General features: G+C 40.3%; 1 protein-coding gene across 1 annotated transcript; it reads left to right on the top strand.

The window, feature by feature from the left end:
* The first annotated feature begins 34,887 nt into the window (after nt 1-34,887).
* On the top strand, nt 34,888-97,608 carry IQCJ (IQ motif containing J). The gene is made up of 7 exons (XM_078854331.1): nt 34,888-34,966; nt 39,384-39,415; nt 83,888-83,952; nt 85,098-85,178; nt 89,939-89,971; nt 93,319-93,469; nt 97,555-97,608. Exons 1-7 carry the CDS (start codon nt 34,888-34,890, stop codon nt 97,606-97,608), a joined length of 495 nt encoding a protein of 164 aa, XP_078710457.1.
* Nucleotides 97,609-144,179: the final 46,571 nt, after the last annotated feature.

Genomic DNA, 144,179 nt, shown 5'->3' with positions numbered 1-144,179 from the left:
GATTTTGCATTTGAGTAATATGTGATCATGTAATAGTAAGTGATCATATATGGACTGGGGCAGTGTTAAGGTGATCAATCTTGTCGCTGTGACATTTGAGTATTTTAAATTCAAAATAATGTTACATTAATGCTACTTCTAGTATTCATTTTCCAACTTTTCTTGTTCTACAAATGTAAACATTACAACTGAGATGGGAGAGATTCAGCTATCAAAAAGTATGGTGTTGTTGAAAGTCACGATATATCTACAAAATTCAGAGGTCAATTTTCTGAGTCAAAACTAATTCTTAACCTTGAATGCTGTAATCTCTGATAAGTACAGCTGGGATGACACAGGCAAAGAACGAACAAACAAAACCCAAACGGCTGTCTTTGGGAATGATACCTCTGAAGTCCCATTTAGAAAAATGAATTGTTTTAAATCTCCTTATATATAAAAGATACTGCTTGCATGATGCTAGCATTAACTAATTTAGTGGCACTTCCTTGCTGTCCTTGTTTTCATTTTGTCTAAATAATTTAAACTTTAGGGTGAATAGTTGATAGTGGATATAATGGTCTCATAGTTTACCTGGTCCTAAACAGGTCTGCATAGCACTAACTTTAATGCACCTAAATTCCCTTAAGGACTCTAAGGGAGGATATGGTTCTTGTGCCATTAAATAAAATATTTCCCATTGTAAAGAAAGACAAAGGAAGGATGCATATAATGGAAACAGTAATAGGTAAGTTTGAGATATTGTGTTTGCTCTTCTGTAAATGTTAGCTGGTCCTATGTCAGCCCAAGTCACTAAGGGCATGTCTAGACTGCAGTCAATGGGTGTGATTGCAGCTTTGAGCCAACATACCCAAGCTAGTTTTAATCTAGCTAGTTCAGATCCCAGAGCAGAGAAGCCATGGCAGCAATGAGGGCTATACAAGTGAATCTGGAACCCTGGGTAATTACTCCTGGGGCTAGCCAACACTGAAGCTTGCTCTGATGCAGCTTCATTGCTCCAGAATCTGACCCAACTAGACACTTTTGAAAAATAACTTTATTATTGTAGTGAGTCACCAGCTGTTTGAGAGAAATGTACTAAAGAATTATATACACAAGGTATATTTCTTAGGGTTCCTTGTTTTATTGTTTGTCTTAGAGAAACTTTCCCCCATCATGCATTTTCCCCTGATCCTTAAAATTTGGCAGAGCTAAGGGGACAAAACTGGGGATAAATATCAGTGGTCTTCCAAGCTGCATAATGTTGCCAGAATGAGAGACCATTCAGAGTGGGCTGTGTATATGTTAAAAATATGATCACAGGTGCTCTGTTAAGTTCCTTGGATATGGCTTAATCTCAGTGGGGTGTGGTTACACCATGGGATCTGCTGGGTTCCTCAAAAGCTTGGCTTCATCTGGATTGGAGAGAGAGATGCTATTTTTCTAAACACCTTCTACTTGTGGTGTGACAATAAGATATTGCTGATCTTAGTATAATTGTCCCTCTCCTTTCTTATTGGTTTGGATCGGCAGTGAAATAGTTAATATTTACATTATCATCAGTGGCTATCTGAGTTAAAAATTCATTGAGATTAAAGGAGCAGATCACACATCTCAAAGCTGCTGTTTCAGGCTCTCTGAAAACTTGGGCAGACATAAACACATTGGCTACGCTTAGTCCACGGGTTGCAGGTTTTCTTCACAACCATGAGAGCTAGAGAGGTAGGACTTAGTGGCCAGATGAGCAAGTAAACACAGGAAGATGTAATGAAAGTTCTGATGGTACCTTAATTAGAGTGGGTGAGACCAGTGATCACTATAATACTATATATGAATTGGTAGTGAATAGAACACAGGCACTGCCTTCTGTAGGTGAGAATGGATTGTTTACAGGTTTAAATGAGAACTTTTGCAGTCATCTCTGATCATAAGCTTTAAGAGCATGGTGCTTGCTACATAATTATTTCTGAAATGTAAGGGCAGGGCATATAGTTGCAATTGTCATCTGCCCAACTGATCACAATTGGTTCCTTCCAATTACTCCATAATTTAATGTCATATTTATTTTTTAAAAGAGGGATCTGAGCCATAACTCCAGAAGCCACAGAACTTAGAGGACTGATTCCAGATCCAAACTTTGAGGCTTCACTAAATATTAAATATTTCTGCTTTGCATGTCCAAAACTGGTTGGTGAATAGCTGACTGTCTGGCTTTTTGGGACACTCTATATGACTCTCCATCCTAGCTAGGCACCCTTTAATATAAGGATTTTTGCATTTCCCTGTTTTAGTAATAGGGTTTCTAATATTATTTTTTCAAAGAACTGATTTGTTAAGAAGACGACAGACTCAAGAATCCCTCCAGTTTTTTAGGCTGGGTAGACTCATTATTAACATCTTTGGTCCCTGTAGATTTGAGTTAAATTTAACATAACTAACATACATCTAACGGTGAGGGCCATTATTATTTTCTTAGTAATAGTTACCATTAAAACAAGAAAAGGAGTACTTGTGGCACCTTAGAGACTAACCAATTTATTTGAGCATGAGCTTTCGTGAGCTACAGCTCACTTCATCGGATCATCATCATGATCTGTAGCTCACAAAAGCTCATGCTCAAATAAATTGGTTAGTCTCTAAGGTGCCACAAGTACTCCTTTTCTTTTTGCGGCTACAGACTAACATGGCTGCTACTCTGAAACCTCTTATTCTATTGTTCCTTATCTACCATAATGTTTTGAAGTGTGTACTTAAAAATGTTTTGCATGCTAACATGCACTTTGCTTACATGAGTGGGAAATATCAAAATTCACCAGAGTGTTCCTTAGACAATCTGAAGCAAATGCTCAATGCAAACTATTGAAATTATCCTTTTTGCTAACAAAATCAAGAGCTCAAACTGCATTTGAAAGACTGCATTGGCAGAGGCAGTTTTTATAATGACTGAAGTTATTTATGCCTTTACAGACCCTTCCACCTATATACACAACATTTGTTGCTAGATATCTTCTTTAGCACTTGAACTGTTGATTTGAATCTTTTTGATACTATTTCCTGAAAATACAAATACTTGAACAAATAATTATGCTGACATTTTTTCCAGTTGCTTGAAAAGTTGTGAATGATCTCTCTTTAATGATGTATTTTAGCTGCCTGGTATTGCACAAGCAACAAAAAACAAAAATCTCTTTGTCCAAAGTGCATTGTAAAAAGCCATGAATCCACTTCGATACAATAAAGGAATTAAATGTGTAGGGTTGCCAACCCTCCAGGATTGTCCTGGAGTCTCCAGAAATTAAAGATTACTGTTTAATTAAATATTATGTCACATGATGAAGCCTCCAGGAATACATCCAACCAGAATTGGCAACCTTACCTCTGTGTTGGGATTAATAAAATTCACAGCAAATAGCTGAAGGAATGATCCATTTGAAGTTTGTATTGGCATCTTGGGAAGGGGTGTGTATGTGTGCACATGCTGCTCCCCCCTCTTTTTCCCCACCCCCCATTAACTTTTGATTCAGTATTGTTCCTGGATGAACATTTTAAAAACGAGCTGAGATGTAACATGCACGTTTCTGCAGAGCCACTAAGGCAGGAACAAATTCATCCGTAAATTCAAGTTTCCTTTCATTTCCAAAACTATACATCTCCAAATTACAGTGAATTAATTCCTGAGCTGGAGAGGTGCCAGAAGTTTCTCATCTGGCTGTCTGTGGGCTGCATTTCTTTTTTCTTTCTTTCTTTCTTCTTTGTGGCTTTCTGATTCCTATAATGAACTCAACTCAAAGGTTTACAGCCTCAGACTTGCCTGATATTCTGTAAGAGTCAGATCAGGCTCTGTAATACTAAGGAATACTGTTCCAGTGTCAGATTCTTAGTCTGATTTCCCTGCAGGTGATTCAGAAACTCCAGGATGCGTCTGGTAATGTATTTAATTTTCTAAATAAGCCACTTAGGTGTTTCCTTTGTGGGTATTTTTGGTACTCTAGTGTTCTGGGTTTTTAAACTAATTGAATGTAAAGATGCTGGGGAGGTTGCCTATTGCAAACACTGATGCTGTTTGTTTTAGCTGTCAGCCAAAGATGTGTAGGTAGATTTCATAAAGGGACCTTTTGTCTTTAGATAAGCAGGCTTACAAATACTGATAAGCAGATGCAATTTATAATGTACACAAAGCAATAGTAAATTTATTAGATTTAAATTAAGACTATATTATTCAAACTCATATTTGTGAGCACAGAAATGAGAAATGTGTGTTTATTGTAACAGAATTAAAACGGGGTTTGAAGAAATGTCTGGGAATTCACTAAATTGTAAAAGAATGGTGATTCAGCTGCGGTAGCAGAATTTCTGTAGGGTTTTTAAACTGCCTTTTATTTTACTGGAGAAAAATGTGGCTACGCTTCATAGTAACCCTACAGGGCTTTGAGCTTCAGTATTCAGCAAGCAGTTTAGCTATTTTAAATACTAGACCTTGAATAGTAATTAGATCAATGTAAAACTTCTGTAGCCAAGAGTTAATCTATTTGCCAATATGTAAAAAACCATATGCAAGGTCATGTGTGAACACACACACACACACACACACACACACAAAATATATATAAATTAATTTGAACTCTTACAGAATATCCTGTAAGTGTGAATCTGTGATTTTTAAATTATTTGTACTGTAGTCAATTAACCATATTTTTGACATTCTCAAGAGAATAGTTCAGTGGTTCTTGTCCCTAGTGACTTTGTTCTGAGGTGCTTATTAGCTACCTTGCACATGAAAGGCATTATTATGAAAACAAATTTTCTTACCCATTTTAAAAATACCTCCACAAAGTAGAGCATATTCAGTTTTGTGCCATGTGTGTTGTAAAAAATAACTTGCACGATATGAATTATTTTAATAGACTTTAGAAATAATCCATACGGCTTTTTGTATCATTCTCTACCACTTAAAATATAGGACATTTAAAATACTGTATTCATCAATAAAAAGCTATTCATCTGAAATACAGTACATTGAAATGAACATATATAAGTCGCATATAAAACTAAGTATTATTAATTAAGAGAAGAGATGTTGTAAAGTAACACATTTTGGAGACAGTAAATTGGCATTAAACCTAATTGCAAATGGTAGTTCTGACATTTCAATTTAGGATTCTCAGCAAGCAAATTAAAATGGCTTATACACTATGCAGGCAGTATCTAGCTCTCACTTAGCTATTTCTTCACTTTGGGCTTGCTCCTTTTGAATTGCACAGGGGGGAAGAGATCTGGTTTCACACAGTGATATATCTGACGTGGTATAGTTAGAGGATGTGGGTTGTAGTTATAGTGTGAGTACGAGAGAACAAATATTTGATGACAAATTTTATATGAAGCAAATATTAATATGAGCCTTTACATTCTCTAGGACAATTTGTTAGATCAGCGACTCTCAAACTGTGGGTCGGGATTCCCAAGTGGGTTGCGACCCTGTTTTAATTTGGTCACCAGGGCTGGTGCTAGACTTGCTGGGATCCAGGGCCGAAGCCTGAGACCCACCACCCGGGGTCAAATCCCAAGGGCTTCAGCCTTGGGTGGCGGGGCTAAGATTATAGGCCCCCTGCCCTCCCACCCAGGGCAGGGGGCTTAGGCTTTGGCTTTGCCCCCTCACCCTTCCCCCAAGTCCGGGGCGGCAGGGCTGAGGCAGGCTCAGGCTTCGATCCTCTCCCCAGGGGTTGTGTAGTAATCGGTGCAATGAAGTTTGAGAACCCCTGCATTAGATGATTATAAATGAACTTGCTAAACTGAACAAGAAATAACATGCATTAGAGGAAAATAATTTATCTAGAGTTGGACATATTGACTTTATTGTCCAGTTGAAGTTTCAATATATGTCTTACCTAAAGGTGGTATGCTTGCTTTCAATATAATTGGGACAGTGTTTTAAAAAAAAAACACAAAGAATTTACCTCAGTACTTAGTTAATTTTAAGTGTTTAAAAATGGAATCAAATTGTTGTATGGCTATATGAAAAGTAATATCCACTGTGTGAATTACAATACTCAATTTGTTCACATCCTAACCATTATAAAGTACAGATATTTTACCAGTTCTTATCTTGCTTTCTAATCTTATCTTGTATTTTTATGTTATTTAAGGGTTCAATCCTGCATATGCTTACTCACTCCAGCAGTTTATTAACTCAACTAATCTAAATGAAATCAATGGAAATATTCAGATGCCTAATGCTCACAGGATCAAGTCAACTTCCACATTAAAATTTTCTGTAGTCCTGACATATGGAAAAGAGACCAAATTTAACAAAAACTTCAACATTTATAGTGACTTTTGACTTCACTCCAAGGAAGCTGCATTGTCAAAGTTTTTGTGCCAATCTGATTTTGTTGGTGATTTCATATTGTTTATAAATATATAAATGCTAGGTTTTTACAGTCTGGTATGGCTACTCTTAGTTTTCCTTAATGTTTTAAAAGAGATGACTCTCTAGCTTCTTGTTGGATTTGAACAGGAAATAACTTTGAGAGGATTGGAGTAACTTCTTCTGGTCCCCAGAAACGTACGGTTTGTTGTGCAGTAGCTGGAGAAGCAAATATTCTGCTGTTTTGCAGTGCATGTAGTAAATTCTGCATATTGAACCTGCTACTAGCATAGGCATCAACTCCCAAGGTGCTCCCCATGGGGGAAAAAATAGCTGGTGCGCATAGTGGGTACTCGGCAGCCCCTGCCCCCCTGATCAGCTCTTCCCTCTTTCCCCCAGCGCCTCCTGCCTGCTGCGGATCAGCTGTTCAGCAATGGGCAGGAGGCACTGGCGGGGAGGTGGAGGAACAGGGGAGGGAAGATGGAGGCCAGGAAGAGGCACAGCGTGGGTGGGCCTTGGGGGAAGAGGTGGAGTGAGGGTGAGGTCTGGGGCAGAGCAGGGGTCGAGTACTCCCTGGCAACTTAGAAAGATGGTGCTTCTGTTTCCTAGTGAAGTCAATGGGAGTTTTCCTATTGACTCAATAGATGTAGGATCTGGCCAACTGGTAGCAAAGGTTGCTATGTTAGCAGTCTGTGGATGAGTTTTCAATAGTTAGTAAAAACTATTTCACATAATTCAATATCTGAGATAACGAACCTAAAACTAGTGTGTTTCTTACTGTTTGACCTGCCATCAAGATACAGTATACTGAACAATATCTTCTGACATTCATCACCTGAAAGCTACAGCTTTTAAGAGAGCTTTGCATCTGATGAAGTTGTTTTTAGCCCACGAAAGTTTATGCCCAAATAAATTTTAGTCTAAGGTACCACAAGTACTCGTCGTTCTTTTTAATATGTATGTTGAAAATAATTGAACATTACCGAGTAACTTGGTTTTAAATATTTTCCTATGCAATACTTTTAGCCAAGTAAATATGGTACAGTACACTTGATTTGTCATTTGTCAGATTGTATTAGATTCCTGAAATACAATTATTCTGCCATTGTATAACTTTTAACAGATCTAACCTGAGTAGAGCTTATCTTAAAAACATACCATTTAATGTTAAATACCCCTGGCAATTATTGAACCATTGTTCGAATGCAACACAAGACAATGACATACTTACTACTTCTTGGAATTTATTTAGAGCTTAATCATGAGATATGTGAAGTGTTCTCCACTTCCCCTGCCATCAGTGGTATTTGTAGACACCTAGTATTTTGCAGGATCAAGTTCTTAGTTTGAAAGACTAATAAATTGTTTTGGGGAAGGACAGATATTTGGTAGGTAGCAGCAGTGATCACTAAATTTAGTGATGTATGGATGCCATTGAAAATGGAGAGAGAATAAAATGGATCCTAGAGAGATTTAGCAGGTAAAACTACAAACTAATATGATGGACGGTGTAGAATGTAATACAACATATATGGGAGGGAGAAAGTTGGAAATTAAAGATCTAAACTAGAGAGAAGCTTGCAATGCAGTAGGTTGTCAGTGCAGTTTTGTACTGCATACATAGACACATCTCGCAAGCAGGTAATAGTCCCTCCAATGATGATCACTGCAGGAACATGCTTGAAGTGTAGCTTTTATTTCTGGGCATCATAGATTCGAGGGCCAGAAGACAGTCGTCCTAGAACTTCTGCAAAATAAATTTTGAGAGAATATCTTTAAGAAAACCAACCAATTTCAATCAGTAGAAGAAGAGCAACAATGAAGGACTGGAGGGACTTGTTTATGAGCAGATAGATGCTCAATATGAATAGTTTGGAAAAATTGCAGAGGCTAGGGAACACAAATCTCAAAGAGCGAGCACCTCCTCCTTCTCTGGCTCTGATACACAGCTTCTGAGCAAGTCTACTGTATCAGATCAGGCCCTACATGTGACTCAGACGGCGAAACACCTATCTTGCCCAGTTTGTGAAGCGTTCTGGATGCCTAAGTCCCAGATGCCTAGAGTTGGGCAGCAGTGCATGTGCCCGAAGGTCTAAAACTTAGACACCTCGGAAACTTTTACAGCAGAAAGTTAGGTGCCGAGTGAGTTTAGGCACCTATAGGATTAGTGGCAGTCAAGCAGGAGTTTTTTACAATGAGTTTGAGAACACTAACATGCTGTATTAATTACATGCTGTAGGAAGACAGAAATATTTTAGCACATATGTTTAATACTAGAATATGCCAGCTACTCTGAAAATAGAATTTGAAATATGAATAAAAATGGTCAAGATGTTTTTGAAGATACTTTCACCTGCGTTCCATTACATCTCCAACTGCATTTGTGCATCCCAGGTTGGCTGCATAAATTCAGCCACCTTACCTACTCTTGATAAGCCTAAAAGAATAAGGGAACGTTAACTTGTCTACTGTGGTCATGCCCCTAATTAGGAGTGTTTTGGCAGATGTCTTTACATCAGTTTCTGTAGCATGGAAGGTAACTGAGTTTCTTTCTCTTGCTATCCTGGGCATAATAGCAGAAACATTAGGACTGGAATGCTTTCAAGAGAAATTACTCTTGATTATACTAGCTACTTGCCAAACAAGTTGGCAAGTAGCCAAACATTTGTCTTGCCAGGAAATGGAAAAAATAATGTCCACACCTCAACAAATGGACTAATGAGTTTAACTTATATGTCAATTTGGAAATAGTAATACAAATACAAAAACAAACCCAACTGTTCATATTTTTATTTGGATACTTGTAATATTTAATTTTTTGCTCTCACTCCTTTAGTATTTATAATCAGGATTTTTCTAAGCAAGTCATTTCTGTGTTACTATTCAAGCACCATGTGGATCAGTCATACCCCTGTTCTACAGGAGGCACAATGTTTAAGACCTGATTGTTTAGTGGACTTTACTATCTCAACGCTTGCAGGTGAAACAGGAGAATACCAGAAATGATAGAGGCCAACTCTGTAAAAGGGCAGACTCGGCACGAAAACCTTAACAATAGGGCAAGGATATTGGTAACCTGGATATCTATTACAGCTATTGTACCTTGTGTCTACATTGCATTACCCTATTACAGTGGTTTTCAAACTTTTCAGGCTGCAGACTCTTTTCCAAATGTAGTCTACCACATATCCCCAGAGAGACATGGGTGGGCACATGGGGTCATGTGCCCCCACCCCCAATTTCTGCCTTTCATTTAGCAACAGCTTCTAGAGCTTTTCAAACTGTGGGGCACACTCCCCTAGGGAGGTTTGGTGGGGGGTGGTGGGAAGGGCGACACCAGGCTGCTCAAGCCAGCCCAGCCCAGCGGGACTCTGAGAGGAAGTGCCACCTCAACCCCCTGACTGACTTCAGCAGGCCACCTTGCCTGTCTGGGTTGGGGGAGGCAGAACCAAAATTGTAACTCAGAGGGGGCTCAGCTCAAAATTCAGGGCTGCTTCCCCTGACCCCCAAATGTTCCTCTGTGCCCCACAGTTTCAAAAACTCTGTACTAAATAAAATGTGTTGTCTGCCATTACAGGATTTTTCTCATGTACCCGCTGATGAGAGCTCGTATACTTCAGTTTGAAAACCACTGTGGCCTAATGTAAACACAAGGGACAGATTACTAGAAAGCGATTGAGGCATGAAAGGTAAAGGGACAACAGTGGCAGGAAAGTAGAAAAGCATAGTAGGGGCCACGTTTCCCTTTACACCACAGGACTGACTGTTGTCTGGCCTCCAGTGGTAACTACTTTCCAGATGGCTCCGACCAAGAGGCAACCCAGAGTGGGAAGCTGCAGACAGAATTCTTGAAGAACCATATTTCCCTTCCTCACAGGGATGTGTGAGGCTTAATGTTTGTAAAGAGCTTTGAGACAAAGCATCTTACTACTATGGTTGTAAAATGTTCTTTCTGCAGCTGACTTTGACGATAGCATTTGCCATCTGTTCTTTATATACTTTAGAAACAGGACATTATTCATACACAGATTCAGAATTTAGGAACTGCACCACAGGGCATCTGTAACTCCACCTGCTTTTGATACAGATAGGTTAAACTGACCATAACCCTGTCTGTCTTCTCCAGGTGAATAGTTGGCTCTTGGACCAACTACCATGGTCTGAATGTTGGAACTTTTAGCTATTTCTCAGTGTGTTATACTAATCTTGTGCTCTAATTTGATTGCAACTCACACTGAACAAACCTGCTTTGCTCGGTCTGCCTCTAGTATTAGAGGTTTTTCCTTTTTCACTTTCATCTCTAAAATGAAGCTATAGTCACAAAGGTTATTAGTCAGCATTTACTTACAGCACCTATCAACCCTGGAAGAAAGAAGCAACAGTTAAACTCATTAGTAAAGGGAAGGAAGAGTCCGTTGGCACCTTTAAAGATTAACATATTTATTTGGGCATAAGCTTTCGTGGGTTAAAAACTCCACTTCTTCAGATACCCCTCTGATACTTAGTAAAGGGAAGTTCTACTCTCTAGAAAAGCTGAGTGCAATGCTCTGAAAGTTGATGTTCTGGGCAATCTGATTCTTTAATCTCTAGTACTTGATTTAAAAACAACACAATGAAATATTGTTGGAAAAGTAGCTATGTAAAATGACTTTCTCCCTCAATTGCTCTGTTCCTTGTGTACTTAGTGTTTTTCTGAATTTTGTGGGTGACAAAAATAATTGTTGTACAGGACCTAGCACACTATTGAGTCTTAATAAACTTTGGGAGAATAATCTGCAGTCTATTGTGGCTTGCACATCATTAATAGAATTGTTAACTATATTTTAATTGCTTTGGCCAAGCTTCCCATCCATTAAAACTGTCAACTTAATTAAAAGCAATGAAATAACCTTGTTCAGTCTTGGCATAATTTGGAGATAGTGGGATAGAGAACTGTCTTTGAGGGCATAATTTGACCTGCAGAACCTTGTAACTGGTGATGACAGAGAAGACTCAGTTTTGCATAAGAAGTACTAAACTTTCCTGTATAGGTTTGTTCCATTTATTTATGTCCCAGGTAATTAATTGTATATGATAAGCAAAAAATCAGTCTGTCCCTGTTCAGAATACATCTGACCTCCAAGTACTTTCGTAAAACAATAACCTTCTGTGACACTGTTATGAATTTTTTTTCTGGGACACTTTTTTTGACTTGTTCATGAAATATAATTTTTTCTTGTCAAACAGTTTCCCTTAATTACAACTTCTAAATGTTTTGTTTTATAGCCATAAAATGGTCCCCAGAGCATTTCTCAAACCAGCACATCGTTCCTGAGCCTGCAATCAGATCTATATAGTGAGGGTCATGAGAGCTTGGTGTCACTGAAATGCTGATTCATTCAAAAAAAAAAAAAAAGGTGGGGAGGAGTTGAGGTCTGGGGGTACCTAGACTTGAATGGGATTCTGCAGAGACGTAAGTGTCTGGTCATGTAGCTTCTATTGCAGGACTGTATTGAGGACTGTATTGAGCACTGTTGCTTGTTTAATCAAAATGATCCAAAAATATTTTGGCTTCTTGGCAACATGAAATTGCAGCTTGCCCTTGAGATGTATTGTTGCCAACTCCTGCAACAGTGTGCATCTCTTGATATTTGTTTTTCTTCAAGCCCTGGTTCCCGAAGTCCTCATTGTGTGAGAATCTCTGCTCTCATTTTTTAATATAAAGTAAGTTTCTACCCTCATGGTTGCCCAGAAGAGCTTGCAAATGTGAATCCTGCAGGCTCAAAAACCAGAAGACAAATAAAAAGAATCCAACATTTATTCGTTTAAAATCTCATATTTAATTCAGTCCCATAACTCTTTTGGGGACATGACTCTCCCATTTTGAATGCTAAGGAACTGTAGTTGAAATCTAGGAGCTAATACTATCCCAAATATATCAAATTTAATAAATTATAATAGACCATTTCACATTTCGGTGTTTAAATATACTTTTAAAAACTTTTTTTAAAAAGGAAAGAAATTAATGTGTAAATTATATTTAATATAATTTTTCTCATTTGTAACTTTCTTAGAGGGAAACAGTAACAATCCAAAGAGAAAACAAAAAGCAAAGATAAAAATAATAAAGAAAAGAAATCACTGTGAAAGGTCAGTTTTATTTTTCCTATTCACTGTCTCCTTCCCATTTCCATCCTTTTAAGTTGGCACTGGGCATAGGAGTCTGTCATTTGTGTATAATGTAGCAGATGAATAGGGTTATATTTTAAACTATCTTCACATTGTAGAACAACTGTCTAGACTTACCAGACACTTTTAAAAAGTCTGCATTTTGATGATCCAATACCATTATATTCTCTCTTCTGTTCCCATTTATTTCCTCATGTACTGATGTAATGTCTCTGTCTGCAAAACTAAGAGTCTTAATGTTGCCAGCACTCATGGAAACTATCATGACTAGTGCAATTTCAAGAGTGACTTTTATGACTGCACATGATCTTACATAAAGCCATAAGCTGCTCCAACTTGCCTGTAGGTCATGCTTTCTCTACTAGAGGCTACTGTATCATTTGTAGAACATGGGGAGCCATTACAGCTGCCTGCAGTTTCCAGGTGTCCCAGCTCCCAGTGTGCTCTGATCAGGGCAGGAATGTGGAGCAGGCAGAGCAGTGAGGAACTGCCACCTACCTCCAGCCCACTGATGTGTACAGCAGCAGCCTTAGACTCCCACAATAATATTCTGCAATATATGGAGGGGGCGGAGCCACTGAGATAGGAGGCCTTAAGGATTCTAGCTGGGCAGCTTCTTCCTTGCCCCCAGCACATGTGCTACCTTGTGGACAGGAGCAGCCTCTGGAGCCTGCTGGGAGGGCTCACTGGAGCATGGAAGGGGAGCAGGAGCTACAGGGCACTGACGGTGTGACAGATTTCTGTTACCAATCTGCCTGAGACGTCAGGTGATCAGTCTGAGGCCACAGGATCATTAAGGGAGAAGATAACGGAACAGACCAAGTGTCTAAGTTTTAAAGCTTTATTAATAAAATAAAGTGGAGAGTGATGGGTGCTTCCCACATCACTCAAAGCAAGGAAGAAAGTGTTAGTGCCCCAAGCCCTAATCCACTTTCATACTCACACTCATACTACCCGAGGCTGGCCAAGCCTGGGTGTAACGTAAGCAGAAGAGGGGGAAGGCTGGACGGGAGTTCTGTCCTGGGCTCAGGTCATCCGAGGATCCGCTGTGATCTCCAAGTTGCTCCAGCTCTCAGAAGAGGTTTAAGTACCAGGCTACGGGGTGTGGGCGGGTGCTTCATTTAGGGGCCAATGTTTTCAATCTCTGCAGACCTTGTTTTCTTCTTTGCTGGCTGCTCAGGCACATTCAGGCCCCCGTCTTTCTCAGCTGTCAGCCAAGTCTCGGCTGTGAACAGCATCCTAGGGCTGGAGCCAGCATCTTATCGTTGGCCTGAACTTGCTAGCTACAGTGTTGAGTTAACCCGTTCTCTGCTTTCTTTCTCCTTCCCCCTTTGGCCTCTTGCAGCCTGCAAAAAAAATCTTCCATTCCACACTTACTCACACCTTTGACTCTTCCCAAAATATCCTGCACTGCTTGCAACAGCGTTAGCAATATAAAATACTGATCTGCCTTCCCCAGAGGACTCCTTGAGGGAGGGGGCCATTGCGGTGTGACAACAGAGCCAAGGAGGGGGCTTGAAGGGAATATCGGAGCCTGATGTGGGAGTGGGATGGGGGACACAGGAGCTCTTGGCGGGGAGTGAGGAGTAGAACTGAACTGCTGCATGCATGGGAGTGTACATCTATCAGGTAGTGTGGTGGAGTGAGCTAATCAGGGCTATGGTGTCAGGAGGTGGAATCTGGTGGGAGAAGGGCGAGTAGGGCTACAATGTATTCAGGGAAAGATGGATAAAACTGGGGGAAATTGCTGGAGATGGGAGAATAAGGGGACAAAGAGGGAAAGGATGCCACCTTGAAGGTTAAGAGGGAAAGGTGGAGTCCACATCAGGAGGAAGAACAGGTACTCCCTATATGTGAGGATGATGCTTGTGTGTGAGGTTGAATTCTCATACTGACATACTTGGATGTCTTTGCTAACAAAAAGGCAAAGAAAGGGTAGATAAAAAGTGAGACTCTGATCTGGCTAAGCTAATGTGCACTACTCCTGTTCTCTTAAATAAGAAAATCAGCATGACCGTATACTTGGAAATTGTGAAATGGTGCAGGAAACTCTCAATCCTGATTAGGGCCTTTGGGTGCTACCATAATATAAATGAATAATAGGCTAGTCAGAGGAGCTTTCTGTTCCTTACATGCTATTTTGCTATTCTGTTTTAGGTTCACACAACTTCAGGGGAATGTGTAACTTTACTGTTTCCCACCCCCTCAAAAACACCCCAGCAAAACTTTGGTTCTGTAAAAGCCCAATCTTTCAAATGCTAAAGATATGTCCTAAACTATGTGGTAGTGCCTTTTCTTCTAAAGAGGACCTAACAACCAGCTACCAAGATCAGTGATGACTGCTGTGTAGCTTGCCACGGAACAAAAATCCTATTGTGACAATTATTGATCTAGAAACGTGCAGCTTTATAATCACTGTGAAGCCCCAATGGAAAAATCTCTCTCCTGCAAGGTGAGATAGGTTTGGCTAGAAATATTGATGAGTTTTACATTCAGCAAAGAAGTAAAGGAGGAGGATATCAAACAGGGGTGCTGGAACAACTTTTATAGTGGAGGTGCTGAGCGCCATTGAACCAAATTGTAAACCCTGTATATAATGGAAACCACTTCAAGCCAGGGATGCTCGAGCACCCCCTGCACTCCTAGTTCAAGCACCTATGATATCAAGGCAAGTGCTTCCCCGATCCATTCTTTAGTACTTAGTGACTGGTATCAGCCTCTTCATTTCTTTGGTCTCCCAAAAATAAGATCTGCTTCTTTATTTAAAAAAAAAAACACCCCCAACCAAACAAAAATCCTCTACTTTTAAAAAGTTTGCACTTAAATGTCCATCAAAACCAAATCATTTTGCCATTTAAATTAAGTCACGTTCTTGAGGCAATAACCCTAAACACTATGCTGTGAAAATGATTCTCTAGTAATGGTTTAAGTTAACATGAGATACTATAGAAAGCATGTGGTCAAGGATTAGTGTAATTTTAGAACAACATAACATTGTGATTTAGGAAACTTAGGTTTTCACAAAAACCTAAATCATGAAGCAAGTTAACATTATTTTTTTTGCTTAGTGAGAAGTGCACCAGCAAATTAATGTCATTGAAGCAGAAGATTTAACTACCGATCTGCAGATTAGTCTGTTTTCTCCTCTAAGTTTATGACTTGAAGTAACATCTTTGGGTGAAGTGTTGTAATTAGAAAGTAAAGCAGAGGCCTGAAGTTGATAAATGTGCCCTGTAGCACTAGCATACTGAGAAGTCTGTAGGTTTCCTTTGGCAAAGTATAGATTTCTAGATGTATCATTAGGACACTGAACCTATTCAATTGGGAGGCAAGTGGTGAGAAGCAATTATATATAGACCTTATTGACAACTTCTGACACTAAGCAGTATATGAATATTTTTACATGAATTTTAATGTAAAATATTGACTTTTCTCCTTTAATTTTGTAAATTTTGTAAGCAAAGCAATGAGTTCAACAATAGATATGCCCCATAAAACTCAGTATGTAGAAATATTCTTCTGTGCACAAAGATGAAGTGACCTAAGACAATGATTACAACTGGTGTCAATCATACGTTTAAAAAATAAAAGCATTATGTAACTTACCATCCTACATTTATAATTGACTATGACTTACCCAGTGATCTCTGACTGTGTAAACTGTATTGTACTATTGGATCTTGGACTGGTGGACAAGATTAATGGTAAAATGGTAAAAATATTTCTCTTCCTACAAAAGTTGAGGTATCAATTTAGGCATAAATATTTGAAATCATGGCTTGTTAGGACTGAGCAGTATATAATAACAGCACTTTTCAGGTTTATTACTGTTTTCAGTACCACAGATGGCTGCAAATTGTAGTGTTCTCTCTTATTGTCTTTCCCCTCTGCCAAATTAACAAAAGAATGTTAAATCTTGTCTAGCCATAATACAGTGTATATGTTCATTGTGTAAACTGATTACACTTCTAAATTGCTCAAAGAGGGGCAAAATGTGTATGTTGTTGTTTGGTTACTTGGTTTATTTTGGGACTCAAAATAAATGTTCCGTACTTAATAGGACTCTTTGGAAGGTGAATAATTTTGTATTTGATGATTGTCAGCAAGGCTGTTTTTGAGTGCTTTTGTTCTGTCTGGCCTTTATATAGTCTTCTATATACCTAACCAAGGAGGTAGGTGGCATTTGCTTTTCTTTGAAATCATGAAATGAAATAAATGTATTTATTACAACCTTTGTAATATCTAGTCAACAACAAATGCCCCATCTCAGTGTGGCTTGTATTGTTTGGACAAGCAGAGCACTGACAACCATTGGGTGCTGAGAAATTCTGAAGTGTAAGAAGTATGTCTGCCTCCTTCCATTTCCATGAGGCACTCAAGATGATATGGAGTTCACAGGTGATCTGACTGTGTAGCTTGACCCCCCCTCCTGGGCTGAGGTCACCGTCCTGGTGCTCTGCATAACACCCATTCCCCTTCCATGGGTAGGGTTACCACCTGGCCAGTTTTTGACCCGTCTGGCAGTTTTTATGGATTTACCAGTTGCCAGGAAAATAATTTAATCTGTTTTCCTTTTTTCTTTTAAAATGTGGGTCTAAAGAGTTGTATTAGTATCACAGTACACTGGGATATCTAATGTTAAAAGTTTCTGTGTCCAGCTATGGATGCTGCAGTGTTCCCACTTCTGCAGTTTAAGTGATAACAGATCAAAATTGTTGAAATACAGCAGCTGTCTGCCCACTAATGTGCAAGAGCACCACCTGTGTGTGAGAGAGGGTTTGAGTCACTCAAGAATGAAGAGACATGTGAGGCTATAGATCATATATATACATGTGTGCTATCTCTCCAGATACGATAAGTGGCTGTTGAAGGCAGGAGATTGCAGAGTTGCCTTGTGGTTGGGGGTTGGGATTATGGCAGGCTTTCCTTGGGGGAGGGTGGTACTGGGTTTTAGATTTGTTTGGTTTTTTAATTTCAAAAGTGGTAACTCTATCCATGGGTAATGTAGGAGTTACAGTAACGCTCAGGGTATGCTGTGGGCCTGACTGGATTGCTCCTTTATTATCAGGAAGAAATTATCGTACCAAACAAAAATGACTGGTGACATGTAGGGTTTCTGCCTCCCCCCACCCCTGTAGAGACTTTGTTTCCTTAAGAATAAAAGGGCTGTTTGATGATAAACTTTAGCTGGATACCAGTTTTGGGGTGGGAGGGAGGGTTGGTAGGTATCATGAGCCCAACTCTTGAGATGGGATCCATGAGATTTGTGGCTAGACCCCGTTTGGGTTGACAAGTGGCTGCATTTATGTCTTTCACGGATCAAGGCACATCTCATCTTCCCTCAACAGTCTGGGGGTTGCTTGAGGAAAATAGGTGGAAAGTCACCTTCCTCCCTATTTGCTGGGGGTGGATTAAAGCCAATTCTTCCCTCACACTGGATCCTTACATTAAATAGAAGAGTTGTGGGGCTGTTATCCCCCTTTGTAAGTTAAAATTGTAGCTGGCTGCTTGTATCAGTCTTCTATGTTGGCATGTTTTAATTCATGTGAGTGCTGTGTGCTTAAGTTATTGATATAACACTAACCCCCAGAAACAATACCAATCCTGGCTGATTTTTTAGTCACAGGGTTCCAATTTTTTCTGACTGTTGGTCAGGACAACAGCTTGGAAAAACATATTGGTCCTGAACAGGAAAGTCTTTCCCACGTAAGTTTAGCAGTTACTTCATCCCCTAAATCACTTAATGTAGAGCCTGATACTTCATATACTTTTAAAACGGAGATTGCCAACTTTCAGGGCATAAAGTATTTGTTCTTCTTTGAGTAGTGTCCCTATGGGTGCTCCACTTTAGGTGTCTGTGTGCCCCGGCGTCTCTAATCGGAGATTTTTGGCAGCAGTGTCCTGTTTAGCCCCCAAGTGCTCTCCCTCACTCGTGGTCTGCCTTGAGGCTATTTAGCACTGCATGGGCGAACGCCCCCTCACTTCCTTCTCTATGGCCTTTGGCCTCTGATGGAAGGAGCAGTTGTCCCTTCCTTGTCGGTGTCGTTAGCATAAGTAGTGTTTTGTTTTGTTTTACCTTTGTTCTCCCTAAAAGTACTCATGCTAGTGTTTTGTTTTATTTTATTTCTTTGGTTTAAAAATAAAAGAGAAAAAGGAAAAGAACTTCACTTTCCTGCCCTGTCTGGGGGCATAACCCCCTGCCCCCCCACCCCGGTATCTAGAAGACTCATAATTATTTCTTTTTCAGTTTAAAAAAAAAAAAAAGTAAAGAGATGTTCTTCTGCATATTCCTCCCTGCTAGAGGATGACACCCCTGCCCAGGGGCTTGCCTGGCTCTCTCTGCTCCAAGCAGTGCCTCTCCTGCCAGGAGTCAGTTCCTGTAATGGCCAGACACTCACTGTGCCTGGGAGACCCTCACAGAAGTGCTTTACCTGCCACACCTAAAACTGCAGCCTCACAGGAGCTGGGAGCTGAAGTAAAAATTCCTCCCTATAGAGAAAACACTTCAGTCTGCAGGGGACTCCAGTGGGTCTTGATCACCAACCGGATCATCCCCAGAGCCTTCACTTCAAAAGGGGTTAAGAGGAGGTGAGAGAGAGAGAGAGAGAGAGAAGAAGCCACCAGCAGACTCCCCCTGGAAAGGATCCTCTGAGCAACTGGCCAGCCAGAGGGGTATTCCCCAGTGCGGCCATCTTGGTAGGACAATACCAGCAGAGGAACCTCCTGCTGTGAGCTCAGCTGCCCCACCCAAGCTCTGGAAGCTGAAACCTGAGAAGGGTCTTCCTGCTGTGAGCTCTGCCCTGCTCTGAGCTGAGCTCTGCTCTCCCCACCGACAGGGGGCTTCTGTGAGCTCTGTGCTGCTCTGAGCTCTACTCCGGGCAACTACTGCATGGAGAGGGGACACAGTACCATCTCTAAAAGAGCGACACAGAGAAGCCCTGTTGTCCACTCTGCTTTGGCAGGGAGACACCAGAGGCTTCCACTGTCATGCTCTGAGGCAATGGTACCGTCCCCTAAGGAGAGGGGACAGTTACCGTACCATCTCTAAAAGAGCGGCATAGAGGAAACCCTTTGGTACCAGATGCAACAAAACTCCCATCTAGGAAGTATTTTGCACCTTCCCAACGATTGATACCAACTACAGACACTCCTCTGGGGCTCAGGTACTCTGGAGACCTGTGGCCTCAGTACCCAGGGAGAGACCATTATCATACCATCTCTAAAAAAGTGGCACTTTTTGTACTGGGAAAAACTCTCATTTAGGGAGTGCTCTGCCCAACTCTTGGTACTGACAAAGTACCATGGACCCCCCTCTGTGGTACCAAATGAACCCATGGTACTGCATGGTCTCTGGTACCCTGGAGACCTGATGATTGGGGAAGAACCACAATCTCCATTACTTGGTACCAGGACCCCGGTATCGAGCACGTCCCGGCACCCAGAATCGCTCTTAGCACTGGGCTGTATACTGCCAATACCCCAGTCAGTGGCACCCTTACCCACTGATGAATCTGACACTGGCTAGGAGAAGATCATTCCCTGGCCCCTCAAGGTGGCCCACCACCACGCTATAAGGGTCATCCCCAATTCCATCACGCCCCTTCCTGCCTCTCCCTCCCAAGGCCATATTGTAACTCTTCGGATATATACACACACATGGCACAACCATCTCTGGTGTCTCTCAGGGAGAGTCCACCAGATGGTTTGCTATAGCCTGTCACCTGAGCCAGGGCAGGAGAGCACCTGAGCCAGGACAGGAGAAAGCTTCTTCAGAACAGGAAAGAAGGGGAAAAACAAACCAAACCAAAAAAAAACAAACCCCACACCTGAAGAGGAAGCTACCTCTTCAGCACACTTCTCCTCATCTCTCCCAGATGAGACTGTGCTGCCTGTTAGGGGGCTTATTCCTTCACCCACTTACTTCCCTGGTCCTTCTCACATGAACAGAGAGCAACAATACCTGAAGTCCAAAGGTGCAAACAATTCGATGTTTATTGGGGTGAACTTCCAGCAAGCATGATTCCAGTTTCCTTCCTTAGTATCCTCCTTCCCAGCTCTGACACCACAGAGCCTTACTCCCATTCCCTGTTCCCATTTCCCCCTTTAGCAAAACATGATTCCAATTTTCTTACCCCATTCCCTGTTCCCATCTCCCTTATCCACATGCCCATGCCCACCCCCACCCACTCACTTCCTCATTGACTACAGATTATATAGTAAAACTTGAGTTCTGCTTAGCTATACCTTAACCAATCATTTTCCTGAAATTTAACTAACCAATCCTAACATATTGTAACATGATTATGTAACCAATTATATCCCACCACCTTAATTAGTTTACACCCAGCAAAATTAATTATACAGCAGACAGGAACAATCACAGAACCAGACAGATTATACAGACAAACAATAGCAAAGTGGAAACTATAATGACAAGACAATACAGAAGTGAGGGTTTCACATCCCAGCTATTGATAAGTGAGTTCTTGCCAGACAGAATGCTATCAAACTAAGTTTCCTTTTACATTTTCTAAGCACTTCCCTTTCTCTGGAGGTGATAGGAATACAATCCTGTCCTGATAGTGCCTAACAGCCCAATAGCCCCTTATTTCAATGTGACTAGTTTGGAATGTGAGGATGTGACCGTTCGCTTCCCAGCTTATGGCTGCCTCTGCTGCTTAGCCAAAGGCCTGAGCCTAAGCACAGGGCCACAAACTGTCACAGTAAGAGAAGGCCCTTACACCGGCAGACAGTGATTTCTTTCTTTTATACCTCTAGAACTAGCCAAGCGATAAGAATACACCTAAATTCTTAAAGTACAGGCCTTTGCAGACAGGCCTGAATATCTATATCCTAACACTGCCCACTCCTCATCACTAGGTGAAGACTTAAGAACTTTCTGGATCTTACCAAGAGGGTGGCAGACGAGCTGCAGATTCCCTTACAGGAGGTGGCAGATACACATCACAAGTTGGTGGAAATTCTGCACGCTACCTTCTCATCAAGAACTGTCCTCCCAATTAATGAGCTGATTCTCGATCCTACCAAAATCATTTGGCAGAGCCAGCCTCCATCGCACCAACCAGCAACAGTGTAAACTAAAACAACCCTACATCTCTACCCAAAGAGGCAGACTTTGTTTTCAACATCCACAACCCAACTCCATCATAGTGGATGTGGTTAATGCATGAAGCAAGCAACATAATGCCAAGTCAACTCCATATGATCAGGCTTCGCAAGATGGCGTATTCATCAACAACCTTACTGTTTAGAGTCATTAATTAACAAAATTGTTTTGGCCATGACAGTTTGGTAATCTTGGGGAAACCCAGGATGTTTCTGAAATATTACTGGAAATGCAAAAAGAACAGATTCAGACCATTCTTAGAGAAGGTCAGTTAATAGCCAGACCGGTCCTAGAGACACCACTGGATGTAGCTGTTACAGCTGCCCTCCCAGTCTCCATGACAGTGGTACAGAGGTGGGTTGTGGGGTGTTTTTTGTTCTCTACACCTCTCTAGATTGCCCAAAGAGTTACAGACTTCCCATTTGAAGGGCCAGACTCTTTGCAGAGAAGACAGATTTTCTCTCCACATCCTGAAGGATTCTTGGACTGCACTACACTCCTTAGGAATCTACACTGTGGAACAGAAGAGAAGATATACCTCTCAACCACTCCACAGATCACAATCTTCTCAATACTCACCATCTCTGTGCAGTTATGGGCCACAGTGTAAGAGGCCCAGGGCTCAAAAGTGAGAACAGTCTGCACCCGAGTCCATGACCTCTCAAACTGCCTCTTATAAGCACTTTGAGCTGGTCTGGGGCCTGAACAATGATACCTTACAGCATCAGTTGCCATCTATACACCTGTGACACCACTCAGAAGTCACCTTACCTTACTTCACAGCAGTTAGGACCAGCTCTAGAGGAAAGAGATTGATTTCTAGCCCTGAACTTACAGGATGCCTACTTCAATATCTCAATATAACCATCGTACAGGAGAATTCCTACTGCTTACCTTTGGGGTAGGATCATTATAGATACAGACTGTTCCACACAGGGTAGTCTCCAAGGTTCACTTCATTGTAGTGACATACTAACCCCGGTACAGTAACTGGACTTGATCAGCACCAACCTGATGCAGTACAAGCAAGAGCACTCTTCTCACTACTCACATTCACCACCCTGGGACACAGGTCTCCCTAATATGCTGGGGAGCTCACCTACACAGCAACAAGGTTCAGGACAAATGGCCTTTCACAGAAATGACCTTCCATATCACTCTTTTGGGGTTAGGGCTGCCAGGAGTGCCCGTGCACAAACTCTGCCTTTCATCAAAAACACACAAAGGTTATGATGGACTTAATGTGACCTGTATGTTTTGTATAAACTGCCAAGGAGCTGCCAGATCTCCCTCCCTCTGCAAGACAGCATTCAAACTTTGGAATTGATGCACCCATCACAATGTGCTCATCTCAGCTGTCTGTTTTACAAGGGATACAGAACAAGATAACCAACCGTCTCAGTTGGAATTTTCTCACAACAATGAGTGTATACTGAATTCACAGGTGCTTCAAGATATAGCCACCCTTTGGGAAAATATTCACTGGCAGTTGCCCTCATCTTCCCAGCAGACAGGGCCCACTTGTATGTCTTTTCCCAGTTTCCTACCCTATCCAAGATTCTGTTGAAAATTCAACAAAACAAAGCGAGAGTTATTGTGATTGCCCCTCTTGATTATGACAAGTCTGACTCCCTTACCTGATGCATATGGCAATATGCCCCTCCTGTTCCTCTGACGTCAGCCCATTCCTCACCCGCTCTCTCAAAACAATGGGCTGACCCTTCACCCCAACCCAGGGGTCCTCCGCCTCCAGGCTTGGATATTTCTTTGTTCCAAGGCTTAGAAGCAGAATGCTCTGGCAAGCTGAAACACATGTTGCAACACAACCACAAGTTGACCACTCCACATACCTATCTACAAAATGGAAACAACTCCAAGTTTGTACCATTCCAGACAGACAGACCCAACCTCCTCTTTCCTCCCTCTGAGTTTGCACTACATTTTAAACTCCCACTCAGCTCCCTTAAGGTACATCTCATGGCGAAAATGGCTTCCCACTTGGAGTTTGCTTAACCACTAATGCGTAGACTCTTTAAGGGCATTGGGACTCTCTTCCCCATGTCACACCACCTGCCCCCACCTGGGACTTTTAATTTAGTTCTCAGGGTTTGGACTAGACCTCCCTCTGAGTCCAGGGCAACTTGTTCTTTCTTACACCTGTCCATGATGACAGCATTTCTAATTGCCATCACCTTAGCTGGGCACATAGGAGAAATAGTGGCCCTGATGGCACACCCATCATTCATGGCCTTTTGTCTTTTAAAATAAATCTAAGGCCATATCCCAAGTTTCTCCCTACTTTTTCTGCACTTTCCATATGAATCAACAGATCCATCTCCCTGGTTTTTCCCAAAACCATATTGTGACAACTGGGAGACAATTGTGCATATGCTAGATATTAGAAGGACATTAGCATTCTACTTGGACAGGACTAAGGACTTCAGGAAATCCCCTAAACTCTTCCTTTCATCCACAGAAAGATCCAAAAGCTCTGTGATATCTCCTCCAAAACTATCCAAATGGGTCTCTAGTTGCATTAATCACTTAGCAAGGGCGCACCTTGCTTCCATCCATATGCACTCCATGAGATCAGTTCCTACCTCAATCACAGTCCATAGGGATACCCCTATCTCCCCAATCTATAGAGCAATGATTGGGGCTTCTGTCCATACTTTCGCAGAACATTATGCAATCAGTGAAGATTTGGCCGCTGACACTGTCTTCAACTCCACAGCACTCTGTAGTAAAAGACTCCGCTCTGAAGTCCCGGCCTCCAGTGGTGCGTACTGCTCCGGAATCATCTAAAGTGGAGCACTCATAGGGACACTACTCGAAGAAGTTACTCACCTGGTGCAGTAATGATGGTTCTTCAAACTGTGTGTCCCTATGGGTGCTCCACAACCTGCCCTCCTCCCCTCTACTTTGGAGTTCTCTATAGGGCTCTGTGGTAGAGAAGGAAGTCGGGGGGGGGGGAGGTTCATCTATGCAGTGCTAAATAATCTCGAGGCAGACCACAAGGGAGGGAGAGCACATGCACAGGCTCAACGGGACACTGCTACCAAAAATCTCCGATTAGAGGTGCAGGGGCACACAGACACCTAAAGTGGAGCACCCATAGGGACACACATCTCGAAGAACCATCGTTACTGCACAAGGTGAGCAACTTCCTCTTTCTAAGTGTTCGTGTCTAGCAGATGGTTAAATTGGAGGGAGGGGGAGAGCAAGATGTCACTCAGAATTATATAGATTTAAGGTCTGATATTTAGCAAACTGCTGCAGGCACTCCCAGCTTTTCAGTCTTATACAGTAGCTGTTTTTATCCCTGCTGGTTAGTGATATCTGACCTTACTCTGTTGGACTTCATTGGTCTGGTGGATCTTTGGCATTAAACTTGGCTTGTTTTTTAGTATGCATCCGATGAAGTGAGCTGTAGCTCACAAAAGCTTATGCTCAAATAAATTGGTTAGTCTCTAAGGTACCACAAGTACTCCTTTTCTTTTTGTGAATACAGACTAACATGGCTGTTACTCTGAAACTTGTTTTTTAGAACAGTGTGAAAGAGCAATACAAGTCAATTTAAAAAGCATGTGAGAAATTTGTATGCATTCTAGTGTACAAAGCAGCCTGATCTATTAAACTTGATGATCTAAAGCAGGGCTATAATGTATGCTTAACTATGGAGCATGTAGGCCATCCCCTGCACAGCCATTATAAGAACTGCAGACATATATTTACCTTTTGAGGTCACCTGTCCTTCACTAAGCTTCAGCTCATGCAAAATAGGTACCACATGCTTACATAGAGCAGGTCAATGTGAGTGTATCATGCCTGTGCTCTGCACTGGCTTTCACTTCACTTCTGCGCAATTTGCGATGTATTTATAGATGTACTAAATGGTCTTGGATTTCAGTAATCCAGAGACTGCCACTTCCCCAGTTAATAGAACTTAATGCTCAGTGGGAATACTCTTGTTTGCCTACCTGCAGTTGAGGTGGGGGTGGGCGGCAGGGTTTCTCCTCTCTGAAACTGCTGCTTATTGTCCAGTCAAGCTGGACTCTGATGCCTTTTGAGGTACACCACTATTCAGTCTGGATTTCAAACTAGCATGGAAGTGATTGAACCTGGGAGACATGAGGGTGAGTATCCAGATTTTCTGTCCAGAATACTTTGTAAGGTGATTATTCTTGTATTTATACCTAGATATTCTAGGCTCCTTATCACTCGATCTGAACTCCATCTGGAATGAGAATCTGATCACTGCCTTAAAATCACAGTTGTAGTTTAACATTTTCCTTGCTGTTCATTCTAACTCTAACACAATAGTTCTCAAACTTTTGTATTGGTGACCCCTTTCACACAGCAAGCCGCTGAGTGTGAAAACCCCTCCCGCCCAAATCACTGCCTTAAAATCAGTTTTTTATATTCAACACAGTTTTTTATATTAAATACTATTATAAATCCTGGAGGCAAAGCAGGGTTTGGGGGTGGAGACTGACTGCTCGGGTCACGACCCCCAATTTTAGAATCTCTGCTCTAACATGTTTTTTTTTTCTAAATAAAAATAGAGGTTAATACTACTCAAACTCAGATCCAACTAATTGGGAATAATTTAGCTTGTTGGGTTTCAGTGCCAAAATTTGCCAGGCAGTGCACAAAGCTTTCTTAGTCAGTAAATAGAGCTAAAATGTTCAATCCGTTTAGTTTTAAAAAAATCTTTCTTTAGCAGTGAGGGGGAAGCTGATGATGATGATTACTGAGAGAGTTCATTTATTTTAGTCTACTTGGAAAACACTCTTCTTACAAAGAAAATGCAAGACAAAGCAAGATGAGTAAACACTTCAGTGAACACTCATTGATCCTCCTTGCATCAAAGTATCTGTTGGGTAAAAAGTTTAGTAATAAATAGTTCAGTTTGATACAATAAACTTCATTCTGGAGTACATTCAAATATGAAATGTCATCCTGGGGAAATCTTGCCTAATTTGCCTTTATGTCTGTGAAATTTCTCATATTGCTGATAACTGAACTTGGCTTTTTTAGTTCAGACTTGAAGGGCTCAATTTTCCCCTCTCATACATGTTAGGGGCCACATTTGGTCCATAGATGCTTGTACAGCTCATATTGACTTCAGTGAGAGCCTGTGCATAGACCCGAGGGAAGAATCTGGCCCCATGTGTGTTGTATAATTTATTCGAGTAAGCAGATTTAAATTATGTAAATTACTGTCTGCACTGAATCCACCATCTGGAAGAAATTATACATACAAAAATCTGTGGGAGCAATATGTGGGACTGAGTATCATTGAAAAGGGAGCAAGATTTGATGTAATAAAGGAACAACTTGCCCTATAAACAAATATTTCAGCTACTACTGTCTAACGGCAAAGCTATTCTTCCATAATAGCCAGCATAAATTAATGGTGCTTGTCAAGGTTCCTTCCCCACTCTGAACTCTGGGGCACAGATGTGGGGACCTGCATGAAAGGCCCCCTAAGCTTATTCTGACCAGCTTAGGTTAAAAACTTCCCCAAGGTACAAACTTTTGCCTTGTTTTTGAACCCTATGCTGCCACCACCAAGCGTGTTAAACAAAGAACAGGGAAAGAGCCCACTTGGAGATGTCTTCCCCCCAAGCCCTACACCCCCTTTCCTGGGGAAGGCTTGATAAAAATCCTCACCAATTTGCATAGGTGAACACAGACCCAAACATTGCTTTTTCATTCTTTTTAAGACCCAATCAGGAAAAGAAGAATTTTAATTCAAGAAAAAGTAAAAGAATCACGTCTGTAAAATCAGGATGGTAAATACCTTACAGGGTAATCAGATTCAAAATATAGAGAATCCCTCTAGGCAAAACCTTAAGTTACAAAAAGACACAAAAACAGGAATATACATTCCATTCAGCACTGCTTATTTACCAGCCATTTAAACAAAAGGAAGTCTCTAGCATTTTTAGCTAGATTACTTACTAAAAAGTTCTAATACTCCATTCCTGTTCTGTTCCTGGCAAAAGCATCACGCAGACAGACAGACCCTTTGTTTCCCCTGCCCCCCTCCAGCTTTGAAAGTAACTTGTCTCCTCATTGGTCATTTTGGTCAGGTGCCAGCAAGGTTATCCTAGCTTCTTAACCCTTTACAGGTGAAAGGGTTTTGCCTCTGGCCAGGAGGGATTTTATAGTTCTGTATACAGAAAGGTGGTTACGCTTCCCTTTATATTTATGACCGCTACTAAGCACCTTTGTGGGCTGTACCTTGTTCTTCCTGTGTGGTATGAAGCTCCACTGACCAGCATCCTTGTCCATGACCTGGACTGTGGGTTCCACCAGAGGGGAAGGTCTCTGGCCTATTCCCCAATCCATTAGGTGGATCAGCAGAGACTGCAGGGATTGTTCTTCCTTTTCCCCCTGCTGTCCAGTGATGAGGCTAACTGAGTGAACGGCAGATTTGAGCCACGAAAGTGGCCAAACTGAGGGCTGCCGTGAACCTCTGAGGCGAGCAAATCCACCAATAAGCGCAGGACCCACAAAGGCAGAGGAGGAACTTTGCCTCTATATATTCCATTCTATGCATCTGAAGTGGGCTGTAGCCCACGAAAGCTTATGCTCTGATAAATTTGTTAGTCTCTAAGGTGCCACAAGTACTCCTGTTCTTTTTGTAACAAGGTGTGGAACCCATTTTAAACTTCATAGAAAAATGTCTATGGATATAGAGGGGAGTGGGAAACAGAATAATGGTTTTGCAGAACTGAGTGTGCACCGTAGACTTACAAAGAAAGAGTGTCTACGTTTGGGGTAAGGTGGGTAATCTTAAATCTAGTGAGGTGAAATGCATTCATTACATGTGTATCTATTTAAGGGTAAAATATGTGCTTTCTATTTTGGGGAGTTAGGGGATTAGTTGTTATGCAGTTTTAACACAAATTCTGCTGCTGGGGAGAAACATTAAAGAAATAATTTTCTAAAATATCCATAAAATTTAATGAGCCTATGCTTTGTGAACTGTATTCAAAATGGATTTATTTAAAAAAAAAGACTTGTATAAGACTGTAACACTCTAAAGTGATCGTTCTGCATAACACAGCCTTGCTGTACCTATACTGAGATTCACTAATGTACACTCTGGGTTATTGCTTGTTTAGAATGCATACAGATCTCGCTCGCTATTAATTTAATTTTATAGGGCACCTCTTCATTGCTCTAAGTGATATAAAAATTAAAAATACAAAACTAATAATAATCCCTAAAATACAATTGAACACACATGGCACAGGCAGGAACCTTCACATCAGAAATAGAGAGGAATAAATATCATTTTTGGCCTGACCAAACTGGGGAGTGAATTCCAGGATTTCTGACCCTCCATTCCACATGCCCACAGCTCCAGCTACTAAGCTGAGAGAGCTCCAGCTGTAACATATCTGCTGACTTACATCTGGTGTATTGTTGAACAGGAAAAGAAGAGATCTTTCTGGTGACTTGATCAAAAACAATTTAGGCTTTTGCATTAAACCCAACACCTTGAACTCCATGTGGAAGCCAATCAACAGCGAGTGCAAATCACAGGGCACAATTGTAATATGCTTTCTAGCCAAAGCTCCTCTTAATAGGCAGTATTGCACTAATTTCATCTCCCAAGAGGTCCCAAGGTTAACCCCTTGTAGAGCATACTATAGTGGCCAATCTTAAGGTGACAAAGGCACAGAAGACAACTGTATCATAAGATCTATATCCGAGAGAAAGTGTGACTGTCATGCTTTTTTCACCAGATATGGAATGAAAAATAACTCTTGGCCTTTCAGCAAATCAAATTAAGGGTTACAATTTGGAACAGTGCACTGAACTCAGTTACATTTATGTGACTTCTGTTTAACAAAATACCAGATGTTATTAGGTATGGATAATTTATTAGACCAAGTGACTTATTACATGTATTAATAATATCCCAGAAAACAGAGCGGTAATTACAGAATAGTTTGTCAAATTTTGTTATCTTTTACTACAAACTATTGTGTACACAGTTACAGACATTTCTGAAAGGATTTTACTAATTGCATGCTTATTAACTTAGTAGGCCTCATGTTTAATTTAAAAATAACAGTGGGAGACCCTCAGTGATGCTCCTATAAAATGTGCTGCTACATAGAAGTGAAACAAATGCTTCCCATTTATACTCCGCATACTGTAACCCTACAGAGCTGATTTACTAAGATTAAACTATTGTCATTGAATTGTATTCCCAAAGCTATTACTGTTGCCTAGTTAAAAAGTATCACATGATTACATGTATCACATGATTACATGTAATTATTTGAGACATGAAGGGGTAAGTGCTTCATATAGTTATTTGTTGCTTGCCATTCTCATAACTTGCAAAGCACCTCAGAGCACCTTGTCTCATTACATTATCATGGAATAAACAGCCCTTTTTAATTAAATGGATCAGCAGTATTTGCAATAAACTAAGCTCTTAAGGTATCTTAACAACAGTGAGTATTAAAACTTGTATAGAACAGGTCACTGTTTCTATAGAGTTGATGTCATGGGAACAGCATCATTTTTCAAGGCAATAATTCAATTGTGATGTGGGGCAGGGTGAGAATTGAAAATTCCTGAAAAGCATTTCTGCAGCTTAATATTTGTAGATGCTTGTTCCTCATAGCAAATGCTTAGTGGATTGGGTGCCTATGCTACTGAGCTAATACACTAGTGTTAAGGTTCCTTCCCCACTCTGAACTCTAGGGTACAGATGTGGGGACCTGCATAAAAACCTCCTAAGCTTATTTTTACCAGCTTAGGTTAAAACTTCCCCAAGGTACAAACTATTTTCCGTTTTCCCTCGGACTTTATTGCTGCCACCACCAAGCATCTAACAGATATATATAACCAGGAAAGAGCCCGCTTGGAAATGTCTTTTTCCCCCCAAAATCCTCCCCAAACCCTACACCCCCTTTCCTGGGAAAGGCTTGATAAAAATCCTCACCAATTTGCACAGGTGAACACAGACCCAAACCCTTGGATCTTAAGAACAATGAAAAAGCAATCAGGTTCTTAAAAGAAGAATTTTAATAGATGTAAAAGAATCACCTCTGTAAAATCAGGATGGTAAATACCTTACAGGGTAATTAGATTCAAAACATAGAGAATCCCTCTAGGCAAAACCTTAAGTTACAAAAAGACACAAAAACAGGAATCTACATTCCATTCAGCACAGCTTATTTTCTCAGCCATTTAAAGAAAACAGAATCTAACGCATATCTAGCTAGATTACTTACTAAGTTCTAATACTCCATTCCTGTTCTGTTCCCGGCAAAAGCATCACACAGACAGAGAGAGAGAGGCTTAGTTTCCCCTGCCCCCCTCCAGCTTTGAAAGTAACTTGTCTCCTCATTGGTCATTTTGGTCAGATGCCAGCAAGGTTATCCTAGCTTCTTAATCCTTTACAGATGAAAGGGTTTTTCCTCTGGCCAGGAGGAATTTTAAAGGTGTTTACCCTTCCCTTATATTTATGACCACTAGTAACAGGGGTTTTCGTCTGAGACCAGCTGTGTGGGAAGCTTTGGGTAATGCAGCAATAAAGTCTGTCCTGGCTGAGATGAAAATAGGAGGGAAATGGTACATTGCTTTATACTACATAGTGTGAAACTCCCCTGCCCCCTGCACCCTTACATTTTTAAATGGTTCCAGGGAGGCTTAGTCAAAATGTAGCAGGTTAGTGGGAGGTGTGTAGCTAAATCCTCTTACAATCTTTTGTGAAAGAGTCACAGCACAATCCATAAAGAATAGACCAGCACAAAGAAATAGATTCTGTAATCACAAAAAGAAGAGGAGTACTTGTGGCACCTTAGAGACTAACAAACGGTACTCCTTTTCTTTTTGCGAATACAGACTAACACGGCTGCTACTCTGAAACCTGTCATTCTGTAATCAGTGCCTTGGTGGTAGGTTTAGAATCACTTGGCCATCTGTTCTGATGTTTTTAGAAGTCCAGCAACAGTATCATCTGTGTTCTGCTTGTGATGTTGACTAAGTACAAAGTAATTACATCTGATGTCTTTAAATCCAGTGCTTCACAGTGAAACCTGCTTTTTAGGTCTGCTCTTCTGAACAAGGAATTTCTTCATTTTCTGTCACTTACATCACAGGGCACACTGACAGTTTAGCAAATAAATAATGATGGAAATACCCAACTGTGACGGGCTGTATCACAGAAAACCCCTTGGGAACTAGAAAAGGAGCACTTGTGGCACCTTAAAGACTAACAAATTTATTTGAGCATAAACTTTCGTGAGCTACAGCATGTGCATCCAATGAAGTGAGCTGTAGCTCACGAAAGTTTATGCTCAAATAAATTTGTTAGTCTCTAAGGTGCCACAAGTACTCCTTTTCTTTTTGAAGATACAGACTAACACGGCTGCTACTCTGAAACCCTTGGGAACTGCCAACTGATGTGCTTAGACTACCTCTGAACTGTTTTCCCTGCTAGCTTGAGACTTCAGAACACTGCCTGGTTTTGAGACATGCTTGCCTGCTGCAAACCCACACCCAGGTCTGAACCATGTCCCCTGAACGCTGCAGGCTTGACTGAAAACCACTTAAGAAGTGTTCCAGTCTCTAACACTCAGATGCCTAGCTCCCAGTGGGGTCCAAGCCCCAAATAAATCCATTTTATCCTGTATAAAGCGTATACAGGGTAAACTCCTAAATTGTTTGCCCTCTATAACACTGAGAGAGAGATGCACAGTTGTCCCCCCCCTCCCGCAGGTATTAATACATACTCTGAGTTAATTAATAAGTAAAAAGTGATTTTATTAAATACAAAAAGTAGGATTTAAGTGGTTCCAAGTAATGAAAAGTGAATTACCAAGCAAAATAAAATAAAACATGCGAGTCTAAACCTAATACAGTAAGAAGCTGAATACAGATAAAATCTCACCTTCAGAGATGTTCCAATAAGCCTCTTTTATAGACTAGCCTCCTTCCAGTATGGGTCCAGCAATCACTCTCATGCCCGTGGTTACTGTCCTTTGTTCCAGTTTCTTTCAGGTATCCTTTTGGGGTGGAGAGGCTATCTCGAGTCAGCTGAAGACAAAATTGAGGAGTCTCCCAGTGGTTTAAATAGACTTTATCTTGTGGGTGAACACCCCTTCCTCCCTGTGTAGAATCCCAGCTGCAAGATGGAGTTTTGGAGTCATATGGGCAAGTCACATGTCTAGACATGACTCAGAACTTACAGGTAGCAACCATTGTTCACATGCTACCTTGAACGTCCTCAGGTAGACTTCTTATGTGGACTGGAGCCTTCCAAGATCCATTATCCATTAAGTGTTTCTTGGTTGGGCACTTAACTTGCAAATTCCTTTCTAAAGCAGCTGCCCAAATGCCTTACTAAGGCTACTTAAAATCAAACAAGTACACAGCCAATATTCATAACTTCGAATACAAAAATGATACATGCATACAAATAGGATGAATATATTCAGTAGATCATAAACTTTGCAGAGATATGTTACATGGCATATGTAGCATAAAACATGTTCCAGTTATGTCATATTTACATTCAGAAGCATATTTCCATAAAGCCTTATGGGGTGTGTCACACCAACTTACTCCCCCTCCATATGCATTCCTGAAGCTCAGCAGCAATGCAGTGCACCTGGTTAGGAAGGCATTTGCCTATGGGAAACTCCAGGTTGTAGAGGACGTGCATCTCACAACAACATAGGCTATTGCAAGGTTATCAGACAAGTCATCCTCTATCTACATTGGCTTCCAATAGAATATCAAGTCAAGCTCAAGAGCCCATTCTTTATCTTCGAGGTGGCCAGTGACCTGGGTTAGAAAAATTCAAACCAGAAATAAGGTGGAAATTTCAACAATGAGGGTAAATAACAATTTGACAAGTGTTCCAAGGGCTACAGTAGATTTTTCCAGTAGATTTACTTGGAAGTCTTCAAATATAAATGTCTTTCTGGAAAAGATGCTTTAGCTCAGACAGATGTTATAGGCTTGATGCAGGAATTACTAAGTGGAACTCTATGGCCTATGTTATGCAGGAGGTCAGACTAGGCAATCGTAAGTGTCCCTGTTGGTCTTAAAATCTGTCATATGAGCCTGCTACAGCTACCAGTTAGAGGACTTAGTACTTTGGCTCAAGTAATAGATGTTCACTCTGGGGCTCCCATGTTCAATCCCTAGTGATGACCAAGATGGCAGTCATTAGATACATTTTACCTGTTCTATGTATAACTTTTAAATGATTTTTTTAATTTATATTTTAATGTTTGAACAGGGGGTGCTAATGAGATTAGAGTAGAAAAGAGGGTCATACCTGGATGACTAGGATCGGTCATCTTGATGCTGCACTATATATATAGGGCTGCCACTTAGACATCTCTCTCACGCACTACATTTCTAAAATTTAATGTCCTAAAATGTTCAGCAACTTAATGTACTGTGGCAAGAATAGCAATGATTCCACCATAAATACACTAAGTATTGATTTGATATATTGTGCTCTTCTCTGTCAGGTGAACATAGAAGGGAAAACATAAGATTTAAATAGAAATGCATTTACTTTCTCCATGGCTCTGTGCTAAATTTAGTGATAATGAAGATGTCATTGCTTTTACCAATCCACTTCCTACTTCTGTTGGCTCATCCTGAATGGTCAATCTTTTGTAAAAACATCACTGTTTTTCCCAGCACCATTTGTAACAACAAAGGGTTTATGATTCTCTATTCTAAGTACCGGTATTGCATACTAGACGATGGATTAGTATGTAAGTGAGAGCATGTGGTCTGAATGAAAACTACTCTGTGGGTTTTTATTTTTAGTACACAGACTGAAATACCTTCATCTGCCAAGTAAGTGCATTTGTTTTCCTCTAACCACATACCTGAAAGCCATGAGAGAGCTTTCATAATTCAAATATTTGTCTATCTCATTGCATACAACTGTCAAACCAATCAGTAGTAAAAGACCAACATTAGGTCAAGTTTTGCATTTAATATTAGCCAGATAACTCCTTAAAGACTTTAGTCTTTTTAAAATGATACTGCACTATTCCAGACTTATGTGGGATCAGAAGTTTCCATTTCCCACGTCAGGGAAGGAAACTGTTCTATCTCTCAAATAGGTTTTTTTTCCTCCTTGCAAAATATATCCTTTAAGTGACTGCTAGGGTGGAAAGCAGGTTATAAGGAAGCCAGGTCCTAGTCTCCCAGTTCCGGCCTTTGGGTTCTGTGGCAAAACATGGCCACAACTCCTTTGATGTTTGGAAGGACCCGAAGTCAGTTTGTGGCTGTGACGGTTGCCCAGGCTGCAGCTGATGGTACTAGGGTTCTCTACTGGCAGCTGTCTAATCAGTGTGATTAAACCATTAAGCATGGTAGTAAAACAGCATGAGAGACTGCATAATCTAGCAGACTAAACACAAGAGAAAGAGAGAGATTTCTGTACTATAATCCCATCACTGAAACTCTGTGGCCTTGGTCAAATTAACTTAACCTTTCTTCTTCCATTTCCTACCCTTAAAATGGGGGAAATAGTGCTTCTATAGGTGGTTAGGATTTTAGTAATCTCCTACAACTAATGAGTTTGGGTCCCCCACGGAATTCCTACCTCTACTTTGTGCTGCTGGCCTTGGATTCTCTTTCTGCACCCACCTCCCCCTTGCTGCTTCCAAGGATATGAGTAACTAATGCTCCAGAAGTGCAAAGGAGATGGAGTTCCATCATCCTAGGGCTGAGGGATCCTGAGTTTGGGTTGGAAATGAAGACAAATTTCCATAGTAAGGATTAGGAAAATGTTTGTCCCCAACACAGTTAGGAAAAGCGGGATTCACGTAATAGAGGGAGCTATTGGTTGATTTCAAGCTGGAAGGCAAAAATTAATTTAAAGATATGGCATTTTGGAAGTTGGAGAAATGAGGCTTTAATAAATTTCTCTTCATACGGGGGAAACAAGATGTAATTTAAATCCATCTATGTTGTCTTTAATTTGTACATTCTGCAGTGCACGATTACTAAATATTTGAAAATACTTGGATTTTAGGAAGTATATGAAAATTCTTATATTATTTGTTGTTTGCTTTCAGGATAAAATAGCTATTCCTTACCTTGGCTCCTGGGTATCTCTTTAAACACCACCTTAAAGAAAAATCTTGGGACAAATTCTTGAGAACTTCAGCTACTCGAATAATATGTGCTCCTTTGTGTTGTATTACTGTTAGCTCCCAACAATTCATTCTGCTTTTGACTTACCTAGACAAGGCATTCTGGTCAGAGGGCAGAATGTCTTTCTTCTATATAAGAATCTGCCATTTTTACCAGGCAAAAAATGACTTGGCTTGCTAGGAAATGGGGAAATTTCCCGTGGTTGTTTTGTTATGTTCATAGCAAATGGCTGTCAAAAAATAAAATGGATCAAATTACACATTTGTCATGGCAATTTAGATTTGTGCAGGCAAGCATTTCTAAAAGCACCAGTTGCTTTTTTGCAACTGTTTAGTGCTAAAAAGAGACTTTCGATTGCACATTTTATAGCAGCCTAAAATGCTCTGGCAAGAGACTGGGAACCATTCAGTTTAAAATGTGCAGGGCAGAATTTGACCCTAGGGATGTCTGATCAGAAGAACAAATACAATACCTCTAATACATGTCTTGAGGTTTAATAGATAATAAGATATGCTCCTACTCCTTATGCTGCTGGTAACCACTGATGCTTATTAACTGCATCAGCAACAAAAGAATCTTTGACATCCTTCACATGATTAAAGTTTACTTGCTTCTGAGAGGCATTACATAACATTTTTGATTTGACCTTTCTTTCCTTATGGTTAAAGTTTACCCACTTGTAAGGAGCATTCCATAGAACTAGTGATTTTGACTTTTACCTCCTCATGCTGACAATCCATGATGAATGAAGCATATGAACACCCATTTCTAAGCTTTTTTTACCTTGAATCTTAAATTTTGACACATGCATTCTGTTACCACTGCAGTCTCCAAGACTACAAAGAATAGAATCAAAGCCACATCTCCACCTTAACATTTAATGTTAACCCTGCCCCTCACCCCCACACACAGTAAGGAAGGATGTGTCTTTATATGATTGTTTGACCTTTTCTTCAGCTTCTGAGGAAATACAGTTTATTTCTGTAGACTTTATTTCTGTAAGTTTTATAGTAGTTCTATCTATCAGTGTTTCTCATGTTTCTATGTTTTAAACCCAGTGGAACAGCATGTAAAACTGTTGTAATTTTTATGCTCAGCCATACAAAAAAAATTAGGTGCAACTGGCCTAATTTTACAAATTATACCCAATGAACAACACATGCACAAGCAGACAGAATCTGAACCATAAAATTTTGCCTGCAAAATAAAATGGTCCTTTATTGCTTTATAGAGATGAAGCCCCAAACTTTTTTTATTAGTTCAGTTTTTACTTTTATGTTTCTTTCACTTAACAAAAAGTAATTTGACTGTCAGATGGAGGGAAGGGATTTAGATCTAAAAGTCAGAGGAAAATTCTTTTGCTGTGATTTTTTTTTTTTTTTTTTTGGCAAGCCATTTCATACTTGTATGATCAAATAGTCGTTAGTCTTGCCATGGGGAACACTGAGGTGGGAGTCAATGTGCTCTAAATCATAGAGAACCCATACCCCATTTTCTGCTATGTGGTGGAAATTGGCTCTTGTTAATAGACAGTCTGGATTTTTCTTCTGTCAGGAAGAGTCAAGTTTTTTGTTTTGTTAATTCCAAAAAAGGGTCATTAAGATAAGAGTGAGTTAATATTTTTAATGCAGCTATGTGATAGCAAGGATCAGTGCAACTAAACGGATGATTTCTGGAAGTTTAGCTGTAGCCCTTCTGGAAATTTAAATTAATATTATCACAGTCTGCAAGCACCAGCCATATTGTGTATCTCACAGTTAAATTCAACAGATTATGCTGCTGGGACCTCTATCTTAAAACAAACCTTGATAACTTACCCATGGACCATCCTGAATTGTTCTCAGCATCAAAGATTTCTAGGCTCTTTTCTCCTTACTGGCCAGCTTCTTTTATAACACACATGAAGTGGCTCATTAGTGGAAACTGAGGCTATGTTCCCTGTCTGCCTGCCTGATTTGCTAATGAGCCGTGGTTGCTTTTCTGCAGACCCATAAAGGCTGGTGAAAGATCTTTTAAAATCTGTCCAGGAACATGATGACTCAAGAGCACTCTTCTTGTCTCCTTGTATCCACCACTGTGGCAGCTGCTTGTGGAGCCATTGGTCCATATAAATTATGGTACTTTGTGCACTGATGGAGAGGACAATGTTTGCTGTTAGTAAGTTGAAAAGGGCAGGAAGCTCTTGTCATTCAGCAGTAATTCCAGCTAGTACACAGTATTGCAAGAATGCCCAAGTGTAAATAGTGTGCCAGAGCAACAGCCCTGACTGAATTAGGGCAATTCAGGGCTGTAGGCACACCATGGGGTTCCCATGGCTCTACCCCTGTGCCATAGCCCTTTTTGAGGGTGGTAGCAAGTTTGAGTTCAGATGTCTGGGGCAGGTTGCACATGTTGGAGCTATTGTTGCTGTCTGTCTGCACACAGGGGTCTGGACTTGATGAATTCTCAAGGTCCCTTCTAGCCCTATATTTCTGTGATTCTATTACATCAGTTACACTCCAGTCTTGTTTTCAAGCTTTCCTTTGCATTCATGAAAGCTAGAAACTTTTTTAAATTAAACTGATTCTGATCTTGTGCCTCAGGGAACTGGGGCTCTAGATAAGGACCTTTACTACCTTGCCTTAATCTGAACCTGCTGCTACCATTTACTGGGGATAGAAGGAGTCTTTAATTTTTGACTTGCTTTGTCAAGGAACTGAAAATCTGAACAAGAATTTCTGTAAATGACACTTATTTGCAATTGTCAAAATAGATCAAATAGTAGAGTGTGACTATTCCTAAGAGAAAAAGAACCAACTTAGATACGACAGATGTTATCCAATCACTGAGACTGACTTAACTTGTGAAAGATATTGCAACCTCTAAAATCAAAGCTAGATTTGATGGAAAATAAATAGAGTAAGCAATGATGTAGGAACTGATAGTTTTTCACAATATCAAAGGGAAATTGTTTTTTTGTTAAAATGGCTACCAGGAACTGCTCAGAATCTTCTCTCCCCAAAGTGTCTAGACTTGATTATTTGCTATAAAGCTTCTGAACAAGCAGCAAGTCATACTATCCCATTTTTCTTTTAAATCTATTACTGAGAGCAATAACCTATTGCAAACTACATGGAGTGGTGAGATCAGACATTTTACTTGATTGATCCTGCCTTGATAAAGAGAAGGTGAGAGTTTAAAGCTATGAAATATTGGAAGAGTTGGATTATGAATGTGCTTCTGTATTTTCCATCAGTCTGGGGGGTCTTTCACGGAGGTAAGATTATCTTTTATGATTTTACTAGGATAGTGGCAGCACATAAACAATGGTGTGCCCACCCCCACCCCCAAAGTAGGTTTCTTTAGTGTTGAGTAGAACATAGATTTAAAGTTCCTAAGCATTAAATAAGTATATACTTCGATGCCCTGTATATATGACTTCCTGATTTAAAGGAAGTTCAAGAAAGAAGAGATCCAGTCACTGAACTGAGCTGCCATGCCTCAAGCATAACAGCAAGTATTACTAGATGTGTGTACTTCCTTGTTACAGATCTAGGGTAATAAAGTTAGACTAAAGTGTTTCTTCCTGAGAAGAGACGGAGACCACATGGCTTTTGAAAATAAAGGTCAGTTTTAGTACATTTTAAACTTTTCTGATCCGAGACTGATTCCTATGTCCATTTTCTTATTTAAAGTTTGTCTTTATAAAATCAAAACAATTACTCATTTCAGAGACAGCCCTATTCCACTTTAAGCCAAAGTATGTATATTTTCTTATAACTTTGAGAAGGCATTAAATGTTCATATGAACTCTTAATGAATTTGGCTAAGGCTTAACAGTCTGCACACTGTGTAATGTGGAGTAATCTTACTGTGTGCTGATATCATGCAGAAATGAATGGTAATGGCTTTAAAGGAACTTTAATGATATATCATTTCATAAAACCCTGCTAAAATTTTGCAAGGTTCATAAGCCATTTTGCAGTACACTTCTCACTATTGAGAACAGATGTTACAATGTCTCAGTGAATCCTACCACAAAACAAGAAAAATATTTGACTGTGGTCTGGAAAGAGGTGTAACACAAATGGAGGGAAATGATCATTGTACTCATGATAATATGTATATAGCATAAGCCCCATTTCTGCAAGCAGCTTTGTGCAGGTGGACCCATGAGGTCAATGGGTCTCTGTGCTCTTGTAAAGGTCTTCGCAGGCTCAGAGTATGAAGGGATTTTGGACTGATCCTGTATGTTACTACTGGTCAAGATTAGATTTTCTTTTTTATTGTTTTAATTTAAAAAAAAAAATCCAAGTGCTATGATGAAATGGAACAGTTTTTGAGCCATTTTTGGGAATCCACAACAGAAGGCAAGGTGGAATTTAAGAGAATGTATGTTTGTTTGTTTGTTTGTTTGTTGCTGGGCTTTCTTTGTTTGAGTTCAATGAACAGCCTTATAAACTTACCTAATCAGTATGGTATAAAAACCTAAATAGCTATAACTCCACAGTTTACCAAAGCATTTTTCAGTGGCCCTTGAGATCTAGACCTTATGCCAGCAGGGGGATTTGCCTTATCCTGGAGTTTTACTCTTTGATCCCAATGATGATTACAGGGTAGTGCCTAGAGACATGGTGATAGGTGCTGTACAAATATGTAATAAATGTACTTGCCCCACAGATATTCCACCCCTTCCCCACGGAGTTGTAAATATTCAGCTTTGTGTGTTGTCTTGAATATTTGGTATTGACTCAGTGCTAGAATACAGTTTTCCTTCCCACCTGATGTACACAACTCTCACCTTGTGAAAAATGATGTTTCTTATGCATAGAACTACCATTTTCACAGATAAAATAATCTGCATTTATTTCCACATTTTCCTTTTCTAAAATTTCATTATTCATGCTCAGAATGGGAAAGTACTCCACCATTAACATTCAGATGCTTAAGAAGCATGATTTCGAAGGCATTTGGAGTCTCTGTGTTTTAATAATCCTAACTCGGTTCACTTAAATAAATGTTGAGTGAGTTAAACATATGATTGTACTCATTCAAATATATTAGTGGAAATTAATAGAGCTAAAGTCCTGTTCTGTCTTTGGGAGTCAGATTTAAAATAAGAATGAATCTGGTAGTTGTGAACATAAATAAAATCAATACATTACATTTTCAGTTTGTAAATTAAACTTTGTGACAAATTACATGTTTTTGTGTCTTTATGAAAATGGTTCAAAGGAAAGATTTTTTTTTTTTATAAAATGTAGTTTCACTGTAAGACTATCCCTAGAAAAACAATTTTATTTTGAAAAGATTAGGTTTGATCCAAATATAACTAGTAAGTCTACATACTTTATCACCAATCAATTTGCTATTTTACTAGGCTTACTGCCACTATATTGTTTGTTGGTTTAGAATTTTTATAGGAAAGGTTGTATCACTATTTTATCTCTATCCCATCATCACATTAAGTATCTCTCGCAAGATGATCTGTAGCACTCTATCCTATTCTGTTTTTATGGAGGGGTGGGGGGTGTTTTGTTTTTGTTACTTAATTTTCTTTAGGAATTACCGGAGCAAGGTTAGGATGATGAATTGGGGTTTTCCATTTTGTTCCGAAGAGCTTTGCTATAGGAAGAGCTGTGCTTAAATTCCCTTTCATCCCTCTTTACTTACACCCCTTTGGGGACAGGTTTTGCTACCATCACCCCATTCTAGAAGGAACCACTCTTGGCTGCAGCCCTATTGTTCGCCTACTGTGTTTGGCACCTGTAAGCCATTTTCCTCCAGGAGCGTGTGACAGCAGCTGATTCAAGACACTCAAACAACTTCTCAAAAACACATTTTCATTCACCCCATGGTACACAGCATGCAGAGCAATGGGTAAAATAAATAAAGGCCTGTACACACACTTCCCTTTAACCTAAACTTTAATCTTTCCTTGCAAACTTTGGTAAATTCCATTCAGCCCAGTTACCTCCATCTCTGGAGTGGAAGGGACCCTGGTTGCTGCAGTTTTTGTCTTTCTTCCAAAGTCTCCTGCTGCTGACAACCCACTTAGCCTTCTATCCCTTCTTCCCTAGCCCAGGATTTGTAAGGTTTTAGTATGCCTTTTGATCCTAGGCTCAGGTCTGGGGAGAGTTAAACTTAGCCAGCCTGGTTGGAGCTAGGCAGGGGTATTCCTAATTAATGGTTTCCCCATTGTTTCATCGGTCTGTTGGTATTCTCTGGCCCATACTTTATTTTTGCCATGAGCTTTGTTTCTTTGTTTCCCCACCAACAGCCTTCTTTGGTTTAACTCCTTGCAGTAGGCAGAACTATACCAACCAGATAATGTTGTCATGCATTATTTTTCATTACACTTCGGGGGTACAGATGTCTTCCCAAACTGAACTGGGAAATAATGAGGATGGTCCTGGTTCAGAAGTTGGCCTCAAAATAGAAGGGATATTTTCCCAATTCAGTATACGCATATGATCACTAAAATAGAAAATACTTTAATAGAACTTGATGCTTCTCTATGGGGTAACGGTCCTGTCTCTATTGTGTTTCATCATTTGGATTATTTATTTGTAAATCTGTTAGGTTTTTTTTTAATTTTTTTTTTTTGGAGTAAGGTGAAATCACCTGACATAAGTAACAAGGATTATTGCAGTGTGTGTGTGTGTGTGTGTGTATATATATATAGATAGATAGATAGATATAGAGAGTAACGTTGTGATATCTGGGTATTTGCTGCTGCACCAGCAACAGTGTTTTTAAAGGCATATTGGTGGTCCAACAGCTAAAAGACATGTTTTATTCAACTAGCTTCACTCATCTCTGGAAGACAACTAATTTGTTCCAGCTGTTGCCAGTATCTTGAACCAAGTCATTAAAATAAAGTATCCCTTTGTTAGAAGTAAAGCTATTCCTTAGTTGTGAAATTTAAGCAAACCAGCTAAGATGATACATTCATTATAGTAACAATTCCTGTTGATTGCTGGTTCATCATTTCACTCCCACTTTGTTGTTAAATCAAAGCAATACCTTCCCTTTGTTCCTCCTTACTAAACCTTGAAATATATACAGCTACCATAACCCTCTCATTCCATCCAATGTGACTCTTGAGACCCTGATCTGACAAGCACTTACGCATGTGTTTCAGAGTAGCAGCCGTGTTAGTCTGTATCCGCAAAAAGAAAAGGAGTATTTGTGGCACATTAGAGACTAACAAATTTATTTGAGCATAAGCTTTCGTGAGCTACAGCTCACTTCATCAGATGCATGTTTTTCCACTGCATGCATCCGATGAAGTGAGCTGTAGCTCACGAAAACTTATGCTCAAATAAATTTGTTAGTCTCTAAGGTGCCATAAATACTCCTTTTCTTTTTACTTTATGCATGTGGTTAACTTTAAGCATGTGAGCAATCCCGCTGAAGTCAATATTGCTTCAAGTTGAGCATTTGCGTTAGTGGTTGCAGAATAAGGGCAATGGTGTCCTTCTCCTGCTTTCATCTCTCTGCCTTCTTCCATGTGGAGTATCCTACTGATTCTGTCCACTGTCTTCTCACTTGCCTCCCTAACACTCACTATCTGTGGGAGGCTGATAAACCTCAGCTGCTCCATCAAAGGAGTTTTAATAAAATACATGACAAAAATATATTGTATTAAACAAAGTTCTAAACACAAGTTATTTAGCAAGCATCAGAGTTTCATTACTGCCCCTTTTTTTTGTTTCAGCCATTTTCTGATCCTTTTATCTGTACTCCTGATTACCTTGAGGAGCACATAATCCAAAAACCATGGGTGAAATCCTGTTCCCACTCAAGTCTATGGCAAAACTCAGTGACTTGAGTGGGGACAGGATTTTGCCTCAGAACTTCCAGTATATGTTGCATTCCTGATTGCTGCTTTGTGTGTTAGCCTAGATGGACACCTCTGTTCTCTTGAAATACACATGTAACACATATAGTTAAGAGCTGGTACTTACATGCCTTTAAAGACGAAAGTGTGGAAATACATCGCTTAAAAAAAAGAATCAGTACGGTACCAAGTAATCTGACATTACTAAGGGGCAGTGTTAGTTTTCTAGGAGAGAAAATCCACACAGGCTAAGTGATTGTTAGTTACTTTCATAAATGTTCTACATCTGCATAACTTTTTCATATACCAAATAGTTTTGAATCATGAAATCCTGGATTATGGGTGTGGTGGCTCACCTTGTTTCTGTGGAGGGGATATTATTTGTTCTCTCTCAATGTCTCCTATATTATGTTACCTAACTTCACATGAGGCCTTTCTAAACCTGTGTACAATTGCTGCTTGGGATTTGTTTTGTTGCAATAATGATACCCCGATGTTAAATAGTAATATGCTCTACAATCCAGGATTCCTGAACTCCTCCAAGAAATTCTAGTTATGTAGTATGCAGCTGCCCATCTCCTCAGTAGTGTAGGTTGGTGTGAACACATGCCAGGGTTCAAATCTATGCACTGGCTTTCAGAAGTTATTGGCTAGTGCTCTTTAAAGTCCTAAGTGGTATTGAATGTGGTTATTTGACAGCCTTCTTTCTCCCTATACTCCATCACTGCAGTTAATATCATCTGGGCAGTATTTGCTTTTTTAATGCATAAGACTGAAGACACCACATATATCAGTAGGACTTTTCCTTCGAGGTTCTTACCTGGAATTTTGCTCCTTTCAGTTCAATTCAAACAGCCTTCAGGGTATGATGGAAGACTTATTTTGTTTAGCATTTATTTAACCACTTCTATCTTGTTTTTTTGTTTTAATTACGATAATTGAAGTACTAAGCTGTCTTGGCAATAGGCATTACCAATATATTATTTTAAAAGGCAGGTATTGTCTGCCCCATTCCCATATACAAAAAAAAGGGGGGTCAGATTGGTTAAGAGCACAATCTTAATTTAGTTTGAACAACTTGCTTTTGAGCCACATAAAATATCTTATAAATATATTTCCATTTTTATTTTAGCTGTATTTGGGGCCCTATCTAACTTTGTCCTTTTAATATGTAAATGTTTAGTTCCTGTTAAAACTTTTGATTTTCAGCAAAAGCAGAATTTATATTGGAGGGGAGCAGGCTGCAGAAAAGGAGTCGTTTAGTGTTCCTTTCCTAATGGCTCTTTAGGTATATCTGTACTGCAAGTGAAGGTATAATTGTAGCATGGGTAGGCATACTCAGGCTGTCTTTAATCCAGCTAGCACAAATAACAATAGCGGCAAGGACATAGCAACATGGGATTCAACGAGTGCTAGCAACCAAAGACTGTATCCAGGGCACTATGAGGGCTTGCACTCTCATTGCTACCCTGTGCTGAAGCCACATCTACACTGCTATTGTTACCTGTGCTAGCTACAATAAAATTAACCTGGGTATGCTTACCTGTTCAAAATCACAGCTTCATTTGCAATGGAGAAATAGCCCTATGCTCACCAAAGAGACCTAAGGCCAACCACTGGGAGGAGGGGAAAGGACCTGTGCTACTTGGGAGATAAGCAGAGTAGTCACAGCAGTCCACTGAGTGTTGAATTTTTACATCTCCCATTCCTGCTCTGAAGTCCATTTGATAGTTGGCTATTTTATCAGATTACAGGAAACTACTGGTACAGTCCAATACTGGACATTATAAAGCTGTGACCCTATATGTAATAGCTATGAAAATTTCCTGCAATATCCTGTGACTGAATTAAGTTAAGTATTTTAGGCGCGGATTGTATTGAAATTGCAAATATTTATGTATTGTGGGATTGTAGGGGACTACTTTGAGGGCAAACCAGATTAATGAAATCTCTGGAAAGTATTGTGAGCTTCAAAAGACTATGTTCAGTATAATGTAGCAGACACACACAATCTTTTGGGACAATATATGTGAAGTGGAATTCCTGGGAAGTGTGTGGGGGACGGAATTGCAAATTTCCATTTATGGACTCAGCTTTTGAAGCTCCACCCAGGGGGCAGGGTGGGGGATGGGGGGGACTTTCATCTGCTGATCACCTGTTACATGAGAATAGTTCAAAAGAAAACTGTATAACGGACATGAAACAATGGGTGTTACCATACACACTGTAATGAGAGTGATCAGGTAAGGTGTGCTATTACCAGTAGGAGAAAAACAAAAACCTTTTGTAGTGATGATCAAGGTGGACCATTTCCAGCAGTTGACAAGAACATGTGAGGAACAATAGGGCGGGGATGGGGGGTGGGAATAAATATGGGGAAATAGTTTTACTTTGTATAATGACACATCCACTTCCAGTCTTTATTAAAGCCTAAATTAATGGTGTCCAGTTTGCAAATTAATTCCAATTCAGCACTCTCTCGTTAGAGTCTGTTTTTTTAAGTTTTTTCTGTTGAAGAATTGCGACTTTTAGGTCTGTAATTGAGTGACCAGGGAGGTTGAAGTGTTCTCCAACTGGTTTTTGAATGTTATAATTTTTTATGTCTGATTCGTGTCCATAGAGACTGTCCAGTTTGGCCAATGTACATGGCAGAGGGGCATTGCTGACACATGATGGCATATATCACATTGGTAGATGTGCAGATGAACGAGCCTCTGATAGTGTGGCTGATGTGATTAGGCCCTGTGATGGTGTCCCCTGAATAGATATGTGGGCACAATTGGCAACGGGCTTTGTTGCAAGGATAGGTTCCTGGGTGAGTGTTTTTGTTGTGTGGTTGCTGGTGAGTATTTGCTTCAGGTTGGGGGGCTGTCTGTAAGGAAGGACTGGTCTGTCTCCCAAGATCTGTGAGCGTGATGGGTCATCCTTCAGGATAGGTTGTAGATCCTTGATGATGCATTGGAGAGGTTTTAGTTGGGGGCTGAAGATGATAGCTAGTGGCGTTCTGTTATTTCCTTTGTTGGGCCTATCCTGTAGTAGGTGACTTCTGGGTACTCTTCTGGCTCTGTCAATCTGTTTCTTCACTTCAACAGGTGGGTATTATAGTTGTAAGAACGCTTGATAGAGATCTTGTAGGTGTTTGTCTCTGTCTGAGGGGTTGGAACAAATGCGGTTGTATCATAGAGCTTGGCTGTAGACAATGGACCGTGTGATGGGTCCTGGATGGAAGCTGGAGGCATATAGGTAAGTATAGAGGTCAGTAGGTTTCCGGTATAGGGTGGTGTTTATGTGACCATTGCTTATTAGCACTATAGTGTCCAGGAAGTGGATTTCTTGTGTGGACTGGTCCAGGCTGAGGTTGATGGTGGGACAGAAATTGTTGAAATCATGGTGGAGTTCCTCAAGGGCTTCTCTTCCATGGGTCCAGATGATGAAGACTGGGAGTGGATGTGTCATTACACAAAGTAAAACTATTTCCCCATGTTTATTTTTCTCCTTTACTGTTCCTCACATGTTCTTGTCAACTGCTGGAAATGGCCAATCTTGATTATCACTACAAAAGGCTTTTTTTTCTCCTGCTGGTAATAGCTCATCTTACTTGATCACTCTCGTTACAGTGTGTATGGTAACACCCATTGTTTCATGTTCTCTGTGTATATAAAATCTCCCCACTATATTTTCCACTGCATGCATTCGATGAAGTGAGCTGTAGCTCACGAAAGCTTGTGCTCAAATAAATTTGTTAGTCTCTAAGGTGCCACAAGTACTCCTTTCCTTTTTGCGGATACAGACTAACACGGCTGCTACTCTGAAACCTGAATAAAGGACTAACTCACTTACTCATGAGTGTGCTCTTGTTGTGAGCTGAAGCTTTGACTAACTTATAACCATATGAAAACCATAGCCTGAGGTCTGTAGGACTGTTCACCAGCCACAGCCCTTTTTGGAATTGTGGGGTGATCTCTAGTAAACTTATTACAGTGCCTGTAGGTTTTTATTGTTTTTAATGTGGTGGTTCTGTCATGCTTTCACCTTAAGAATAAATGTGCTTGCTTAGAAAAAGTGGTTTGGTAGCTTAACTGTGACAATTACACTGTTTACAATCTCCTGAGGAGAAAAGTAAAGCAGACCAGTTTAGCCAGCTTGACTTTCTGGGGAGCATACAGTATAGGCAGGGAGTTGTGCACTCTAGAAATATCCCAGACATGAGTGGGAGGGGCTTGGATTTCCACCTGAACAAAGTGACAGCTGGGAGCCTTTGCTGGACCACAGAGCGGGTATAGAGGTGCAATTGCCCTGAACTGTGACACTATATAAGTAATACTTTTTTTATAGTTCCGTGGGAAAGAAATTTTGTTTGGTTTGGTTTTTTCTCCCTCAAACGTGCTTTCACAAAGAGTTCCCCTATATCTTTCTGACTTTATAAAGCATTACGGTTTGTTTCAGACAACAGATCTTGTCCCTGCCATGTACAAGCTAAGACTAAAAATATAGTAACAAATAGTATTTAAGTGAAGGTAATGCATGGTAAGCATTCATTAAGGAAATATTTGTTAAAAATATAACATGGACACAATTTCTAGATCTACAGACTAATTTCCCCCCTAGGAGATTAATTTTTAAGCACTTATTGCATAGAAATTCATGAGCTTGGGTAGGAGTGTTTTTATTTAAATAACAAAATTACTCTCAAGAACTTTGAAAGGATGAGATTTTCCCATTTGCAATCATAACTGTAAATATGATGGACAGAATAGTTCTGTGTGGTCTAGTTTGCTTAGCATTAAGACTTACTAACATAGAAGTGTAGGTAAGATTGTTCTGATGTAATCCAAATAATAAAACATTAAAATTCTCATTAAAAACAAACATTGATTTAATGTTTGTAATTATCCCACTGTAGTGGAGGTGACTTGATTGATAAAACTCACCTCATTACAGTCTTGGAGTATCTGAAGTACATTCTTAAATAAATCAAACTTTAGTCAAAACTTGTTTCTTTAATTATTTATAGGTTTCAGAGTAGCAGCCGTGTTAGTCCGTATTCGCAAAAAGAAAAGGAGTACTTGTGGCACCTTAGAGACTAACCCATTTATTTGAGCATAAGCTGAAGTCATGAAGTGAGCTGTAGCTCACGAAAGCTTATGCTCAAATAAATGGGTTAGTCTCTAAGGTGCCACAAGTACTCCTTTTCTTTTTAATTATTAAATAATTTTACAAATAGGATTTTAGCAATTGGTGCTGATCATGGTCTCAGTCCATCCAAAAGATTTTTTCCTGATGTATGAAAACGCATTCATCTCACAATGTATGTGCTGTACATACCTCTAAAAATACAATATTTGTACAAAAAACAAAGTGCAAAGCAACACTAATCCAGCCCAACCCACCCTCAAGTCAAAACTTAAAAAAAGAGAAGGACTTTGTGTACTGTGCCCTAATGGTATGTCTACCCTGCAGTGTAAACCCATGCTGGGCCCAGGCTCAAGGCAACCCATCTTGCCTTTTGTCAAGGTTCCTTCTCCATCCTGAACTCTAGGATACAGATGTGGGGACCTGCATGAAAGATCCCCTAAGCTTATTCTTACCAGCTTAGGTTAAAAGCTGCCACCACCAAAGTGTTACCCAAAGAACAGGGGAAGTGTCCACTTGGAAATGTCTCCCCCTCAAACTATCCCCCCCAAGCACTACACCCCCTTTCCTGGGGAAGGCTTGATAAAAATCCTCACCAATTTGCATAGGTGAACACAGACCCAAACCCTTGGATCTTAAGAACAATGAAAAAAGCAATCAGGTTCTTAAAAAAAGAATTTTAATTAAAGAAAAAGTAAAATAATCACCTCTGTAAAATCAGGATGGTAAATACCTTACAGGGTAATCCGATTCAAGAAGTAAAGAATCCCTCTAGGCAAAACCTTAAGTTACAAAAAGACACAAAAACAGGAATCTACATTCTATTCAGCACAGCATATTTTATCAGCCATTTAAACAAAACAGAATCTAACGCATATCTAACTAGATTGCTTACTAACACTTTACAGGAGTTCTGACCTGCATTCCTGCTCTGGTGCCGGCAAAAGCATCACAGACAGAGAGGACCCTTTGTTCTCTCCCCCCCCCCCCCGCCCCTCCAGCTTTGAAAGTATCTTGTCTCCTCATTGGTCATTTTGGTCAGGTGCTAGCGAGGTTATCTAAGCTTCTTAACCTTTTACAAGTGAAAGGGTTTTTCCTCTGGCCAGGAGGGATTTAAAGGTAGTTAGCCTTCCCTTTATATTTATGACACTTTTACACTGCAGGACTCAGACCCAGGTGCCCAAGCCCTGCAGGGTTGGAGTGTCTGAGCTTGAGTCAAGCTGGGACCCCAAGTGTGCACTCTATTGCTTTGCAGTGTAGCCACAGCCCCGCTTGTCTTGGGTCCCAGGTGTCATCCTGAAGTAAGCCTACAGTTCCATGGGACAACTTCCTTAGTCCTCTATATGCCAGCAATCTGTAATCCACTCTATTGAAAACAGAAGTCTGCCCTGTCCTGCCCTTCCCCGCAAATGGCAGCAGCTCAGGTCAGCAGTAACCCATTCTGTTCTGATCACTGATCTGCAAGCTCATTATCAGAGTGCCTCCTAGGTTTGCAATGGAGAGCAAACTGATGAAGTGTTTAGCAAAGTGAGTTGCTTCCTGGTAACATGCAGAGCAGGCAGTAAAATTTTCCCAAAGTGCACTATGTTCCTAGTGCTAGAGTAGCCACATTTCGGGGCAGCAGAGACTCTGGGATACCGTTACTTTGACTTGGTCTGTGCACATCAGAGCCCTTGCTTCAAGCACAGGGTCAGTAAATTCTTAACCTAAGGTGAAACTATAATGTAGATGCTCATGCCCAGTTTCCCTAACACGTATTAGCTGATTCAAGTTCCACTAGCCCTGGGCTTACATTGCAGAGTAGACATACCCTAAGAATCAACAGCCCCTGGCTCCACTTGTATCAGCTTGGTGTGTAAATTCTGCAGTCAGTGAGCCATACCCACTGAGAACAACTTGTCTCTGGGCCCCAGACAATTAAATCTAGGGCTGATCTCAACTGCAATGGCAGCCCACATACAACTTTCTGGAGCATGCACACCCTGGAAGGCCACATGGATTGGCTTCTTGATGAAGCCAACCGATCCACGAAAAAGACTGAATAAAAGGCCAAAGTAAAAAGTTAGGATCTCTGTAGATGGGAGCTGAGGAGCAGTTTTGGAGAGAGCATGGAGACAAGGAGAGTTAAATGGAGCTCGGAACACTGCAGGATCATACCCTTAAAAACAGTCAGCCTAATGCCAAGGCACATTTTGCTACATATTAAACATAATGGACACATAATCTTGATTTTAAACATGTCTGTCTGCCATTATCATCTCCTGCATGATGAAACTTTATCTTTGTCTCAGGGGAACCTGCTTTTCTGCTTTTCTTGATTACGAGTTTCAGAACAGCTATTGCAAGTGACTAAAACATTAGAGAAACTTTCATTAAAATTAATATGAATGATTTACAGGTCAAGAGACCATCAATGTCTATTAGTGAACATATATTTTCCTTCAAGGGTTATATCAGATTTGAAAAAAATGCCCATCTGAAAAACGTTCTTCTTTCTTATTCACAAAATGTAGATGGTCTATGGGCAAGATCTTCAGCTATGTAAACAGATGTCAATTACACCAGCTGAGGATCAGGTCCAATATTTGTAAACTGCTTATTTCACAAAAAACATTCTTAATATGGGTGAACTATTTTTAATATCTGAAATACTGAGAGAAGAGAATCTGGACATGCACAATTAAAATGCATTCTCTTAGTTTATGGCAGAGCAATATGGGTGGTTGTTTATTTTAAATGCCCAGGTGGTTAGTGGTCTCTCAAAAGATCAGAATGCTGTTTTAGCAGCTATTTCAGTGGAGGCTTCAAACATTCAGATCATTCTTTTCTTTTCACTGATATTAGTCAGGTTAAATATAAAGGCTATATAATCCCACAGGTGCTCAGTCTTTAGCCCTCTTTGAAATCTGACCTCTGAAAAAGGCAGTAACAGCCAGAAAGCAGCAGCTGAATGGATTTATTTTGAATTGTTGCTATGGATACTTACTGCTGATAGAGACAAGATGAAGGTGATGCGGGGAGACAAGTACAAGATATTGGTTATGAAAAACTTTCTCGTATCAAGCCAGGTTGAATGAAACAGTAAACTCTCATCAGGTGTCATCTGCATCTAGATGAGAATATATCCCATCTACTATATTTTTAATTCATGAACAGCATAAATATTTACCACCCAAAGGCCAGCTTCGAGTTACAAGAAACTACAAAATTATTTTGGAGTATGGGAGTTAGTATCTCTCATATGGTAACTTTGAGAATATTATATGCACTGTTGGTGTAATTTTTTTTTTGTCTGTCCTAATTTTGGATCCAAATATGGAAATAATTTCCACAAAACTCTAAGACTAAAAAAGCATGATCTCTGAACTACATCACCCTTGTTTCCATAAAGTGGTCTCAGGTGGATATGGAAGTTTAAATTTCAAAGTGAAACCAGTGTCTTGCGGATACTGACCAGGGTTATGACAACAAAGTCCAGGTTCTCAGGATTGACATGGTTAACAGTCTGACAAGCCCAAACTCCCTAACATCAGAAGGAATTTTACCTGCAAAGGGACACCAAGATTAAAGCAAGTAGGTTGGAGAGCGTTTCTTTAGTTGAAAGAAGAACAGGGTTTTGGTGAACTGAATTTCTCTAAAGATGTCTGTGCTTATTTTAAAGATGGCAACTTCTCTCTTCCTTGTAAGAGTTTTTCCCATAAGAGTGGGATTTTCAAAGGCTCCCAGTGAATGGGATCAAAGTTACATCAATACTGAGCGCTTCTGAAAATTCCACCCTAAACTTCTATACTGAAATTGAGAGTTAAAAATGGAAATCTACTTCATTCTGGAATGTACCAGTGAATGAACTTGCTTTATAAACAACTGTACTCTCATGGAGGCAGAGTAATGTACATGAAGGCAATTAATATGAAGCAAAAGTGACACTTAAAGTGGAAATATTATGGGTTATATATTTTAACAGCTTTCACTGGAAAGAAATTAAAGTACCTAAATTAGTTGACTCTTCTGGATGTTGCAGTCTACACTTTGAGAATTCAGACTTCCTCAAAAGCTAATTTGTATGTTGTTAATTTAGATGAAAGTTCAGCTTTCTGCATTAGTGCAAAATTTTTTTAATTAAAAATTGTAAGTCTGTTTCTAGAATCTTAATAACCTTATTCATCTTGACAACCAAACATAATTATTTAGATACTTTAAAAAAACTAATCTTTTTCTCTTGCTAATGTCTGGAATCTTATTTAGTTTAAAAGTGAACAGAGAGCAAACTGTGCTTAATGGCACAGCTGGTAGCGCAGTGTGTTACCATTAAGAAAAAAGAGGTTTGGAACAAACTCTTAGCCTCTGTCTACACTATGGAGGCTATATTGGTATAGCTATGACTGCCTAACCCTATAATGTAGATGCAGCCTACGCCAATGCAAGGGGTTTTTCTGCTGGTGTCGGAATACCACCTCCCCAAATGAAGCTAGGTATGTTGATGAAAGCATTCTTCCATCGACATAGCTGCATCTATGCCAGGGTTTAGGTCACCATAATTATGTTGGACGAGGGTGTGGCTTTTTTTACACTCCTGCCTGATGTAGCTATGTAGATCTAACTTTTAAGTGTAGACAAAGCCTTTGACCTTGGGCTGATAATGTCTCTGGAGGGATGGAAGTTAGAGAGATAAGTAGCATTGATCTTTAGCACTGTTTATGGAGAAGCATCACAACCGCAGGGGTTATTGCACACCTTTTCATTTCAAGGTGTAAGCAGTGTGTGTATGGGCAAATGTATGTAACGAGGTTAGGGTGCAGTTAGTACTAGAATGTAAATGCAGGGAAAGAAATTTCTAGGGGAACCTACCATGGCCAAATTGCTCTGGCAGTGTTCTGGGATATGACCCCTTAATTATTATAACTTTTATTTGTAGGGGGGTAGTGCTGAGGAACTCCATTCATGGACCAAGACCTTGTTGTGCTATGCATTATACAAACATGACAAAAAAGATGATCCCTGGCCCAAAGAGTTTGCAATCTAATATATGTCTGGGTTTAGACAGAATGAAGAGGAATTCGCATGACTCTGGAACTTCCACATAAACATACAAATATAACAACATAATACACTTGCATTAGTGTTGTTATCGTGTTATAATAGAATTATAACATGAAATCTGAGAGCTACACTGGGTTAACAACACCAGAGTGAAAAACAGACATCCCTACCTGTGTGACAATTGTGAGATCAGAGAGACAAGGTGGGTGAGGTGATGATGCTTTTTATTTGACCAACTTCTGTTTGGTGAGAGAGACAAGCTTTCGAAAACAGCTCTTTTTCAGGTCTGGGAAATGCACTCAGTGTCACAGCTCAGTACAAGATGGAACAGATTGTTTAGCATTGTTTATCACCATCTGTTCCATCTTTTACTGAGCTGTGACACTGAGTGCATTTCCTAGACCTGAAAAAGAGCTGTTTTGTAGCTCAAAAGTTTGCCTCTCTCACCAAACAGAAGTTAGTCCAATAAAAGGTCTGATCTTTCACACCTTGTCTCTCTAATATCCTGGGACCACTATGGCTTGTGTCTCTAATATCCTGAGACCAGCATTGCATACAACTTTGAGATCACTCAGCTTATGGACAAATGTTTTAATGTAAAAGGAACAATCATTTATTTACAACTGGAATTTGAGTGGAGGCGTGCAATAGTCATTAAGGCAAAAGGGTCTGTAAATTTCAGCACTCTAGAAGGAGAAACAAAATGGTGTATTAGAGAAGTAAATAGTGAATTTATATCCACCCTATTTTCCATTTAAATCACCATTCCTCTGCAATAGTCCTTCACATGAGAGAATACCAGGACCTATCAGATTATTGGAGTAGGTGTTAGAATTGCCACTAAATTAAATGGTTGATCAACAGTTTCCTTGTCTATATCTTCACTTAAAAATAGCTACAATAATTTACTTGAAAATAAGTAAACTTTTACCCTGCTTCTCTGGTTCCTCTCCATTAAGGTTCAAAGGAAAATTTGTGATTTGTCATCTGACTCTGAATAACATAACTGCTGGGTGGTGCATTCCTAAACTAATCGGAAAGCATGTGTAAGTAATACCCAGTTTGTTTGTTCAGCAGGGAAGCCCCCAGCGTACTGTAGCTAGGCATATGTTTATCATTGTGTCTGACTATGTAAAGCAAAGCATAAATCAACCATTTAAGTTTACACTTGGGTGGTTTTTTTATGGTAACTTTAATCTATTGCATAAGGCATAGATCAAGGAAGAAAACCTGTTTTTAAAGCCTCACTAAATAAAAACAGGTTTCTATTCTTCAGTATTAGTAAGTAAATTTTCATTCAGATCTATGCTGTATTTGAAGGCATATTTATCACAGTATTTACTCTTTTTTTCTGCAGTAAAACTAATTCACCTAAATTCAGATGAATAGACAAAACAAGAGCATTATTCTGAAACTTCTATTAATAAAAAAAACTTTAGTCCACAGGATAACACTTCTACTCATAAGGGGAGAACTTCAAGTCAGCACAGTGACAGCTCTGCTCTGAGGAGTGATTGGTTACATAGAATATGACACCCTCCTACTCTGTGTATTCAGAATCTCAGCTGCTTGCTTCAGTGACAGAATGAGTTTTTACTACTTTTTACTCCTGTGGGTCCAGTACAGCTCATGCAGCTAAGAAGTAATGAGCTGGATTCTATTCCTTATGAATTGTCAAATTATTTACTGTAACAGAGTGGCTTGCTAAACCAACCTGATTATAGAATGAGCCCCACTTGAGAGCAATCCCCTATAAAGAACAGAAGGTGGCTACAGTAATGGGAATGAGAGCCAGGCTTTAGTGGTGATAAAGTCCAGCTGGGAAGGGGTTGGAGAGAGAGCCAGGCAGAAAGTTGAGAGTAAGAAAAGCTCTCCAGGTAAGAAGGCCTGATAGAGAAATCCTGATTAAGCAGAGGAGACACAGAAGGACTCAGAAGAGAACTTGAGAGGCTGGGTAGGAAGTGGCTCAGGGAAAAATGCAGCACAGGTAAAGGAGCAGAACTAGCTGTACAGGACCCAGGGCCAGAACCTAGATTAGAGGGTGGGACTGGGTTCCCCTACTGGCCCTAAGGAAGGGGTTTGGATAAGCATCCCACAATAGTTACTGAGCCCAGCAAGGGGGTTATAGGCTGAGCTGAAGACTGGCTGAAGAAGAGCCCCAGAAAGGGAAGAATTTTTGTTTGTGCTAAAGATATTTTAGGAATTTAGGGGACTTTCATTTGGACAATTGTGAACTTGGTGGACTTAAGATAGTGACCTGGTTGGAGGGCTGAGTCACTGGAAGAGGAACTGCCAGAGCAACCATTGGCAGGGAGTGCTGGCCAAGTGAGAGAGCTGCTATGTCTCATCCCTGGACATGAGGGAGCACCTAGCAGTGAGTGAGTTTGTTTACATTTATCAAGTTTCAGAGAGCTACACACCCATGCAAACCATTTGAAGACTGAGGCTGCACTCATGTCAATGAGACCATTTCTAGAAATAAGGGGCAGTTATTTTTAAAATGAGGGAGAGTGAATAGGACAGTTACTCTTCCCAGTGCTGGTATCTATTCTTCTGACCAAAACCTCTCTTCAAAACTGTGGAGGGGCTTTTGGTCCTCATCCTGCACTCATTAGCTGAGGTCATTTTCCAAGAGGACTCTGAACATTCCTGCAGTGAGGGACCAATTGGGAGAATATCAGAACTATCTATCTGCAGCTTTAGAGTTCTCAATGCTACTTACTTTTTTTGCACCAATTTTTGTTTTTATCTGATTAATCCATTTTCAGCACTGTGGAGCTATGTTACAGCATGTAGCTCTCATGTAGCTTCTGAAATGACTAGGGATCTGTTAGTGTTTCTCCTGTGACAAATTTTAGCAACCATGAGTCTGACCCTACAGCACAGGAAAAGTGTAGTGCTTTAATGCATAAACTACAACTTGACTTTTCCCATAGAGGATCATGCCTCCAGAAATTTTAATAAACTCTCCCCACATGCTTCTTTGAATATGAATTTCATTTCAAATGTAGATAACTTTATTATGGGATATAAATGGTTAAGGGTTTACTATGATGAGTGTGGATGCTTATAATGTTTTACAAATATTACATGTCCTTTCTATTTGTGGTGTTTGCTGTATGGTACTCTGTTGACATATCCCTTGACTGATTCTGTCATAGAGGTATCAGTCCATGATGTTTCAATGGGAAGTGCCCATCTCTTCTCCAGGACTCACTGGTTCCCTACTCCATGATCATCCTCATTTTACAAAAAGAAAAGGAGTACTTGTGGCACCTTGGAGACTAACCAATTTATTTGAGCATGAGCTTTCGTGAGCTACAGCTCACTTCATCGGATGGTTAGTCTCTAAGGTGCCACAAGTACTCCTTTTCTTTTTGTGAATACAGACTAACATGGCTGTTACTCTGAAACCTCATTTTACAGATGGAGAACTGAGGCATAGGAAGGGTGACTTGCCAAAGGTCATGGAAGAAGTCCTATTGCAGAGCAGGAAATTGAATTCCTACACCCCAGGCTATTGTCCCAACCACTGGGCAATACTTCCTCCCATACTGCTATATGATTACAAGGAGTTAATTCAAGCAGGAGCTATTTGCATGTACCCAGGAAAGGGGCAATAGTTCTAGATAGCTTCACTTGTACTAAAAGGACAATCCATGTGTCATTTGCTTTTGACATTTCACATTTGGCCATGCTGAGTTCACCAGACTAGTTTGTAGACAGACATTGGGGGAATGCAAGTGGGAAAACTGGAAAAAGAACTTTGTGGTGGATTTAAGAAGTCCTTAAAGGAAAAGGGGGAGAGTGAGACTGCTGGGGAGCAGACCGAACGCCAATCCCCAGAGGCTGGGATATCTAGGATAAGCTAGGCCCACCTATGCCTATAGGGAAGACAGATATGCACATAGATGTCTGTGTTTAAAAACATTTTTCTCTTGTGATTAAAAAATACTTTTGTTTTGAAAAAGCTGTTTTGGGTCACAGTATGCAGCACCGGTCACAGCACCCAAAGGGGTGAAAACTGTAGACAACCAAACCCTATTGGGCCTGCTGAATAACTGCAGTTAGTACACAGGGTGCTGTAGCCCAGGAACCCACTCTAAGAATGGGGGAATTGTAGGATTCCACCATGAGAGAGGTGAAGGTGCAGGACCTGTCACCTATACGCATATATTTGGAGAGACCAGAGAGGGTAGCAGGCTCGCAACTATGACACTGACACTCAGCTAATATCTATGGTAAGATAAGCTCTTGGCTTTCGAAAGAGAGTTGACTTAAAAGGGCAACAAATGACATTGGAAAAACTTGTGCATGGTGGACTGGGCTTTACAATGTGCAAATGCAGCTTATGTGTATTGCCTAGGTATACTCTGAATGCTTATGGTTTCTGCTATAGATGTTGTGTTAGTGAATAATGCTCAAAGCTTTTGCATATATGGTTATACCCTACAGTAAGTCTGAAACAAAAAGTGAAAAATCATGTAACTGAAGTCAGTGTTTAACATAACAGAATGACTATATCTTAATTTGACGGGTAAAGCATTTTGTGGGTTAAAATGTTCTCCGAGTACTAAACAAAATTTATATTAAAGACTGTATTAAAGATTGATAAGGAACACATTTGGGAGCTGCATATGAATTTTTAATGGGTGATAAAAAAATTATTGAAACTTTTGACTTCCTCTGTAAATAAAGCACTTACTATCCATTTTTCATAATGCTGCTGAACAATATCTAAAGGCATTTTCGTAATTTAGAGATCTACTGCGTACCACAGTGTTTCAGCCAAAAACTGACCACTAGAATTCTACTTTTAAAAGCTTTCTATAAAAGTAACTGTTACAGTGCTAATTTGTATGATGTCTACGGAGCAAGCACAAATCTGAGAACAAGACTAATCTCCCTCTGAAACTAATCTTCCTGTGTTTTTCTAATAAACTGGGAGAACTCTAAATAATTAACATAAACAAATGAAAACTAATTTGTTAATTTTTATCCAATTGCCTGATCCATGTTAATGAATAATTTACGAGTCAGAAATGAATATAAAATTAAAATATTTCTCTGTAGGGTGTACTGTAAGTGTTATCTGCATATGCTGTCTAGCTGACTGCTAATTTATAAAATAGAAAATAACCCCAGAGAAAATGGCATTCATCAAGAACCAGGCTATAATAAAAAAAAGAGAGCTGCAGACTCTAGAGGTTTTACTATTTCCGTATAGACCTGGGATCATTTGTCTGAGGCTGTTTTTTGAATTATTCATATAAACTGTAGCTTTTTGCTTTCAGAGATTGAATGCGACCAGCTTCCATCGTGTGGTTTCACATGCTGCTTTTTTGTTTGCATTTAAGGTTTTTTTATACGATGTCTTTTAGTCAAAGACACTGCTGGGTGCTGCATAGCATTCTATCAGCTGAACATTAGACATTAAGAACCTGTATTATGTTTAATACTGAGGTTTTCCATGCAAATAGGGAAATCAGGGAATGTAGTAACTGAAGAGCTAATAAACCTTGAAAATATTTTTGTATTTTTTGCTTTGACATTGGAGTACCAGCATTAAGAAAATACACATTTAGTTTTAGATCACAGTGCTACATGTTACATGAGTCTTCAGCAGCTTGACATTTAAAATCTGTATGTAATGATTTGCAGCATTAACACAGTGGATCAGACCAATGATTCATGTTAGGTGTCCTGTCTCTTTCACTGGCAAATTTGTGACTCTTCAGAGGAAACTGAAACTCTCCACTCTTGCCCCATGCCCAGAGTTAATAAAGTGTGCAATGCAGTATATTAGGAAGTGGGGAAGAGAGAAGGAAACTTCTTCCTGAACTTGCATCCAAAAGCATAAGGGTTGATTGCCTTCCAGCATTCATAATGACAAATGTTGGTTGCAATTACCCAGCTATAGAGTTGTGATTAGATGACTGCTTGAAGAAGTGAATTCCATTTCTAGGCTCTGAAATATTTTCCTGTTTATTCTAAATAAAACTTTAAAATTCCAGTGCATTAACATGTGGCTAGTGATATTCCATTTAAGACTAAGATGGCTCTTTACAACCTTATTTTCAGTGAAGGAAAATGCCTTCCACTTCGCTTTTTTTAGATTACTGCAAGTCTTCTCCCCCCCACATACATCATCATCCTTACATTAGACATTGTGGCCTCACCTGTCTCTAAGTTAGGAGGCAAAAAATAACATAGCTGGTGTAAAGGCACCAACCCTACTCTTTCACCTCACTTTACTTCCTTAGACCTGGAAGCATAGAGGGCAGCCTCATGCCTTAGAATTATTTTCTCTTCCAGCTTTTACGAGAATGAAGAGCTTCAGAGAGACTGGGGAATAGAGGAATTAGTAACTAGGTAGGAGAACAGTGAAGGCCCTACTATTGGGGCACCTGGGAAGCTGCCCTACTAAACAAACTGACTAGCCTTCAGTTCAATTCTGTATGCTATTCACAGCACATAATTTGACAGGATTGATCTTGCAGGTGAAGAATGGATGTGGGGCAACAGCTCGGGTGCTGCTCAGACTAAATAATGTTCTGTGTCCACCTTTCAGTAATGAGCGCTACAGCAATAGGACTTGAATGGCTCAGTAACGACAGCAGAACATTGATAAGCACATTCCAGTATTATCACAAAGCAGTGAGAACAGAATGCACAGCACTGCTCGCTTATATCTGGTTAGCCACCACACAATGCTGAGAAACTATTGCAAAATAATAAGCCTCTGCAGATTACACAGACAACCTTACATTGACCCATTTAAAATGTTGGGTCAAAGCTGGTGCAACCCACACTAAGAGTTTGTCCTTTCACGCAAACAATTAAGAGTCATGCTTGTAGGCCCTATTCAGGAAAAGATTTAAGCCTATGTGTAAATCCCTTTCCATTCAGGATATCGCTTAAACATGTATTTAAGTCCTACTGGCTTCAAGGGACTTAAGCAGATGCTTAAGTGCTATCATGAATAGAGACTTCTTGAATTGGGGCCCTAAATGGAGGAGGTCCTGAGTTCAAATCCATGCTGGGTCAGTTGCACGGTCACTGAGAATGAGGGGGAAGAACAGAATGGCAAAGAAATAATCTTTGGCTTCAGAAACCCCATAGTCAGGTCACAGCTAAATAAGTCTCAGGGTACACAGGAGTTTTCCTCCAGAGAACTAACTAGAAAATCCTTTGACCAAACCTTCCTCTTAAGGCTCTGACCTGAGATGGTTCAGAGTCCTCCTACCTCCTTTCAGGATTAAGTGATGTTCCCAGGTAATAACTCTTTCTCAATCCTTTTCTGCCTCTCTGGCCTGTCCAGGGAGCCAGACAGTCTCTGTTCCCCTAATTCACCTTTTTGAGTAGTTGACAGGCCCTTTCCTGTAGTACGTAGGGGATGTTAAGCAGCTTCCCCACTAGTCTCCTGTAGTGGCCAGGAGGCCTGCTCTCTTTACAGAATCTTTGAGGCACTGCCTACTGAGGCCTTCTCTAAACAACTCTGGTGACCTTTTCTTTTCTTTTTCTTTTTTTTTAAGACAGTGACTCCCAGAAACATTTGATAGACCCTTAAATGTAAAATACCCTGGAGCTTTATAGGCAGTTGTTCAGTAAGGTATTTTGAAATCCATGATGTGTTTTTGATCAGGGCTTGAAATGCAATGAGAAGATTTTTTTTATTAACTCCGCAATTCATGTTCTAATCACTGATAGGAATTGGAACTCAATTTTATTGGACCATTTTCCAAGCCTTGAAGATTTAGTTAGACTTTGGCTCTATTGGGCAAATTACTTAAGCATGTGCTTAACTTCAGGCATGTGAGCAGTCTCGTTAATACCAGGACTTTCATGCATTATCCCTGTGCTTACAGTGTTTTTCTAGAAAAACAAGGACAACAAGCTTACCAGGTAACCATTTAAAGCTGTTTTAACTGAAATCTTTATAAACATTGTACAGTAACAGAAATTACTCAGCAATGTTTTCCTGTCTCACCAAGTGCTAGAAATTTGCTTTCTGGTACTTTCCAGATTGTCATAACTCGGCTTAGGTAACTATCTGACCATGAAACCAAGTTGTTTAATGTTTTGTGTCTCTGTATGTTCAATTAAAGTATGTTAATTCAACTGAAAAAATCCTGTCAAAGTTTCTCCTCCTGACAAGGTCCAGTGGTTAGAAACTCATTTAAGTACATTTGGAAAGAAAATAGCTTTCTCATCTAAGAAGTGAGTTTGCTTGCTTTTGGGGGTTCATGTTGGAAGACTAACTTGTAATAAACTCTTGAAGGTAGACTTAGTTATGGTGGACAACAATTTTATTGCTGCTCAGATTTACAGAGTTGTATTGATGTTTATCTCCTGAAGGTATAAATCATAGCTGCAACATGCAATGTAGGGTGGAGTTGCTAGGCAACAATTTTCAGTTAAAAGTTCCTTTTAAATATCTGCAGATATTTATCTATGAGAAATTAGATTTAACTCCTCGGGCACTCATACGGGAACAACCTACGAACCTAATATAAATGGTCACAGTATCTCTCCTACCACCATTAGCTATTATTTTCTATCAACAGTATCACAAACTTCCATAAACTATTTTAGTTCTGTCTGGGACAAAGGTGACACTCTTGACTTCAGGATGCTTGCCCCATGATAATGAATTGTCACCAAAGCTTTTCAGGTTCTCAGGGGATCACTCTAACACCACTCTTGTGCATGTGGGAAAAATTGTTGATTTTTACTAAACAAATAAAGGTGGGGGGTGGGATTGGGAGAAGGAGCTTCAGAGTTTAAGCTCTGCTCCTGTGGAGTTTAGGAACTATGCAGGAGACTGAGTCCTGTAGAGCTCAGAAGTGAGCCTTATTAGAATGCTGGTCCTAAATAGATTTCACACAGTCCTTTGAGAATAGATTTAGACCCTGATCCTGTAGCGCACACTGTGTGGACCAACACCTGCTTGGAGCTCATTGTGGGACTCAGGCTGCAGTTACTAAATTGGAATAATCCCTAAATTATTAAATATATGAGAACTTCTGTTCATTCCTGTGAAATCAAAAAGTTCCATCTGAATTACTACTTCAGTGGTATGCTATGATAATAGCAAGTACAAAAGCAAAAGTAATATCTAATGCTGGGGTTTGGGTGCTTGAGGTTAAGTGACTAGAGTATTGTTACAGTATTTATTACGCTCAAATGTAAACCATTTATTGCTTTCTCCACTTAAATTTTGTCTGAATAACATCTCCATATGTTTCACTGCATCCGAAAGTTAAGTTCAGTACAGCCCTAATCCCTTGCACTATTGATACTACACAATTTACCACCCAGGAAAAATGTATTTCTAACTAGTCTTCAGTGAGCATGGTCTCGTGTATGATATTCAGTTTTGAGTTAAGTAGCTAAAATATTTCAGAGACAAAGCTCCCCACCTGAGGGGCCTTAACAGCAACAAAGGCCTGAGAGATCCTCTGCCGGAGGAGGTTTATCACTTTTTTTTTTGTTCCAGCACTACAAGTAACTTCACAGTATAACTGTGTAGGTATTCGCAAAAAGAAAAGGAGTATTTGTGGCACCTTAGAGACTAATAAATTTATTTGAGCATGAGCTTTCGTGAGCTGCAGCTCACTTCATCGGCTCCGATGAAGTGAGCTGTAGCTCACGAAAGCTTATGCTCAAATAAATTGGTTAGTCTTTAAGGTGCCACAAATACTCCTTTTCTTTTTGCGAATACAGACTAACACGGCTGCTATTCTGAAACCTGTGATTCTCAACTACATCTCAAATTCTCAACTACATCTCCCTACAACCACTGCCTTGTACCACTCCTTCCTTTCTCACCACAACTGTGCCAGTCAGGCTCTGTTCTCTAACAGTTACAAGGATCCCAGTAAATGCAGATCAGTCTGCTTTCTTAGAAGGCGACTTAAATCATTTAATCGTACGGACCTTCACTTGAGTTAAAGATACACCCTTTCAATACCAGACTCCAAGTAATAGGTTTCATCCTCAGGGATACAAAAGTTAGAGAAATTACAGGGAAATAAAGTGTCGCAGCAACTTACCACCCCAAATTTCAAAACTTTACTAATGTAGTAAAATCATGAGGATATTAAAACTTCTTGAATTTTGAGACATGCTTATTTTCCCCATTGGTAGTCAGTTTATTTAATTTATTTAAAGACCAAAATAAATGGAAAACATCTGGTATTGTGAGGTGGTGATTATGAGGAAGGAGAAGAAATGTACAGATGGGGTCCCATTGTTTTTATATTGGGAAGTACTTTGGAGGTTTTTTTGTGTTTTTTGTTTTTGTTTTTTTAAGGATAAGATTTTCAAAAGTGCCTAAGGGAATTAGGTGCCTAAATCATATTGAAAGTCAATGGGAGTTGGATGTCTAACTACTTTAGATCCCTGTGAAAATCCCACCTGCCTGAAATATTTTGGAAATTCCCTAAGGATCCAATCAGGATTTGGGTCCCATTGTGCAAGGCACTCTATAAATGTATTTGAAAATTCAGAGTCTGCCCCAAAGAGATGTTTAAAGAACTGTGTAGCTTTAAATGAAATCCAGTACTGGGTGTGAAAAGTAGTGAAAATTGCTCCCCTCCCCCTTTTAAAGCCATTTCTCAGTCTAAAAATGCCTTGAATAAAAGTGAGCCCCTTAGGCATGGTAAACCAGGACACTTTGTGGTTTGAGGCTTGTGCATGATGGATTTTAGACCCTAATACTGAAAGGTGGGAATGCACAAAAAGACTAAAATTTACTTCATTATATCTTTACAAGGTTCAGTACCTTCACCATTTCTTTTGCTGTGAAACCACTGAATGCTTAGGATCTAGCAGCACGTCAAATTATATAATAGAAATAATCTGAACATTTAATGGCGGCAGAAATTTAGCGTAAACTGCTGAGTAGCTAAATCCTAGCTTCATTAATCAAAACATTTTGTGCTATTTTGTAACTGTCATTTGTTGCTATTAATGGAAGAAAAAGCCCACATGGTTTATTTTTCATTGAACAGAATCTCCTACAATTGGCAATTAAATTAATTTTTTTATACAGAAAATTAGATAGGTGGATTAGATGCGTATGTTTCCTCCTAAACCTGTTACTTTCCATGATAACTGTAGGATTCATTTAACTGTAGCCTAGATATTAAAAAGGCAGTGAATACTGCTGTAATTTGCCTTTGAGACTAATCTATGGCCAGCTTTTTATATGGCATGTTAAATTATACACAGATTATAAAGAGACCACAGTAGATTGAACAATTATATTAATGACTATTAAATGATTAACTATGGATTCAGTGTTATGAAAATGAGATTATTTCACCTATGAGACAGACATGTAGTTAAGATGTTTCACATGGGAAATTAGTATGGTTCCATATTATAGTGGTCCCCAACAGTGCTGCAAAAGTTAAGGGCCTGTCAGCATGTCTGCTGTAATCACCTATTCTGTATTCTGCATGTTGGACATTTCAAATTGTTTGGGGATGAAACTGATGTGTTAATTGTTTCAAAGGTGACAAACATTTAACTGTGTTCTATTTATGGGGCACTGTATTATCTGGAAAGTGTTTTACCAAACACCAGATCTCTGCCTCAATGAATTTACAATCTAGCTCTAATTGAATATGCTTGAGAATAATATGCACTCCCTCATTGTCCACTCATGTTAATATACCCTTTGTAAGATGCTGATATGACCAAAGGAAACAACTAATCCCAAATCACGCTATTAAGGTATGTGAAAGATTATTAGCTGTGGTTGGCTGTTCCATTTGTATATTATGACAAATGGGGAAAGCCAATAACCCACCATGGTCCCACACACTGATAGTAATATCCAGTCACTGGGAATGGCATAGCTAAGCTAAAACACGGTTCAAAGAGGATTGCTTGGATTGTAGTTCACTGTGCCATCCAGTCTAAATACTAGATATCCGTGTCACTGCAGAATCCTACAGAGTTGACTCCTGCAAACTATTCACTACATAAAAGTAAAAGTTTAATTGTCTCCTATTCAGATCTGAGTGAGAACCGGTGCAACTAGAGTTCTGCTTGAGTCCCCCTAAAAACACCTTTTTATTTGGAGACTGCTCTATGAAACGATGGCAATAGTGAAAAGCCATTTCATATCTTCAAACTAACATTTCTTCTTAGAAGGGGCTTTGGTTGGTAAAACTCTTATTCCATTGCACAATACCAGTCATGGCCTGCAGTACCTACTATGCACTTGGAATAAACAGCTTTTGCAGTTGATGAAATTGTTCACTTTGTAAATGCTTCTGCTTCACATACTCGGGTACCATAGAAACAATATTTTTAAATAAGAGTCCAGAACACTCTTTTTTCCATTATCAAACTGCTTTTATTTACCATATGACATTTAATCTTCTTTTGCTATTATTGCCTTCTTTTGGCAATTATATTACATGGGATTTAAAATTTTCCAATTTCAATTTTTCCAGTCAAGAATAAGATTACTTTGACTAATTGATAAGAGTTGGATAAAGGAGTCTAGCACTGGTGTAACCAGGTGCCTTAGATAGTGTGGTCTAATGATCAGAGACCAGGACTTGATGTTTACTTAAGAGTTGCAGTCTATTGATATGTGACCTGTGACAGATTTGCTGTGTGGCCTTATTCTGTCAGCCTGTAAAGTGATATGCAAACCTACTTCCCAGGAGTGTGGAAGCTGTTTGTAATGAACTGGCAAATCCTTCTGATTAGATGTGCTATATAAATGCAAAGCATTATTGTCTACTTTGCAGGATGTTGTCTTGGAAGCAGATTATGAACAGCATCACTCAGAACAGACGCAGTGCAGTGATAGTGTCATAAGGTTTTTCCATTTGGCAGGACTGTTTTCCTGTTTCAGCATCTCTTTAAAATTGTTTGAAGCTGCACTGATACCCGTGGCTAAACAGTTGTTAGATGCAGAGTATGAAGTATTTCTTACATGTACCTAGATGCTAGCATCCAATTTGAACAAGAGAAGCAGGAAATGTACTGGGGACAAAGAGTGAGGCATAAGATGTGTTTACCGTTTCTAACAAGCACAGCCTTGATTGACATTAATGAGTGGTGGGTTGGGTCCTTAGGGTGCCTACATGGCTATAGTTATCAGAATGAGTGAGTGTCTTCATTACTATCTGTGTGGAGAAGCAGTATTTCATGCTGATGGTAAACAAGACAGTTTGGTGGAAATTACACTATACATAAAGATTAAGACTCTAATAAAAACTGGTTGGTTAGTAGCTCAGCATATAACATAGGAAATATTTACACAAATGCACATGAGCCACTGTAGTCTAAAAATATGCAGAGACAGCTGCTCACACCTGGGCTTATCAATTAGCTATTTTAGCATTTCCAGGTGGCAGATAACTAACAGTGCTGGTATATTAGAAAGACAAGGTGGGTGAGATGATATCTTTTTATTGGACCAACTTCTGTTGGTGAGAGAGGCAATGTTTGAGCCACACAGAGCTCTTAGGTCTTCATCAGTTCTGGTGTATCTCACTTTGACAGAGGCCTCGTTTTTTGGGCAATTACTTTTCAGTCAGTTAATCTTAAATACCCTGAGTGGGTTCCCCAAATCTCACTCACCAAACAGCCTACATAGATTGCCCTTCCCCCTTATCTACAGAAATCTACCTTTATGCTGCAGCATACCTTACTGAGATAATTAATTACAGGGGATGATAATGATTTTGGAACACTTAGGATATCTTGTACTGGGTGAGGGGGAACTATTAACATTCTAGACAGGTAACTGTTCAAGCAGTACCTGAAGTATAAGATCTTGAATCTGCTGATAACATTGGCTGCCCTTAGGGTTGCCAGGCATCCAGTTTTTGACCAGAACACCTGGTTGAAAAGGGAGCCTGGCGGCTCCAGTTGGCACTGCCAACCAGGCCGTTAAAAGTCCGGTCAGTGGCACAGTAAGGGCCTGGGGCTAAGGCAGGCTCCCTAGCTCTGTGCAGTTCCCGGAAGTGGCTGCCAGGTCCCTGCAGCCCCTATATGCATGGGCAGCCAGGGAGGTTCCCACACACTGCCCCTGCTCCGAGGGCCGGCTCTGCAGCTCCCTTTGGCTGGGAACCACAATTAAAATGCAAGCTGCAGGGCAGAACCTGTGGGTGTGAGGGCAGTTTGCAGAGCCTCTCCAGCCGCCCATGTGTCTAGGGGCTGCAAGGACCTGGCGGCCGCTTCCTAGGAGCCATGGTAAGCGCTGCCGGGATCTCACACCCCATCCCCCTGCATAGAGTCCTCTCCCAACCCGCTGCCCCAGCCTCGAGTCCCCTCCTGCACCCAAACCCCCTACTGGAGCCCACACCCCGTCTCACAGTCCAAACGCCTCAGACCCAGCCCAGAGCCCCCTCCTGCACACCAAACCCCTCATCCCCGTCCCCACCCTAGACCCTGCATTCCCAGCTGGAGTCCTCGCCCTCTCACAAACCCCATCCCCAGCCTGGAGCCCTCTCCCACACCCTGAACCATTCATTTCTGGCCCCACCCAGAGCCCACACCCACAGCCCATACCCCTCTTCACCCCAACTCCCTGCTCTAGCCTGGAGCCCTCTCTCACACCCCAAACCTCTCATTTCCAGCCCCACCCCAGAGCCTGCATCCCCAGCTGGAGCCCACCCCCACACCCCAACCCCCTGCCCCAACCTGGTGAAAGTGAGTGAGAGTGGGGGAGAGTGAGCGAGCAACTGAGGGAGGGAGGGGGGGTGGAACAAGCAGGGGCAGGGCCTCAGAGAAGGGGTGGGGCAAGGGCAGGGGTGTTCAGTTTTGTGCGATTAGAAAGTTGGTAACCCTAGCTGTCTCATATAAGTAATATCCTGTGTTAAGGAACTTAAATTTCCTGTTAGCTGATATGCCTTAAATGTTTCAAAGTGGGAGCAGATTGCGATGGCACTTCTATTGCATGAGCTGGGAAGTGATGATGTACTTTTGAGGACCCATTTGCACTGCTTAATACTATAACTGATGACACAGCTTCAATCATATAAACAATTGTTGCATATGGGGAGGTTCTCCTGAGTGGAAAGTCTATTTCAGAAGATTTATTTCAAGTGATAAAGTTTGAATCTTGTTTTGGTCTCTGATTTGGCTAGAGGCGGGATAGTCCTTCAATCACATGAGTGTACTAGAGCCAGCAGAAAAAATTAGAAAAGCTACAGTGCATGATTGTTTTGACTGTAAGATGCATGCTCTGACTGTATTAGGCCACACACCAAAATGGGACAGTGATCCTACATGCTCCAGACACTGTGAAGAAAGTAGTTTTTTTTTCTCAACTTGTATAAAGTGTGCTGACCCCCTTAATTCAGAAGGAAAAAACAGCTGTTACTGCTATATCTGACCTGTTGCTTTGAATGGGACGAGATAATTACTTACTGATTCTTTTGGAACACTAGGTCAGTCTGGCAAGATGCATTCTGAGCAGCATGTTTTTAATACTTGCTGATCTGCGTTAGCAGAGGCCATTGGGGCTGGCAGGCCTAGTCAGTGATTTTGGTCCACTGATGCCCATTGTTTATTTGAGAACAAGGTCAATTATTAAGAACTGTAAAGTTTATCAAGCTTTCTTCTCCTGCCTTTCTACCTCCAATTCCTGCACTACATACACTGTTGGTGGGCACATTATGCATATGTTAGGTGCATAGGCGCCAACTGTCTACCGGGGGTGGGGGTGCTTGACCCCCCCCACTACTCTGCCCCAGGCCCACACCCACTCCAGCTCTTCCCCACCTCTTCTCGCCCATCCCCTGAGCATGAGCCATCCCCACTCCTCCACAGCTCCTGCACACCGCTGAGCAGCTGTTCTGCGGCATGCAGGAGGAACTGGGAGGGAAGGGGAACAGTTGATCAGCTGGGCTGCCGGTGGGTGCTAAGCACCCACTAATTTTTTTTCCATGGGTACTCCAGAGCTGGAGCTCCCATGGAGTCGGCACCTATGGTTTTGATTAGAGGAAGAAAGCAGCATTACATTGGTTTTTCTTGGGGTATTAAGACTTCAGCAGCAGCAGCATCAATGCTTATTGACCTCTTTGGCAAGATGACCACTCATGTTTATGTTTCCTGGAAAAGTAACCTGAATACTGAGTGATCATGCAATCTTACTTCTATTTTTTTTATATGGCCTATATCACCATGGTATATGAGCACATACACTCTTTCAAACAACAACAGTGTACATGTGCTTATTGCATTAATTGAGTCCTCAGTATACACTTTTCTACTGTACATACATATTGTAATTTAAGAAGTCTTAACATTATTCAGGTAAATCTAACTCTCTCATTCCAGGCAAACTAGCCTTCACTGAAATCTGTCCATTCCAAGTTTCTAGTTTTAAACCTCAGCCAGATTTGTAGCAGCAATTTAAAACAAAAGTATTGTTTGAATATTTTTAAATGGGTAAAGTAGAGATTTTTCTTACTATGCCATAACTAAAGTTGTTTAAGGGATATTGATCAATGATTCATGATCATATAGTGATATTTCATTTACCTCTCTTGATTCTACAACTCAGACATCAAGCTCAAAAATAGTGTAACTAAGACTAAATTTTAAAGAATATTTTCTCTTTGGTTTTATGCTGTAACTGCATTCTAATATTTGTCACCAGGCTTTATGTAACTCTGTTATTGCTTCACTCCCTCTCCTCAATGCCCATAGGGTTGTAACTTTTAGTTGTGCTTCAGCTATGGAAAAACACAGTTATAGAGAGAATTCATGTAGTTTGGTTTTCTTAGCAAAAGTTAAAAAGCTGGTGTAGTCTCAGATGAAACACTATTATTGAAACACATAAAAAAGCCTTTTTTAAAAGGAATCTAACATGGCTCTGAGTAACACTTCACTCTTGTGCAAGCTTTTCAGAACTGTTGCAACTATGGTATAATGCAGTGGTTCTCAAACTTTAGCAACTCAAGGACCCCCATTTTGGATTTAAAAATTTTTGTGAACCCCCAAGCCCACCACTCAGCCCTAGGTCCCACCGCCACACTACCCCTTCCCCCACAGCTGTTCCGTGGTGTGCAGAAGGCACTGGGAGAAAGCGGGAGGAGTTGATCAGTGGGGCTGGTGGCCCTGGACATGATTCCGCCCAGTCCCTACTCCTCCCTGCACCTCCTGCAAGCTGGGGAACAGCTGTTTCTTGGTGTGCAGGAGTTGAGGGAAGGTGGGAGAGGAGTTGATCAGCGAGAACCATGGATCCCCTGGCGTACCCTAGCGGACACTCAGGGGTCCATGGACCGCAGTTTGAGAAACCCTGGTATAATGCAGTAAAGCAGTAGAGCAATGGTATCTGCTTTAGGGGAAGAAAATAAAGATTTCTTCCAATGCTAGCAAAGCGGAAGGAAGGAAAGTACACTATTTTATTAATTTAATGGAAAACGGAGCAAAGGTCTGGAGGGCATCCTCAGAGAGATACATACCTACATGTGAGAAATGATTGTTAGATTTCCACATCATTGGTTTACATTTGGTCATACGAGAAATTTCAACTTTGACCCTCATTATATAATAATGACGAATGAGAGTGAGATTATTTGTGCTAGTGCTTAAAGGCCTCCAACTGGATGTAGTTTATTGTGCTAAGTGATGTACATACATGGTGCTAGGTGCTGTCTTATAATTAAAAACAGCCTCTACCCCAAAGAGCTTACATCTGGGAAGAACAACAGAAATGAGGAGACTTATGAATAAGATGTCATTAACTAAGCAATGAACTAGAATGAGGGAAAATAATGACCTATGAATAGCTGATGGGTATAAACACCAAGGGAAAGAATCAATTATCATACAGGTGTGCATGAGGGTGTAGTAGAAGTAGAACTGTGCTGAAATGAAGAATAGGCTGAAAACAAAACTAAGCATGAATGTCCCTAAAGGGTTCTTGATGATTATTAAGCTGTGGAATAGTTTTATTAGGGATGTGGCAGAAAATTTAAACTAGACTGTATAAAACACACAGAAATATTGTAGCGAGATGGACTGGCTAGTCTAATACATTTTTTTCTATATCTTTTATACTGGAAATATATTGACGTACATACAATATAGTATAAATAAGGAATGAAAATAACAAATTGATGATACCTTAAACATTTTCTAAATAAAGTTAGTGATTACAAAACAGGTGTCCCTGACCAGGGGGTGGGTGGTGAAGCCTAGTGGTTGGAGCAGGCTTCAGTAGCTAGGAGTCAGATGCCAGAGCTAAGAGTCAGAGCCAGGTTACCCAGATTGAGATGGGGCAGGAGTAAGGCTGGGAACAAATATGCACAGGAGCTATCCCAGCCTGGGTGAATGCTTTTGAGTAGCTACTAAATTGCTACTGCTGGGCTTGGGCATTGTAGCCAGTTAGCCTGCCTGTAACAGGCTGCCTATGTTCATTAGATTGCCTGGAGCTTGCAGACTGATTCTGCTGCAGGCCCTGATTCCTGACAGTAGGTTAGGGAATAACTAGACAACTTGCAAATGTACAAATTAGGTGGTCTGTATGGTATGTGTTTGAGAGCATTAACGAGATTAGCGAGCATATTTACCATAACCATAATTTTGTTTTTGAAAATTCATGAAGAATTGGTGATTCTAGGGGAGCGGAGAAAAGCAACCTGGTACTAATCTTCAAAGAAATAAATTGGTCCTGGCCATTACTGCCCTATAAGTATAACTTTGATCCTTAATAAATTAAAAGAATACATACCGAGTGAAGCATCTCTCACGATTTAGAATAGTTAAAACATGAGCAATACACAGCATGGATCAATTGCTTAATGGCTACTGCTCCCGTAAGTGTCCAACTTATCAGTTAGATCTCGAGAAATCTTGCTTGCAGTACCATCACTTAGTCATTTGCACTAAACAGCCAAGATGGTTAATGCTTTTCCCAGTGGTATTCTAATTAGCAGGTAACCTCTTTCCAGTTTGAAAGGCTTTAAATTATGCCTGCCCTTTGTTTCTAGCTCTTGGCCTAATTTTCTGTTCAATGTGACATTTCCTCTCTTCAGACTGCTTTTGGTTTTTGATTGACATTTTTATTTGATTATTTAGAAAGACAAATGGATGCATGAGAGCACCCACAACATTCAGCCTGTATATTATTACCTCTAACAAAAGAATAAAATCTTGTTATGCAGTAAAATGGCAGCAATGTTAAAAAGACACATGATTATCCCAGTAATCAGGATGATGACCCACAAAAGACAACTGAAGGGGGCGAGGGATGAGGGGGAAGTAGGAGTGGTAGAGGAGATAATGGAGATGTCTACTTTATTAGTTTATGCTTATTAAAAATAGAATGTGGATGATATTTGTCAAGTATCAGGGGGTAGCCGTGTTAATCTGTATCCAGAAAAACAATGGAGTCTGGTGGCTCCTTAAAGACTAACAGATTTATCTGGGCATAAGCTTTCATGGGTAAAACACCACTTCAGCTGCATGGAGTGAAAATTACAAATGCAGGCATTATATAATGACACAGGAAGAGAAGGGAGTTACCTCATAAGTGGAGAAACAATGTTGACAGGGCCAAGTTGATCAGGGTGGATGTAATCCACTCCCAATAGTAGATGAGGAGGTCTCAATTCCAGGAGAGGCAAAGCTGCTTTTGTAATGAGCCAGCCACTCCCAGTCCCTATTCAAGCCCAGATTAATGGTGTTAAATTTGCAAATGAATTTTAGTTCTGCTGTTTCTCTTTGAAGTCTGTTTCTGAAGTTTTTTTGTTCAAGTATAGCTACTTTTAAATCTGCTATAGAATGTCCAGGAAGATTGAAGTGTTCTCCTACTGGCTTTTGTATGTTACCATTCCTGATGTCTGATTTGTGTCCATTTATTCTTTTACGAAGGCACTGTCCAGTTTGGCCAATGTACGTGGCAGAGGGGCATTGCTGGCACATGATGGCATATATCACATTAGTAGATGTGCAGGTGAACGAGCCTCTGATGGTGTGGCTGATGTGGTTGGGTCCTCTGACGGTGTTGCTAGTCCCATCATGATGAGTTACCTCTGAGCCTGCTTAAGCCTGATGAGTCATCCCTGAGCCAGACTGTGGGGTGAGTCATCAGAGGCAATTACCTGCAGATTTTGTGATTGGCTGAACCCTGGTTGAATGGGGTGGGGTTTATCTGCAGGTGAGGACCCACCCTGGTAATCCCAAGGCAGGTATACAGGCTCCTAAGGGAAATGGTCTCTCCTGTCTGCTCAGTGTCACTACCTAGTCAGGAACACTCCCATTGCCAGTAATTGTAATAGACTCCCTGTGTTCTTGCTCCTCTTGTTACCTGGGGTTCTTACTAGTTTGCTGAAATCTTTCCGTACACCCTTACTCTAGCCCATGCCTGTTTCCACGCTAGTCTGCCTTGTATCAGTCTAGAAGTGCCCCTGCCTCAGCTGGCCACCCGGCAAATTGGACACAGCCCGAGACTCTGATCTCAGTCACTGGACTGCAGACCAAGGTCATGTGAACGAGGACCAAGCTCAGAACTCTCTAGAAAATGTAGAGCAAGCTTCTAGAGACCAGAAATTCTGTCCATTGGCAGAATAGGAACTCATCCACAAATTAAATAAGGGAAATCTGAATCCTTTTACCCAGTATTCTATACCTCAATAATCTTAACAAGGATAAATGAATCCTGTTTTTTTTTCACTATCTGGGTAGAATTTCCTCAAAGTGGTTCCTCTCTCTCTCTCTTTCAAGCCAAATAAGGCTCCTCTGCACTTGTTGCTCTTTCCCCTGTACACCTTGGAGATTTGTTTGCATCTATTTCAAGTAATGCCTTGACTATACTTTTCCCACTTCTCCTGATTCTGTCTTGGATGATAGACGCATCACCCTCCAGCAGCGTTTCTCAGAAGGCCTAGGATTACCTTAAATATCTTCTCCGCTATGTTGCTAAACATCTCCGCTAGGATGCTAAACTGCTCTTTTCATGGAATTAATTGTACAGTATTACCTTCAAGGAAGGTAAGAAAGCTTTCACCATCCATTCTTCATGTCAGAAGACTGAGGCCCAATGACTGCTCTCCTTAAAATCTCAAACATACAAATTGCCTAGGACTCTTCTGATATCTGCTTTACTGCTTCCAGTGTGGATCATGTGGTCACTGTCTTATCAAGCAAGGCATCAAGACTTTGAAGTTAATTAAATCTAAATGAATTAATTCCTGTATTCAAGAAGCTATTCTACAGCTACATGAGCTGCCTGCCAAGATTTGTACCAAGATAAGATGCCATATTTCCCATGCCTTAGCTGCCTCATGGAACCAAAGCAAAAAGGCCTCCTTGGAAAGAAATCTGCAATGCAATCACTTCATGGCCACATTTACGTAACACTATAGACCACATCAGCTGCTACAAAACTTTGGTTGCAAGGAATGTTGATTCTTGGCCATTAATATTGACTTTTGCTCCTGACAGAAAAAGAGCTAGTTTCCACAGTTCATCCTTCCAGTCATTTGTTCCTCTGTCGTTCCTCTGTCCTACCTCCAGATAGGCATGGCTCTGTGGGTCGGTCCCCGTCACCCTTTCTTGTGTAGGGACATCTATATGGAACTCCACATTCTGTAATCATGGCAGCTAAATCAGAATTTTTGCTCATCTACTTACACCAGGAAAACCTTACAAAGTCTCTTAATGCAAATTAGCAGGTGAAGAAGATTGTTGTTGTAGTTGTGTCTGGTGGGAGAACTTGCTTTCATTTTCCCTGGGAAATTGCTCTGGCAGATTTACAAACACCCACATTTATTTAGGGTTAGCTAACCAGCAGCATGGCTACCAGCACCAAGGGCTCTGACTGTCAAATCTCTCAGTTCCCCCACAGCCAGAGGAGGATCATCAGCCATGTAAGGGAGAAAGGCAGGTTTCCTCCCCCACCCCTGGTTTGTCTCCTCTTTGGGGTCATCCCCTCCCTTGATCCTTCTCCCATTCTTGCCATGTTGCTCCCAACTGGCCACCAGCATGAAGGGCTCAGCACATGGTGCTTTAAGCCTCCATGTCCCCAGAGCTGAAAGCAGGAATAGCTGGCTGGGATTCCTACTGCCCCACACCCAATCATCCATAGAGTCCAGAGAAAACCACAGACAATGTCTGACCAAGCATATCTCACATGGGCCCCAAACCTAAACTCTAGGTACAGAAGCTGAATGTCCCATGTTCTCTTGAAGCCCTACCTCATGAACAGGGCCAGATTAACACAGGGACTTTAGGGGCTGCAGCCCAGGGCCTTGGGCTAAGGGGGGGGGCACTGCTTCTTTTCATCCAGCCCGTAGCAAGCCTCAGTGCCATGGGCTGGACACCAGTCCCTGAGCCTCAGAGCCTCCTCCCATTCACGGGGCTGGGGGTGGAGCTGCAAGTGCCGGCTTGTTGGCATGCCCCTGCGGTCCCTAGGCGAGGGGCATTCAGGTAATCTCTGTGCACTGCCCCCAGCACCGGCTCTGCTGCTCCCATTGGCCAGGAATCACGGCTAATGGGAGCTGCAGGGGCAGGCAAGATTAGCCATGTTTTGGTTTTAGATGCTTTACTGACACAAAAAGGAAAGACATGAACAATTTTACATGAGCAATTTTACATGTCAATATTTAAAAAATCCATTACCTGTGACTGATTGATTTTACTGTAATGAATTTCTAATTATCATAGATTGCATCCTCCCAGAGCTATGGCTATTTGGTTAGTGAGAAAAATGTCCATTAAAGCTTTAATATTTTCAAGTCAAATCACATGTACTAAACTCTTAAATTCTTTGCCACAGAATCCGATAGTTGTCATACCATTCTCTTTTAACCAGTCTGTTGGATTGCATGCTTCCTCACCAAATCTCTTCCAGATACCATGAGACAAAAAGCCTGAACTTCAAACCTCTTGTTCAGCGTAGGGAAGTCTGCAATAGGTACGGTGATATTGTGCGCAGTGGTGACAGATTATCTGATATTGCTAGATACTTTGGAAGAGATCATGTGTTGCATTTGTATGGGCTGGACTTTGGGATGCTGAGGGGAGCAAAATGGTGGACCTACGCTGCTTTAACATAGCAGCCTTCACACACATGCTTATGAGCTACATCCACAGTTCTGAATCAGTGTAGGGTGGAACACTAAGGGGCAGCCTTCCCTCTGCCATTCCTGATCCAGCCCCACTCCTGCCATATCCCACTATGCCAGGGTCAGGGAGACAGAGCAGTGTAAGGCTACTATCAGTATAGTGCCCTCAGCACAGCAGCAGTGTAGGGCAATTCTTCCTTGGTCATTTTGGGCCCCTTTTGCCTTGTGAGAGCAGTGAATAGGGACCAAGGCAGGGACCAGAATTGGCACTCTTCTGTATCCTCCAGCAGTAACTTGAGTCAGTCAGTTCATCTCAGTGCAGTAGACTTCATGAAATGAAGTAAAATGGGGGAAAAAAGTAATGTACATAATTAGTAGCTTCCCTATTAGTACTCAATAGAAAGCTGTCGTCTTGACAGAATTTATCTTGGTTACAGATTTTCTTTAACCTAAACTAATAACTGCTTTTAAAAACAGACATTTCCGAATGAAATTAGATTGTCCTTTAGATTTTTGGACTATTTATTTCCCCTGGCCTAGAAATGTTCAAGAAATGTTTTCTTTACTAAATGTTCCTGCACATAAGTCTCTCTCTTCTCTGCACATTCCAAAGACTATCACTTCCTCCGTTGAGGTAAGTTCTGAATTAGTGTAAAACCCTTCCCTTAGTCCCCTTTAATTGCAAAGTGTAAATCATTTTGGTTTTGGTTGGTAATTAACATAAAAAGGCAGTTTTCTGTCAGTTTCTGGTATAAAGTTAAATGCAACTCCCCAGAAATCAGTACAGTTTTTTGCCCCCAACATTTTTACTGTTGCTGCTGCTTATTTTTCTTCCTTCCCTCCCCACTTCCTTATTAATGTGAAAGTAAACCCCTTTCTTGCAAGTACCTTGCGTGAGTAATCTCTGCAAAACTCTGGTACTTCCCATGCATTCTCAGAAATATATCCATCTGATTGAGGAACTGTCACCACGGCAACCCCAGCACTATTATGAGGGACAGTTAACCCTTTAAGTGCCTTAAACTGGATGAAAAGAGAACTCAGACTATAAAAAAAAAAGTAGATGTTCTAGAGTTTTAAATATATATGGAGAAACTTCACAGTTTGCTTTGGTACAAATGTATATTTAATATTACAGGTTCTACAGTTGTGGTTGCAGAGTCTCTTGGGAGTTCTATATTTCCACTGCTGTGGAGCTTAATATGGTAACAGAAGAGCCAAAATCTTTCTGAAAATCTCTCATTTTTGAACCTGGACTCAGTAATGCCATTGCACATGGGGACACACTGTCATACCTCCCTTATGGTCCACATTTGCAGTATAATACTGATTTGAATTTACCATGTGCCAAGGGAGGTGGCAGATGTGATATTTACCAGGCTTTTCCCTAAATTCATTACCCATTCACACCTCTTATGTTGTCAGATGGGCCAAACAAGTTATCTTCCTAGTGTATGTGCCTCAGGTGGCATATGACCAGAATTCATCACCGAATTTGGTTCACTGGTTAGATCATTAGCTTGCCTGGGCTAAGTACTGACGGGGAGTGTGACGTGAACACTGATTTTCCCCCCCCCCCCCCAAAACATGTCTGCTGCCTATAGAGTCTGAAACAAGGTATCTAACATTCTACAGCGACATAATCTGAGTCTGGTTGGTTAGTACCAAAGCTCAAGGTAGAAATATCAGAGACTCCAACGAGAGACTGCTGAATTGGAATTAATTTGCAAACTGAATATAATTAATTTAGGCTTGAATAAAGACTGGGAGTGGATGTGTCATTACACAAAGTAAAACTATTTCCCCATGTTTATTCCTCCCCCTCCCCGCCACTGTTCCTCACACGTTCTTGTCAACTGCTGGAAATGGCCAACCTTGATTATCACTACAAAGGTTCCCCCCGCCCCCCACTCTCCTGCTGGTAATAGCTCACCTTACCTGATCACTCTTGTTACAGTGTGTATGGTAACACCCATTGTTTACTGTTCTCTGTGTATATAAATCTCCCCACTGTATTTTCCACTGTATGCATCCAGTGAAGTGAGCTGTAGTTCACAAAAGCTTATGCTCAAATAAATTTGTTAGTCTCTAAGGTGCCACAAGTACTCCTTTTTGCGGCTACAGACTAACACGGCTGCTACTCTGAACTCTACATGGGTAATTTCGCAAGATAAGGGCCTGTATCACTACATATGGGCCCTCACAGAGCTGGCCTTTTGGCTGTACAGAGCAGGATCCAGCAATCCCCCAGAGAGAGAAAGAAATAAGACCCACACTCCTTGTTATTCTATAACTGAGACCCTATGTAACTGGTAAAAGCAAGTTCTCATAATGTATTCTGAATATGCTAGTAGGATATGAAAATATCGCCTAAGCCCTGCTTTGCTTTTATGCAGATTACATGCTTGTGATACATCTACATCTTGAAATAGTTTTCCATACTGGAACGTTACAGTGTTCCCAAATTTATGTGCAATAGCTAGGCATTATCCTTCGTTAAATGTACAGATCTACAAGGCTACAGAAACATTAATACACAAATAGAATGTGTAACCTCATTGACAAAATGACAGGATACAGCTATTTTAGCCACCTCATCTAAAAAGCAACCTTGCATTTCTAGCTGTCATTGCAAACTTTTTATAAACCCGATTACTTATTAATGTCCATGCATAACAGTAAAGAAAGAGAAAGCTACAGTAGATGTTACAGTAGATTTACATTATAACAAGGTTTATAGAGGCATTGTAAGTCTCAGTGTATTGCAACAGAGGTCTGGATCTCTTCCAATTTAATTTTCTGAAGTTAGAGTTTGCAGCTGGGTCACTTCTGGTGTAATCTATGAAATGTATCTCCTCAGGCTGTGAATTGGAACAACAGCATCCCAGCTGTCACTGTAACCCATCATTTATAGCACTTGGGGTCTGAGGGCAAAACATCAGAATCACTTTATGTGGACACAACAACATAGCTAGCTTCATAAATTTTGTTGCAAGGAGCAATAATCAATACTTCATGTTTAATGACACAAAACTGAAATTAGTATAGATTTTATGTCTTCTACTCTTCCAAATTATACAAACATTACTCGCCTCTTTTGTAGTTGCCTTATTACAACTTCCATAAAGAATGTTCAATGATATTTAATTGAATGATTGAATGGTCAAAAATGTCACAACCAATTTTTTCAGTTTGTCTTCACCCTGAGGTTAATATAAAATGATGTCAAACACCAAAAATGATTTATGTAAGTAATGCAGGTTTTGTCACCCATGGCAATATATAAAGTCAATCACAAATTGTTTTCACATTCTAAATTACCTTGCGATGCTCTGGGATATACTGAAAACAAAATGACCAGTGGAGTGATTCAGGAAACTAAAAGGTTATCTTTTACGTTCAATCGTACTTCAGAGACAGGCAATTTTGAGTTTCTAATTTATATCACATGAGAAAAAGATAATCTTGTAGGAGAGTAGAAATAGAAGGTAAGAATAAAACAGATGTTTCATGGTTCGGCCAGTTTAAATTGCTGGCTAAGTAGTAGGAAACGGTAAACTTTTCTAAACCTTGCAGAGCAATTTAGCAGTTACTGTATGTCAACAATAGTGATTATTACAATTAGAGATCCAGAGGGGGAAAATTTGGGGTAAAAAACTTGCCATCTTTACAAATCTTCTGCAAAACTATGTTTTATGCATAATAGTGCTTCCAAGGCCACCAGGAAATAAAAGCTGTATATCAGCTACTGATTGATCTTGTTTCATTTTATACAGCACACTATCTAGGCACTCTTGTATAAGATTAAAAAGTGCCATCTAAAATTCCTCTGTTCCACAATATAGGCTTTATTTGAGAAGGCAGAGCATATGGATGGCTGAGCTGTTGTGGTGTTAAATATGGCAATGATTTTACTGCAAACCAAAATGTTTGTTTAATTTATCCTCAGATCAGCTAAGATACAGAAGGGGTCTATATAATGCAAATTTCCTCATTTTTGTCTTTTTAATTACTTTAACCTTTCTGACCTTGAGAAAATCTGTGCTAGCAGGAGAGATAATTTACTTAAAATCCTTGCTTGACCCTCATTGGCTTCTTTTTTTAGTTTTTTTTTTTTTTTATTCTGAAATTAATGAGTTAAGAGATGACATGAAACCACATGTTGACTTCTTGAATGGCCTTCAAGTGCAGTACGTATATTGGATTATCAAGAGACTAATTCACAAAAACAAACTGCAAGACACATGAAGCTGCAGATGGAGTAGTGCTGCTGTTTTTGAATAGTCCATGTTTTTAATAACTTTATATTATGGGGGTAAAATACGTTACTTTGTTTGTTTAATGACGAGCAGGTCAGTGAGGCTCCGGACACTGGAACTTGCTTTCCCCGGAGTAGATCACAAACAGTGGTTGCATTTAGCTGTCTGGGAAGAAGGTCTCACCATGCAAAGGGGGCAATAGGCCACATCCATTTCCCCAAAGAGGGGTGTGCAAACAGTTGCATGAAGTACTCACCCCAGTGAAAGAATCGGAGAACCCACTGCAAGAGGGACAAATGGGAGCCCCATGACGTTAGTTGTATCCTCTAAGAAGTTCCCACTGATGACTTCTAATGGCTGGAACCATCACTCAGAAACATAAAAATTGCGTTGGGTGAAGCCCTTTCACCACAAGCAACAGAAGAGGCAAGCTCCTTCTACCACAAACAACTCCACACACTTTTCCCGTCCACCCCTCATTTATGACCAAAATTCCCCGGGAAAACGAAAGTAAAACTGACATTTTATTGTCCTTCAGATCTCTTGTTAAGACTCAGTTCTGCCACGAAGCCTACAGAAACCTGCTGGTTACTAATGGCAAGACTGGTAGTGAGCTATGTTTTGTGTACAAAGTTAGTCTATATGAAAACATGCTCCTACGGGTCTGTCTTAGTTTTCACACGTCCCTGTTTGTTTCATCCATCTGTAGCATCTTGTCATTATCCAAGATTGTAAACTCTTTCAGCAGGGACTCTCTTTGTACTACACACCTGTACAGTGCCTAGCATAATGAGCCACTCCTCCACTCTGCCCCCTAAATCACTGATTGGGGCCTCTTGGTCTGTACTGTACTGCAAATACTCAATATCCATGCTGCACCCTAGAATTTCTATGCACTATTGGATGTAGATAGAGTTAATCTATCTCTATATGGAAGTTGACTAATAGTCATCTCTGTATCCCTTTCATTGTGAGAAAGCAGTGTTTGGTGTGTTAGGGAATCTTTTTGCGGTATGTTCTGAGATTTCATTCCCTGTCAGGGTGGAGTAAAGGAATATGGCTGTATTCCAGTCTAGACCCTAGAGGTGCTTTGGATTGCTTTTCTAGGGGACCTTGGTGACCAATAGTCCTGTCCTGCGCTGCCTTAAACCTTATTCAGCAGTTTATTGTTACTTAGATTTATGTTTCAAGCAAAACAAAACTGTTTTGAGTCATATTTGTAAACCAATTTTCCCACCGGTTACTAATGGTTTTATTAAAAGCAAAGGAATTTTAAAAATGTAAGTGGACTTTTTCCTTTTGTCACACCTTTTGGACAATAAAAACCTGTCAACCAGGTTCAATTTCTGCTTCTCAAACTGTAGCTCAGTGCTGTGATTTAAGGGGTAGATTGAACTCCTATTGAATTCACTGGGAAAACCCCTATTAACTGGAATGGGAGATGGACTGGGCCATGTTTGGATTTAAACAATCCCTGACCTGTTTTTACTAAGAGAAATCTTTAAGGAATTTCCTCTATGAAAAACAGGGACTAATGCTGACGCCACGGTAAAGATGTTGGGCTTAAACTCCCAGCTAGTGGTTCCCTTAATTATGAGATCTTAGCATTGTTCAATGGTAGAACAAAAGGAAATGGCTGAAAGTGAGAACCCTTGGCAGTTTCTTGTCCATACCTACTTTTTTCTTAATCAGAAAAGATAAGTACGCAACAATAGGAACATACCCTCAGACTGGTTTTTGCAGGTTCAGTACCTATTTTTCAGGGAAAGTCCTGGGCATGTTGAAGAATTTACTGGTTTCCTCTCAGTTGCCCTTAGGGGTTTGTTTTGGATTACAAAACATACCGTGCTGGTGTAGAAATTAAACCGTTTCATCCAGGCTGGGGGAAAATGCCTAACTCTAAATTAGGTGCTCACGTAACAAGCCCAAAGTTTCCCAAATAATGGATTATGAAGGGAGCATTCAGTGTCATAGTAGTCTTTTATATGTACAGAATAAAAACACAACAAGTGAGGGAAGAGATGGCTTTTAAAAGAAAATGGGGGGGGACCCTCGAATTTGTGCAAGAAATATCTGCTAAAGCTTAAACTCTTTCAAAGCTGACTAAGATTCTCCAGTTTAGAGGGAGTTAAAGTGGATTTCTGAAAACCTGTTTCATTGAGGTGTGCGTGGGGAGGCTTGTTTTGTTTTGACATTATGTTGTGCACGCTTTGGGCATGTGTATTTATCAGAGCTGTTGATTCTGTGACCCTGGCCATTATAGTATGTGATACTTTCTGTAGCTAGCTGTTGGCTATTGTGAAGTATAGGCTAAGATAATATATGGGCGACTGCCTTTAGCTGTTGTGAATTTGGCCTTTGGAACACCTTGAGGCATACAATTCATTTGGAGGTGGCGGTTCTGTCTGTTTTGCTCACTTATTGAAGTACCTTTGGATGCATTTATAAATAGAAACATGTGTGTTCTTGTGTGCGCAAAGCCGGGTGACCTTGGGCAAGTCACTTCACCTCTGTGCCTCAGTTTCCCCATGGATAGCTAGTGGTGGTGATACTGACCTCCTTTGAAAGGTACTTTGAGATAAATAAATGTGATTAGAAATCTAAGAATAGGTGTTTAGATAAAGACTGGGGTAGGGACTGCTGTTTACTATATGTTTGTATAGTGCCTAGGTCCTGATTTGGGTGAGGCCTCAGGCACTGCTGCAATATAAATGTTTGTTAATAATAATAATGTCAGCGTGTTGAAATCTTTTATTTCTTTCCTTGCAGGAAGAACCCAAAAGGCTGCAGCATACCTTAGAACAAGTTATTGATGACAAATATTTACTTGAAAGGTACGTACGAAAAGATTTTGGAGTGGTTTGCATAGCATTTTCTCATAATATAGTAAAAAATCACTCAAGCAATATATTTTTAGTATAACGATTAGTGCACTGGACAAGCTAGTTTGAAAGAAGTAACTATAATGTTTCAACATGCTACAACTATTGTCAGGACTGACAATACTGGGAGCAGGCGTTTGAGCTGTACAAAGTAGAATAGCAAAACACAAAAGGGGACATAGCAAAGAGTAATCACTTGCTTTAAATATGCACTCTTATAAGTTTGAGCTGTAAGTATTGCCTTCTGAGGGATGCTTGCAGAGGGTTTGTTTGGGTTTTTGTGTGTGCACGTTTTATATTTCACTTGGAGAGATGCGAAGAATTTTTATGGCTTTATATCTCACACCTAAATATTTGCTGATTTTTACTTAAGGGAGGATAACTTCTGAAAACTTCTGCTGGTTAGATGATGTAATTGGTTGCCAAAGTTTCAAAATAAAAATGGATGAACTTGTGGAGTTCATCTTGTGAACTCTCATGCCCAGTGTCCTCACTCATGCAATTAGTCCCATCCCAGCCAATGTCCCCATTGTGTGAGTTCACCTCTGTTCTTGAGATCTTCAGTTTTATCTTCCAGCATTTTTATGGTTTTCTTAACTTTATCACACTTTGCATCATAAATTCCTTTGTCAACTTCTGTTGATAAGAATCTCTCTTCTTATTCTTGCATGACTTTTGCTACTGTAATTAATTTGGTTTCTAGTATTTCCATTTTACTTGCCAGCTTTTCAAGTATAGCCTCTGGGATGGAAGTTAAATTAGCAGGAATATGTTATACTTGTCACTGTTTTTTGTCCATCAGTTTCTTCACCGGGCATATCTGTCTCTGGTGCTGTAGCATCTGAAACTGAAAGTTCTAGTGTTGAAGCTTGAAGTCTGCATGCATCTGGTTGCAGGATAGGGATTGTAATTTGGAATTCAAAAAATTTTTTTTGGTTACCCTTCTAAGTCGGGTTGATGCTGTGTTTCCCCCCCTCTCTCCCCTCGGGGCATTTTTAAATAAGTAGCTCTGCTATGTACGTGTCAAAATGTCTGAATGTAGTTTCATAGTGATTATAAAAATGTCAGCTGAAATAGATTAAAACTTTTTTTTATAGCCATCAGATTGCTATGGATGTGGAGAATAATATAGAAAAATATCCTATCAACTTACAGCCCCTGGAATCAAAAGTGAAAATGTAAGTAATATAAGATGTTTAAATGATTCAGCAATACAGCTGAGACTGTTAAACTTCTGTGGAGCTGAATTTATCTAGTGTTTGTTTTGGATTTCTAAGTAGCTTTAAATAGGAAAAAATCTCTGAGGCCTCAGTTTAGCAAGGTAATTAAGCACATGACTAACTTAAGCATATGAGTGGCTCTGCTGAACTGGGGCCTTAATGCTGTACTTGTTACAGTTGTACCCATTTCGTATTTAACCATGTAAAATTGACAGACTATTTCAGAACCTGCCTGATAACTCTATGTAAAGGGAATTTGTACATCCCTAGAGGGAAAGAGAAAACAGAGACAGGGAAGAAGGCCCCTTGTAGCATTTTTGAAAACTTAGAAAACTTAGGTGCTTAAATTTAAATTGCCTCAAGTAGCCTCACTCAACTTCCAAGATACAATGCAAATTTACTTAAAGAACATTATTCATAACTACATTTCACACTGAATTTCACTTTCTGCTGGAAGGCAAAGCTCAAATGTTTTCAAGATATTAAAATATTAATACAATATTAAAATATTAATGGGACATAAGGTTTCAAATTAAAATCCAGTCAGTGTCATTTAGTGATGCAAATATTGACTAGATTCAATAATATATATATATTTTCAGAGAATTTTCTAGAAGATAGTTATGTCTGGAAAATTTAATATCCTCCCTTTATTGAAAATGGAAAATGTGTTACGGATAAGTGCATCTCCATATAAACGTAATGCACTAAACCATAAAACTGATTGAAGTGAACAAGATATAAATGTTTCATGGGTGAAGTCACAAGTTTTAAATCATAATTTTTAACTACTTCAATAACACACAGGTTTTGAAGTCTTAGTAGATTCTCTAAACATTTTCCAAATCATTGTATAAAGTCAAAACAAATGTACTTAGGTGTTTACTTCCAAAGTATCTATAGACTCGTGATGCCATAAGGGACACTATTTTGGGCCTAACCCGGACCTGGGTGTCACAAGTTCCCTGGGGTGCAACCTGGACTGTGGGACTGCTGAGCCCTCCAAACCCACCAATGTGGGTGTCCCCCATGCTATGATGCTAATGTCAAGTCACAAGCCTCTGGCAGGCACTGCACTTTCACAGCCATCAATAGGCAGGGACACACCCAACTGAGTTACTCATGAACCATCAATAGGGAGACTTCAGCCAATTCCCCGACGCTCTCCACCCTTGCACCCATGAACTGCAACATCTTGCACTGGTCAGAAGCCTGGCCAGTATAAGCTCATTTGCCACTCCCTCAGTGTGGAATGAACATACACTAGGCCAGGGGTCTCAAACACACGGCCCGCAGGCTGCATGCTATTTCCTGCAGCCAGCCAAGCAGCCCGTGCCTGCCCGCACCCCCTCCTCTTCCTCCCCCGCCCTGGCCTACCTCCAGGCCAGGAGTGGGCAAACTAGAGCCTGCAGGCCGGATCCTGCCCTGGCCCCGGTGCACACTGCTGCCACCCTGGAGCCGCTCTAGGTAAGCGGCACCGGCCGGAGTCCGCACCCTGAGCCCCTCCTGCATCCTGCACCCCAGCCCCCTGCCCTGAGCCCCCTGCCTGCACCCCAACCCCCTGCTGCACCCTGCACCTCAACTCCCTGGGGGGCAGGAAGGGGATGGAGTTGGGGTGGGGACTTCAGGGAAGGGGTTGGAATGGGGGCAGAGAAGGGGTGGGAAGAGGCAGAGCCTCATGGAAGCTGTGGAGTGGGGGCGGGATTGGGGGCAGTGATGGGGGGGTGTCAGTGATGCGGCCCTCAGGCCAATGCAGTGGCCCTCATGGTCACTTGAGTTTGAGACCCCTGCACTAGGCTGTGTGGTCTGAGCTAAGATTCCTCAAGCACTTCACAATTTTAGGTAAAATATAACCGTTTTGTTAACGACAGAAAGATAGATTTTAAGTGATGACTTGCTGACATAGAGATCAGAGTTGGTTACTTAAACTCAATTTATTTTTGTTTCTTAAGTTCTAACTTAAACAGGTTTAGCAAGATTTAAATCAAGCAGTGTCTCATTCTAACAAATGGCACAGGCAGCTTCCGTTTCCTCAATGCACAGACTGGAGCCCTTCCGACCTGGGACCAAGCTTCCCCACTTCAAAGTCTTTTTCTTCCAGATGCTCTTCCAGGTGTTGAGATGAGGGGAGGAGGCCAAGTGATGATGTCACGGTCTCTCTTTTTATGCCTTCTTCCAGCTGCTAGAAAGATCCTTGCTGTGACCCAGGGATCAGTCAGTCCCCTTTGGTAAAGCAGCCTCCATTGTGTACATGCCTTCTGTAAGGAGCTTCTGGGAGAATGGATTGTTTTATTGATGGGCCATCAACACCCATCTGACCAGTGATAGGTGCTCCTTTGTCCTTCCTGAAAGGCTGACACTGGGTGTTTCCTAACCTCACAATATATTTCAGTAGTACCGATAGGGCCCTCAGTGGCCGGGTAGCCTACTGGCTAGATCATTGGTTGGGGGGCTGTAGGGGGACTTGACCCCTCCTTCTCCCTCAGGTCCTGGCCCAGGGTCCTGTATCGCTCAACCCCTAAACAGGGGAGATGGGACTTTCTCCCAGCCGTGAGTGGGGGTTCAGGGTCTGTTTTCCTGGCCTGCTCCTTATGCAAGTCCTTTTCGTTTGGGGCATGACCCTGCAAGTCCAGTTGCCCCACAGTTGGGGCTTATCTGTGGGCTCACCTCGGCAGACAAAAATTTACTTGCCTCCAGTGGCTGCACTGGCAGCAGGTTGCTCGTCTGTGCCTTCAGGCAGGCATGCCGAGAATTTCTGCCAGGCTCCCTTTTTTTCTTCCTCCAGGCCTGGCATTGGCTGCAGGTATAACAGGGCAGAGCTAGTTGAACCCATAGGTGTTCTTGAACCCCTGCTGTGCCTGGCTGCAGTCTCTTTGCTCCTTCACAAGTGCATATAGCAATACTTCGAAACTTCACATACAATAACAACACATGCAATTCAACAGGATGTTAAGGTTCAACAGATCAAGACTTCTTAAATGATACCTCCCAAGGCATGCATTGTATGGAACATATCCTATTGTATCACAGTGGTGAATATGGGGTTCCAGGGAGTTACTTTGAAGTACAGTGTGTCACGTTGGGACTCTAAGGAAAGTTGCCCATTGACTAAAATGGGCACTTATCAGGCTCTAACACCATGGTTAATGCATTATTCAAAATGCCTGTTGTTCTGGGTCACTGCCCCCCATTTGTGACTGCGCCCAGTTACAAATGAGACCAGGACGATTTCTTTGTTCTAACAAAAATAATGAGCATGTCTTCATTTTTAGAAGACATTTTCTCTTGAAATGAACCATTTCTTTTGCAATTTGGACTCCATTATCTTAAGACTTGCACCTGGAATTAGGTGGTGGAAAGGATTACTGGGGAGTAACACAGAAGACTATAGAAAATGACAAATTGATGAGATTGACTTAGGTGTAGAGATGAAAAATAATGTGACCCATGAAAATTGCAACATCCTGGACAATTCAGGGGGAAGGAGAGAATAAACAGAAGACACACTAGGCTTAATATTAATTTGGGTTGGTGTATAAACAGACAAAAATGAATAAATATGGAAGTATGGGAGAATTGCAGATGGAATTTGTAGAACAAGTGGATGGTCAAAAATCTAGAATATAATACTGCATCTTTAAATATTTGCTACTCTGTAAATAAGAAGAATCTGAACCTAAACTCTGGCATTTATGCATTCTTTCTGATGGAAGCATGGTATCATACTGAGCATGTGACACAGCAGTCCATCCAGTGTCTTGGGAAATAATCCAAAGCATGTCAGCAATGATTTTATGGCTTTCTCAGTACTACCACTCATCTCATGTGATACTCCCATGTTTGGCAGCCCGGTCACTCATGCCTGCTGCTCAGCCTGAATATCATACATTTGGTGGAGCTGAGGGCAAGTGCTGCAGGTCCATCTGCGGCCACGGTGAAGCCAAACTTCAAGTCGTCAGGCTTCATGGCTACCTCTCCCTGCTGCATCCAAGCAGAGAAGGAGGAAGAACAGCCCCAGAGTGGGGAAGAGTGGCCGGTGACTCACTGTGAGGTGCAGAAAGAGAGGAGGTTCTGTACTGGCCCAGGTTCCTCCAAACTCCCAGCCTACTGCCCTAGAGAGACCCCAGACCCTCTGCCTGACTCCAGACCCTTGCCTCCCTGCTAGACCCTAAACACCTGACCATGCCCCAGCCACACCCTCAGAGCCATCAGACCCTCAGCTACCGGTACAGCACTCTACCTCCCCACCCCCAGCAATCCCAGCCCATTCCCAACAGCACACCCTAATAGTATCCAGCCTTCCAGCTACTCAAGACAACCACCTCCCACCCACCTACCTAACCCAACACCCTGCTCTTGGAAAGTTTTTTCCTGGGCTTATTTTAAGCCACAGGATACATTTTCAGCCTCATAACTACATACATGAAATTATAACCTATAACATTACTGTAACAATTACTATAACAGCCATGCTCAGTGCATCATGAGCCTTCTGAAGACACTCAACATGACAAACTTTGCACTGGATACCGCTCGATCATTTTATAAAAATGAAAATGGGGGTGTAAGGTGTTTCCTCCGAGGTACAAAGTATCACAAGCTCATTAAATGTTCATAAAATATCTCACATGGAGTTGCACAAAGTTTGGTAGTTGTACTATTTGGGTATAGTGAGATGATATCTAATTTTCATTCATGCATTTTTTTTTCTATACTAGTGCCCACCCCAAAGAGCATGAAAAGGAGGGGAGGTATTTTTTCATGCTTTGTGTGTATAAAAAGATCTTCTACACTTTCCACAGTATGCATCCGATGCAGTGAGCTGTAGCTCACGAAAGCTCATGCTCAAATAAATGGGTTAGTCTCTAAGGTGCCACAAGTCCTCCTTTTCTTTTTAAGTATTCACTGGTTTTTTAAAATTTTCTAGTTCTCACACCTGTGAATAAATTCTTAAGAATATTAACCCAATGTAAATCAATATTTATATGTCTTCCTGAGTCTGCAGGTAACCTGTAGGTAACAATAGCTGTGGGAGAGGTGAACTGTTGGCATCTTTCTCAAAGGGTTGTTAACTCTGAAACCTAAAGATCAGGGCATGACAGAGAACAAAGACATAGACACGAGAATGAACTTAAACCAGCAGGTGGTCATTTATTAGATTTAACAGTAAGTGGGGGCTGACTGGGCATTAACCGAGTCCTGTGAGAGGTTAAATGGGTTCATGCTATTCAACCAAGGAATTAGGGTTGGTCACCTTAATCATGAGTTTGGCTCAGTGCATTGCTGAATCCCACCACCTTCCCCTTGCAAGTGGGAATGAGGGCAGATGAGGAGAGTTCACAGTCCACCACTACCTCCTATCTTCTATGCTCAGGTTTTTCACAGGAGCTGGGCCCCTGAAGCGTATTACTCACACTGGACACGTCCTACCTGTTTTGGACTTTGTTACCTCCACCCTTGCAGGTGATGTCCCTTACCTTTGTCTCCACCTACCACACCTCCAGGATGCTGTGCCAAAAGCAATAATAACAGAACAAAAACCCACCATCCGATACCAATCTTGCTCAGAGGGAAAAATTCCTTCCTGATCCTAAGGAAGGATCAGGGGTTTTCATCAGACCTCCAGCAAGCCTGGAAAGCCAGCTGTGACACACCTATACCTCCTACAGGACGGGTGGGTGGGGAAGCATCCAGGGGCAAGAATGGGTGCTAGATACTTGGAATGCTTAAATACAGAGGGGATGGGAGATTTGGTAGAGCCAATCAGCTCCTTCATGCACTGAATTAACCAGTGGGTGACCAGGGGAGGAGACTCCAGCCTCCCCCACCCCTACCCACGCATGATCCTCACGTGCATTGTGGGCAGGTGGAAAGGAGAAGGAGAGGGAACCTAGATACTAGAGGTCACACCCTCCCTCTGAACCAGACACCCAGGATGGCCACTCCCCTGCCGAAATAGAAGGGATATTTTAGTAGGCACAAGCAGCTAATGTGCTTATCACACAATCCAACATGACTCCCATGTCCACCTCCTCAGGTCCAAAAATCTTAATTGCCTTTGTACTCAGCACCTAAAGCCCCCAGCCTTCTCCCTGACTTCTCTGTTGCATTTACATGTTGTCAATCAAAAAAAAAATCTTTGGTGTACATCAAAAACTGAAAAAGGAGGGAAGCATAAAATAAATTAATGTAATATCAAAATCATCTGGGGGTTATTTTATCGATTGTTTTATTAATTTTCACACCCAATTAAATGAAAACCTCCATTGTTTTAAACCTAAAAGATGTTATAAATAGCCTGTTAGACTAGAACAATAGATAAATAAGGAGCATTACAACAGTTTTTAGTACCGACTTTTTGCGGAGTACGTAGATTATACCTTGAATGCATTCAAATATTTCACATTAAAGCTATTACTGTTCTAGATATTTTGATGACTAATATTTCTTACAAATCTGTCTTCCCCCGCCCATAAATGCATAGTTGATATCACACTGCCATCTGGTGACAAGTACAGCAACAGAGATATAATTAGGAATGGGGAATCTGAGTATTTGAAATCATGCTCTAAAAATAAAATTTCACTTCGAAAGCAAAGTCTTTTTATTGTTTGTATTTGTTTAGCACCCAAAATCAAGTATACATTACATGGTACTCTCATAAATTACTGAATTTAATATGAGAACTCTATAAACTTGTTTCAAGCTGAAAATTTGGAATGAAAAGCTCCTTATGTAACTTTGGAAGGAGGAGTCTGCCAGTGTGGTGCTTCTGTTCCCAAGACCAATTCAGCCTTAACTTCTGACTTTAGTTTTTGCTAGTTTGCATCAGAACCTTAGTGTTCTTTTAAGGTGTGTTGTGTATGACTCCCTCCTGCTGGTGTCCTGGCTAGGTAAAATTACAGTGGGATATGTATATGTTGAAATAAACAGAGAAATTAGTGCAATGAGAAAATGCCCAGGCTGATCATACAAATTATCTGGTAGAAATGGACTATAACTCATAGTCACATAGGGTCATATTTTTCCTTTTCTGCACAAAAGCTATGGGAAGTTACATGTTGTAAGAATCACAGAGCCATAGCATGTTCCAGGAGTGCCCTGGTGTGCCCCCAATATGCTCCCTCCATGGAAGGGGTGGCATAGAGCTCTAGTTCAGTGACAGCTGAAAATGCCCCATTCCAGATGACTCCTCAGTTGCTTATTTAAGACAATCTTAAGTCCCCTTTGTCCTTCTACAGCAGCACAAAGTGGATTCGGTATGGGCCAGGATCTGGCCTCTGATATTCTAATTGTGTCTGTATCATAAGCTGGCAGCAAGATTGACAAATGAGCTTCTGAAGCCCATCTTTTCTCTGATGAGACAGATGTTTACTTATTACAACCTATTTAAGATGTTTTAGAATTGTTGATGTAATTATAGTCTTCAAGGAGTTAATCACTTTTGCAATTCCAAGAATTCCTAAGCAATTCTTGTTTCCAGTTACACTTTTAAAGTGCATAAATATTTCTCGTCTATCGAATATCTTTGTTAGAATTGAGTGACTAATGCAAATGCTCTATATTGAATAGTTGTTTGGGTCAACCATGTTAGTATCTTTTTATTGTTTGCTTCTCTGTGGGCATATTTCTGAATGCTTTTTGGGGTTGTAAGTGGCTGTTCTGAGTGTGAATACTTGAACTTCCATGTGAACAAGTGTGTTGTATATGAATATGAGTATCCACTATTCACACCAGGAATATTTCCTCTCTGTTTATAAAGTTTGAGATAGCCAATGAAGGAGCAGAAACCATTTGACTTAGGTAGCCAATAGCACACCACAAACAACAGACATAGTGGGTAATATAAGAACCCTCTATGGATTGTTATCTGTTCTCATAATATATGTTGAAAAAATATAAATAATATTAGTAAAAGCTTATCTGTTCACAAGTAAGTCACAAAGCAAAAAAGGACTAAATAAGTTGGATACCTTTTTGCTAATACAATGCATGTAGCTTTCCCCCCCAGAGAAAGTCTCCTCGAACTTTACGAAGTTGTGCTGGATGGAGAACCTGTTGTTTATACATATTCACTTGTATTTTGAATTACAATCAGTATTCAGCAAGCATGGCGCAAATATCTACAGCGTCAGGATTTGCCGTGCCAGGACCACTTGGAGAAGCGCAGTCCATCACCACCTTCCTTGTCATCTGACAAGATGAGCAGTTCGATCAGCATGAACACTTTTTCCGTTGGCAGCACTCCTGTAAGTACAGTTTCTCTCTACAACTACTTCTTCGCTGGTTTCACCAGTAGGCACTGATATAAATGAACTAGTCAAGTCCGGTGGGGGGAATTTAGGATTAAGCTTTTGACTAATTAATTACAAAGTAAAAACTTTTCATGGTTTCTCAAACATGCATTAAGGCAAAAGTGTTTAAACAAGTAAGATTGCAACCGTGCATCAGACCATTTTTCCCAGAGCCACATGGAACAACATTGATTGCTAAGCATTTTAGGTGGTGATAGCAGCCGCTGGAGGACAGATTTTCATTGATATTTTGTTCTCCTGAAAAAAGTATGGATCCTTAGTTAAGTATATCCTCAGAGTTTTGTGTTTGTGTTCTCCAGGAAAAGGTGGGGAACCTTGGTGCTGTTCTGCAATATAAATGTGATTCCTATGCTGCTCTCTAAAAGAGAGGTATATAAGCCAATTTAATGATCATAAATTATAACTAGCTTTGGAAGGAATATTTGTGCCTCTTCAGGGGAGATTTTTACACACTTTTCTAAAATGTGGTAAATTAGAGAACCAAATGCAATATCTATACTCAGGAACATTATGAAGATTGTGACCATCTCTGGAACTCTTTGGGTCTAAAAATAAATGAATTGATCATACTCATCTATAACCTGTTTCAAATCTGTGACCGATTACATTGATTTTGATATAACTTAACTGATTCAGAGTGAAAACACAAAAAATACAAATAGCTTCCAAAAACATGTAGGAGATTGTAACCTATCATGGCATGCCAGGCCTTTCAAATAGATCAAGGCAGGGGGCATTCTAGCTTTTGGCTGGGGCATTGTCTCCTAAACAGTGGAAAGTATATATTGGTCAGGTACATTGTATATTGCTTATTGGGTCATAGGGACAGTAATTGGTGACCTCAAAATTCACTAACAGACTGGAAAACCTGTTCTTGCATATCACAAGTAGATGGAAGATACTTAGCCGTACTTACATGTGAATTTGATACTTGTCAGTTTAACCATGACTTGATTTGGTAAAAATTTAAGTCTGGAAATCAATTTTCATTCAGGAATCCAACACTCTAAAAATCAAGCAACAGAATTTCGTATAATCTGCTACCTTTTGCACAGAAACAACAAAATCCTATAGTATTAAGCACACAGCTCTTCTGAAGGGCCCTTTTTAGCCCATCAACTACATTATCCAGATAAACTTAAACTAAATAAACTGTTTCCCCTAGCCATTGTCTTCTGTGACACCATAGTGGGTTAGGCCATATTAAACTTGAAAGTGTTCAATAAAATATTACTGTTTTATTTTTAGATGTTTTCTGTTCATACCTAGAGGCCACTTTCTTAGTATGAACCGATACTGCAATATTGAGTTCTGAATGTAATATAATATGCACTAAATGGGTTATTATCCTCTAATAGATAAAACAAATGTAGATCTAGTTTGTGAGACACTGGAATGTCACTGGATATTTTAAATAGCCATTTCTTGATCATGCTTTATATTTGCTGAAATACCACAAGATGGCTCTCTCCTCCCGCTCAGGAACATTTTTTGTGGTTTAAGGGCTTGGGTGATTTCAAAGATAATTCATTTTGCAGTGGGGGTGGAAGGAGGTAACTTAATCTGGAAAACTACTTGTATTGCTTTCACTTCTTCCAACAAAATTAGTATATTTTGAGTTTTATTATTTTATGTGGAAAATAAAGCATGGACACTAGGGTTGCTTTTGGGATTTTTTTTTTTTTTTTAAAGAAATGCTCACTTCAGGAATTCCAGTCCTCAGTAAACTTGCCAAAGTTAGAATAAAGAAAGAGGAAGTCATTTTCCTTGACTTTTGATAATGCTAAGACTCTTCTATTGTCTCCCTTTAAAAAAAACAGAATCTGTTTTTTGAAGGTGAAGGACTAGCTATCTTAGCTACAGTACTTGTCAGGACCCAATTACCAAAGCATTTGAGCATCTTACAATCTTTTAATATAGTTATCCTATGAGGTAATAAAATGCTGTTAAAGAAACTGTCAAGGAAAGGGGAAGTTCCAGGCTGAGAGCAGTCACTATATTTTAAAACATATTAATTTATTTTTTACTTCCCCCTTTCTCATCTTACCTATTTCCCTTTTTTGCACCCCCTGTTGAAAATCAGACATGAAAGAAAGCAGAAAAGAAACATACAAAGGACTGAAAAATATGGAGGGTAACAGTCTGATGAAAAGGCTACCTAAGTGGGGGGGAGGGGGAGGGGAACCCAAACAAAGAAGCCCCACACACACAACTGGTCAGAACCTGAGATGTGCATTTGAGATGGATTGGCCAGGCATTGCCCCATATACACAGTACATATTGCAAAGTGATATATCCAAAATGTGCATAAACTGAGTCAGGATGACTAACACTGTTTGAACCTCAAGTTCAGATAGTAATTGGAATTTATAATTTGAATTCTCTGAATTCATCAAATGTGATACTTCCTTCTTTTGGTCATAGTTAGAACCAGGAATACAGAAACATAAAGCAATAATTAAAAATAATCATTAAGAAGTTATGGGAATTTTGGGGCAAAATGATCAGATTAATTTCTTCCTCTAAACCAGCTGCCTCAACCCTAATTTACTGGGTTGAAATTCTCTTCAGTCAATCATATCACAATTTTCATTTCTAGTGGGTTTTTATAAGGTGGGTTTTTTTTAAAGGCTATTTGATTTCATAAACTTAGGAAAGCCAGTAAAATCGAATTTCCCTGAGGGCAGTATGATGTGCCTGACACGTAATCAATCATTTGATCACTACTTATTGATCTATGGTGATGTGAACCCTCCTTAACTTGATTCTGATCATGCACCATTCATATGTATAGGGCTTCAGCGAGCTGTGGCTTAGACTAGTTTGCTGCAGATAACCATATTACATTTTGTCTTTGAACTGAATCTGTGTCACTCTGAATCTCAGCAGCTTGACAAACCGTTGATTAAAATGCCTTTAATTCTATGCAATGGTACTTGTTTTAGACCAGCTACCTGCATTCATGTATTCAAAAAACTCTTGTTTTTAAAGTGAAGCACTGACGTGAAACTCATGCTATAGAAAGGGAGCTATTAGAGAAGGAAACTCACAATCTTTGAAGAGTTAGAAACATAATTTTATTATCACTGCTCTTCCCAGTACAAGTGTTTATTTCTTTGTTTGAGAAAAATGTACATAAAAACTGTATGTGTGTTGACTGCATCCTCCAGCCCTCATACCTAGCATGTTGTCTTCAACTACATTATTTAAGATAGTATCCACAGTGGGCAGTGAGCTGGCTATACATGCAGAAGACACTGTGTCCCCGATGTTAAACAAATAATACTCTTCCTCCTCACTAAGCCAGTCAGCAGGCTTTGTTTATAGGGCCTTTTGCCACTGGAGCCAGGGCTACTTGTCTCAGTGGCATTTCAATAGCATTGCCTCCAGGTGTGCCTGCTCCTCCTTTTGGCTGGCTTATAAGAAGCAGATAGTGCTAAGGGCTCCCATTTATTTTTTTGGACTGCTGCCATGTTTGTCCTCATTTCTTCTGGCACCAGGGCTGGTTAGAATGACAATTAATGAAAGTAAAGGCTTACCTCTAGGGTTTAAGAGTTTTAGTCACAAGTAACTTTAGTTAAAATGTAAAGATTATAGGTAGTCAGAAATCCAACTTTTCTGAACTTCTTATAATCAAAGACTGCACATTTTAATGAAATTGTGTATGCAATGTATTTCAAACTTTGCAGGTTATTTACTCCTTCATACAAAACGTATGTGAATGGTGCACATGCATTATGAAGAGAGGATATGTTAATATTTTCTGGCACTCAATGATTGTGAAATTACAAACTAACTAACTTTTAGTTCTTGGATCTATGCAACAGATATAGTGTGAATGATTTATGAGGCTTGATACAGAAGTATTTTGAACAGCTTCCTATGTACTGGAATTTTTTATATTTAGAAGTATACTTTGTAATATAACACCCTCTCCCATTAAGAAATCTATTTAATTGGGACCCATCAAATCTACAAGTTTAATTTTAAAATCTTACTATGCATCCATTTGTCTCTAGATACAGCACAAAAGACCTGAATTTAAAACTTTTCACAGTGGAAAGCAACAATAATCTTTATCAACCATACACTTCCAAAAGGAACGTATCAGAAGGGTTGAAAAGAAAATATTTCAATAATTTAGACTGTCAGGAAAAGGATTGCCACCCCAGCCCCACCAACCAAAAGAAAGAGAGAGAAAAAACATTATGGTGGTTCTGAGGACTAACAACAGTGTCTGGCAGGCCTGATTTAAACCTAATGATGATAAATGGTGATGACTGCTGCTTAAATAGAATGATAATTCCATGTAATTGGGATGCCTTCAAGTGACACACATGCTAGGCCAGGGCTGCCAAGCGGGACACCCCTCAGCTGGAGATGGACAAGCAACAAGCCTCCATGAGATGATCCAGCAATGTCATCCTTATTGCAGCTCTGTGTGATCTCCCCCAAATCACAACTTTACTGTTATAATAGATTGCCACTTTATTTAGGAGGAAAAGCCATCTGTAGTGGGTCTCTCCATTAGGCAGTTTCTATATTAAGGACCAAATTGAGCCATCCCAAGTAATTTTGGTTGACTACCATGATTCTGATTCCAGCTATTGTAGGAAAATAAATGTACTTCAGAATTCTTCAAAAATCAGACCCCTTTCAAAACCTCCAGTGCACAGCTAAGATCTTAGTGATATAATCACTGGACTTCAGCTCATTTCTGTTCTTTGCATTTACAGAACATTACATTATATTTACAGCAGAACTTCCATAAGGACAGTGCATGCTTCAACTTTACAATGCATTTGCATTTTTCAAAGAAAAACCTTAAACTACTGAAATTATACACTTGCATAATTCAACTGGGCAGCAAGTGTTGCATATGGATTTCAAATGTATAGTAGGCATCCTCCTTTTCTGCCATTTAATATAACAGATTCAAACTTAATTCAAATATAATTCTTCAGTTACTCCCCAATTAATTTAGTACTGCTGCAAGTGTGCTAAAGTCCAGGATATCACTTCTTAGAATTTTGTGGACAAACTAAAACAAATTTTTGTTGTTAAACTTCATCTAATTTTGTACATTTATTTATTCTTTTAAATCTTTTTAAAAATCTTGTGCCTAATTCAGCACTCTGTTCACTGTTCTTATGCCAATGTGATTCCATTTACTTTATCCATGTGGTGTGGTGTGTCTGTGCATGGTAGTAAGGTTCCAGCCTATATGTAAAACATTCTTTCTGTCTTTTAGCCACCTCCTTCTCCAAAGCTTACCTTGGACTTTATCATAACTTTGGTTAGGAGTCCTTGTGGGAGGATCCCAATCAAGCCCTTCCAGGTTACCTGTATAGACTCTCATTAACAGCACTGATACAGTACAACATACATGTCCCTGACACTTTGCTACCCTTCCTATTCTTGGGAGGTGGTTGCTATTTTTTTTTTTTTTTTGCCTTGTGAATCTTGTCAGGAATGTGGAAAACTCCGTTAATCAGGTGTGTGTGTGTGTATGTGTATGGGGGGGGGGGGAATCTCCTCCAAAAAAGGATGATCAGACTAGCTCTGACTATTACCAGTACTTTTCTACCTGCCTCAGATACCTTGCCCCACCAACATATGGTTTGATCCTGGTCTGACTGAAGTCCAGTGGCAAAACTCCCATTGATTTCAGTGGAGCAAGATTCAGCCCATACAACCAGTCAGGAAGGCCAGAGGGAACAATAGATCAAGCATGAGAGGCCTCCCACAATAAGGCCTCTGACTCTACCTGCTTTAATTATCTATGTAAGATGTGTTTCCTGGAAATTAAGTCTCTTAATAAGAAACCACAGGTTTTGCAGAAGAGATTGCAGACACATTCAAAGACTTCAATAATTCTAAATTACAATCTTTTTAGCATTAATGTTTGTATTAATGAGTAACATTTGGGAATTATAGCCACAAACTCATTATAGCTCATTATACAATTAATACTTTAATAGGATACAGAAGAGTTCATAACTGATTTGAATGCTAAAATAATGCAGGGGGTGAGATTGTCAAAGAATCCTGAGGGAGTTATGCACCCAGGTCACAGTGAAATTTGATAGGAATTCAGTGCCTAACTAGCTTGAGCTCATTTGAAAATCCCAGTCACGGTTAGAAACCACTTTTTTCTGGGTTTCGGCAGAAAAGTGGCACGTTGGCTTGAAGGGAGGATATGGGAGTAGGATGAGAGAGTGAGATTTTCTGCTAAGACTCTTCTCTTGTAAATCTATTTGCATTCTGATTAAGAACTGCTATTGCTAAACATGTAGATGTAATACTAGATTTTTTTTCTTATTAGTTGGATAGGAATTACCATTGAACATCTGACAGATTATTGTACTGCAAACATATTGATAATGCTTGAGCAATCTTCCAAATTGTAAAAAAAATATTTAACAGCAAAATACAAATTAAAATAAAGTATGGTAAAAAGGGCAGTTATCTTTAAAATAACGCATTGCATCTAAATAGTTCATTTCTCTTCACTGCAGAAACGGGTAGGTAAACCATTTCTTTCTATGCTTTGTGCCTGAAAATTCTGCATTTTCCCCTGAAGTAGGTGGTCTAATCTGTAAATATCAAAGCTACTTTGTTTAAAACTGATTCTAACATGCAATTAAAAAGTTAGGGCTTGATAATGCAACTTTTAGCAACACAAGTGAACTTTATTCTTGGGAGCAGTCCATTTGAGTTCAGTAAGTAAAAACTACCTAGATAGATAAGATTAGAATGACCTTTAATTACCCTTCTGGAGGCTGGTCTCTAAGAGTAAATGTGCTCCTAGAGAAGCTAAACCTATTATAAAGTTTTTCTTTGAGAAAAATGTTAATGCCAAACGCTCTCACAAAGCCTTCCTTTACATATGGTTGTGGTTGTGACCTGTTTTACTGATGACCTCATTTAGCGTCATGTGGCTCTTTAAATGGTTTAGCCTGAAAGACACAATCTGCCAGAGCCAGGGAGAGCCTTCTCTCTCCTGTGATAATCCTCAATAGGCAAGCAATGGCTGGTGTGAGACATACCTGTGTCCAGAGTTTTTCACAGCATTGGTGGGGTATCCTGGATTATTTGTATTTCACTTTAATTTGAAGCACTGGCATAGGAATGAAATAAATTTGCTTCTTTGGGCAGAAGCAGCTTCTTCTATGCATAATTTTAAATTAGTTGTCTGGAATCATATGTTCCACCTCAGCAGTTAAGTCTCTGCTCTTCAGTTTCTGGGGTGGCAAGTGACAAAACTCAGTCTATAGGCATTTTAGTCTCCACCTTTTTGGAAACACTCCAAGATTTCTGCTCTCCAGTCTCTAGGCCTTTTCAGACAACCTCTTGAGAACAGAAAGGTAACAATAGCCTTTTTGATTTGTGTGTGTGATTCTTCAGACAAGTTAATTCTACTGAATAGCAGCTTATGGATTTCTCTCAAATAAAATCAGAGTAAACAATTATTTACTCAAATGGGCAAGGCTTGCATTCTTCAGTACCATGGACAGCTCTGGACAGCCTACAATCATGTGGAAGTGTGGCCAGGACAAATATTCTTCTAATGTACGTTTTAAAAATATTCCTGTTTAAATTTCCTAGGGTGTTTATATGCAGATGAGTTCAAAACAAAACACCATGCTTTCTGCAGCATCTGGCATTAAGGATTTATCTCAAACTCTGAAATAAGATACAGTGGGTTCAGTAATTATTTGTAAGAAGGAATATAAATGTCCACAAACCCGAATTTAACAATTTACTGCATTTTAATAGGATTGCGATCCCCATTTAGTGACTTCATTACTGCCTAGAAATACTTAACTATTTTCTGCAATAGAATAATGCTTCATCTGATATTTGTGTTGACATAAAAATAACTCACTTTTTGGAATGGTCATTTCTTAGACATTCTACATACAACAATGAAATTAGTGAAGAATAGCAAAAATAGAATCTAATGTTTATAGCTTCATAAGCAGATGAAAAGAGTTTCTGATTCATAGTAATTGTCAACTTTAATATCGTCAGGTCTTTGACTTTTGTTTATGTTGCAGGAAGTAACGAACATTTTTAGCAAAAATAACTAAAAATACAGCATCTGTTTTAAAGTAACATAAGATGCCTCTGTAAACATATGATTCCTAATTCTTTGTATAAAACTGTTCTGGGCAGTAAGAATGTGACTACTGTTACTTACTACAAAATATAGTAGCCAGTATTTGATGAGAGAACAAATAGAAACTAGGAGGAAAGTATTTTGAAAAAATAGCTTAATGGTCAGGTACAATGGTCCCACACAATGGAGGATACAGAGAATAGCACAGATATTTATGCAACTCTGAGTATTCATAATCAGAGCACTTATCAGCCCAAATGTCCAATTTTGTAACAGCTGTCTTTTTGCACAGGTAAATCCATTACATTTACTTAGAAGTCACAAAATAATTTGCAAAGGTTTTTGTAGCAACTGGAAAAAAGCTAATTGGTAGAGCAGTTGAATAAAATGACAAGAAGTTTCCTTTTCCTCCCTAGAACTGTCTAATTTTTTAAAATTTAAAACAGTTATGTGAATACAATTTTTCTTGCTAGATCCCACCACTCAGTTTGTGTGTTCCGTTTCCTTTACAACAGGTTTTATAATACTAAACATTTTGGATAAAATTCCGAGCTTAATTGCCTATATACATTTACTAATTTATGTAAAATGAATAATTTAAGAATAAAATGAGTATACTTTTCCATTAAAATGTGTCTGTGTGTAGCTGTATATCTTCATATATAAAGTCAACTATTCAGAACATTTACTTTACTATGTAAAGACTTGTAGATGGAACAAAGCAAAAATAAAGTCAACAACGTTATTGTCTGCTGCTGCCTGAAAGTTTATTTAACTCTTTGGTAAAAGTTGACATCTCTTTCAAGTGCTGCTAGCTGTTTAATATTAGTTATAGTTAAACATGTATTCATGATGATGATGTATTAAATGAGGTATATAACATTTGTCACCTACTGTTGTCTGAGATTGCACCTCAGCACTCAGCTGTGTGAAGGTTCAATTTAGGGTCTTCTAAAAAGTCCTGTGCAGTATCATGCATTTTCTGTGCTTAATTTGTATCACCTGTTGTATGTCACCCCTAGAGCTTAAAAATAATCATTTAATCTTCCTAACATCATGTATTCAGAAGTTGTCTGCATTAGCAATAATGATCTCTGCTTTGTATGTTGCAAGTGCAGTACTACTTAGAAGTAGGAAGCAAGGTCTACGGTGAACTCCTGTCTCCCATGAAGTCAAGAGCAAAACTCCTTAACTTCAGTGGGACTAGGATTTCACTCCTGGAGTTTAAAGCAGAGGACTGGGAGTTGAGAATCTCTCTCTAAAGGCTTAAGAAATCAAAGGTAATGCATTAGAATGAGGAATAGCTGCAATTATTTCAATTTTTATTGATTGTTTTGCTTTGACTTCTGGATGCAGTGAATTTTTTTTCTTCTGCACCTTTCTCTAATCTCACTATTGGGCACGTATAGCTCATTTCTGCTTACTCACACTTGCTCTAAGGAGCTTACAGTGAAAGTAGCAAGGACTGGCTTTTTTGTGGCAGTTTTTTCTGGTGTGCCTAGCATAATGGATACTGATCTGACTGGAGTCCTTAGGCAATACAAATAATAATAAAAAGAATCTTCATAGTCTTGAAAGGGATATTCCTTCACTCCATCAGAAACTCCCAACTAGATTTTCTTTTTTCCCCCTTCTTTAAAGTGTGTATTTTCACATCCAAAGTGAAGACAGAAAGTTTGTAAACTTTTCACCAGCTGTGATCTTAAGTACAAAGTTTCTGGCACGTTGTCTGGAAGTTTTAAAAAAGCAACATCTTTCTTCTGCCTTCCTGCACACACACCTATTAAAAGAAGCCTTCAGTGAATCAAAATAGTTGATTGAAGAAATGTCTTTATGGCTCATTGCACTCTACTTTTTTCCTCACACTGATGGAAAATCCTACACAAGACTAAAGCTTTTGTATGTCCTGGTCTAAAGCAATTTGAAATAAAGCATTTTCACTAGGAGTCTGCAAAAATGCAGGTGATACTGTATATTCCTATATAGAATTTTTGGTAGGTCCTGGATGCTGATTTCTTGATAAGTTGTCCCACCATTGCAACTGGTGATCTTCCCAAGATGTAGTTACATAGTTCATATGAATTCTAATTCCCATCAGCTCCAGATGACATGACCCCAAACTTTTTAAAAATATATCTTTTCAAGAGAAGGTGTCCAGTTACAGCAGTGAAGCTTCATATTCCCCGCCATTTACTTCCCATGTACAGTATTCTCTCAAAAGATGCCATAGGGGACTGTAGCAGAGCAATGACTCACTGGTGCAGCACCTCCTGCTGCTCATCTGGAAATTAGCCCTTTTACAGCATATGGAGCACCCTCTACAGACCAGTGTCTCACCTGCCGCTGGCCCCGTGTCCCTCCCAGCCCCCAGTGCCCTTTACCTCAGGGTTCTGCCCCAGAAGTACCCCCACTCTCTGGGTCTCCCCTCCCAGGGGAACCCCCAACCCTCTAAAACTACCTTTCCTTAGTGGGTGCTGCCAGTCATCAGCTAGCCCCCTTTTCTGGGGGAAGACTGCTACCTGTCATGGTCACTCATCATTGGCAAGGGGTTAGACCTGCTGCCTTTGCCTATCCCTGGGCTACATCTCTGTAGCCCTAGTACCTTCTTTCGGCCTTTATCAAGGCCACAGCCTGGGGAGTTGCTAGGCTAGAACCCCCCAGCTCCTCTTGCCCTTCCCCAGCACTACTGTACTTCTGGTACCCTGCTCCCAAGCAGCTAGAGAGAGACTACATGTTGCTCCTGGCCTCCAGCCCTCTTATCAGGGCCAGCTGGGCCCTGATTGAGCTGGCCACACCTGTGGTCAGCTACTCAGTCAACTTCCCCCAGCTGTTCTCACTCCTCTTATTTCGGGAGCGGGGTAACCACCCCGTTATAGGGACACTTTCATTAACATCAGATTTACAGGTAAGCAAGAGCAGAACCCATAGAATAATATTAAAAACATTTTTTCACAATTTTTTTATGGGCCCCACAACTTTTTTGCATTGGTTGTTCAAGGCTGAAGGGGTAACATTTTTGCTCTCTTCTCTAACACTGACCCTCACTATCTCAGTTATGAGTGAATCATTGATTTGGACATTCTGTGTGTCACTGCCGTCTTCACTCTTTAGCCCACTGGCATAGGTAATTATTAGAATTCTAGATTACCAAAAGATTGTATTATATATGAATACTAATTAAATTATTTCATATGGCGATCTTAAAACATTACCTGTCTGGTGTTTATGCTATACTGAGTCACACATTTGTAAGTATCTAAAAAATATTAATGAGAAGAATTGCTTTTTATATATTGTATGAATCAAACATTGCCAGAAAATTATCAGTATCTGTGCCAGAAAAGTCCTATAATTCACTGTTTTACTCTGAAAGCCCACATCTAAGGAGTTATTATATTACTGTTTATAACAGCATGAACAAGTACTCGGGGCTTCTGTCATAAATATAAAGGGAAGGGTAAACACCTTTAAATCCCTCCTGGCCAGAGGAAAAACCCTTTCACCTGTAAAGGGTTAAGAAGCTAAGACATCCTTGCTGGCACCTGACCAAAATGACCAATGAGGAGACAAGATACTTTCAAAGCTGGAGAGGGAGAGAAACAAAGGCTCTCTCTAGCTGTGTGATGCTTTTGCTGGGAACAGAAAGGAATGGAGTCTTAGAACTTAGTAAGTAATCTAGCTAGATATGCGTTAGATTCTGTTTGTTTAAATGGCTGAGAAAATAAGCTGTGCTGAATGGAATGGATATTCCTGTTTTTGTGTCTTTTTGTAACTTAAGGTTTTGCCTAGAGGGATTCTCTGTTTTGCATCTGATTACCCTATAAGGTATTTAACATCCTGATTTTACAGAGGTGATTCTTTTACTTTTTCTTCAATTAACATTCTTCTTTTAAGAACCTGATTGCTTTTTCATTGTTCTTAAGATCCAAGGGTTTGGGTCTGTGTTCACCTATGCAAATTGGTGAGGATTTTTATCCAGCTTTCCCCAGGAAAGGGGGTGTAAGGTTTGGGAGGATTTTGGGGGGGGGGAACGTTTCTAAGCTGGCTCTTTCCCTGTTATATATTTGTTAGACACTTGGTGGTGGCAGCAATAAAGTCCAGGGGCAAAAAGTAAAATAGTTTGTACCTTGGGGAAGTTTTAAACTAAGCTGGTAAAAATAAGCTTAGGGGGTTTTTCATGCAGGTCCCCACATCTGTACCCTAGAGTTCAGAGTGGGGAAGGAACCTTGACAGCTTCACAGTCTATAACTCAAGAAGCTTATAAACCTAATAACAGACATTACATAAAAAGGAGGGATGTAGCAAGAGAGCAGGGAGGAGCTTGGAGGGAAGATCTGGAGTTAATACACTTAAGTGACTGAAAGTCTAATTTGTGTAACTACCAGCCACGTGCATTTATGCACCTGACGAGTACTGTTGATGTAACTTGGGTTCCTCACACGTAAAGTTAAGTATGTAGGTAAATGTTTGCAGGGTTCAGTCAGACTGTTTACATGTAGGGACAGTGAGGAATCAGTGGATGTGGTGGGGTATCCAGTTATTTAAGTAATAGTTATCTTAACCAATCTATTTTCTTTTTTACATGCAAAAAGGTTTTGTGTACAATTTTAGACATGTAATGACTCTGTGTGTGTGTGTTGTACTAATCGCTTCTCAGATGGCTTTTTAACACTGTAATGCAAAATTAGCATCTCAGTTCTTTTTGTCTTGGTAGCAGGATATACCAGTATTATTTTCTTTGTATATATAGTAAATGTTGAGTATTGATATAGTTAGTCAATTTAATGTATTTCAGCTGAAGCCAAGGTCAGTTTTTAGAAGTGACCCGTCCTGTACTGTAATAGTCTATGGCTGCTCCATAATTACCAGTTATCTTCATATCTGCTTCAAAGAGCAAAGTTTAGTTCCAAAACCAGATTTTTATCAGACAAGGAAGTGGGAGCTCCACTGACTTCTCTGTTAGGATGGACCAATGATCAAGTCTGAAGTTCAGTACGGTAGATGGCAGAAGTACATATATACATACAAGATACTATGTTATGCTATTAGACATCTTCCTTTTCAACATTAGCTAGCAACCATCAAGGGAACTGGAATCTTTGTAGAAGTGGGGACCACAGCAAACGTGTTCCTTCCCTCTCTGCAGCTGGCTGCTCCAGCAGTGAGCCAGCTGCTCTCTTCTGGTGCCACAGCAGCCCCTGGTGGGAGAAAGGTGCTTCCCTGGCAGACTCTATTATACTGCCAGGGGTAGGGTGGGAGTGGGAAGAATCTGCAGGGGACATGACTTCTGCACTTATGTTTATTTAAAAAGGGGGGCATGGCCTCCTGGCCCCTCCGATTCCAGCGCTGGTGATGACCACTGAAGTGTCTGTCTTACAGGTATTCACCAAATTCTTCCTTTCCTAAATGTATCTAATATTCTCTAGATGAAGAGTAATGTCAGCTGTTCGGTATGCTTCTCAGCCCTATATAGCCATACCATGTACATCAGGAAACACCAGAACTGTATCTGTATTTGGATATCTGTGTGCTTGTGTTCTTCAGAACCTTATGCATGTTTGAGGGATTACATTCTAATATTTTTTGTGGGGTTGTTTTTGTGTGTTCTTTCAGGCGTGCACTGAAGGGATAATGGAAGTTATTGAGGCATTCAGTTGAAAGTCCTAATAATTGAACGTGTTCCTAATTATTTTTTGAGTAATAGGAATTGTGACCTAGCAGGTAGTATGGTTATATGTAGCAAGTTTTCCAGGCACAAATGCCTTGCAGCAGTCAGTTGGACAGCAGCATTATTATCTCATTATTCTGTATTCCAGATAGAAGAAAACTTCAAATCAGGCGATGAACCTACATTTCTTTGGCATCTTCCATTTTAGGAGGGAATTGGGGCCTCAGGAATTGTTTTCTTCCAGTGCCTGACAATCCTAGCTTTCATTTTCCCATTAGTCAGTGAAGAACAAGAAGGCAAATATACAGTAAAAATGTTCATACTTCTGGGTGGATTTTACACATTCCTATGGAGGAAAGTGTATTAAGTCTCTTGGGACTTGCATTTAAACATCAGAGAGCAAAACCAGGTTAACTTACCACCTCAGCATGGGTGAGAGGACATTACATAAAGTATTCTGACAAATTACAATGGTATGTTACTAGTTAAGGACTTCTTTTCTCTCTGTGTCTGATCAGATATCAAGAGGAGGAAGTGTGGTACTACAAACTGGTGGCAGTTTCAGCTAAGACATGCCTCATTTCTTCCCTCACTTCTAGCTGTCTCATGTTGCTTTTTCCTTTTGCTTTGATATCACTCTGGTACATCAGATTTCCAATAAAAGTTCCAGTCTTTTAAAGCTTGTAGCTCATGGCATGTCCCCGCATGTATAACATGTACTACATGCGGGGGTGAAAGTAAGGTAAAGGATTTACCGGTATGCCGGAGTCCTGAGCAGGGGGCGTGGTCTCAACCAGAAGAGGCGTGGCCTCAACTGGAAGAGGCGGGGCCTTAAAATACCCAGGCTCTTTACATCAAGATTTAAAGGCCCTGGAGCTACCAGCTGCAGAGGTGGCTAGGAGCCCAGGGCTCAGGGGCCATTTAAAGGACCCAGCACTCCAGCTGCCGCTACCGCAGCAGAGCTCTGGGCCCTTTAAATCACTGCTGGAGCCCTGCCGCCACTACCCCAGGGGCTCCGGCAGCAGGGCTCGGGTGACTATTTAAAGGGCCTGGGGCTCCCAGCAGTGGCCGGAGCCCCGGGCCCTTTAAATCACCACCGGAGCTCTGCTGCTGCTACCCCGGGGCTCCGGCAGCAGGACTCTGGAAGCGATTTAGAGGGCATGACACTCTGGCTGGTGCAGGGAGCCTCGGGCCCTGTAAATCACCAGTCTGGGGAAGCCGGTCCAGTCCAGCACAGCGTACCGACTTACTTTCACCTCTGACTACACGGCAACACTAAGAAATGGATGAATATTCTTTTAATTTCAATTTCCAAAGTGCAGCAATAACTTCAGGCGCAAGGGTGAAGGTACGCTATAAATATGAATAAAGAAATTGCCGGGAGGGGGGGCCTCATTAGAGGGACAGCTTACCATGGTTTATCATAGTTATACATACCCATCAGATTCAATGGTCAATCACTGCAAGATTTGTCCATAATCTAAACACCAAAGGTTTTCTTACATGATAATGAGGAGTGCCCAGATGTGAGGGCTGTTAGGTTCCTAACACTCTTAGGCCCCTTTGAAAATAACTCCAATTGAAATTTTAATGGGATTTACGCATCAAAATCGTAGGTTGCTCTGGAAATCCCAGCCTAAGATGACTGCATTAGTATATGGGCTGTATTGAAAGCTGATTGAAGCTAATGGAGAGACTCTCAAGTGGTTTTGGCTCAGGCCCTTAATGCCCATAGTAATAAAGAAAAATCTAATTTATTTTACTATTGCAGTGTTGGGGTTTATGTATTGTAAAGTGTTCCAATGGCTGTATTTTAACCCTATGTATTCCATCTTTTTCACAGTATTTCACCTTTTATTTTTTTAAACCTATTGACTTCCTTTGTCTCCTGCCTAGAATACTCATCCGATAGCTGCATCCTCCTGAGCATATAAATCTCTTCTTACTAATAGAACTAGAGTATCCTCTGTAGATGTCTCTTATGTTAGGGATTATGGTGAGTGGACTTCCATCTCTTTTGAAAACCTTGCTGAGTGAATCTCAAATTATTGAAGGCTTAGCATGCACATGAAAACAGAGTATAGGTTCTAAGCAGAGCACACTGCATCAAGAGATTTGATTGACCTTATTGTCACTGTATATCTAAGATACTGATTAAGTAGTAGAAAAAACAAACAATTTATGCAAATTCAAGGCTTCCACAGGCTTACATGGAACATGTGGATTGGTTTTTTCATGATTCCAACTCCATAGTTACAAGAACCCATAACACACTTGAACTATGTAGAATATTTAGCAATAGACTATAGTAAAGTGATAAAATGGTGGATCATTCCATGCTGAAAGAAAAATAGAAGAACTACTAATGACCTAGTCCTCAGTTATTTTTTTTCCTTCATAGAATCATAGAAGTGTAGGACTGGAAGGGGCCTCACAAGGTCATCTAGTCCTGTCCCCTGCACTTAAGGCAGGAATGGTTTAGTTATTATGTAGTCCTGAGAGGTGTTTGTCTAACCTATTCCTAGAAACCTCCAATGATGGAGGTTTTTAGGAACATGTTAGATAATCTCCTTAGGCAATTTGTTCCAGCACTTAAATATGCTGACAGTTGAGAAGCTTTTCCCAATGTCCAGCCTAACCCTCCCTTGCTGCAATTTAAGCCCATTGCTTCTTGTCCTATTCTCAGAAGTTAAGAACCATTTTTCTCCCTCCTTGTAACAACCTTTTATGTACTTGAAAAAGGTTGTCATGTCCCACTTCAGTCTTCTCGTCTCCAAACTAAACAAACCCATTTTTTTCAATCTTTCCTCATAGGTCATGTTTTCTAGACCTTCAATCATTTTTGTTGCTCTCCTCTGAACTTTCTCCAGTTTGTCCAGATCTTTCTTGAAATGTGACACCCAGAACTGGACAAAATACTCCATTTGAGGTCTTCTAAGTGCAGAGTAGAGTGGACAAAACATCAATGAATTTGTTATCTAGAAACATGGCCTTGCCTCACCAAAGTTGGCACAGAGAAATATAAATTCTACTGAACTGGCTTTTTTAGAGAACCAGTAGTTCCCTTTGACTTCACTTCAGCGGTAGTTGTGAGTGCTCCGCACCTCTGAAAATCAGAGCAATTTTTTCTGCACCGGATGCTTCTCTTGTATCATATGGGGTTGTTTTCCCCCCATGCTCCAGCATTGCCATCATGTAGGTTTTCCACTAGATGAGGTGAACTTTAATTTTTGACAGTCTTTAGTGGTGAAGGGCATCCTATCCATACACCCTTTCCAGAAAATGCCACCAACGTTTGGAGCTGTGCTGTCCCTGCCACGCCTGCACCCTAGAGAAGGCTTCAGCAACTTGGCAAAACAAGATGGTTTTGCCTCCCGTGGACCATGTGTTTCAGTTTCCTCTAGCGGAAACCAGGCATGAATATGACTTTTGTGTAAGAGGACTGTTGGCCCCTTACTAAAACTTAATGGGGGTTTGGTTGGCTAGCTCCCAGGACCAAAAGAAAGGGGAAGGGCTAATAGGAAATCCAGGCCCTGAGACTGACGGTCCCCAAGGGCAATGGGGAGAGGCCAACACTCCAGGTCAGCCTGATTGACAGGGTGGACAGGCTAAGGTGGGAGTCAAGAGGCCAGGGGACTTGTCCTGCATGTGAGCTGGGGCTGCCTGGGCCAAAATAGTGCTGAGCTAAAGAGAGAGCAGCAGAGAGCTGTGCTGGGAGAAGAGCTGAAGCAACTAGACCCAGAGAAGCAGCCCAGGGAGCTGCACTGGAGGCGCAGCAGCAGCAGCAGCGCTGAGACAGAGTGGAGCTGAAGCAGGAGCAGTCCAGAGCCAGATGTGGTGAGCAGCGGGGGAGAGTAAGGGGGGGGACATTGGGCAGAGGGCCCTGCACTGGCAGACCCCACCAGCTAAGAGAACTTGCAGGTCAGACTTGGAGGGGGATTGTAACTCTGGGGGTGGGGGCAATGTTGGGAAGAAGGGTCCTGCCACCCAGAGCCTGAATGTGTGTGGCCACTGGCAGAGCAAGTGTCCGACCCGCAATATCAGCCAGGGCCTGAGAAGGAAGCATGAGATGTGTGAGAAACAGACTGTGAACTTTCCTTACATGCCAGAGATGGTGTTTGGAATGTCCCCATGCCACAGGGTGGGGTTACATGTTTTCCTTTAACCTTTCTCATTTTTTCCTTATTTTTTAAAAATTGATTGCTGTTTAATAAATTGTATTTGCTTGAACTGTGTGCAGTGATCAGGGTCAGGGAAGCATTCAGAGTGGAGAGAGCACGCCAGAGTGGGAACACCCTCGCCCCTGTGCTAAGTGACCATGACAAGACTGGAGATTGAGTCCCCCAGAAATCCTGGGCCCAGCCTTGTTGGGGTTATGAGGACTCTCACACAGGAGAGTGGAAGGGGAGTCTTTGCAGTCAGGCAGACCTCTGGGTAAAGGGAGTGGGAGCAAGGACTCGGATCCTTTTGCTAGCCAATTCCACCAGGGTAGCGTGTAAGCCAGAAAAGTTCCCCATAATAGCAGGACCATTCCCCCGCTTACATTTGCAATATAGGGTATGTCTACATTTCAAGCTAGAGGTATAAATTCCAGCTTGAGGAGACATACCTGCACTAGCTCTGGTCAAGCTAGTGTGTTTAAAATAGTGTAGAAGTGGTAGGAAAAGCTAGCCAACACAAGGTCTGAAATGCTAGATACATACTCGGGCTGCTGTGGCTACTTTTTATTTTTAGCCCATTAGCTCAATCCAAGCTAGCTCGATCCAATTTTCACTTCCTCCTCAAAGTGTAGTCATACCCATAGAAATGCCATCAGGATTATATTTGGTCAATGTGTATAAGGTGTGCTGGTGCTGGGTGTTCAAAATAATGAGGAAAGGAGTCTAGGAGAGAGGTTCCCAAACTGTGGTTCATGGATCACTCATTGTGTGAGGAGCACTTGCTGGCAGTCGATTGAAAGCTGGCTGGTCACACTGTACTGGTTCTTTCTCTGTTTTCAGATACTAACTTTCTTTAGAAGACTGTTTAAAATACATTAAAGAACTGATTCTCATACTCTTATATTGAATAGAACTTTATTCCATAGATTTTCCTCCCACAACCTGAATGGGATTACTTGAGGAGTGAGATGTTAGTGAGCACAAGTCTCAGAATTTGGCCCTGAATACTTTACTTTCCTAAAACTACTGTTCCATATAAGCAACTGGTGTAGCTGTAGTTGTCACAGCAAGGTATGTAATTGCAAGTAGGAGAGGAGGTGGAGTACACACTACAAAACCAGTATGGGATTTTCCTTATTCTCTAAAACATCATTAGAGTAGTTAGTTTACCTGCTATGGTGTCTGATGTCATCCTATACAACTCATCTGAGAACCAATCTTGTCCTTCGGATTTTTGTGTTGGCATTGATTTCATTGCCTTTATGATCTTCTCTTGCTGCATATTGGCTTTCCAAAGGCCAGATCTACACTAAAACAGGTTGGCCAGTATAGACTGGTAAAAAAGGACTTGTACCAGTATAGTTTATACCAGTTGCCCAAGTGAAATCAGATATGCCAATATAACTGCATCTAAACCAGGGCTTTTGCTGGTCTAGAAATATCACCAAAAATCACACCCCCAACTGACTTTACTATAATGGTAAAAGTTTCTAGGGTTATAACTGACCTTAGCCTGTCTACTATTTGAGTTAACCTTGGCATGTTAGCTTTGTTAATATATTCCATAATTATCTCCATAGGCGCTTTATAGTTGGAGACATAACTATATGTATAAAACCTCCTGAGTTCTTGAATAATCTCTCTGGTGTTAAATTTTACTCCCTTGTTTGCAGTTTATTTTATTTCATGCATTTTTTAATTTTCTTTCTCTTTTCTTGATCTAGAGCCATGGAGCTTATTTGCTTTATTGCCACCCTCATAATAACTTTATTTCAGACAGCTGAGGCTTGTTCAGTTTTCTCTAGAAATACAGCATTTGGTTGCCCTCTGAGGAAGGAGAGTGTTTAATATGCTTCTAGACCCAATTCTTTCAGGCAAAGTTTGCAGTTTTTCAATCTCCTTTGTTAATTTTGCCTTTTCTGCTTCCCTTTCTCTCTTCCCCTCTCCCCCCGCCCCCCGAGATGGTAAGCTAATTAATTTCCCTCCCTTTACTGCTTTAGATTAATTCCTGGCCAAGTTTTTTAAAATGGTTGACCTTTATCATTAGAACCAGAATTGAACTTAGTTTCTGTTTTGATAGCATCCAAAATAAGTGACTCCTTCATTAGAGAGTTAGTCAACCTCCAAGTCTTTTCTACAGAATCACTATTATAGAGTTTAAATAGGGTTCCAACCATTTCGTGGTCCGTCCATAGGTGGAGTATGATGTTTCAATCTATAATATCTACTACCAAAGATTATGTGCTGTATAAATTTGCAGGGCGGGATAGGAGAAGGCACAATCTCTTTAAGAGGGGAGCTGATGCCTCTAAGGGCCATGAAGCCTAGAGTTTTTCATTGACTTTTTTGACCCTATACTTATGGCTTTCTAAATATTTATCATTAGAGGGTTTAATGAGATGTTGAGGTCTCTCCAATTATGATTTTAACTATTGCAAAATTTGTAATATTAACCAAAATTGATAAACTATTCCTGACCATAATTAGGGGCATGGGTTGATCCCTTATCAATATAAATCTTCATTCTGCAACTGACCTAATTCCTTTCTTAATGAAGGGAAGGTTCTTTGATATTAAAATTGCTGCTATTTTCTTTTTTTAATCTATAGGAAAAAAAAATCATTGCACACCCCAGGTGTGTGCTTGTTTATATTCTTGACTATTTTATGTGAGTTTTCTGGATAAATAAATCTGTCATTTCATTTGATAATCATTACTACTATTTTTTTTTATTTTTCTTCTTGGATTGTTTAACCCATACACATTAATAGTGAATGTTTTAATGTCTGGTCTGACCATTTAATTTTTTCAGTGTTATCACTGTTACCTTTTGTCATTCCCTCTCCTAACCCTGTTACACCATCTTGTGCAAAGACTGAGTTCTGTTCTCCATCTTACAAGTCATTCAATATATTGAATTACATTTGCAGCTCAAATATGTGATGTGATATCTTCTCTATCAAAACATATAACAGTATTTAACATTGGATTCTTTTTCTTATTCTCAGCTCCCAATCCGACCTCCCACCTTCTGTTATTGCCTGGTCCCCGCTATCTGTGGGAGTCTGGACTCTTCTTTCTTCCACTGAGAGTATGTTGGTTCCTTGGTGGAAAGGGGATCTACAAATTTAAGAAAAATCAAGTCTTGTTATTTTTCTTGTGTTAAATACAGCATTTATTGTTAAATGATCTTGAGTTCACTTAGGGTTAAATTTTTTGCAAGTGGCCTCTTCCAATGAATATTGCAAAAAATCTAAAACTGTAGAATCAAGCTTAATTCACTAGATAAGAACTGGATTCTCTGATCATTATTACTTTACTTTACAGAGAGAGGCAATTCTGTTTCATGGGGGATTTTGATATTTTGAAATTTGGTTTTGTTCTGATTTGGAATGAAAACCCAAAATTTTGAAATACTCCATGAGAAAGAATGGATGCCAGGCTCTGGGACGGTCTGCCAGGTGGCCTGTCCTGTATCTATGGAGCCTGATGAGCGGCCACAAGCTTGGGAGCCAGCTCTCTGAAGGCTTCTGGACTCTTGGCTCTGTCAGCCTGTCAAGTGGGCTGCTGAAGAGCAGGGCAAGCAAGCTGCCAGGAAACCAGGCAGGCTTATGATGGAACCCTGAATAGCAGGATGGGACCCCATTTGGGTTCCACTGGGGCTTTGTCAAAATCAAACAGTCTCTATGAAAAATTTAGATTTTGATTGAATTGTTGTTCTTCAATGGAAAAACGTTCCATCAGAGAATTTTCTGACAAGCTCAGCCTATTAATCATGATCAGTGTTATTTTTTATATCCGCTGATCCACAATGTGAACTATACTTTATACCCATTAAGTGTATTATATCCATATGAAGTTTCTTGAGTGCTGGTATAGTCCAGTTTCCATTTAACTTGAACGTTACAAGCCTATAAAAATATAACATCTATTCATTAGAATAATGCCTTCACCCGTACTCTAAACTATTTTTTCTGCTTTCAGGTCTGTTCTGTTGTTTGAGTGATGCATCTTTTTGGATTGTTCTTTCTCTTTGGTCTCATTGATTTGTCTATTCTCGTATCCCATAACATTTGTTTCCCTTCCTTTAGATCTGAAATAATACGTCTGCCTTTCCACTTAAAAGACAGTCTAAATGGGAACTTCCATTTGAATTTTTATTATCTTACCTAAGAATTGTGTTTACCTGATGCAGTTCCCTTTGCTTTTTAAGGGTTGAGGTTGCAAGGACCTGGTAAGTCTTTTATGGGTTGGTTGAGAATCATCAGTGGCTCAGATATGTCTTATTGCTCTCAGTATTTTTCCTTTATGTTGGTAGTAAATGTACATGGATAATCACATCTCTCGATCAGGAGTCTACTGAGGACCTGGGGGGAAAGGGATCTATAGAGCCCCTTTCAGTACAAATGTTCAATTGCTTATTTATCCTTTTAACCATTAGTTTTGTGGGTTTTTTTATTAATCTCACTAATTTCAAGTGTGATCTTAATATTGAGCTGGAGCTCTACTTTCATCTGTAGGGACAGCATTTTATAATTGTACTATAAAAATTGATGTAAACTTTGAATTCATTCTGCCAGCCACGCTTTTTGAATAACAGAAAGGAATGACCATCTGAGACTGGGATCTTGTTTCCTATATGCATTATAAACTTCCCTCTAATAATTTCTTTGGTTTAAGATTTAGTGAGTAAAAGACAGGATCTTGTATTGTGTCTATGTTAATTAGATTAAAGGAATGTTAAAGGCCTGAGCCACAATGTAAACTCTTTTGACCACAAGGTTTAGTGAAGTTTAATTTGCAATGTATTCTGCTGAATATAAAATACTGCTGTCTTCTCTGTGAGAGATTGTTTGTGTGAATGAGGAATGTATGCATCAGGAAAAGATAAGGTGTGAAAGCCATCACAGATGTCCAGATGGTCAAGAAAAAGTGAGAGACTTGGAAAAACCAGGAGACAATCAGAAAACCTCCATTGTATCCGATGCTAAACATATTAGCAGCACTGACTGCCTCCGAGGTGAGGCAACCACCCCCAAAGGCAAGACAACAAATAGGAGATAATGATGGGAAGCCTGACAATAACCATTAAATGATAACTGCAAAAAAACCCAAGATTACCACCACTTAAGGACTAATGATTACAAGATGACATTGTAAAATGCATGGACTCAAATGAGAATTTACAAGTATAAAGCTAGGGAGTTTTGCCATGAAACTCTGGGTTCAGTCCTGCCAGAACCTCAGAGTATCAGATCATGACCGACAGAGCCCAGCTCCTCACTTGTGTTCAATCTAACTGGCCATTAGATTGCCTCGAGCTGCAACACACTGGTAACTATACTAGTAGGATCCTTCAGGTCAGGCTTCCCTTACTTCCTCCAGCGGACAAACTATGGAAGCAGAGTTACCCTTTTTTATGGTAGTCTTTTCATTTGGAGGGGGAAAGATCTTCATCTTTTTCCTTTATTCAGTCATCTAGCTTCTGTTAAAAGATAACACCTCCCTTGCTTGTCAGTCCCTTTTCCAGATGGTCACCACCCCTCTTCCTCACTGCATGTTTGCTCCTTTTCAAGATGGCTGCCACTATGTGTCCTCTCCAGTTGGCCATATCAAGATGATTGCCACTGAACTTTTTAACCCAGCCACTTTTTCCTCCCAAGCCCAGTACATTTTAATGGGATTTATATTTCATTGTGCTAACCTGCTGCCCTTTTATACAATAATGAGGGTTCAGAGTTCATCATTTCCAGGCTCGCACAGTCTCTTCTGACTTGTTGTACAGACTGGTGCCACTGGATTTTTTTTGATTGATTTTTTTTTCTTTGCTTTGCTGTGTGGACCCAGGGATCTCCTACCTCTCCTTTTTTCCTTTTTTTTATGCTTTTTCAAAGCTGTCACCATTGGTGGCTATTCAGATTTAGGGCCTAGTTCACTGGATTTGGGGTGGTTTGGTCCTTTTTACTTTCTTATATCTAATTAATTTGCACCCCACCACACACACACACACATATACTCCTTTTCTAGAGAGCCAGATTAAGTCACTCTCTTGTTTCCTGATTTAGTCACGCCCTCACTGAAAAGATTCTTCCAGTCAAATATAACTTTCTTACTGAACACACATGTTACGCGGAGTTTGTAACTGCCTGTTTTACTGTTGCTTAAGGCATGCCTGAATTTGTCTGACTGTGCCTCATTAAAAGAATCACTTAATTAAACCAAAACAGCTTTTCTATCTGGCCAGGGCACTATCTGATGAGAGTAAAATTGATGGGAGATGAACAGTTAACAGCAGGAGGTACATAAGAACAAGAAATTAAAGAGCCATAGTTGAACTGAAAAATATCGCTGTACTATATTACATTTGACATTTACTGCTGTGTCTCATAATGCATTCTTCACATCATGTGCAACAGCCATGTTACTTCATTATTTGAAATTTTGGAAGCTTTTGTTTAGCAAACTAATAAAAACCTGTGTTCTCAGTTCCTCATTATGGTGCTGGTTTAATTGCAATACTCTTTTCATTGTGCAATTGAATATGGCCATTCATCTAGAAAAGTGCTTCTAGAATAATGCAAATGGTTATGTCTTGCTTTTTCCAAGGTATTTAAAATTCTATCATTGTTTCCATAAGCCACAGACAGTGGATTATTTTCCATGGACAAATAGTGCATCTTTCTCTTGGGGATTTTATGGACAACTGTATAAAATGATTACACAATGAATGGGGCACCTGCCATACTCTATCTACTGCGTACATCATCTATTTCAGACAAAAATTCAATACAGTAGAGTATGTTTCAAATAGATTTTCAGGTATTAGGTATAACAAGGAATTTCAAGAATTTTCTTGGTGCATTTACATTTGTTAGTGAAATAAAGATGTTTTTGTTTAATTATCTTCAAAATCATAAAAACTGCATTTTGAAACAGACCTCTAATACTTTGGGAAGCTATAAGAAATACTATATTTTAACTGTATCATAATGCCCAGTGGCCTCCCCAATCTACGAGGTGCTGGATAAATACAGAAAAAGTCAGCCCTTGCTTTAATGAGCTTGTTCTTTCTTGGTTTGTGTGCAAGAATATACAGAACACTTCTCATAGTTGTGTGTTTATGTATAGTGGTGACGTAAATTAGTTAGTAGGAAATAACACTTTACATGGTAATTGCATGAGACTTCTATAAGACACTCACTGTAACTTACACAAACTCATATAAAATCCAGGTCATATAATCCTGATAATTTTGGCTTCTGAGCTGTCATTATATGCTATCATTTGTCATGTGTTTATTTTGCACTCCCGGACAGAAAACAGAAAAATAAAGCTTAACGGTAAAATAAAAAATTGAGTAGTCATACAGCTAAATTGCTATGTATGTTTAGGCTAAGTTAAAACGGAATGGAATGTGATGCTCAGTGCCTTTGAAAATTAGACCATTTTATTTAGGAGCCTAACATTTAGGCACCAAGGTGTGGAAATGATGCCCTAGATTTCTCTGCTAAAAACTGGCATAAGTGGTTTAGACAAGACCTAAATCTTAGAAATCCCATTGCTACTACAGGACGACATTGCATCGGTTTCATTTCAGATACCTCTCTTGGTGACAGTAAAGTCTTGTCTATATTTTGTTCAGACAGATTTCCAAGTCTCAGATAAACATTTTTGGAGCAGGATTAGGCTGCTTCTCTTTATTAGGTAGTTTTGGGCTGCTGACTGCCTTTTTCCTTCTTCTGCTTTCTGGATCCCTACAAGTGAGACTTAGTCGGGACGTTGATCTTTGCAAGCATAGGAGAATTATATTTTCATGTACAAATCAGAGCTTCAGATAACAAAAGAGTTTTCACTTTGTAACATTTTTCAATGTTACCTATAATGATGCTTCTCTGCTTCTGAGTGAGCTACTTAATTGTAGGGTGACTATATTTCTCTATGTTGAATATGGAACACCTGGTAAAATTACTTGTATTCAAGCGACTTCAACGGCAATCAATCAGAACTATGCAGTACAAACATTCAAATTAACATCAAGTTGACTGAGTCCCCGTTAAAAAGAAATACTGCGTAGTTGGATTCTTTTTATTTACCTTCTTGTCTTTAAGGCGTTTGTGTCACCCCTCCCTGTGTGAACTCTTACAAAGTCCCCTACACCTCTCTCACACACAGGGAGAGTGACTGACCAACCTGACCCTCCCTGCCTGGCACTCTCCACCCTCCATGCCTGGCTGGGCCCCTGGGATGGACCTGTACCTGGTGCTATGTCTTCCCAAAACATGTGGGGTGGGACGCAGGGTCACATTTCCCCCCCTCCTCAGATTTCTGCCAGGGTTCACACCAGAATGTGGCCAGCAGCAGCCTTTTGGCACTGTGCACAAGGGACGGGATGGGAGCTGCTTCCAGCCACCGGGACGATGAGGAGGAGAGGGAAGGGATGACCTGGCCCGTGTCTTTGCAGAGCTCATCTCTCCTCTGAGGCTGGAAGTAACTTGTCCCTTCCTGCCTGCAGATTGTCAAAAGGCAGAAAACACTGCCAGGCTGCTGCTGGTCACTGACATAACCCAGCTGCCTCCTGTCTCTTGGTTACAGCACGGGGAGGAAGGGATTAAGCCCTAAGGATGCATTGTGCACCAGGACTCAAGGAACCTACCTGCAGGGGCGTCAGTGAACCTGGCCAGAGAGATGGCTCAGCAGCAGAAGATGCCTAGCTGGGACAGAGCAGCCCTATGCTTCATGGGGGCAGGACCCCAGGGCGGGTGAAGAGGGTGCTAAGCTCCTGCCCAGGGGGCTGCTGTGGAGCCTGCAGGGCTGGGTTGTGAACTGGCTGGAAATTGTTTCCCCCCTCGCCACTCCAGAGCTTAGTTGAGGGGTGGAGAGGCTTCCCCATGCCAGTGCTATATGGGGCTTCGACAGATGCAGGGCTCGGCTCCTCCTGGCAAGTGTCCCAGGCTGGAGGGTCTTGGGCTTTCCCAGGGCACCAGCCCAGCCAGAAGCAGTGGAGGAAGGAAGGCGCTTCCTGGCCAGGCTGTTGGTGAGCAGAGCACTCTGATCAGGGGCTGGTTCTCCCCACAGCTCTGAGGATGTGCCCTGCTGGGAGGGATATGGAGGAGCAGCAGGGCTGGGAAGGGTGAAGGGGCAAAGCAGGGAGAGGACAGCGAGAGGGGGAGCATGTAAAGGGCTGATGGGTGGGCAGCAGAGGCAACCTGTAATTGGCCCTCACTCACCGGCCGGCCCTCACTCACCGGCCGCTGCAGCTTGCAGCGCGCAGCCAGCACTGGCCAGAAATGGGACCGGGGGGCAGAGCCCTGCTAGCAGACAGACAGCCTGCAGCAGGGGTTGTGCTGATGGACTGGCAGGGGGAGCAGCCAGCCCTGCGTGCTGCATCTTCACCCCACCACTAGCCTTGTACAGCCACCCATATTGTCAGCCACTGGACCCCTCCCCACCCCACACTGGTGGGTGGGCGGCTGATGAGCAGGGATCTGTCTAGCAGCAGGACCCACCAGTACTGAAGAGGGGGAGACATAAAATATGGGACAATTTGCCCGTTTTTAAGAAAAAGTCGGGACACCAGCAGGAGGGCTTAAATACAGGACTGTCCCTTTAAAAACGGATATCTGGTCACCCTACTTAATTGGTAAGACTACCTACAGTAATTCTTTCATTCTCCTTTAATGATGCAAGTCAGATGGAGTTTTGCATACTAATTGTGACCCTCGCTTCAAGACAGACTCTTAATTGTGCCAAAACCTAACCAGATCACCAGATATTTTTCACCTTCCAAAACAAAACAAACTTGGTACAGAAAACTGTCCCAAAGGATCTTCTTAACCCACCTCATGGGGGTCTGGAGAAATAGGTTTTTGTGCTTAATGACCCAGAACATTAAGAATTATCTCAATTTGTCAATGGAAAACAATTTACATTTCTTCCAGTTAAATCTTTCAGATTTTGTTTCCCTCACAGCCTTTAATGTAGGTATAGACCTTTTGTTCTCATATACTGTACCTGATACAGAAGTTGTTTCACTTTTTTAGTCTTTGTGATTATACTTCTTGAGTATCCCTTGTTTTAGACCTAAATTTACCTCTCGTCTATGAAAACCTGTTATCTCATATCTGTCACAGTGAACTTACATCAGGAAACTGAAATTCTAAGTACATTCATGGCAAAAAAATACTTTGGAAAAATCCCTCGCTAAATGTGCTTTAAGAGCCAAATTTCCATTGACTTCAATGGGATTTGTACTCCTAAATCACTACAGTGCTTTTGAAAATCCCACTCTTGGTCTCTACATCATTATAGGTTTTCTTCAGCATGATTGTCTTTTGTCTTCTCTTGAATCTTTGTTAGCTAATATGTCTCTTGCTAGGTTGACAGGTTGAGTAGGGTACGTGAGAGGTCTTGAGGGTGTGATGGATAGTGGGGTGGCTGGTTTGTAGGCTTTCCCCCCTACAGCTATTAGACCTATCTTGAGGAGAAATGCCTATTTTTCCACCCTCCAGGAAATGCATGTCCAGTTCTATTGATGAATGACCATTGAGATGGATCCCTAGCATTGGTTCTGGAGAAGCAGCCCCTTGGGTTCACTCCCCATGCACATCCAGTCCTCAGCTTCTATGCTGAAATTGCAGGCAAGAATGCCATTTTGTGATAGGCTCACACTACTAATGCTAACATCTGTGATATTTAGTCATCAAACAGGAGTGGTTTGAACCAGAGGCCTAGTATGTATCTCCATAGCCCCTTAAACATTGGCTATATTTTTAGCTCCTTGGTGTATTCCAAATAATGGACTATTAAGCTAGTAAATTTACTGTTCACTGATTGTGGATGTTAATTCCTCAATTGTACACTTGCAAATGGAATTTGTAATCTTTAGCCTTGTCTTCTTCCTTTCTTCCTGTTAACTTAAGGGCAAAAAGCGGGAGGGAGGGGACCTGCTGGCTGTTTCCAAATATAATTTTAATTTTTTTTCTTCTCTATAATTATTCATAGTGTGTGTGTGTGTTTCTGAATAGCTACAGTATTCACTTTTGGCAATTTAGGCTCCTAATTGTTCCATTGGCATTAGCTGCAGTGCTGTTGACTAGATATTTGGTTGCTTGCTGTTCACTGATAATGGTCAACTTATAGAGATGGTTCCTTTGATTCCCTTCTGCATATTTTAAAATTAAGCTGTTTTATATCACCAACAGTCTCAGATCTCCATTGTACTCTGAATTCAGATATTAGAATATTGTTTAACTTGAACATCCATAGAGAGGCTCTGAAGATCAGCACCAGTTTATTCTTTGGAAACTCTTCATACATATTTTGATAAATAACATCTGTTGCTAGCTTTGAGCTGGGTATTTCTGTTTAATTTAATTTAGATGATGATATCTGCATGAACCTTTTTGAGAAATAACCTTTATCTTTATTCATATGATAGTGAAATTAAAATTGTATTTGCAATACTAGTATTTATAACTTAATAGTTGCAGGTTTTTTGTATATCCTTGATGTTTTAACACTCCAAATTATCATTGTACTTTCTTCCAAGTTGTTATAAAAAATCGACACTTAAGCTCATAGAGTGAAATTGGGGAAAAGATTAAATAGGTATGTAGACTTGGAAGAAACATATACTCTGCAACAGCGGTTCTCAAACTGTGAGTTGGGACCCCAAAGTGGGTTACGATCCCATTTTAATGGGGTCGCCAGGGCTGGCATTAGACTTGCTGGGGCCAGGGCAAAAGCCCGAACCCCACCACCCATGGTCGAAGCCTGAGCGCTTCAGCCCTGGATGGTAGGGCTCAGGTTACAGTCCCCTTGCCTGTTGCTGAAGCCTTGGGCTTTGGCTTTGCCTCCACCTCCCCTCCCCAAGGGCAGCAGGGCTCAAGCTTTGACTTCCCCCGCCTCCCGTGATAGTAATTTTTGTTGTCAGAAAGGGATTGCAGTGCAATGAAGTTTGAGAACAAAGTATAAAGATTTTTTTTTACCCTGAAGCACTTGAAACATTCTTTATGCGGAGGATAAACTTAAAATCAATGTGTTACAATCCCAGACTGTGATGAAACAAGTGAAAATGGCATGTCTGAATTTATTCTAATTTACCTATTGTCTTAATGTTGGCTTTTATCTCTACCATTTAAAAAGAAATCCTATCCATAAAATTATTGGGTTAAAAATAGTGTGGCATGGATGGCACATGTAACATAATGGTACCTATCATAGATGGATGTTATCATCAGAGAAGGTAAACGGAGCTCTAGAAATCTTTATATCTCATTAAAGTTCCTTGCAACCTGGCTTACTGTTGACAAAGAAAGAAGTCATTGCAAAATGATATTCTGCATCACAGTTTTCCCTTACAGCTCTAATCAGACTCATCAAGTCTCCCAGATGCTTTGCACAAACACACACAGAATACTGCATAGAGGTTGCCACAGAAATGAACAAAAGCCAACCCCCCCCCCCCAAAACGTACACACAAAAGAGAGAGAGGGAACAAGGTGCATGGATTTTTGACAGCCCCATTGATGTAGTAGGGTAAGGTTAAATATATTGGCAGGGATCAAGCATTTTGTCGTCTTTGGTACAGTGGCTGCTGCACTGGTAATCAGAAATATTTTACATAATTGTGCTGCACTGATCAAGCACAGTATTTAAGCAGTAAAAATTGAGAGACAATTCATTTCCTAAAGAACTTCGAAGAGTGAATGGGCAAGGCTAATCCCCATGAAGTGGCCTGATTGAGGGTTTTACTATTTTAAACAAACAGACGTTGTATTTAAAGTATTTGTCTTGGTGGCACGTATTTTCCCCATCTCAGTGGAGAGTGGTTGCAAATTTTGCTACTTCAAGTCTGATATGTAGGAGAATTTCACAGCCAATCCAAACAATATATATAATAGCAGTAGTATCATGGTAATTGGTTACCATGGCATTCTTGAGGCCTATAGGCTTCTTGCATTGCTGCCTTACTTTATACCTATGTCTTACCTACCTGGGTTAAAATCAATGTGTTACAATCCCAGACTGTGATTGGGTTACGCACATCCATAACTGAGCTGCTTATGCCTATACTACACTTCCAAAGAACGGAAGGAAAACATACCCAATGAATAGAAGGATCCTGTCAGGGCAGATTTTATAAACGCATCTGTATACTACACTACAAAATATATTTTGCTTCAAATTACTATATACCTTTCTGTTGAACGCCATATTAATCTCAATGGGTTTGATCATATGGACAGAGGGAGGACGGCTGCTAAGACAGCACAATGGTAAGCACAATATAACACTTAGACACCAGTCCTGCTATGTATTTTGCATACGTGGACCCAGTTTAAATCAGTAATGCTCTGCATTGGATTGGGGATCTGTCTATGCATACATTGCAGGGTACTTGGGCCTTAGATAGTATACATCCCTATGTGTACATAATCAATACATATTCAGTAAAACCCCATTCCTATAACTATTTGCCATCAGGAACAGATATCTTCCCTTGTGTGGTACAGGTTCCATTGCTACATCACTTGTGTTCAGACAGTTCATCTGGATAACAATTAATATTTATCTTCTCCCTTACTCTCAATCTCTGGATATTTTATATCATAAATTACACACATTTATTATATTAAAAGAACATTATTCAGATTGCAAAGCACTCAGCATTTAGGATTGTCTGTGCAACCTTAATTCCCCTCACTTATGTGAATGTCTTATGAAACAGTCTTTAATTATGTGATCGCATACTGTTTTTTTCCACAGGTCCCCTGTCTCATTCAGTGCACAGAATGGATAGTGCTCACCTAATTAACTATTCAATATTTTGTTTTATCCTCATTGTCTAATATGTGGCCCCATGCCTTATTTACTGCACACGATTCAAACCGTGCTCTGAATACAGAATTATTCATTTCCTTTTGGGCTTTTCCATAGCACTCATGACTATAGCATGAGTGCTTCACAGTCTCCTTCACTGCACGACCCTGATGAGACACATGGCATGTAAAATTTAAGCCCAAATGTTTAAAATTTAGCAAACTGATAAACAAATGAATATAGGGTTTTTTTTATAGGAAGTAAGGTGACATCACCAATTTTTAATTGTTAATTGTACATATAAGTGAAATGAGAATTAGCACTGTGTGTGAGAAAGAGAGACGGGGCTGGGGAGGGTGAACAACCACCCTCTTCTTCCTCCTTCCCTCCCCTCCCACCCCCCTTAGGATTGGCATGTTGAAGCTTCATGTGGTAGTTTATTGCAAGGCCACATGCAGAATGGAACAGATTTTTCTGAAAACTATGTTCATCAAAATGTGTGTGTATTTGCATGCTAAATTCGCATGTTGTTCATGTGTGTGCAGCAACAACCTTTCTGCATGCAAATGACCAATGGGATATGAAAATGCTTAATTCAGTTGCTGTGAATATGCACAAAAATTATCATTACACAATTTATATGCAAATGCATGTGCATTCTTCCACACAGTTTCAACATTTTAAAATCCAGGTTGAGTGCAGCAAGAATTGATCATAACAGGGAGATAAAGAACATAGTCCCTCCCACCCAAAAATTCAAAACCAAAATATAAATATAATGTCCCTAATATTCGATTTAGTTTTTGTTTTGATAAAATGGTCACTGGTTCCATGCAAATGAAACTTCAGGTGAGCATAGGCATGTTATTTCTGTGTTTCTCCAGAGTTTTTATAGTATTACCCAGGAGATAGGAACTGAAAAATCCTTTTCAGATGCATATGCTCCAGCAAAAATGAAAAACATTGTCCATAAAATAATTGATGCATAGTGCTTCTTGACATGTCTGTTTTTAATTAAAACATACTTTAATTAAAAAGGGAGAACAATTTTAAGGGAAGCTTTCTGCCAGATGGTGATTCGTAATTTACCTCAAGTGTGTTGGATGCAACATGATTCTTTTCTGATTAACTGAGGTTGATCGGATGTAAAAGTAATGGTTTTGTTATGAAAAACAATTTGACAAATCACTACTTCCCTATGATCTGAACATGCGGATCTCTTCTCCCATTGACATCTGGGAGAGTTAAGCATTAACAGGCATTCTGTGCATACGTTCTCCCCATGAAAATCTGTGAGCTGAAAATGACCATTGCTGATTCAGTGAATGGGAACACTGTGAATGCCCCACCAATGCTGTGTACTGCATGTCACCACTGAGCATGTTCAATACTATACTTTCTTTCTGTCTCCCACCCACATGTTGGTTATGGAAATGTCAGCCCTCCTCTGCCAACATTTTTACTGACAATAATCCAATTTAATTGACACTTCAACTTTTTTGCTGTCAAAATTCTAAACACAAACCCAGATTAGATATTTGAAAAATGACTTGTATCAGGTGGCAAATTACAGTTTCAAAGCAATTCATACGTGTTCTGTTTATGGTCATACAGAGTTCACCATCTCGGCATCAAAAAAACCTTAAAGATTATATAACTGGGAAATACACTGGAATAGGGACAACTTTTTTAATTGATCTTGTCACTTTGTTATTCTTTTGTTTTTGCTCTCTCTTATTGGCTTTTAATTTTCTTGCCGTTTTTTTGTTTGGTTGGTTGACTAGTGGTTGAGTTGTTCACTGAGACTAAACTTACTGACTGCTGGCAACCAAGCTAAGTGCCATACTCAGACACTGTGTAATTTTTTCCATAAAAAACAAAATACCAAAAAGGCACGTAATAGGCATTTAGATTTCCAATATGTAAAATACTTCTCTCAAAATAGTACAGTACACATTTATAAATAGACATGGCAGAATTTAATTTTTTTTTCAGATAATTTTGATGGATAATATCAAAGTTTATTTTAAGCTTTTTTATTTTTATTTAAATGTTCATAGTTGTGGTTCATTCAGAGGGGGTTAAGATTATTATTTTATAACAATAGATGTTGAGATTCAAAATGTTGTTTTATAATTGTTAAAACACAAATTGTAAACGCCAGATGTCAAAATATATGAAATAAATATCCTTAAATCAAACTCTATTCTCAAGCATTTTTCTTTTATTTTGCCTATCACTAAACTTTGATTATTATTGAGGGACCTTTTTTTGGCAGTTTGTGTGTATATGGTAAAATCAGTGTTTACCAATATATGCTGATAAAAATCTAATCCTTCCAAGCCTATTTATAAATTAAACTGAGAATCTAATCAGGATTTTGCTCTATAACAGATTGCAAATTGCCACATTTACTGTTGTTACAAAACATCATTTGAAACATTAATCCAAATATTCTCTTTAATCTTGGATTGTCTTCAGCACCTTTTTAACATGTATTTTACTTTGCCAGGATTTTCTGGGAAGATTTGCATGGGTGTTTCACATCAACTTCTTGCTTAGTACTGAATATTTTTAAAAATCAAGGTTTTAGCCCTAAAATGTGGGTGACCTCATGAGGGTAAGGGGGAACAATGGGAGCTGTTCGGTGCTGAGCTTCTTTGAAAATCTAGCTGTAGCCTATGTTAGTCAGTGTGATGTTCTGTTGTCATCTATGTATGGCCCAGCGGCCCGAGATGGTTGAGTCAGTTGTACCTTTGGTTAAGAGAATTGAGTATTTTAACTCGGGTAGTAGAGTCTCATGTTTTTAGAAGCAGAGTTTGAAAGTTCAGTCCCTGATGCCAATGACTCACCCAGGAGTTTGCATTATAGCCACCAGCTTTTAATAAAAACAAATAATTATTAATGTCCCTCCAAGAAATTAAAAAATCCATCATTTCTGTGGGATCCACAAAAATATTTTATTCTCTTTTTCCTGGCTCAAGCGTTAGCAAGCAACTAAGCTCACAATTAAACAAGTCAGTTATTGCAATATAAAAACTAAGCAGAATGAAGCACTGTGGGCCTGAGCCAAAGATCACTGAAGTCACTGCAGACTCCTGTTATTTTCAGTGGGCTTTTGGATTAGATCCTAAATAACTTTACATTATTACCTTGTAAAACCAGCAATATTCATTCAGAAATCATTGTTTTACAAGTGGAAAAGAAAAACTGGATAGAGGTGGTAATGGAAACTGAACAATTAAGAAAAGGAGTGCTTGTGGCACCTTAGAGACTAACAAATTTATTTGAACATAAGCTTTCGTGAGCTATGATGAAGTGAGCTGTAGCTCACAAAAGCTTATGCTCAAATAAATTTGTTAGTCTCTGTGAGCTACAGCTCACTTCATCATAGCTCACGAAAGCTTATGTTCAAATAAATGTGTTAGTCTCTAAGGTGCCACAAGTACTCCTTTTCTTTTTGTGGATACAGACTAACACAGCGGCTACTCTGAAACCTGAACAATTAATGTATACAGTGTCTTTTGATATGTCCCTACTGCAATTAAACACTCATGGTCCATATTAGATGACTCAGGTTTGTGGGGTTCAGGCTGTGGGGCTGTTTACCTGTGATGTGACATTTTGTCTCAGGCATGACAGGGGAGGGTCCCAGAGCCTGGGTTCCAGCCCATGCACAAACAGCTCACAAACGGACCTGCAGCCTGTGCCCGAGTCAGCTGACTCGAGCCAGCCACAGGTGTTTGTTTACAGTGCGGATATACCCATCATGTTTTCCTATCCTCTTGTAAAAGGCCAGTGTGTCATTGATTTAACTGGAATATGGAGGGAAACATTAACTTGAGCAGTTTGGCCTTGGGACGTGACTATATGGAAGGCTGGGGGTGGTGGAGGCTTGTTTTAAAAAAAAGTCAAACTTGATATTATCCTAGTCGACAGCTAAATATTCACTGATGCAATGTTCATTTGAAAGTTAGTTAATATGTTAGACCCTGATCCTGCAGCTGCATCGGTGTGGGCAGACTTCTGCACCCACATGAAGACAGTTTCAGGATCAGCGCTGTCACAGTTCAGAACAATTCTACTTGCAGTCCCCTCCCATGATCCACCACGGGCACTCAGCGTAGGCTCCCAGCCATCGCCTCTCTTGCATCTTTCCCCCTCCTAACAGGGTTTTTCCAGGCTGCACAGTTCCTTGCCTTACACTGTGATAGCCCCACTAATTCAGGCTGCCTAAACAGGCCAACATCTGTGCTTTGCTTTCTCTCTGAAGGCTATGAACAGCATGGTTGCCCACAGTTAACAAGCTGCCACTCAGCTCTTTCTAAGCAAGCACACTTATTCTTAAGATAAAAGCATCACAGAGAGAACTTTTTAAAAACAATAAAAAAGAGCCTTCATGCATGCTAAAGAGCTTATTAGAGGTCACCCCCAACTCCAACCTCCTGTGCTGGTATGTGTCAATCATTCAAACTCCACAACTGCGTTTTTCCACATGGTTACAAGTTCATACCTGTCTCAGAATGAGAACAAAGACTGGCAGATCACCTGTTTCTTTATGCAGCTTGGCCTTTGATCTCCTCTACAGGAACAGGTAATCAGTAGACCAATGACCCACTCCTCATGGCATAGCTTCCAAAGGCTGGGCTTTTTTCATAACTGGAGGTAAGGAAATTTGCATTAACCTATTCCTAGGTATTCCCCACAAAATCCTCTTCATATTTCTTTCCCAAAAGTCCACTCTTGTCTGGCACATTTTCAATATAGACCTTTGAGCTCTCAGGCCTCACATCACATCTCCCCCTAGAGAGTTTACCAGCAACCCTGGCCCACAATAATATATAAACTTTGCATTTAATCCAGTGTATCCCAAAGATACTTGAATGTAATTAAATTAGGTCTCTTAAAGATATTCAGGAAATTGTCATACTTGTCACAGAGGCCTTAGTATCAAAATTGTTGTATATGTTGTATTTATTTACACATACGGTCGTGAAGCCTTAAAATTCTACCATTCCTGTGAGCAAGAAATCTCCTACAAGACAAGTGGAATTTTAATGCTTCAGTATTATAGACTGCAATTATAAGGGTCACTCTCTTACCCAGGCATACTAGCTATAACTGTGCATTATATCTAACTTAGCTAACTACCACTTTGCATACTAGTTTATTTCTTATGGACATGGTTTCCAAAGTTTTCAAACCTTTTAAATTTACTGTTCAAAATAGCTATAAAATATGTATTTCAGTGCAAAGCATTAACATAAAACCGTTCAGTATTATATATTCTGTCAAATATGCCACAAAGAATTCGACAACAATTGCATTGCCATCTGGCAACCTCTTCCTACCCTGAATATTTGCATAAATATTTCAGCAATAAAGTATAATTATGAAACATAAACTCTATACATTCTATTCCAAATTGATAACTTCTTCAAAATTTAATGAGCAAAGGAAGTGTGCTATTGCAAAATTTAAAAAAAACCCAAACCCTATATTACTGCTTTTCAGCTATTTCAAAACTGTCTTGGGGAACTGCTCCCTACACTGTCTTTCACTTTAATGTTTACTCTTTTCTTCTGTCCATAGGAAATCACTGTAGAGTGGCTGAAAAGTGTACTTCTATCCACTGCAGTTTTGAATGTTTAAATAATTTTGCTTCCTTCACTGAATTAATGTATTTTAAATGAAATACCTTCATGCTAAGTTATTGACAGTTGTCTAGCAGAATAGGATGATATACATAGCTAATTTTCTTCCCAATTTGGTTGAATGAAATAACACTCATTATCTGCATCTTTGTAAGTTAACACTTGGCCATGTGTCACCTAAGTCTGAGAACCAGGGATCCTAGTTTTCAAGGATTAAAAAAACAAAATTATCCAATGAAAAACCATTAAAAATCCATGTTTTCCTGCTGATTTCCCTAGCCACTAATATATATAATATACACATACACACACACACATATAATCAGTTGACCACAATGTTCTATTGATATACAGTAGAACCCCGTTTATCCATTGTCCGTTACCCGGCTTTCTGTATTAACCAAACCACCAGCCACCCAGGTCTGACAGCAGTGGGGCTGGGGCAGTCAGCCCCGGGTATCTGGGGCTCCGTCTGTCAGTGCTGTGCAGGGCTGACTGCTTGAGTTCCTCCCCCAGTCTTAAGGGATAGAAAGCTCTTTTCCAAGTCTCCTGATTATCCCAATTTTTGATTATCCGATATGGCCTTGGTCCCTATTAGATCAGATAAACTGAGTTCCACTGCAAATTTAAAGCTCATTCAAAAATCAACCACAAGAGGGGGAGGTTGCGCACATTGAATAAGTGGCACTGGTACTTTCAGTAAAATTTAGTTAATAAAAAGAACAGGAGTACTTGTGGCACCTTAGAGACTAACAAATTTATTTGAGCATAAGCTTTCGTGGGCTACAGCCCACTTCATTGGATGCATAGAATGGAACATATAGTAAGAAGATTATATATGTATAATGTACAGAGAACATGAAAATGTGGAAGTTGCCAAACAAACAGTAAGAGGCTAATTAATTAAGATGAGCTACTATCAGCAGGAGAAAAAATCTTTTGTAGCGATAATCAAGATGGCCCATTTAGACAGTTGACAAGAAGGTGTGAGGATACTTAACATGGGGAAATAGATTCAATATGTGTAATGACCCAGCCACTCCCAGTCTCTATTCAAACTCAAGTTAATGGTATCTAGTTTGCATATAGTTAATGTATGTTTTTATTTTTTCACAAAATGTAAAAACTAAAGATTCTCTGTAAAAATTCAAATTCCATGTTTTTTCGCAGCAAATGTATTTCTAGGGTACCTGCTGATAACATGGGACTCAACACTATATATTCATTTTTCATTCTGCTCATGGACTTGGGAGTACAAATGTGTGTGGCTGCTGAAAATACAGTTTTTAAGCTGAAACAACAAAGGGCTAGAACCTCAGCTCTTGTGAATTGTTGCAGCTCCATTGAAGTCAGTGGTGCTATGTTGATTTACTCCAATTGAAGACCTATCCTGTAGGTTGACCTCAATCTTCTTAGGTGAGAAACTGTCACATTGCTGTGAATCAGCAAAGTTTCACTCGGAATCTAACTCATTCTTGTATTCAGGGCATTTACTTACTTGCCTGTTGCTTAACTACAATAAAACCTCAGAGTTACAAACACCTCAGGAATTGGAGGTTGTTCATAACTCTGAAATGCTTGTAACTGAACAAAATATTATGGTGGTTCTTTCAAAAGTTTACAACTGAACATTGACTTAATACAACTTTGAAACTTTACTATGCAGAAGAAAAATGCTTAATTAACCATCTTAATTTAAATGAAACAAGCACCTTGCCTTGTCAAATCTTTTTTTTTTAAACTTTCCATTTCTTTTTTAGTAGTTTACATTTAACATAGTACTGTACTGGATTTGCTTTTTTTATTTGTCTCTGTTGCTGCTGATTGTGTACTTCTGGTTCAAAATGAGGTGTGTGGTTGACTGGTACACCTAGAAGCCCCAGATAAGACCAGGGCCCATCGTGCTAGGAGCATACAGACATACAATATGAGACAGTTACATGCCAAGTGAGCTTACACTCTAAATAGAGAGGACAGCAGAAAGGTGGGAAGGGGAAACAGGCACAAAGAGTTGAAGTGGCCTGCCCAAGTTCAGATGGTGTGTCAATGGCAGCTAGGATAAACCAGATCTCCTGAATCCTAGTATAGGGCTGTACCTACTAGCCCATGCTACCTCTCAATCCATGCTGTATAATCCATTCAAGTGTATACAAATCAAGTATTGGTATTGCTCTGTTCTAATCAGGTTGCTTGTTGTTTAGTTCATTTTATAATATTTTGTTTGGGATACCAACCTGAGGTCTGCATGTTGCTCTTTATAGAATAATTACTCCAGTCTGAGTGAATGAATGAATAGCTGAATATGCATGAGCTTTTGTTCACTGGTGGCTTTTTTTCAGCAGCTGTTGGTGAGTGCACTAAAATGTAATATAGGAAATGTCACTGGGATGCACTACAAATATTGACAAGGAAACATTCATGGTAATAGCAAGAACAATAGGCAGATCATTGTGTTTAGCCAAGTGGCTACAGCTGTTCAATCTTCTAAATGCCTAACTTTGGTATCTGCATACTCCCAGTCAGTGTCAGCTTATGGAAAATAGCTTCAATCAAACTAATTTGATGTCATTGTTTGGTGAGAACAAGATTGATTCATAAGATAGTATGTTGATGTAACATACTTTCTCTGTAAGCCATTTGACTTTATATTGCATGACATTTTGATTAAGAAACTAGAACAATACAAAATCAATATGGCACACATTAAATTGATTAGAAACTGGCTGTTAGGTCTCTAAGTGTAATTGTAAATGGGGAATCATTGAGCAGATGTGTTTCTAGTGAGGTTCCTCATGGATCAGTTCTTGGCCCTATGCTATTTAATATTTTTTTTATTAGTGACCTGGAAGAAGACATAAAATCATCAGTCTAAATTTATGGATGACACAAAGATTTTCAGTATAGAGTAAAGAGTGTAGGAGGACTCTATTCTGGGAAGCAGTGACTCTGAAATTGACTTGGAGGCCATGGTGAATAGTCAACTGAATGTGAGCTCATGCTGCAACGTTGTGGCCAAAAGGGCTAATGTGATCCTTGGATGTGTACGTGCAGGGGAATATGGCATAGGAGCAGGGAGGTTCTATTACTTTGTATTTGACATTAGAGTGACTGCTATTGGAATACTGTGTCTAGTTCCAGGGTCCAAAATTCAAGAAGGATATTGAAAAATTAGAGAGTTCAGAGGAAAGCCATGAACATGACTAAGGACAGGGAAAGATGCCTTATAGTGAGTTCCCAGGGACTGTGCCTTGATCTGGATGGAAGACTTGTGTGCTCAAATGACCCTGAGACCTAGCTGGTGGGGACAGAACTCCTGATATGGCCACTCAAGCCACGCATGGCAAAGGGTAGGAGCCAGACTAAAGGCAGTCCACTGGTGGTCCTGATGTGTGATTGTGAGTCAGGCTAACAACTTGTCCACATAAAAATCTTTTCTGTTATGAAAACAGCCCAGAGACCAGACCAGTCTGTCACAGATTTGCAAATACAATGACCTATCATAGGATGATCAAGAAGGATGCTGCCATCATGGAGACAATTTATGAGGGAGTCAAACATCTTCCTGTGGAGAAAATGCAATGGAGAAAAATGGGTTGTCTCATTTGCTACTAGACACACGAGATTCTAAAATGAATAGTGAGATACTCAAAGAGCTCAATCTTTTTAGCTTATCAAAGAGGAAGTTAAGGGGTGATTTGATCGCAGTCTGAGTATCTTCCTGGGGAACAGAAATTTGATGATGAAGAGTTCTTCAATCTAACAAACAAAAGATATAACAAGACCCAGTGGCTCGGCATTGAAGCTAGACAAATTCAGACTAAAATAAGGCGCAAAATTTTAACAGCGAGGATAATTAACCACTGGAACAACTTACCAAGGGTTGTGCTAGATTCTCCATCACTGGAAATCTTTAAATCGAGATCGGATGGTTTTCTGAAAGAGATGCGCTAATTCAAACACGGCTACTGGACTTGAAGCAAGAATTAATTTAGGGAACTCCTATGGCATCTGTTTTGTGGAAGGTCAGACTTTATGATCACAATTATCCCTTCTGGCCTTAAAATCTGTGAATATTCAGGGGTTGGCCCTGTGACTATGCACATCAGACTGAAAACGTTGGGTTTCACACCCAAATCTTTGTTAAGCAAAACTGGATTCTCCCACAATTCTACTTGGACATAGCATATCTTCTCCAGTGTTTGCTCAAAGTCCCCTAAAGCAGAAGTAGATCCCAACACTGATTTCGAAGTAAAATTCTTTAATGGTTTAGCTAAAGAAAAGAATCACAAGATTTTAATGACTTAGGGACAAACTTTTTCCGGGCCTTAGGCAGGTGTGCAATTGGAAAGAGTGGCAAAGGCTTTTCTTACTCCTTCTATAGAACAATGTAAGTGCTAGCCAGAATTCTATTCTGTACTCTGGGGAGCGCAGGGACTGCTCTGTCCCTGTTCCTCCTGCGCTCTTGGGGCACATGGTGCTCCAAAGAGGTGGGGAAGGAGCGAGCTGGAGGTGGGGACACTGATCCTTCCAAAGGCTTAACGTTGTTCAGCAAAGCTAACTGGCCAATCAGGACAGGTGGGAGCAAATAAACTGCACCTCACAAAAGGGTGCCTACGGGAAGCAGAATGCCAAATCCCCAGGGGATGAATCTGATACTGCCTCTCACAGTCACAAAACTGGATAGTGATATTTTCAGAGGAGTGGGAGAAACTGAGCAAAGTACCAGGCTTGTCATATAAGAGGAAATTGCTGTAGTGTTTCAGAGATTTGCTTAATCTAAATTAGTAACGTCTTGCCACTCTGGTTAGAGACTGAATCTGCAATACTTATCATTGCATTTCTACATGTGAATAATACATGTCTGTGTGATTTTATAACATTTTTGGAAAGACATATCTAAAATAATCAATTGTGGATCCATCATTCAGATTAACTGCTGTGACCTTTTTCTTCTAGCACTAACTAAAACTAGCTTCAGATAATTGTAGCCCCATTTTTAATGTTCTTTGTATACATGGTTGCAGCAGAGGAAAGGAGCAAGAATTGCTCCCCCATCTAGGCTTTTTGAAACAAGTATAATCTTAAATCTAGAATGAGGTATAGGAAACACTGGACATATACAGGTCAAGCGTGGATCTAAATAGCCTTCCACTGCCATCACTGCAACATATTCACCTTGTAGACGGAAGAGGACTGGAACAGTTTTGGCAGCCCCACTGATGCACACTGTATTGTGTGGGTTTTAAATTTTTTTGTAAGGCATGTAGATCTCCTTAAAAGGACCATATAGTCTGCGTGTCTCCTTAAAAGGGCCATATAGCCTCTTTCTAATATAGGCCATTGCATTCTATCTACTTAAGTTTCCTGTCACCTTAATTGAGTAAGATAGACTACTTCACTTCTTGTCCGTAAAACTGATCTATTATAATGGCTCCTTATTCCATTCCAGAAATGGCAACATTTTGATGGTGGGTGGGTGAAGTGATAACACTGTGTATAGTTTGTATTTCTTTCGTGTTTCAAAATGAATCAGCAATAATGATGTAGGGCTTATGAAAGATCTCAAACAGAAAACTAAGAGTCCTAGAAAATCTATTTTCATCTCCAGCATTTTCTGGTATGCGATGTTTTAAGGCTCCAGGTAGAGTTTCAGGGTGTTGAAATATGTCTTCACTAAATGGAAAGTTGTTAGAAATTTTTTTTAAAAACTTGGCTAGCTAGAGTATTAAAAGGGGCCCAACATTCTACTTTTGTAAAAGTCTGAAATATAGGGCACGGATCAGAGAAAGACATTATAAATCAAAAAGCAGAATGTATCTCTTGCTCAGCAGCCCAGCATGATTACTGTGACAGCTGGAAATTGCTAGATCGCAACAATCTGACCAGAAGAAAATATCTCTTTTGTCATTAATACTAAACCAGGTGATGTTACATATGATGAGATAATGCTCTTTTAAGAGATCTGAAATTGGATGTCTGTGGGCGCAGGCTATGGAAACTTCATTAGCTCAGTGGCTTTGTACCTATGGAACGTAATCCTTTCAAGACACAACTATTTTATCTTTCTCTGGAAGGGCTTGCTTTCTCCTGTATTTCCTGATGGGTGCAGAATACAAAAATGTACCTCCTCCTTTTACGCCTGTTTATGTAATCCTGCACTGAATTGACTGTGTAATTTATCCTTGTGGAAGAATGAGATGTCACTCCACGAAGAGGCTCACCCATTTCTTTGTTAGTGTGGTGAGTGATAGGAGTATTTTTTCCCCCCTGCTTTATCACAAACCTATGAGAGGGAAATTGTTTGGCATTTGCAGCCCTGCTGCTGTGCTCAGCAGCTATTTAAAACTGGATGTGCCGTAGGGTAATACTGCCTTCCTCCAGCATTCCAGGTGTTTAATTCCACTATCTTCTCCAAAAGATTGAGCATCTCATTAGTCTTTCCTTTTCCCTTGATTTCCTTTCCCTGAGTGCCCTGGATAAGAAGAAGGCATGATAGAATATTTGGAGGTGGTTCTCTGTGTCAAAGTGAAGAAATGTTCTCATGCTCTTGTACACTCCTCTCCTTAACACATCTGTTACTCCTCATCTTACTCCCTTCTCTCCTCCCTTTCTTACTCCCACCAGTGATCAATCTAGGCCTGAATTTAATCCAGTTTTATTAAATATTCTCTGGAAAATGTAGGGGATTTTCCATTGAACTACTTTTTCGTTGTGCATCAAGAAGGCCTCCATCACCACCATCTGCCTCTGCAAGACTGATGAGTATAACAGCTTACCTTCCTCCATGCAGTGGAGTTACCTTGACTATATTTGCATCTTGCCCCAAAATATCAATGCACTCTACAGTATACACAATGGATCTAAATACCATTTGATATTTAAGCAATTGAATACAAATTGTTGCCAGATTTTTAATAGTCTATTTTATCTAATGGAGAAAGGTAGCACTTCTATAATTGAGGATCACAGTGACATAATGCTTCAGTGCCCAGTCATGGTGGTTTGGTAAATGAAACTAAGTAAAAATATGTGAGGAGTCAAAAAACTGAGAGTGCAACACTGGCCCCATTGAAATCAATGACAATACTTCGGTAGACTTCAGTGAGGCCAGGGATCTCAACCTGCCTGGCTTTTGTTCACACAGATGTTTGCTTTTTCAGCAAGAGTAATTATATACAAACAAAATCAAGTTTTTATTAATTGTTTTTCTGTTGACAAAGCCTGTCTTCTGTCAGAATGCAGAGATGCTCTGTGAAAGAACAATGATAGATGAAAATAGAGTTCTTAAAAAACCCGTAGGCTAAAATTTGTTCACAAATTGTTTTGCTTTTACAAATTTATTCATTTGTAATTGTTTAAAGTCTGTTGCAGATAATTCACAAGCAGAAAGATTAATTTAAATCTTTAAACATTAATTCCACCAGCACAAGTCACTACGGTGTCCATAAAGAACTTCTGAAATCTATCTGAACAACTTAAAGGTGAATTGGTAACAAGGGCAAGGAAGCTAGGGTTGGAAATAATCACTGATGGTTTTTAAAATCTATTTTATGTGCAGTAATACAGAGGGTGAAGCTTGAAAACTAGCCAGATTAGTAGACCATCGAGATGGAAACTATATTAATCTCGTATGGAGAAAAGAAAAGCTTAAATTAATTTCTCTGAATCCTAGACCCAAGCGTAGCTGAAGCCGGGAAAAATGTTTCTAAAGTGATACTAAAATCTTAATAACCTGTCAAAGCTGCTGTTCAAAAGACACTTGGAATGAAAAATACCACAAAGAGCCATAAGTGAACAACATACAGTCTACTTTACAAAAGCCAAACTGAAAATTAATTTGTCTCAATCCATACTGATGATGAAATTAAATCATCCCCTTTTTTTAGTTTAGAAGAAAATTGGTAATCACCTATAACTTGATATCTGACAGAAATTGAGTAATATAATAGCATGATTTTATTATGCTGAGTTAACTGACAGATAAATCTAGCTATGATTGACCTAATACTGGAACACACTATTATGGCTACAGATCAATATTATCTAAACATATAGCTGCTGAATATCAAACTCAGTATAGAGCCTTATGGAATATTAGAACTAACTATGCTAATGGATATAACTGATTCTGGTTTCGAATTACATCACTTAGGCATGTACTTTGTAGAGTCTAGAGAGGGGGAAAAATTAACGGTATAAAATATGGCACACTGAGATCAACTAGGATAAAAACATTTTAAAAATCCAAGGTCTGCATTGATAAGATCATTTAGAAGCAAGACAATGCCTATGTAATGCAGTGTGAACAAAACCTTGGTAAAAATGGAAAGGATGATGGACATTGCAGTGGAAATGGGCCAGAAGACTGTTGCCATGCCACCAGCAAATAGCAATCTGCTTTCTTAGGGTGGTTGCCATTGGTCAGTTCTGATATCTGTGTTGGGTCCTGTGGTTGGCTGATGGGTGGTTTAGGGTCAGCCATACAAGGGTGGAAACAGTTTCTCTACTATTGCAACTGCTTCTGTCTCAGCTCCACCACTACCTTTATCAAGCTGATAGGACGTCTTGCCTGTAAATGTAAAGTTCAGTTTACTTAAGTTGCAATCTCTTGTCTTTTTCATACGTCCAGCAAACTGATGTTGTTCTTCGTTGGTTCTTGCCTTCCACAATGTGAATTAGACCATACAGGAGACTGGACAAAATAGTAAATTAGATAACGGATGAGATTTTTTTGCAAATCTAAGCACAGCTCCAGATTGTCAATTGGTCATTTAGGGTTCTGCTCCTACACCACTGAAGTCCATGGGAGTTTTGTCACTGACATCAGAGAAAGAAGGATGGGTCCCTAAGTTCAATCTATCTTAGACTTTTATACTGCCACCCATCACCATATCTGAGCTCCTGCCATGAAAAATCAATAGCAATACCAGGGCCCCTAGTGGACTTCATAGAGTCTCTGGCAAATTATTTTCCGATAAGTTGGGGTTACATAAGCTAGGGAAATCATTCACACTTGTGGCTTGGGTCATTTACTGCACAATACACAGGATAAGCTGTATATCAACTACGTTTGACAAGGAAACATAGTTGTCCCAAGTGATTTTTTTTAAAATTAAATTGTGTTGTCCTTCCATCCTTAGGGCCCAGTTGCTGGTCTCATCTGCATAAAAATCTTTGGTACATTGACTTCCAAAGATGTTTAAAATCCAGACTAGCCTCCCACTCTGGTCTCTTCTAACTGCTACCAAATTACAGCAGAAATGGAAGCTTCCCTGCCCTGCCTGCTATTCTGCTAAATGCTTATTCAACTCTACATGTCACTTTGAGAAGATTACTCACAGAAAGCTGCACATGGAGTATGCGGTCTCCCGCAAATTAGGTGTACAGTAGGACACAATTCTCCAAAAGAAGCTGCTGAGTGCTCAGCAGATTTGAAAATCAGACTACTTATTTAGTTGGGTAAATATACATTTAGGAGTCTATCTTTTCTAAAAATAACACCAACTACTGTACTGTAGAATCTGAAACCTGACCCTATGTGCAGATGCTTCTCCACTTCCAATACTAGTTGATGCATGAAACGTTAACATCTTGCCTCTTATCCCTCTATATATTTTACAGAACCATTTCTTCTTTGCTATTCCACTAAAAATCAAAGGGCCTGGTTCTTACTGATTCTATTCTTATTTACTACCCCTTTGAGGCCCCTTGAAAAACTGCCATAGAGGGGAAAACTAACCTTAATGTAGAATCTTAACTTTCAGTTTCCAGGCTTTCACATGTTTGGTTTGTATTTTGTTATTCTGTTAGCACTCGAAATGCACTAAGTACTGTTCACACACACAGCCCCTACCCCAAACAGCATATAGTCTAATGATGGATTATTCTATTTACTATCTTAACTGTGTATTACAGATTTTTGCTTGGGAACATAAATTAATGATGTGATAGATCTACTATCATTAGATACCAAAGACTTGGTGTAATATTTTGTCTGATGCCCATTACAAGTGTTGATAGTAAGACATGCCACACACTTTGTATTTATTATTTATTTATTTTGATTTCTAAAATGTCTCTCACTGTATGAAATAGCGAATAATTTATAGCAACCTCTGGTTTGAAAACAGGAGCTACATAGCGTATCTGATAACGAATGTGCTGTTAAACTACATCCACACACACAAAGAAAAATGAAAGTGTTATAGCTATTGCTGGACAATGAGTATTAAAATTCTAGAGAGTCACTAATAAACCATATTTTAACCTTAGCCTTTCTGGAATCAATACTTGTAGCAGGTCATTGTTTAAGTGATTCCACATTTTTCTGAAATTGGATGCATGTACAGATCTAATCTGGAGAGGGTATGAATCTATGCCCTATGATAAATGTTGAGACTGGATAGACATTTTTGCTCATTCATGCAATGCATGCCTTCCATTGTTAGGGTCCAATTCTGCAAATAGATCTGCAATCTAGGACCTTCTTTCCTGGACAGAATTCCAAATAAGACTCTAAATGTTGAAGTGGGTAGTACTCCATGCAGGTAGTACTGCAAGCAGGCATCTGTCATCTCATGTCACTCCTGTACTAGTTTTGACTTTTGAGAAAACTGATGAGACTGAGACAAGCCTCAGAGAAAATAGATTGAATTGATAGGTTGTGGGGCTTTAGATTATTCCTCAAATCAATACCAGTGAAAAAGACTAAAATAAACTTCCCTCTGAGGAGTAGATCTGCCATAAATAAATGTTCTTAAGAGGCCAGGGGGGTTGCAAAGGTTTTGAATACAAAGAATCTGTATATCTATGTAATTATATGCCTTTAATTTTTGAAGGTGGGAATGCAGAAATCAGGGGTATGACAGGTTCCCCCCAGGGTGCCACCTGGAACTGGGGTACCACTGAGCCCTCTGACCCACCAGCCCGCACTCTCTCTCAGACTGTGCTGCTATGACAAGCTGCAGACCTGCTCCCGGTCCTCCACTTCCTCCAGCATTCACATAGGTAGGGGCACACCCAGCTGCAGTTACATGCAGGCTTTCTGTCCAGACACTGCATGAACCAACAATAGAGAGGCTACAGCCAAAATAACCTCCAGCTTCCCAAACTCACCCCCACCTCCCCCCTGGAGTATAAACTAGGGTTGCCAGATATCCAGTTTTCGACCAGATGCCCAGTCAAAAAGGGACCCTGGTGGCTCCGGTCAGCACCACTGACGGGGCTGTTAAAAGTCTAGTTGGCAGAACAGGCAGGCTCCCTGTCCAGCTCCACGTGACTCATAGGAAGCTGCCGGCATCTCCCTCTGGGTCCTAGGTGGAGGGATGGCCGCGGGGGTTTTGCGCACTGCTCCCTCCCCCCAGCGCCAGCTCAGTAGCCACTATTGGCCAAGAACTGCGGCCAGTGGGAGCTGAGGGGGTGGTGCCTGCAAACATGGACAGCGCGCAGAGCCACGTGGTCGTGCCACGTGGTCGTGCCTCCAGGAGCTGGAGGGAGACGGCGCTGCTCCCCAGGATCTGCCTGAGGTAAGCACCACCTGGAGCTCGCACCCTCTCTCATGCCCCAACCCCTTGCCCCATCCCTCAGCCCCCTCCTGCACCCCAAACCCTGGCCCCACACCAGAGCCCACACTCCAAGCCGGAACCCCCCCCCCCCCCACTTCCTCCCTACATGCCAACCTCCTGCCCCAGCCTGGATCCCCCTTCTGTAACCTGAACAACTCATGTCAGGCCCCACCCCGAGCCCACACCCCCAGCCCAGAGCCCATACCCCCTAACCCAGGCCCCACCCCAGAGCCGCACCCACAGCTGGAGTCCCTCACCCCCTCCCGCACCTCAACCCCGTGCCCCAGCCCAGTGAAAGTGAGCGAGGGTGGGGGAGAATGAGTGAAGGAAGGAGGGAAGAGAAGTCCTCAGAGAAGGAGCAGGGCAAGGATGTTCAGTTTTCTGCTAATAGAAAGTTGGCAACGCTAGTGTAAACCCAAAATTATACCTTCTTGCACTGAACAGGAAACTGTAGAATAAGCTCCTCAATGTGGAGAGTGAATGCAACAGCCCTTTGAGCAAAGATTCCCAAGAACTTCACTCCAAACATACTGGTTTAGATTAAAACATAAAATTAATTACAATAAAACAGATTTTAAGTGATTATAAGTGATCAAAGAAGATTACCTGCATGAACAATAAACAAAAATAAACAAAAACACAAACTAAGCCTAAGAGATTAGAAAGGTAGGATATAAATTAGAAAATTCTCACACTGGCTGATGGTACAAGTAGGCTGGCAGATTCTTAAGGCACAAGCTACACTTTGCTCTGCAGCTTGGAATCCCCAGGTTTTTCATTCACAGGCTTGAAATCCCTTTAGCCTGGATCCAGCACTTCCCCCGGTTCAGTCTTTGTTTCTCAGGTGTTTCCAGGAATCTTCTTGTGTGGGGCGTGACAGATGATGTCACTCCCTGCCTTATGTAGCTTTAACATATGGCAGGAACCCTTTGTTCCAAGGTCAGTCTGGAAAAACACTGATATCCCAAGATGGAGTCCAGATTCATGTGGCCTGGTTACATGCCCTTGCATACCTTGCTGAGTCATAGCAGCCATTACTTATAGGCTGTCTGGAACATTTACAGGAAGGCTAAATTCTTCCAGGGTCCATTGTCTTTGTTGATGGGCCATCAGCACTGTGTGGCTTCTTCACTGTTGTACCAGAAAGGCTAGTTGTAGGTATCACCCAGAGTAAGAACATTTGAAATAGAGATACATAGTCAATATTCCTAACTTTAAATATAAAAATGATACATGCATACAAATAGGATAACATATTCAGCAAATCATAACTTTTCCAATGACACCTCACATGACCTGACTTGTACAAAATGCATCATAATTATGCCATAATCATGTCATAATATCACTGTGAGGAATACGGGGTGCAGTGTCACAATGGGCTAGGCTAGATTTAACAAATGATAGATCAGAATAAACAGATGTCTGGGATTTCTCTCCATAAAATATGACAAAACAAATACATTTCTGATTAGGCAAGACATCACTGAACTTGTTCAGTTGCTCTTTTGAAACATGTGCAATGACCCTATTGTAAATGTGAGCAGATCTGCATTTTTTCACCAATTTGACTATATGGCCTCATAACCATACTTTTGTGCTGGGGGTATCTCTCTGGAATAAAAATATGATTGCTCTCTCACCGGGACCGGATA

The sequence above is a fragment of the Lepidochelys kempii genome, chromosome 9, assembly GCF_965140285.1.
Source record: "Lepidochelys kempii isolate rLepKem1 chromosome 9, rLepKem1.hap1, whole genome shotgun sequence".
NCBI classification, from domain to species: domain Eukaryota; kingdom Metazoa; phylum Chordata; order Testudines; family Cheloniidae; genus Lepidochelys; species Lepidochelys kempii.
This window is presented reverse-complemented; position numbering and strand designations above follow the sequence as displayed.

Bases quoted from the DNA above. Each gene is read 5' to 3' on its own strand.
- IQCJ (XM_078854331.1), top strand. From the start codon at position 34,888: ATGGCCACAACTCCTTTGATGTTTGGAAGGACCCGAAGTCAGTTTGTG. The intron at 39,416-83,887 runs GTCAGTTTTAGT...CTTTCCTTGCAG, and splicing joins CATGGCTTTTGAAAATAAAG to GAAGAACCCAAAAGGCTGCA. The intron at 89,972-93,318 runs GTATTTTTTCAT...AATTACAATCAG, and splicing joins GAGCATGAAAAGGAGGGGAG to TATTCAGCAAGCATGGCGCA.